This window comes from Clupea harengus, chromosome 22 (genome assembly GCF_900700415.2).
Source record: "Clupea harengus chromosome 22, Ch_v2.0.2, whole genome shotgun sequence".
In the NCBI taxonomy this organism is placed as follows: Eukaryota; Metazoa; Chordata; class Actinopteri; order Clupeiformes; family Clupeidae; genus Clupea; species Clupea harengus.
Genome location: NC_045173.1, coordinates 12,475,973 through 12,620,151, shown reverse-complemented (window position 1 = coordinate 12,620,151; position 144,179 = coordinate 12,475,973). Strand labels below are relative to the sequence as shown.

The 144,179-nt window shown below is 45.1% G+C and overlaps 4 protein-coding genes across 13 annotated transcripts; 1 reads left to right on the top strand and 3 right to left on the bottom strand.

The window, feature by feature from the left end:
* Positions 1–23,005: 23,005 nt before the first annotated feature.
* lrpap1 (low density lipoprotein receptor-related protein associated protein 1) lies at positions 23,006–28,288 on the top strand. The gene is made up of 8 exons (XM_012836930.3): positions 23,006–23,288; positions 23,569–23,713; positions 24,054–24,184; positions 24,375–24,495; positions 25,118–25,273; positions 25,904–25,986; positions 26,569–26,745; positions 27,070–28,288. Exons 1-8 carry the CDS (start codon positions 23,115–23,117, stop codon positions 27,136–27,138), a joined length of 1,056 nt encoding a protein of 351 aa, XP_012692384.1. The 5' UTR covers positions 23,006–23,114; the 3' UTR covers positions 27,139–28,288.
* A 726-nt stretch (positions 28,289–29,014) lies between these two features.
* On the bottom strand, positions 29,015–50,850 carry dok7b (docking protein 7b). Its single transcript, XM_012837072.3, has 14 exons — positions 50,650–50,850; positions 50,500–50,545; positions 48,661–48,891; positions 45,561–45,761; positions 41,751–41,870; positions 38,119–38,226; positions 35,393–36,276; positions 34,020–34,068; positions 33,659–33,744; positions 32,252–32,324; positions 31,888–31,986; positions 31,636–31,704; positions 30,465–30,629; positions 29,015–30,163 (listed from the first exon to the last, which is right to left on the bottom strand). The coding sequence occupies exons 1-14, from the start codon at positions 50,701–50,703 to the stop codon at positions 30,027–30,029; spliced, it is 2,322 nt and encodes a 773-aa protein (XP_012692526.2). The 5' UTR covers positions 50,704–50,850; the 3' UTR covers positions 29,015–30,026.
* A 6,899-nt stretch (positions 50,851–57,749) lies between these two features.
* rgs12b (regulator of G protein signaling 12b) lies at positions 57,750–104,704 on the bottom strand. 6 transcript variants are annotated; one of them, XM_031560022.2, is made up of 17 exons: positions 104,046–104,702; positions 100,176–102,457; positions 89,863–89,982; positions 72,705–72,726; positions 68,115–68,284; positions 67,802–67,894; positions 66,924–67,067; positions 65,781–65,960; positions 64,622–64,766; positions 64,218–64,312; positions 63,664–63,858; positions 63,300–63,373; positions 62,971–63,097; positions 62,199–62,295; positions 61,539–61,615; positions 60,568–60,664; positions 57,750–60,195 (listed from the first exon to the last, which is right to left on the bottom strand). In XM_031560022.2, exons 2-17 carry the CDS (start codon positions 102,294–102,296, stop codon positions 59,534–59,536), a joined length of 4,419 nt encoding a protein of 1,472 aa, XP_031415882.1. In that variant the 5' UTR covers positions 102,297–102,457; positions 104,046–104,702; the 3' UTR covers positions 57,750–59,533. The 6 variants fall into 6 exon arrangements, with proteins under 6 accessions (XP_031415882.1, XP_031415883.1, XP_031415884.1 ...); XM_031560023.2 differs by having other exon boundaries at positions 61,539–61,612; XM_031560025.2 differs by lacking the exon at positions 60,568–60,664 and having other exon boundaries at positions 60,005–60,195; positions 104,046–104,704.
* A 1,692-nt stretch (positions 104,705–106,396) lies between these two features.
* htt (huntingtin) lies at positions 106,397–142,724 on the bottom strand. 5 transcript variants are annotated; one of them, XM_031560017.2, is made up of 67 exons: positions 142,297–142,724; positions 140,318–140,401; positions 139,887–140,019; positions 139,539–139,598; positions 139,066–139,145; positions 138,589–138,727; positions 136,975–137,116; positions 136,390–136,568; positions 135,848–136,052; positions 135,529–135,576; positions 135,177–135,254; positions 134,610–135,013; positions 133,150–133,273; positions 132,581–132,699; positions 132,241–132,349; positions 131,736–131,873; positions 130,904–131,062; positions 130,607–130,704; positions 129,964–130,103; positions 129,542–129,605; positions 129,211–129,311; positions 128,955–129,101; positions 128,634–128,754; positions 128,082–128,227; positions 126,953–127,104; positions 126,355–126,557; positions 126,004–126,130; positions 125,689–125,813; positions 125,199–125,309; positions 125,003–125,080; positions 124,610–124,833; positions 124,196–124,274; positions 123,779–123,940; positions 123,517–123,572; positions 123,270–123,418; positions 122,829–122,965; positions 122,583–122,699; positions 122,334–122,456; positions 121,819–122,075; positions 121,446–121,588; positions 121,028–121,262; positions 120,482–120,611; positions 120,141–120,320; positions 119,768–119,944; positions 119,518–119,594; positions 119,193–119,331; positions 118,975–119,097; positions 118,512–118,731; positions 117,794–117,939; positions 117,166–117,343; positions 116,831–116,923; positions 116,383–116,567; positions 116,047–116,173; positions 115,615–115,718; positions 115,045–115,199; positions 113,782–113,924; positions 113,350–113,432; positions 112,941–113,071; positions 112,576–112,708; positions 112,038–112,193; positions 111,525–111,715; positions 110,255–110,369; positions 109,698–109,929; positions 109,224–109,329; positions 108,840–109,002; positions 108,320–108,480; positions 106,397–108,182 (listed from the first exon to the last, which is right to left on the bottom strand). In XM_031560017.2, exons 1-67 carry the CDS (start codon positions 142,392–142,394, stop codon positions 107,969–107,971), a joined length of 9,456 nt encoding a protein of 3,151 aa, XP_031415877.1. In that variant the 5' UTR covers positions 142,395–142,724; the 3' UTR covers positions 106,397–107,968. The 5 variants fall into 5 exon arrangements, with proteins under 5 accessions (XP_031415877.1, XP_031415879.1, XP_031415878.1 ...); XM_031560019.2 differs by having other exon boundaries at positions 109,716–109,929; XM_031560018.2 differs by having other exon boundaries at positions 139,887–140,007.
* Between the last annotated feature and the right edge of the window lie 1,455 nt (positions 142,725–144,179).

Genomic DNA, 144,179 nt, shown 5'->3' with positions numbered 1-144,179 from the left:
ACTTATGTAAAGACCTTCCTTGGCATTCCTGCTATAATTTGCTGATTACTGACCGATTACTGGCTTTTGCTGATGGAAAATGGATGCATCTCGGTAAGCACACGCTCATATGCTTGTCAATGTTATATCTAGCTGATCTCTAGAGTAGGCAGCATTGCCTCTGAATATTCATTTGAACTTCTTCAACCTCAGGTTCAACTTAACTTCTCTTAACTTTTTTCCAGTTTTGGGCGAGGTTAGTTTCGTGCATACATGATATTTCTGAGCGACACTGAATCCTGTGGCGAATATTAAATCCCAGAATATACTCCAATTAAAATCTTGGATGGTGGAAAGTTTTGCGGTTTCTGTTGATAGAGGCCTTCTGGCTTGCCTTAATCGTGTCACACCCAAACAAACAGTCAACTTTATGATAAGATTTGAAAGCAGCTCTCCATCAAGAGTACCACACACTGGGCTTCTGAGCTCACTTTTACAGTCTTGTCATAATCCACTGCTCTCACTCTCTCCATTCTTCCCTCCCCCATACTGTGACACTCCTCTTCTAATACCACTCCCTCTCAGTCTCCCTTGCAATCCTTTACTTTCCCTCTCCCACTGTGACGCAACCATCTCCACCTCCCTCCTCTCTCTCTCTATCTCTCGTTGTCTCTTGCCCTCTCTTTGTCTGCCTGGTTGGCCGTTCAATAGGCCATGAATCCCCCCACAGAGTAAAAACAATCTTCTCCCCTTATTTGAGCATCACCTGTCAAATCACAGCCTCTTCAGGTTTGAATGAGTGGCACTTCAGGGGGTTCCACCTTGGGGAGCCTTTGCTGTTTTGCTGCTTCGGCAGAATGGAATCTCTGCCTCGGGCGAGTCAACTACAGTAAGCCAGACAATATCACAGACAGCACTCATACCAAAATGCTCGGCTCAAGAACCGTGTGAGAGGATTTCCAAAGAGTTGGATGTCATTGAGAGGTGACGGCAAAGGACAGAGTTCTGTCCTAAGGGGGCTGACTACCAGATCTAGTAGCTCAAGTTAGACTGAAGCTGTTAAGGGGGCTTTAAAACAAGACCTGTGTCATGGAAGACAATCAGCAGAAGAATAGCTGTGAAATGTACACTCAGATGAGAGATCTTCATTTCGATGGACAAACCCTAATTTGTTTACATGTCATGTCTCCGGATGAGGGCTGAGAGTTTTGCGTTGTTAACTGCTGAAGATAAACACCACAAAAACGTCATCACAGCCCTGAATGTGACGGGATAATGATTTATGAGGCCTGCTCAATCTGTTTTGAATGATGAGGATGACGAGGCTTCCGAATTTTCTCTCCATCTTTTTTGTTTCCAGCCCCCTTCCAGCATCCCCACACTCTGCACCATCTCCACTCCAGTCTGATGGGGCTTTGATTCTGCACAGCGGGGCGCCTCTCTGACAGAATGGTACAGTGATGGGATGTGGAATGATGGGGACTGGATGAGCGAATACCTCCATGACAATCCATCAGGCACGGGGGTTTCCGTACACCATCTCCTCACTCATGACTCAAAGAAGCCCAAAGCAGATTGAGGATGGATTTAAAGAGCCATAAGAGGAAGGGAATTGAGCTGACTCGGGAAAAAATCACAGGCGTCGACAGGGTGCGGTTAAGAGAGGGAGGTGGGTATGGGTTGATATCAGCCTAAGCCACGCTTTAGACCCCAGCCCACGAAACGAGGCTCAGCCATCTGAAAGCCAGTCATTCCACCCTTCTCATCTCCTTGTCTGCCTGCATTTGGCTGAGGACAAATGAATTACCCAGGATGTTGTTGTTTTGTGGGATGTTTATTTTTTTGACAGGCAGCCTCTGGAAGAAAATGAACAAAAAACTAAATTAACATATGGTTGACACTTCAGTGAGGTAAACACAGCTAGCGTCAGTCGGGCGAATCCAGACCCATTGTCTCCATGCAGTGTTTCCCTGCACTGCCAGCACAATAAACAGTCTTAGCAGATGGAGAGGGCTTTCCCCTCATGAGCTCTCAACAAATAAAACTAACAGCATGACAGATAGGAAACAATCTACATATGTGAAAGCAGAGGAGTGTTACACTTTGCACAGAAGGAAAACAATTATCCATTTAGCCGTGGAAACAAATCAACTATCACACAAGAAGGATCATTAGCCCAGTGAGATGCAACAGTGTTACAGTCTATGAACTCTCAAAGAAGGTAAAATGTTATGTCCCTTAAATGAACAATATGTGTAATTACAATTCAACAATAATGTTTTATTATGATGAACCTCTCACTGATACTTCATCTTCCAAAGTTGTGATATTTCAGACTGGCCTCAAGCCAGTGACTTAATGAAAAAGCCGTTTCATAAATCAGATTAATATTGCCCTGGGAAACTGTGATGTATTGTGCAACAAATACTTCTTTCATCAGGTTTTAATATTTTATTCTTACTCAACACTCTTTATTTTATAAAGGTCATGTAGAGGATAAAAAAAATATTGAGTTTTGAGGACATTATGAATTCATTTAAATTTTATTTATATGGCGCCAAAACAATACAATTGTCTCAATGTGCTTTACAGAGCCCAGGGCCTGAACACTCCTGGAGCAAGCACAATGGCGACAGGGGCGAGGAAAACTCCCTGGCAGGCAGAAACCTTGAGCAGAACCACGTCTCATAAACAGTAGCAGAAAGGGAGGGAGGACTATTGGGGCAGCAGAGGTTAGTGTAGGGTAGTAGTTCTGCCTCCTAGTGTTGATTTTGGATTGTCAGCAATCTGTCTTGACGATATGTTAGTTTTTAGAAAGGAGACTGGCACCCTCCTGGGAGGGTTGAATGCCATCTCTCTGCAGCCACCCTGCTTCCTCCAGAATGTTTGCCAGTTGTCAATAAAGCCTGCGTCATTACATAGGCACCCTTCTGATAGTCAGTGATCGAGTGATAATAATCTGCTACATATCTCATCCGATTAATGAGTATTGGACCGGAGCACACTACCAAGTCTGACATCTGCTTGCTGAGAGTAAACTGACACGAAATTTAACTTGCCGATTTCCGATTGCCATTAACAGACATCGTTTGAGCCAGTGTGGATAATAATTTTGGAAAATCTGCGTTTAGAATTAGCCATCAGTTTTAGGTTTGATTCGATGTTGTTTGTTCTAGCTCCAGGTATACAGCTCACAGTGGCCGTGGGCGTTGTTAATTTAGCGTTTCTCAAAGTACAATCGCAAATTCCTGAGGTACAGTACGTCAGGTACCTGAGGGGCCTCACATACAAACTGGCAGACTGGTCAAGACGGGACGAGATCATCCTTATGTCAGATCCAATATGCATCAATGGCTGCAAAGTAATTGGAGTGATTGGCTATCGTTAGAGGAAGAATTTGACTTTATGAATAGAAAGCATTCTCATTCCATCAACACCATGCAATTATCTGTGATGCAGAAATGTGACTGACTAATATAGTGGCACGGTGGCCTGCATCAACTCATGATTCATTTATCCAAAGGTCACAGGGGTGGCCTCTTGGGACACAATTAGTTTGATGCTGGAATTTTTTTATTTATGTGTGCAGTTATTTTGAGATATTGTTCAACTGCCCATCAAGACACCATGGTTACCTGGTTAAAAACGAGGCTGGTCCCTCGGCCACTCCTAGACAGCCGAGGATTATTTAATTATCTGACCCCACCGCAATATCGCCACTGCCACACTCTGCAATTCTATTAATGTGAGCTGACAAATTGCCTCATAAATTAAGTTATTTGTATTGCCTTTACATCAGATAGGAGCACTTCCACCTCGTATTGGCTAAAAGGTCCTTTTTGGCTGATTTGCTGGTTGCTTTTACCATTTTGTCTAAATCTGAACACAGGGGTGGCCTAAGCCTGTTTCTAATCATTAGCATATTATTGAGCTCCACTGGCTGCCTGTAGCTGCTCACATTAAGTTCAAGTCACTTATGCTTGCATACAGAGTGATTGTTGGTTCTGCTCCCACTAACTTAAATGCTCTTGTAAGGGCAAGTTTTACCCCCCGGATGCTGCGTTCCTCTAATGAGCATCGTTTAGCACTGCCGTCTCTGCAAGTACGACAATCTAGACTATTCTCATTCGTAGTTCCACGTTAGTGGAATGAGCTGCCTAGCACTACCAGAGCAGGGGCGTCCCTCTCTACCTTTGTGTTTTCTCCTTTGTACGTCGTTTTGGATAAAAGCGTCTGCTAAATGACTAAATGTAAATGTAAATGTATTCAGATGAGTGAAACTGAGGGAGGAGAGTGTGGTGCTCATGCATGTGCACCAATTTCACAGTAATTGGGATGTACAAAGAAAAGGTGTGTGGAATGTTGTGTGCGCCCAGTTTCATACATATGAATTGTTTTGTGCGTATGCAGCTTTCCAGCTCTGTGGATACGTTGTGCTTTAGTATGAATTCTAAGAAGGGCTTTATACATGAACAGGTGGACAGTAGCCTACACGTTGACAGAGTGAGGTGAAGTTTGACCACCGCGGTAGCATTTATTTAATTGTTTTCAAAGGTGAAACAGTAATACGATATTGAAAATGCCTACGCCTAACTGTGTGCATCCAAATTCCTGAAGTGCAAGCAGTCCCCTGATGTCCATTTCTGAGAACTCAGCACACAGTCAGTATTAGCAAGTTATTGCCACACTACTTCCCTACTTGGTGTAGAAAAGTTGAGCTTATGAACAAGTTCAGTGCTAAGTCTCCATATGCTCCGACATCCTCACAGGGATTTCTCTAACATTAAAATTTTGTGCCGAAATGAAAAGAAAAAGAGGAATAAAACTGCATCAAACAGCACCTCCATCTTCTCCTCAAGTCCCGCTAGTCTGTCCCAGATATGCCTCAAGCAAAGCAGAATGGGCTCCCCCGTTGAGAAGCGTAGGTTCCTGTGCCACATTAGCAGGACATTAGCATTCTCATCAGCATTCCGAGGAAGCCATCATTACCTACACATTAGCGAGGTGTCCCTGAACCTATGCCTTCATATTCCACTCTGCCTTTGGTGTTTGGCTCATCTGCTGGTATCAAACCATAACACAATATCTGACATATGCCAGCTTGTGTTAATGCAGTGAGTGTTTATTTATTTATTTCCATGTTGTTTTGTGTTCTTGTTCAATTTTACTGTGGTGGCGTTGTCACAGTAGGCAATTTCTCCAGTGTTTGGCAGCTATTTTGTTTGTGTTTCATGTGAGGCTATCTTAGGTGCTTGGCTGTTTGCTAGTGCAGTAGAAGTGAGAAAGAGAGATAGAGAGATGGGCAGAGAGGGGGAGCAGTGAAGTAAAGTGGTGAGGACAGCTGTCATCAGTCAAGGATGAGAGGGCAGAGGAGGTTTGGCTACTAGTTGGGTGTCCAGATGTTAACTAGACAGGCGGAACTACAGCTAAGGCAGAATGTCCTTAGACAGAGAGCTTCTTAACAACCTTAGATTTGAATGTACTTTAATTACCAGACAATGTAGTGCTGGACAGCTGAGCTTATTTACAAATTCAAACCATACCTACTCAGGCATGCGCAAAGAGATTAGTTTGCACCACCTGAATCAATACCAACACACAAAGGCACGCAGTGCTTTATGTAATCTATTTTTAAGTAGGACACACTTTCTTTCTTAAGGCTTCTATTTAAGCCATTAAGCACCAGATTAGAATGCAGCTCCATGAGGGTCAGACCTGCATTGAAACTGACGTGTGCAAAACTCCACGCTGTTCATTTTCATCATATCTGGTATGTGACTTTAGATCCTTCCATTCAATCGGTTTCATTATCTTTGAGGAGACAATCAATGACCAGGATTCCCGCTTGGTTTTAAGAAGGCTGAAGCCCTCTCATGATGGTAAGCATTTGTCCTGAACATCACCTCATGATTTGAGTGTCAGTGTCAGTTCCAAATCTATGGATTGTGTGTGTGGAGTGTTTGTGTGTGTGTCTCTGTGACTAGAAGTCACAATTTGTATGCTAAGGCCATCTGCTTGACTTCCTGGTATTTTAGCAGTGTCTCTCCTCATTGCTGTCTGCTCTACGTGCTCTCTAAACCTTGGGCTTTATTCAGGGCAAGGACCTGGTGTTATTATAACACTGGTTTAAATAGCCCACTCAGTCAAATATCACTGAAATTAGTCCTCCACGCTCGGATTGTATTGTCACTGAAATTAAGTTCTCATTGTAATAGATTTAAATTCAGAGTGCCTTGCCTTGGTACTGCAAGTAGGCCTTGCTTTGATGTTGCCATGTTGCCCTCTGATAGAGGAAAGAGAGAGAGAAAATGGTTAAAGAGAGAGAGAGAGAGAGAGAGAGAGAGAGAATCAAATGGTCCAGGGTCATCTTCAGTAGAGAAGTGCAGGAGTCAAAGCCTGAGACAGAGCAGAGAGAGAGAGAGCAGAGACAGACTCAGAAAGAGGAAAGGAGGGAGAGACAGAGACAGAGATAGAGTGAGTAACACAGATGATCACATAATTAAAAAGCTTAAGGCCACTGGGAACATGCTTTAAGTAATGCAAGTAATAAGCCTTAGAAGGAGAAATAGAGAGAAAGAGAAAGAGGGAGGGGGGGAGGTCACCCCCAGAGACCAAGATGAAACAAAGCACTTTTTATACCTTCAAGACTTCTAGCACTGGCTCTTCATTAGTGAATAACTTAAATCAACAGCAACAACAACAACAACAACAACAAAATACAACGAATGGCAGAAACTTCCTAGGATCTATATCGGCTTAATTACCATTAAGTAATCATTCAACAGTCTTTGGTATAATCCCCACATAACAACAAAAACTGCATGCAGGCTGTGTTATTCACTCACTCAATGGGTCATTAAATTCTCAGCATTTTCCATTGACCTCATTTATCAAACCTAAATAGTTTTTTTCTCTTTTTTTCTCTGACTTAAGCCAGTAGTCAGGCCATCTGACTTATTTTGCTTTAAGGTCATTAAAATAATGTAGATGTACATTTACATATACAGTACATATACATAGTATACATATACATATACACATGGACGGATTATGAAACCACGGGCCCCCCTCTCAGCACCACAGAGGGTAGTTAGGTTTCTCTCAGCACCACAGAGGGTGGTTAGGTGGCGAGGAGAGAAAGAGCAGTAATAACAGTAGTCCACTTTATGGCACAAAGATACTGAAACTATGCTCAATAAAAAGATATTGTATTTTCTGTTTTACAACAGGGAGAAGACAATTAAAGTCCTTTATAAATGTTGAATTGTAGTAAATTACATGAAAATAAAAATGCAGAAATTGCATATTTGTTGCCATCCAAAACCATTTCTATCGCTTATCTAGGCCTCCCTCTCTGAAATGCAGAATGTGAGCCGGTGCCATGCACCTGTCTGTCAGCTTCTGTCTGTGGTGTTATCTGAGCCAACACCTCTGATGCTTAATAATGTTTCTTTGGCAACGTTTTGTTGAACACGATTACTTATGACAACTAAGAGTGTTGCAATAATGGAAACATGATTTTCAAGGTGACGTGATGTAGAGTCCTAACTGTTTGTGTCGTTTGGAGTAAGACCAGCTATTGCAAAAAATGTTTTCCAGTTATTCCTGAAGTATTGCTGTGTGTGTGTGTGTGTGTGTGTGTGTGTGTGTGTGTGTGTGTGTGTGTGTGTGTGTGTGTGTGTGTGTGTGTGTGTGCGCGTGTGTGTTAGTGTATGTGTCTGTGTGTCTGTGTGCATTATATAGTATGCTGTAGGTAGATTTATGATCACAGATCACAGAGGCTTCATGGATTCCCCAAGCTCTTGCCCTCCACAGAGCATCTGTGTATCAATGGCACCAACAAAACAAACACATTTGGAATGAGGAAACAGTGAGGAGATTTCTATTTAGTCTAGGTGCTGCGGCCCTGCTGCTGAAGAGTCTCAGGTTCTACAAGGAGTAAAACCTTGAAATTGTAAGTGAAATGGAAGGTGGGAAGGATATCGTGTCTGCTCTCTGAAATCCCTCCTGCTTCTCTCTCGCACCCAAAGAGCTCGGCTGTGGAAACAGACAGGTGATGGGACCCAAGAGGAGAGGCGGTGATTTGCTCTGGAAAGAACTCATTAAGCTTTGAGCATTAAGCTCTCTCTCTCTCTCTCTCTCTCCGTCTCTCTCTCTCTCTCTCTCTCCCTCTTGTGCTCTCACTTACGCTCTTTCTCTCTCACCCTGTGTTTTGTGTGTCTGCAGTGTATCTCTTCCTTTTTTCTTTCTGTGTGCCTCAGTACATGTCTGTGTTACTCTGTATATATGCCTGTCTCAATTCAATTGGCTGTATTGGCATGTCTGCATACAATACACCATTGCCAAAGCATCTCTCTCTCTTTCTCTCTCTTACACACACACACACGCACACACATACACACAAACTCACGTGCATACATAGACACACACACACACACACACACATACACCATCTGTGCCTTCTGCTTCTCCCATGGACATGTCACTGGCTTGCTATCAGCACCAGCAGCATCCCAGTGAGGTGTCTGGGTGAGTCGGGGAGGGGAGAGAAATGTCAACAGTGTCCTGTGGCACCCTAGTGACTATGTGTCTCTCTCTCTCTTTCTCTCTCTCTCTCTCTCTCTCTCTCTCTCTCTCTCTTCCTCTTCGCTTCAGTGGTCCTCATGAGTCCAATGTCTGCAAATCACAGTTTACCATATTTCGTTATACCAATTTTACCATAATTTGTATGATTTTATACAAACACAACTGTGTATTTACTATCACGTAAACTTGGTTTTCTCTTATGTTTAAAAAATGCATTATCAATTCGCAATAAATTCTTACAGCCTTCAAGAAGATAAAATCAACTTGAGCTCACACTCCTTATGAAGCATATATCAAATTCTGCTTTATTCTGACAAAACATCAAGGCAAAGGGCTCAGAAAACAACCCCTCTGACAGCCTATTTCTCTCTTCTCATGATATGAAAGCTTGTTCTGTGTTCAAAACACACAATATGTGTGACAGTAAAAGATGATTATTCAGCAAATGAGGAACCCTGCTCCATGTATTTGTGTGTGTGTGTACGTGTGTGTGTCTGTCTCTCTCTATCTCTCTGTCGGTGTGTGTGTGTGTGTGTGTGTGTGTGTGTGTGTGTGTGTTTGTATGTGTCTGTCTCTCTATGTGTGTGTGTGTGTGTCATTGTGTGCATGTTTGTCTGTCTCTTTGTTCTTTTTGACACACCTCCAGTGAACCGGGCAGCCTGGAGTCATCTCTAGTGGGCTTTGAAGCGCTGCCATCTAAAAGTGTGCTGATGGTGCAGAGTCACTCCACAGTGCTGAGTCTCAGCTCCCAGGGCTGGAGCCGTGCACCTGGCTCCCACTCACCCAGCACTCAATCACACACACAGCACAGGGGCTAGTCCACACCTCATAAGGTGCATGCCTTTGGAAAATCCAATCGTTTGGTGCATTAAAATGGAGCACCTTCATTTTCCAGATGCATTTGAAATCTACTTCAAATCCCCCTTTGGAGAAGTCTCATATAGAGCTCGCCGTCTCAGTATGAGCTTATCTAGAGCTGTTAAGTTTGCCTCAGTGGGTTTCTGACAGGCAAATCATGAGCTTTTGTGCTGAGGCATCAGAACCATAGTGCTTGTTTTGGGGGCTGTGGTCAGGATGGAGCTGCGCGCGATGGCTTCAGAGAGGAACAGCTTGTGTAAGCATGAAGAAGAGCCAGTTCTCTGTTTGAACAGCAGCATACCTGGATGTGCCGTGAAACAAGCAAACATTGTCTCTGTAGAAAGAAGGAAGTGTGAAGAGGAACAGTGAAATGTCAGCACACAATGGTTGTAAATTGTTGGTAAATGTAGCTGTACTTAGTGAGTAACATGTGACATGTTTAATAACAGGATTGGTAAATATAGCTGTACTTGGTGAGTAACATGTGACATGTTTAATAACAGGATTGTCCTACCAACATGTTTGATTTACTTATGTCACACAGTGTAAATCTGTGTAAGGATTTTTGCCTGTTCATTGCAAAACAAATCTCACAGCATTTACAAACATACCCAAATAATAATAATAAAAGGCTATATCCGATAGGGATGTTTAATGTTATACTTTTTAAATTGTAATTCATTTTATGTATATATTTATTTTGTATTCTATATATTTTGGATGTAAGTATATGTAAGTCCTTAACAAAAACTGAAGAATAAACTGAAATGGGAGTACAACACACTGTCTGGGCAGTAGACAGGATTTTCTCTAGGGTAGTGGACAGCACTGATACATATGACTTCACCATAATCAAACCAGCTGAATGAAAATGTTGCAGGTTTTAGCGATTCCATGGAATAGTGCTTCCCATTGGACCCACTATTATGCCCATGATGAGGTGCATCTTTGCCGAATTAATTCTCAGTTTCATTTGCAATTACAGTAATCGCTGCTTTGTTAAGTGCAGTGCTCCCGCATGCCTTTCATTTCCCAGCAGACTGTTCAGCAAGATTAACTAAATCTGTATTTTCTTCCTCTAATTCCCTCCGTCTCGCTTTTGCTGCTCTATCTCTCTATTTCTCTTTCTCTCTCTTCTGTTCCCTCTTTCTCTCTGTTATACGTTTTGATTGCTCCATATAACCAATCTTTGTTCCTGTCATTTTACCCTAATGTCTACCTTACTGTATTGTAATTGCTTGCATTCCCAAGTGGAGGAGAAATAAATTACTTTAGGTGTACATAGAATGCGCACTGCAAATGAGTGTGCATCCTATCAGAATTATCAGATCATGTTATTATGAATGGGATATTAAACAGTATGTCCATTAACCACATAGCACAAATCTAGTGGATTTTCTTATGAACACAGAGGGGATATGCTGACTGTCAGTTTCAGAAACCATGGATTTCAATAGCTTCATGTAATCATCATGTATCAAGCCTAAAGTATTTTAATGGCCCAAATATATGTCAGCACAATAAGGGCTTTTAAAACTTTAACTGACAACAGGGACAGGCCCCCTCGACTCAAGCTGCCCCTCTGAAGGAAAAAAAAAAGTTTTAAAATAGTATAACTGCTGCAGAATTTCCAGTAGGCCTACATAAAAAAAATCGCCACCCAAAACATTTCATAAAGTAGCCTATGGGCAACGACAGTGAAAGTGAGTAAGGGGAGGGTAAAGTAGCTAGTTAGGGAAAGCCCCTTACTTTACTGTAGCTACGGTGCTGCACGCGACCGGCACATGAGAGCCTGCATTTTTGCCTCGAGAGACGGTCACGGTTGTCTTGTGTGACTTAATCGATGCGCACCTGGGCCTGTGGGTCTTGGGGGCCCGTAGCCGCCGTAGATTACAAACATGAACATCAGAGCAATGGCCCTTCAAAATTCCTGTGCACGTCCCTGACTGAGAATATGATTATGATTATATTTTCCCTATCTTCATAGAGGACCCTCTGACCATAACTGAAGATGAGGCTCTTCACACTAGTAGAGCTCCACATTCATTAGTCATCAGTGGTAAAAGTTCATTTCATTATTGAAGTAGAAGAACAAGGAAATATTGGAGGAAATTATGTCTTTAGAAATGACATCTGAACAAACGAGTGTCAAAGATTTTACTAGTTGCAGACAGGCACAGGTAGGGAAATATAGAGAGGGGGTTATAGCTTACACTGGTCATTCTTTTTTTTTAATGTACAATCATGACATACATAGTACTTAAATATAACTTTAGCTGAACTTGTACTGAATACAAAACAGTAATGTGACTTTGAAAACACTACTTACATTTGTTCAAATTGACAACAATATCAGAGCATGCCAAAATCTGAAAATGTGTCTGAAAATACTCTCAGACTCCTGGGGGTCCTTTAAGAGCCTTTTTTCTTGCACTTTTAGAGGTGTTGCTTTTAGAGAGCGAGGTGGAAGGAATACCAAATGGATATTGATGAAACATGTGTGTGCTTGTGTGCCTCACTCAGGCAAGAAGGGGTCAAACACAGATAAGCATATGAATCCTAAATGTGTATGCAGACAGGATTGTGAATGCTCAGGCGTTTAGGATGAATTTCTGAATTTTCAACCTGAGCAGATGGCATGACCGTTAACTAAAGTTGCTGCACATTTAAGTACAGACAGTACAGAAACAGAACAGAAACCTCACACTGATCTCTCTCTCTCTCTCTCTCTTTCAGTTCAGTTAACAAATTCAATAATTGCATAATTTCTTCATTAATGGTGTATATGAAATATTATTTCCATTATGCATTTAGTCATGATGCAATCAGCATATACTAGAAAATGCATTTTGGAAAAACCTTGGGGGAAGGTGCCACAAGGGATGGCACACTGACCATCAGCAACATAGGGGAGGATAATATAGACCCAATCTGGATGAAAACTTAGAGTCATAGTAACTATAGCCGACCTTAGCTTCACTCCTAAGCCATCATTTATGTTAGCCTGGTGAACAAGCTACCCAATGGAACCATATTGGCTAATGCCTAAAAGGTGTTGGATACAAACACACCATCCCTGGCAGCAGGAAGACAAGCGCACAGCACAACACAACACAGCACGGCACAGAGCGCTAACACCAACAATAGCTACACGGTCAAGGGAAATGAGGCCTGACTAATCAGAATGCATGAGCAATTCATTCTGCAATCTATGGGAAACAAACGAAACAAGCTGCAGCTCGTTGCCACGGGAGACAATTCAAACTGAGGTTTAGAAGGGGTTTGAATCCAGTGTGTTCTCACAAAGCCTGCAACTGTCTATACCTATTGATACAGAATACTAATACTACAATACAACACTTATACAGTCCACATCCACAGACAATGACTTTATCAGGAAGCCCATATGATGACCTACACACACACACACACACACACACACACACACACACACACACACACACGCACACACACTCTCACGCACACACTCACACTCACACTCACACTCACACTCACCCTTACACTCACACTCACACACACACACACACACAGCTTGTAAACCAGTGATAATATCACAAGGCACATCTCCAGACACACGTGTGAGTCCTCTCATGTTTATTCATGGGCAAACTCTATGCTTAGTTATTCCATAGTATCTCAAAACAGCATACCACCATCCCTTATGGCTCTCCTCTGGGACCCTGCATTCTGTGCATTAATCAAGTCTACTGGGCTGCAGAAGACAACCTGCGACTCCCAGTATTACACACAATCCTCTCAGAGGGACAGGCAATCTGTCCAATCTGTCCAAATTCTGTCATTATATTAGGGACAGATCTATCTGAACAGACATGAAGCTATTAGCGCCTGTGTGTCTTAACCCGACCACCAATGGGGCGCGTGTGAAGTGAATATGTATCATTGTGGCGGGGGGATGTTTGGTTGGCATGATGATTGGTCAGGGATTCAGAGACATCACACTGTTTCTTTCAAACCACTCAAGCCATCTCTTCTTCCCACTTGTCCTCGCCACCCTCTCACCTACTTTGTAAGTCCTGGGAATTGAGCTGCCTGGTGCGCAGGGGCCAGTGTTATTGCTCTTATTGATTACGGCTGCACAACGTGGCCATTTTATTCTTTCCTATTCCATGAGGACATGACTGGACAATTACATATATTTTCCCTTTTATTCCACAGGATCCCAAGGGCTTGATAGCCCTACTGAGCAAAACAGATTGAGCAGCCATGTACCTGTGTGTGTGTGTGTGTGTGTGTGTGTGTGTGTGTGTGTGTGTGTGTGTGTGTGTGTGTGTGTGTGTGTGTGTGTGTGTGTGTATGGCTGCATGTTTGAAGTATTTACAGCCTCAAGCTTCAGAGGACTCTTTCCCCTAGGCATAGTGAAGCTGGTGATAAAGGTTTGTTTACTACGGTATTTCCAACAATAACTGCATGTACAAAGGTAACTGGCGACTGTTCAGATGGCACAAAGGAGAACAGCACAGCTCAATGCACTTCAAATAAAGACCATCGACAGATTTCACACAGTCAGGCAGGCCACAGTGAATCTGTTTAACGCATGCTGATAACATGAACCAAAGGTAGAGCGTTTATAGAGCTGAAACACATGGCAAATGCCTGCTCAGGTCACATGTTGCCGTATGTTTATGGACATGGTAGACTTTAACAACAATAAAGGCCATAAGGACTACTGCACTTCCAGTTACTGTTTATCCATATGACAGTCTATAACAGTTATGGCAGTAAACACAGTTAATGAATGACCTTCATCAATGATGCTTCATATTTGGTTTTGGAGACTGTTGTTACACAGCAAGAATTGTTACATTACTTCAGATCAGGTGCTTTCTGCTAATGTCTATGAATGAGTCTAACAATGCTTACATGTGTAGTAGTGAATGTTTGTCAATATTCACATTTCGGGAGATGCATTTAGGTCTTTGCCATTAACACTGAATCCATACCAGAATAAACGGGCAGTCAGTTGCCACCAATGAATACATACTAGAGTGAGTTGCCTCCATTGAATGCATGCTAATGAATGCATACTAGAGCAGTGCCTCCTATTCAGGTATTTGCCATTACCATTGATTTTACCCTTCATCTTCTCCACATGCACCCTGCATGCTCATCCCATCTGGATAGAGCATTTTTCTCAGTAGACTCCAAGTCACAATGACTATAAGAACAGTCATGAAATAATTGTACTGCCTGTGTTAATCCACAAAATCATGCAGATCTTTCCATGTGATTTATTTGTGGTTTTGACTGACTGCCTTCCCATTTGGGAACATCAACAGATCATGATAGTGATGCTGATCTGTATAGTACTGGTAAACAGAAGAACATCAGCAAGAACATCAGCGACAACTTATCTGCCAGTGATCATGGAGGAAATTGTCCATTGTGGTACTTTATTTGAAGTAGAAGCCTTTTTCTCATCTAAATGAAATATATTAAGTTGCCCTTCAGTGTTGCTGCAGTCCTGTTTCATTTGCAGCTGTGCTGGCCTTTACTTGTATCTGTTGGGACTCTTGGGCAGACTGTTGAGGAGGGGGTCATCCAAGAAGGTTGTTCTGGACTTTAGGGGTTATGGGGGTGGGGGTAGAAAAGGGAGGCATAGTTATCTGTTATGCTAATTAACTACATGCGAGTGGGAGCCTAAATTAACAGTTTGTTCCGGGCCAGCAGGTTTGCCATACAGGCCATTCTTGTGGTCCAAGGTCAGAACAGAGGGAGGACACTCCTTTGATGCAGAAGGATTTATCACTTATCCTTCAACAACTGCAGATCTTTTTTTAACATCAGTAATTAAAATATTGTCGTGAAAGATTTGTTTATGCTTAGACCATAAATTGTCTGAGGAATTATCAGGAATCCAATAACAATTTTCCTGAAAATTGTCCTCCTAAACAACAGCAGGTGGGCCAGGCAAATGGTAATCTGGGAAATTAAATTAAGTTTGTTTTAAGTTTCGCAGTTTCATAACTCTTGCTGTGATGTCTGACTTGGCACCACACTTTTTTTTATAAATGGCACCACATCAAAATGAGCCCATTCCATGCCAACAGACTGAGGGACACATAACAACTAAGGTAGTAAACGCACAAAATGATGCCACCAGCATTGGCTTCTGTAAGGTAAGGTCAGGTAATGATGCAGGGACGCAGTCCATTACTCTGTTCTGCTACAATTACCTTGCATTTGTGTTGCTCTCAGGATTGTAGAAGCTATGATTAAGACCATTACATGGGTGTCACTGAAGCTGCCGTTGTTGTTTTGTTTTGTTTTTGGCCTGAAAGATTCTCTAGGGGGCACTCATTATAACAGGCCTTTTTTTCTTCTTCCAAATATCTACCATTAGGCTAGAAGGTGCATTCGTTCACATTGCTGGAACAGCACCCCAGTGCATCTTGGGATGCCCCTCGCACATCACACATCTCCGAGGACACTATTTATATCCCTCTTTTTCTTCTCTCTTTCTTAGTCCATCCATATGTTTTCTTTTTTTAATTATTTTCTCAGCCGTGTGGCTCTGAGCTGCTACAGTCCAGGAGGTGCTCCATGAATAAAAGATGAATCGCCCACCTTCAAGCTTCATGACCCCTTTCCTCATCAGGGAAAACACTCTCCTCCTCTCCTCGCTGCCCTCCTGGGGCCAGGCGTACTGTATCTAATGTTAGTAACTCTATTTTTCTGTCAGTGGACCTGAAGGGTTATGGGTGTTTCCAGCAGTTGCTGGGCAAAAGAGTCAAAGGAATTAAATCACAATGATCAGCTGGAGTGATGTGTTTATGGACTAAATTTGGACTTACACGTTGGTCAACTTACAACTTACTTACTTACTTACTGTGGAGTATTCTACATGAGTGTGTAATGCATGTAGGTGTGTAAAGTATACATTAAATGTATACTGCAGAGGTTATAGATAGCTAGACAAGTACAACTAGCCAACTTTGTTATCTGTACTCTGTACTAAGGAGAGGCAATGCAGTCTGCTGACCATATTAGGCCATATTAGGAAATGAAGCCTCAGTTGGAAGCGTGATAATTTGTGGTGGACTGGAGTTCTCTTTCTGTGGTTCACTTCCTAAGAATTCCTGCTGGCATCCCTTATGGCTCCAGAGTTTTAGAGAGCGGCTCCGAGGACAGGCAGTGCCTCAGGAAGCAACAGGTGGCTGCATGGCAAATGCTCTGATTAATATTCACACGATCTCTCTTCTGCTCTCTCTCTATGTGTCAGTGAACAGCACACTGCAAAATAAAACAGTTTTTTATTCCATATTTTCACAAAGTGCCACTTTACCTCACCTCACCTTCCCTTTCTAGCAAATGGACAGCTTTTCATCACTATAAAGCCCCTCCCACCACTACTACAGGCGACCCTTCCACCCACCCATTAATGCAGGGCGTGCTGGTCGGGGGCTATTACTGTGCTGGGAGACCAAATGGCTTCACCTCTGTTCTAAAAACAGTCATTAAATACACATGATTATGCATAATTAGAATGGCCCTCTCTGAAGTCTCTAATATGGTTTTATTCATATATTCAAAACCAGCACCCAAATTCAAAGCGTCTAAGTGCATTTCTTATTCTGAGTGCAGTCACACAGGAGCTAAACCACCTCCAGACAAAATGCTGGGTGCCGTAGAGGGTGGTATTTTTGTTCAGTGGCAAGATTAGCATTTTCTATCTCTTCCATTTATACCAGTTATTGCCTACTCAGCAGCATAACTCTGTGAGCTTCGCAGTGTTTCATGAGTTACAGCATTGGCAATCAAATAATATGAGCTTCAAATGATGACAAATGAGTCAATGGTCCAAACACTGCAGTGTGTCGTGACATAATATCAGCATGAAAGTCTGTTTTTTGCTGCCTCGAAATACAGTATTACTTCCCATTTACTGTACTGTCAGAGAAAGGGATAGAGGCCATAACGGTATTCATACCCAAGAAAAATGGTAATCATTTTTTTTCCTGGCTGGGAGAAAAGTGAAGCAATTTATTCAACACACACACACACACACACACACACACACAAACACGCACATGCACACGCACACGCACACACACACACACACACACACACACACACGCAGACGCATACACACACAAAGAGGGTAGAACCTTATCCAGAGTGGAGACTGGTGAAGATAGCTGGACTTTAAAACAGATCCACATATTATACTGCTCTACATATGCCAAATTATGGGAAAAGGAGAAATCAAAATAACAGCATTCACCTTCAATTATCAAGCTTGAACAATACTCTAGTATCTTCATGAACTGGGAACAAAATAATATGTTTCTTATCTTTTTCATAGCTTATCCACCCCTTCATTATTGAGTCACTTGCTCATTGATAGCCCATGACTTACATGTAAAGCAGTTATAGTAGATAATACAATTAGAATAGTCTGTTTGATTTCAAGTGTATATTTGCCTTTGTCTGTCAAGATCAAGCATATTTCCATCTACAGTGATTTTATCAGGTTTTGAACTGACCTGAAATTAACTGTTTTGAACAGAGTACCTAAATGTCTGCAAAATTTGCTGTTCTGCCGGTGGTGAATGTTGACTGCGACAGGTAATCATGAATTTACATTGAAGTGGACATTGAATGCATTTTGCGTCAAAGCAATGCAAAAGTATCCACAGTCTAGTTCACGTAGTCTACTGATATGGTGAATGTGTTAAGTGTTGTGAAAAAGCGGTCATGGTATCAATACAATGATTGTAAAAAACTGTAATGACCAAAGTGTCTATCCAAAGCTGGCCCAGTAATATATGCCAAAATCTGGCCTCTATTGACCGCCGATGTATCAGCCTGACTGGCAAGATGCCTATGTTTAGATTCCTCTTTAATGACCTCCTGCTCCCCCAGATTAGTTGGCCTGCTCAATGACAGGGCAACCACAACTCCTCATCACCTACATCAATATAGGACTCAACAGCCATATCAGCCTTTATAGAGAATCCTGTCTATAGGTTTATTGGTTAAGACTCCCTTTAAAGTGAAGTAACTCTTTTTCTTTCCTAATACACTGTGCCTTCTTCTCCAGCACATCCCCAGACTTTTGGTTGCAGCAGATGTTCAAATAGAGGGAAGGGACTACAAACGAGTTCATGTTTAACCATGTGGTGGTTAATCTTGACATTACTGCATACTGATATTGTCCGATCTTATCTAGATTAAGTGAGGTGCTAACAACACAAAGTCAGTATATGGGTTGACCATGGTCAACATTCAGTCCTGTTGTATTATCATCAGAGGTCACAGAAAGAGAGAGAAAGAGAGTGTGTACAGTATGTGTGTATTTCAAGGTCAAGCCTGCTACCTCAAAACATAAAAAAAAAAATTAAAGATTATTTTCCTTCAACATCCTGCTAACCCTACTTCTTCCAAACCCCTGACTCTTCTTCAATACACATTCTAAACTATTCATTCCAGTGAGTGCTATGGTATTTACACTATATTATTAAAGTGTTTGGGAGAAAAAAATGAAAATAACGTGTAAGGCCGACATTTTTCAAGGGTTTTTCAATGACAGGATAGACTGCAGCAATAAAGACCAAACAAGATTGCATTGCAACTGCTCCTTGTAAGTAATGCCTCAAGGGCCTCTGCAGTCAAGCACCCGGCCTTTCTCTGAAAATTAGCCGCTCTTATCAAATCACACAGAGTAAGGGCATCACATCAAAGGAAGCCAGGTGGTTAGAAAGCCCACAATATAAAGGTTGCCGAAGACCTCAGAGTGGAAATCGAATAAAAAATCCCCCCTCTGCTGATCTTCATGGTTTTTGTCAACCGTCTGAAACTACAGATTAACATCAACTGGAAATACTTCTGCCGCTGAAACCTAAAATGTGTTGCGTATTTCTGTTTGTGTGTGGGAAAGAGAGAGAGAGGGAGAGAGAGAGAGAGAGAGAGAGAGAGAGGGAGAGAGAGAGAGAACAGTATCATTGCAGTGTATCTCTTTTTTCTATTAAAATGCCACCTATCATGGTAGATGTAAAGATGAAGGTGATGACAGACAAAAGTGACATGTAACACAAAGTAGCACGAGTCCGAAGTGCCCCTAATCAAAAGCTTTCATATAGAAAGGAGCAATGCAGTGTGAATTATATTCATGAAAACTCGTCATGTTGTCCATGGATTTCTCTTGGTGTGTTAGATATGATCTAACCTAGCGCACATTCAGTGGGTACATAGGACTTAAGGTTTGAAGAGCAGGAATGCCCAATAGGATATGCCTCTATATTCAACATTCACCTGTCACTTCACCGACTAATATCCAGACCAGACCAGTTCCTTGTTACTATGGTAGCTGGAGAGACACATTGCTCAGTACACTCTGCAGGTCTCCCCAGTAAATCCTTACTTATGTATGATGTAAGTGTCCTGGAGCCAGAGTGGGAGCCATTATCCAGCGCCAAGGTTTTGAGGGGCAAGTGGGACGTGTCTGCTCTCTCAGACTTTTCCGGATAGTAAGGTCAGTGACCTCTCACTGGCACCACATCTGTCTATCTCCTCGTTTCTTTTTCCCCCCTTAATTTTCACTCTCCATAACACCCCTCGCCCTCCCCCACCCCCACCCCCAGCCTGCCACCACCTCTCACCTCCCCCTCTCTCTCGCTCTTCCTGAGGAATCTCTGGTGGCCTCTGCTGGTAAACCAGGCCACAGCTCCAACATGGTTAAGATTAGAGATGGATGGGAAAATTCACATCTCCATGTCTGCCATGGGGCTACATCTGCCTAAAGCTGTTTAGTGAATAGTCAGTCTAAAATTAAACGTGTCTCGCAGATCTTGAGTATTACCAACATATGGATAAAAATAGACAACAAATACAAACACAAATATCGGTCTTTACTGTATAAAATAAAGAGCATTAAGCGTTTAGCCATTTGTGGCAATTTAACTGTAAAACTCAAAGTTCATTGGGGGCATGGTCTCCACAACTGGTTGCCAGGGTCCACGGTACTCTGGTATGGTGGCAGCAGCCTTTTCCCAGTATTTCATGGGTTTAACCTGGGAGTTGCTCTGGAATCGGGGCTGGTCAGAGAGCATGTCCTCGAGGAACTTGTCCTCAGGGGCTTGGAGGTATCTTCCAGACGGGCTGAGTTTCCCTTCCCCAGTCCACACATTTACATTGTTATTGAGTCTGCCAGAGTTCAGGGTCTTGGTGGCAATGATCCTCGATTTTTGCCTACTTTTTTGTCTTAGCCTGGACTGTTTTACCTGTTGAGAGAGAAAGAAAGAGAGAGAGAGAGAGAGAGAGAGAGAGAGAGAGAAAGTCAGTCTGAGTAATACTGGGAGAGGTAATAACATCACTGTGGTCACAAGAACTGTTTGAGTTGTCAAGGCATTTCTCTATGCAGATTGATGCCATGAGTCATGCTTGTGACGGTTGTGATTGTGTGTGTCACAACAAGCAACAGGCATTTATCCAACTCTGTATTCCTGTACTCATGTCTTTTCCACACACACTGAAAAGGTCTTGTTATCCAAACACTGAGGTGAGTATGAGTATGACTGCTTTCTACACTTGCTTTTACATTCAGTTGAAGATAGATGGTTTACTTGCACTACCATATGAAATACGTAATACACACAAAAGCAAACGGAACTCTTGCAACAGCACAGATGGCTCATAAGGTTTACACAAGAGAGAGATTTGCCTCCCAAATGAGATGAAATTTAAGATGGCAAAGACCTCACCCCTGGGGTATCTCTAGTGTAAGTAGCCAAATGAAGATGTAAGTCATTGGAAAGCTCTTTAGTGTGATGTTTGTGTCTTCAATGGCTTCAGTGTTTCCTGATTGAATATATTAATTTAGCCTTTGAGTGGCCGCAGGAAGATGCCAGAAGCAGCAAGGACACCTGCTGCATGCTGCCTGCCTCCTAATGGAGGCTGACTCAAGGTCAGTGCTTACGCCATCAGATTAAATCTGGGTGATAGAGATGCTACCACAGCATTTTGCTTCCTTTAACACACCAGTGCCTTGCCTCCATAGTGACTGACATCAGAGTCTACAGTAGTCTACACTATCTCGTATTGATTGAAATTATTGTGAATCACAATTCCACAGTTGTGAAAATCATACTGTGGAACATGAACAAAATTCACAAAGAATTCTGAGCATTCTGTCAGGTCCTAATAGCAAATCGGTTTTCAAAACAATCAAAACAATTTCCCCAACACTTAATAAATTACAGTGAAATACTTAACAGAGTTACAGTATATGACGAATATATTTTATATATTGATGATATAAATAAGATAATGACGATATAAATAATACACCACATTATAACTCAAATGATTTACACATTCTATCATTCTCCGTGTATGGCTATTCCCAATTTTTTGATTAATGTAAACAAAAGAATGTGTGGAATACAGTCAAAACTCTAATGTTACAAGAAGCAGGTCTAAAACAACACCTTAAAGAGTTTGGAAGGCAGGATAATGATTTACCCTGTGTCTGACCTGAACAAAGGTGCTCCATTTTAACAGGATAAAAGATCAACTTAACAAGTGTATGTGTTAATCTTTGAAAGACTTTAGTCTACACAGTGGAATTTGCTTACACCCAACAAATCTCAGTCTGAATAACAAGAGCTCCATTAAGTTCTCAAACTACAATTTCATAAAGGCAGTATTGAAATAGGCATAGTGTGGATACTGACTAAGTGACACCCATTAACTTGCACCCCAAACTGTCCTGCAAAAATGTAGGTTTAACATTATCTACTTGTGTAGCCTATAGAATGAGATGAAATAGCGATGGTGACTAATTTAGTAGGCCTATCTGTAAATCTATCCTATTCAGGCTATGGTGGTTTGGTAGCCCAATAGCCTATAGGTCATGGCTAATGACTTATTTAGCCTATCCAAATGTGTTTGTAACTAACCCATCTGTTTTTTGAAGAGTTGAACTTTCTCTCTGCTGCAAAATGCTTGTCTCTCTGCTCGGTTTTGCGGAGCGATCGTCCGGCAACTTGGTAAGACACCACTGGCCGTTGGTTGTTATCTACAATGGGTGATTCTCCTATTTTGTCATGAACATCTAGGGTATTCAGACTTAATTCCAGGTTGTTCGCCATAACTTATCTCTTTTTTGTGTAGTAAGTCTATCAGATAACTCAGGGTAGGCTAGATCAAAAAATAATTTATTTTGACAACTTGTCGTCAAAACTTAATTATCTTCAGAATTCTAGAATTGGAATTATGTGAATTCTTCCTCTCCACTAATTTACACGTGAGATCATGCCATTCACTGGATGAAAACCGGGACTGATAACACAAACAGAAATATTTGCTTGGACATCATGACCCTGCAGCTCCAGGCCCCATATATTCCGTTATTTCGATGCGTGGATACTTTTTATTTGCTCGCACCACATTGTAACTGTTTATGCTAAAACGCTAGATGAGCTGCATCGTTGTACTTGTAGTTTCATAAATGTATCTCTCTATTCATTTTGGAATGTCGCACCTCGTAAATAAACGTCATGTCCCATCATGCACTTTCAGCGACGAAGTTAAACCACTGCACCGCACGTGATGTTTCGCTCTCGACTAGCTTCCTGGTTTCCAGCTGCCCTACATTCATAGTATGCAGAAGTGAATTTCCAGATTTGTTACTAAACATAAACTGTTTGTTGATGGTTATTGTGACCGAGATGAAGTATTTGGGGTTCGTTTTGTGCCTGTGTGTCGGTGCGTTGGGAGGGAAATATTCACGCGAAATTAATGAACAGGATGCCTCTGTAGATGGAAAGAATCCGATAGAATTCCGAATTGCAAAACTGAATCAGGTCTGGGAGAAAGCTATCCGGGTGAGTAACCGAATTCGGCTTATCCATGACATTTCTAAGTGTATTCGAATGTTTTATTTGGTTGGGGGTGTAGCATGTAGCGGTATGCGAGGCGAATGCACATATTTGTGTGAATGTCTTGACATCAGCCTCATTTATGAAAGACAATTTTGCATGCTGCAGAGGTATGCGTACTGCTACTGACATGTCAGACTCTCATGCCACCAAGACATGTTGGAAATGACTAATGTTGAATGTAATGTAAAACCATTAAGACGTTCCTCTCCATTGTCAACTTCAGATGCAAATGCCGCCGGTACGACAGGCCGAGCTCCACAGCGATCTGAAGATCCAGGAGAAGGACGAGCTTCAGTGGAAGAAGCACAAAGCCGAGGGGTTGGACGAGAACGGAGAGAGAGAGGCAAAGCTACGGCGAAATTTTAACGGTAGAATACTAATGGCATAGAATAAGCCACCCACTCATGATCCCGTGAAAGATTTGCCTCCAATAAAGCCTAGACACATGATGTATAAATGATTCATTCTTATTGTCTTAGCTTATTCTTGTTCTGTGGATCAAAATCAGTTCTTAATTAATAGGAAAAAAACAAGTTATTGCACACAAATGTCTACTTTGTTAATCTACTTTAAAACTAAATTCAAAGTATCATAGAACTAAGCAAATTCAGATTGTAAAAAGAATGACATTGAACACAGGAGCTAGCAGTCCATAATTGGTTTTATGATTTATTCATTGATGTTCTGCTTCCTTCCTTTTCGTTACAGTAATTCTTGCTAAGTATGGCATGGATGGTAAAAAAGACACCAGGACATTGGAGAACAACAACTTGAAGGACCATGACATTAGAGAGGGAGATGTGTTTGAAGACCCAAGGCTGGACAAACTGTGGAACAAAGTAATTTCCTTTTTAAATATTTTTTTCTGTATTACATAAGTGATTTTAAGTGCAGATTAATTCATTTAGCAAGTTTGTGGAAAGATATGTATATAATGTGATATGTATATATGAATATAAAGATTCATGATTGAGTTGTTCTTTTGGTTATGACAAAGACATGTTAAGGCAGCTGCTGTTTATCATCTAGGCAAAATCATCTGGAAAGTTCTCTGAAGATGAGCTCCAAAGTTTACGCAGAGAGTTCCAGCATCACAAGGACAAGATCCACGACTACAACATCTTTATGGATACTGTCACCAGGACTGAAGGTCATTTTCAGCACTTTAGCCTTTTAAAGTAATATGTGGCTGTTAAACAACCTTATGTGGTCAATTGACAAATTTGCTAGGATTTGCCCTTTTCTATTTGTATCGTGCATCGTCATTGGCATGTTCCGTGTTGCCTGGAGTTGACGAACATACTGTATTGCTTAAAAGATAGGCAGGTCTTTGCTATTTCAGGTTCTCTGTTCTTGTATGTCTTATCTGTGGATCCTGCTCTCCACAGGGGTGATATGGTTAGATCTGTCTCATTTCCTCAGTGGAAATGTCATCTGTCACTCTGGCAGTGTGCCCATTAGATTCAGACAACGGCTGGTCCCCAGGCCAAAGCACGTACGTCACATCACAGTCTCTATCGCATTTGGCTGGCATGTTGGCTCCAGACAGAAATGGAAGGGAAAAGGGAAACCCTGAAACGTATTAACTTTCAAAACTCAGCGCTGATTTGATAAATCCTCATTTTTCTATTTTGAAAGTTAGCTCTTGTTGACGTGCCTGCGTGACAAGGCTTTAACTATGACTGTGAGGATTTGTCTTTTACACGCAAAGAGGGTCTCTGGGACGTCGTCCTCCCTTTGATTGGTGTTGTGTCTTGTGTCTGGATCCCCAGAGATACATAAGAACGTTATCTCACCCCTGGAGGGGGACGTGAAGGAGCATGCGGTGCATCAAAAGCACACAGAGCTGAAACAGAAAATGAGAGAGCTGAACAACGGCTTTGAGCGCCTGCGCAAGATCAGCCACGAGGGCTTCAGTGAAGACAGCGGTGAGAGGCGTGTCCTGTTGGATGCAATTCAATTTACAGTTCTTCCTCAGTCGCTTTGGTACATTTCTCAGATCAGACTTAAAATTCTGAAAACTTTTTGTCTAACCTCCTTATTATCAGGTCGCTTGTCGTCATAACAGCAATTTCTCATTCTTTTGAACATTTTGCAAATGTTGCTACTGTCCAGTCTATTAAGTTATTTTCAGCGTATTGCTAACATTCTCCTACATCATTTGATGACACTGACATTGATTGACAGTTATTTACTTCTAAGACATAAACCAAGTTTTTTGAGCAAGTTACAGGCATTTGCAGGTAATCCATTGTGTGGTGTTGTTTGTACAAATTGTTTCTAGAAATGTACTTACTGTTTTGAAAATGTCAAGGATGATTCAAGAAATATACAAAAGCGACTGAGAAAAACGTGATTGTGAAAATTATTGTGATGTTTGTTAGCACTTTGCATTCACATTGATAATGTACCGAGGTCAAAAGAAAATACACCCTCTGATAAAGACTGACTTATTATGGCAGTGTATTTGCTTTAACGGAGCGGTGTTCTCTCTGTCTTCTGTGTTCTCCGTTTTTGCCCTCTCATGGTGAATCATGACGGTGGTTTTCTGTTCTCAGAGTTCCGGGAGCCCAGAGTTATTGAGCTGTGGGAGATGGCAAGGACAGCCAATCTCACGGAAGATGAACTGGACTCACTGAAGGTGCGTTTATAACCTAACTACACCTTTAGAGTTTTCTGTGGAAGTTACAACATTCTCACATTTTTTGGTAAGTTTGTTTCAGACCTAACTCAGACTTTGCCCCCCAGTGCGGGTAGAAGTGGCAGCTGTTACCTACTGTTGCCAAGCAACAGCTCTTTGGAGAGAGAGCACCCGATTTGTATTTTATTTTTTTCTGTGTATGTGTGCTTACTTGCTGAACAGGGACTTTAAACGGAGCGTGGACAATTTACTTCAATTCAATTTCAGTTGTACTGACTGAAACTGGCGTTTTACTAAGTTATTGTAAGTCCTTGTTACATTTCTGGGTTCGACCAAAGCTTTAAAGTCTTCAGCTTTTGTGGTCACAAGTTTTGTGGTTTTGTCTAGTCTGAGTCGTCTCTTTTTTCATCCCCCTTTCCCTGTCTATCTCCTGCTTCTCATTGGCATTTCATCATTTCATCTCAACTTTGTTTTACATGCTTTCTTCCCATTGGCCCCCCTCCATCTCTCTCTCTCTCTCTCTCTCTCACTCTCTCTCTCTCTCCCTCTCCCTCTCCCTCCCTCTCTCCAATGTCCTCACAGGAAGAGCTGAAACACTTTGAGACAAAGGTGGAGAAGCACCAGCATTACCAGGAGCAGCTAGAGCTCTCCCACCAGAAGCTCCAGCATGTGGAGGCGCTGGGGGACAAGGAGCACATCATGCGCAACAAGGAGAAGTACAACTCCCTCGCCGAGAAGACCAGGGAGATGGGCTACAAGGTGCGTTCAGATGTGTTGGTACATTGGGCTTGATGCATTGGTTTTCTTGTAGTGTCTCCACACCCTCCACTTTATGTGGGAGTGACAGACAATACTGAGATAGCACGTACGTAGGCAGGGGTCCTAACAGTTGGTGTCTAAGTCTTGAGGAAGTCAGCATGAAATACTAACATTTGCATTAATATTGCAACACCATGTAGAGGTTCTCTAATGTAATGCAGTGCAATGGAGCTCATAGTAAGAGGGTGGGTGTTGGGTAGTTTCAAGGTCTTGTGATCCTCTTGAGAATATAACTCCTAGTGATGGTTTATTTTCTTTCTCCAGATGAAGAAACACATGCAGGACTTGACCAATAAGATCTCCCCCGATGGTCTCCCGCACAACGAACTTTAAGCTCCCTTTTGTTTTCTGTTTCCATGGCAACAGAAGAGTTGACTCATTTTTCTCCGCATCTGTAATTATTTTTCCGCCTTTATGTACATAGCTCATCTGAAATGTAAAGATTTTCCACTTTTATAGAGAAATGATTCAGTGGTATTTTATAGTCATCATTCTGTTGTTATGCCATTGTTGCCTGTCAAAACATAAGGGTGTGTCTGTGACATTCTTTTTGTCGTCCAGAAAGTCATTGTTTTAATCTCATAATTGTTTCAAGGATAGAAGCACATGCATATCATGTAAACACGTGAAGGGGCATGAAAGATTGTACAAATTATGTAAAGATCTAATTGTAATGGTTATTGTGCGGTACGCGTCACTGGTTTTTTTGCCTAATTCTTGCCTAACCTCACACTGTTTTGTAGATTCAGTCATTCCATCTTTTGCACTATGAAGTCAATCAGGATCCAATAATATGATTGGTGTTTATCTTCACTGTCCTCTTTTGTCTACTTTTTTTGTCTTGTCTACTTTCTTTCAGAAGATGTGCACTGCAGTCCGCTCAATAAAACCTAGTCCAATCAGTTGGCAGTGCAGGTTGAGGTTGCTCTTTGAAAGACCTACCTACCTCTACCTTCCCTCTTTTAAAGGGTAGACTCACTCCTGTAGGATTCCTTTTGGTCTTCAAATAGAATATAGGGTAAGACTGAAGTGCTTCACCGTTCGATTCCGTCTTCAAATAGAATATAGGGTAAGACTGAAGTGCTTCACCGTTCGATTCCTCAGGCCTTCTGGCCTTCTGCCAAGGGAAAACATTTATTGAGAAGGTGACCACATTGAGATGCAGCCCCTTTTCATTTTCGGTAGGAACGAATTAGCTTTTGAGGGAGGCACCATGGTTGTAGTCACCCAGACTTATTTGAACCCACCTTTTGGATCTATTATTTAAGCCCAGTGCCCTTAGACCTATCATCAAGCTCTTGGCTGCCTGTGCAGTGCAGTGCAGTTTTTCTCATCACCATTCCCTAGACTTATTGGGAACCTGAAGTGCAAATAATTTGAACATCTCTTATGCACATGCCTACTGTTATATTTGGTCAAGTACATTATTCCATTGATATCCATAGAGGAAGAAAAAAAAAAATAATAAAAAATCTCAACAGTCTTTAAAGTCATGTGTATTTCTTTATGTGTGATGCATGATTCCCTTTTTGTATTATTGGTTGAACATTTCCACCAATTTTGCAGGAACCATGTGTGTGTTTGTGAGCACGTCCTTGGAAGGCGGGGACTGTAAGGCCCTGTTGTGGACTCCTGCCTGTGCTGCTCCAGCTCGGCTGATGTGCGGCCATAGTCCTGCTTTTGATCAGAGTTGGCAGTGTGCTTAAAGTCTTGATGAAAACCTCATCCCAGTTGTGCCGATTGAAGCAGTTTTCCCTGACTTACTCAGCCCTGATCATTTGTAGTCTTGGTGACAGATGAACAACAGTCCCTGAACAAAAAAGATGTCAGATACTGAAATCAGTGCTAACGAGTGCAAAGAATTACAATGTAAACCAGAAGGTGTTTACCGGTTCATAATTTTGAAAATGGACATCTGCACCAGTGGGATGTCAGACAGGCAGTGTGTTTGTGTGAAATGTTTTTCTCATTGATTGCAGAAGCACTGAGCTGTACGTGCCAGGATCTCTAAGGCCAGAATGTGATTTCACATCTGACAAATACTTTCAGTGAGATGAGATGAACCTGAGACTTACAATGTATCAGTAATTTCCTTGTACAATTTGTACAAACGTGAATGTCATTTGCATGTAGAATTTAATACTGTTGTCTTTATTGTAGCCAACTAAGTTTCTACTAAACAAACACAAAAACAACACTGCTAAAATGGTTATAGCTAAATAATCTTTAATACAATACAAATATTTCAAGAGAATATAAGGTAAATTTACAGCTTTTGTAGTTTCCTCTGTACACAGCTTTGTACCAATCAAATGTCCAAGTCAGAATTGGTCACATAAGAAGCATTCAGTATATGCTGTGTATGTTCCATCCTCGCGTAGACAATCTCCTCATTCATCCATGTGATACAATTACATGATCTTTCTATCCTATAAATAATACCGATAAACATTCGAATTGACGTCATAAAATATACATTTATGTTTCAAAAACACACTTGAATGAATAAAAACTGTATATAAATGTGTATTGTTTCAGTCCATGCAACTGCATATATGACACTGCTATATCTTCTTATTGTATAAAAGGTATGAATAATACGTAATCCTCCATACTTCACACATACACACAGGCACATAGACAATTTGCACCACGGTTTAGCTGTGATCCCTCTACAGGCACGTTGTCATACAAAAAGTTGAAGTAAAAAACAGTCTGTTTAAGGCTAAAATGAGTCATGTACAGCTCAGATCAATGCAAGAGCTCACATCAGCATAAAAGGTCTCCCATGCATCTTTAATTTGAAGACGGAGCTTGCCTTCAGGCCCGGTGTTAATTTGAAAACACGTGTTTCAGAGCCAATAGCTTCTCTAGGAAAGCTATTCATGATTAACTCTCATTACTAGACCATTATCATCATTATCGTATGTCCAGTGGCGACATGAGATCGTTAACAACCTTTTAAAAGCTTAGCTAATAAATGTTTTAAACACATATCTCAAATGTGTAACACATCTCCAACCATTTTCTTTATTATCTTCCTTTAATTTGTTCGTGGTGCAAGTGGATTGATTATTCTCCAACAGGCTCCACATCGCCTCAACTGCACGACCCCCTCTAGGCAACGGTGTCCAGGGATCCGCTAATCAACCTGGTCAGCATCAGTGTCAGAGGAACAGCGTGTGTTTGTGTGTGTGTTTGTCTGAGTGCGTGCCTGTGTCTCAGTTCATCGACCCTCTCTTCCTCTGTTCCAGCTCCTGGAGGCGTTCCTCTCGTCCCAGCGCGTGCTGTGCACCCACTCTCTGTGCAGTCTCTGTGGCATTGATATCAATCTGGGCATATTTAGTGGAGCCCCCTCCTGTCAGAAGGTACAAACACCATCTGTTAGCGTGCCAAATAATGGCAAATGACAGACGTTCAGTTAGCAAAAAATCAAAAGGTTGCAAAGATCACATAATCCCATCAGATGTGTGTCAGTGTGCTTTGCCTCACACGTAATATAGCAGGTCAATATTCTCTATGTGAGGACTTAATTACCAATGAATTATGCCACATAAATGTCATGACAAGAATAGAGAAAAGCAATGGAGAATGGACAGTGAGGGAACGCGATGTGAATGAGCACACAATGGAAGAAGACACGGGGAGGCTACTGTTACCCCTGATTGCGGGAGTGGGTTCCTGTAGGTCCTGCAGGTCCAGCTCCATGTAGTGGAGTTGTCTCTTGGACATTGGGCTGATGGGGATGTTGACATAGTTGACGTCCCCAAGAAACCTGTCTGATGGTGACATCTTGCAGTCCACTGGGGATGGCAATGCTGCACCTACAACACAGATTAAGAGTCACCTCTATGGGAAACACAGTAGGATGATGTGGTGTGCATGAAAGTACAGGCCTGCACCCCTTATTAATGAATATAAAGTAATACTAATTATATTACACTTTTTAGCAGACCATTTGAATGTCACACATTGAAGATCTTTTGAACGTAGTGGCTGAGTGGTAGTGGTTTGCATTCTGCATTCTCCACCTGTAAAACTGCCGATGGTAACTATGGTAAGAAATGCCATAATGGAAACTATAATGGATGCAGGCACAGGTCTTCCCCTACACCTATTGAATAGCTAGACCCATCATGACCGTAGGCAAGTTTATCCATCATCAAATCAGTGGTTCATGGCGAGTCCTGGATATGTGCATAATTATCAATAGGCCTTGTAAAAGTAATCTAACTTCACATGAAGACAAATCTACAGGCTAATGTAATCACCAAGCAATGAGCAGTATAGGAGTTTGCAATATGCAGTTTTAGGGCGACCTGACATTGTATTTCTCTTCTGAATTGACAGCCCCCTCTGTCAAACCAGGAATGGCATAATTTTAAGGGGCCATTATTGTCCAGACAAACCCTTTATCAAAAGTTTTGCAACGGTCATAATAAGTTCAATTCATTACTTGTGAAATCAAGTGTTTCTCAGCAGTTTAGCGCCTCACAAACAATAACGTGTGAAAATATGTCACAATGAATACTGTTAGTTCTAAACGTATAATTGCTTTTGGAGCCTACATAGCATTCTGTCATTAAATGTCTACATCTGGTATCAATTTGATAATCAATTTACTAACTCAATATGAAGAACTCAGCAGTGTGATGTTAAGGCTGTTTAAGCCACAGAACAATGAAAAAGGCCTTTGTTTTGGTTCTAAGGGGAATATCAGAAATGTTCACAATAATGTGCACACTTTAAATCAAAATATAGGTAGTGGCACAAAGAGTGTCTGGCTCCGGGCATGCAGGTTAATGCAGAGCGGCAGTGATTTAAATTCACCAGACGGAAGGTCACTCCTGCGCTGCGCCTCGGAGGTTAAGATCATCCGCTCGTAGTTTCCCTTCGGCTCTGCGGATGTGATGACACGACAAACATTAACATTTCCTATTTGAAAGTGAACAAGAGCTTTCACTGTGCATTCCTTCCACCCCAAGCCTCCATAAAAAGTTAACGAAAGGTATAAATCTTTCGGACTTCCTCCTGCGATGTGCTAATTATGCGTCCAATTTAGCAGCTCAGAGCTGGGCTTACCGCACACGGAGGAGGAGGAGGAGGAGGAGGAGGAGGAGGTGGACTGCCGAGGAAGCCTCGGGGGGCTGATGAAAAACGGAGGCTTCACAAGCAAACCGGCTGTGGTGTTGAAAGAAGAGGAGAGACATGGGAGAGGAGAGGAGTGGAGAAGAGAGGGAAGGGTAGGGGGAGAAGAGAGGAGAGGATAAGAGAGGGAAGGGTAGGGGGAGATGAGAGGAGTGAAAAAGAATGAGAAGAGAAGTGAGCAACTCTGTAGCAGCAGTAAAAAAGGTGTCATGATTGGAAAGCAGAGAGAAGAGAGACGTGCCATTTTATATGTTGGCATGGAGATGATGAAAGACGATGGTGATGTGCTCACACATACCTTCTGTGTCCCGAGAGATCCTCTGGAGCTGAGCATAGCTGCCCATCAACTCATACCGGCCCCTTTCTTCAAACTACCAAGAGAGGATATATTACAATGAGTGAAGCTTTGCCAGGAAAGGTTCGACATGTATCTCAGTCATTCAAACACTATCATTAAGGATAAGGATTACTGAGGAATAGGAGTGTTCTTACCACAGAATTTAGTTAGAGGCATGTTTTGTTTAATACACAAGTGTGCATATTATCCAGGTTAGTTTTAAACAAAATCAAAATCAGGATGCAGGACACCCCGCGAAAATGTAAAAAAAAAAAATTGACTTCGCAAACTAAACATAGCACAAAAAGTAAGGAAATAAGGAAATTTGTGTTTGGTAGATTATTTCTTTGTTGTAACAATGCTTCTTGGCAATAAATCTTATACCGTTGGAAAGCCTGTTTATTTCCCTTTTAAATGGTGTCACATTTGTAAGGAACATGCATTTTGGGGATGAGCAGTAGAGCTGAGTATGTGGGTTGCGCCCATGAAAAATTTGTCAAAATTGCTAAATGCTAATTACTAAACAGTTTATTCTTATGTTGGTATTCACTCTTGTTTTGAGTTGTTTGGTGGATTGGATGATTTAACTCTCGATCGGTAACAAGGAACAAACCAGACATATTGGCAATTTGACACTTTATTCATTTAATACAGCCTCAGGAGCGGGTGGAAGATCCATACGCAGCCACAACAGCCTGGCACCTCCTCCTCATGCTGGTCACCAACCTGGTCACACATTGCTGTGGGATGGCATTCCATTCCTCAACCAAGAGTCGTTGCAGATCAGCCATCGTGGTTGTGTTGGTCACTAACACGTACAGCACACCCAAGCTGATACCAAAAGTGTTCAATTGGGTTGAGGTCTGGACTCATGGCAGGCCATTCCATTCTCTCCCTGATGGTGTATTAAATGAATAAAGTGTAAAATTGCCAATATTTCTTGTTTGTTCCCTGTTACTGATCGAGAGTTCAATCATCCAATTCAACAAACAACTCAAAACATGAGTGAATACCAACAGGAGAATAGGAGAATTTTGGCACATTTTTCATGGACGCAACCCACATACTCAGCTGTGCTGCTCATCCCACAAATGCATGTTCCTTACAAATGTGGCACCATTTAAAAGGGAAATAAACAGGCTTTCCAACGGTATAAGATTTATTGACGTGAAGGATTGTTACAACAAAGAAATAATCTACCAAACACAAATTTCCTTACTTTTTGTGCTATGTTTATATCACCAAAACACATGAGTTAGCATGCTAGCAAGCCTGTAGTCAGTGCCAACTGTGCTGTTGTTGGTGTTTGTAAGGTTTTCAGTTAGATTGAGAAAAACGGCGCTGTAGTAAGCAATTGTTTAAAATTACCTCTGGGGTTCCTGGAACCATTTCAGGCTCACGCGTATGCTCAACAGCTGAGGGACAAACATCAGGCATCTGTCTTGGACTCTTTTCTGTTGAGGGGAGAACTGAAACTCAGTAAAACACTACAGAGAACATTGTCACACTTTACACCAGACTTTTGTGAAAGGCGTAAGAAAAGATCTTTTTTAAGTCAAAGGATTTATTTAAGACCATTGAAGGCCATTTCAGCAAAGACTCAACCGAACATACCCCAATCCATCTCCTGAATGCTATAAAAGCCATGTGACTTCTAAAAACAATGCAGTCTTTTCTTTGTAGGCTAAACTAGGAGAAATGGCTTTAATCTCAAACCTGGAACACTGACCTGGAAATGTTGGTGCAGGCAATCCGCCGAGTTGTAAAGAACCTGTTCCCTGTAATGAGTATAACACAGACATGGTCACATTCTTCCAACATTATTTTGTTGTGTGGTGTATGCAAGAGTCAGCTTGATGTGATGCAATGGTGTAATGGAATTTAACATTTAGTATCTGCTGATGCATAAAAGGTGATTATTTATTATTGAAAATTTTAAATATTGTTTTACATTAGAAAGGTTTGTCAAAATGACCCCAAAATAATCCTCAGGAACACGTTCTGGTAAAAAATATTTTCTATCCACTCAAACCATACAAGAATGTATTAGTTTGACATGCATATGGAGGTTATATCACTGAAACAAACCAGGAAACAAACACATCAGATTGAAAATGTAAGGAAATATCAACAAGATTATTGTTACTGTGGAAATTCAACACTTTGGACGTTATGCAGGAACATTTTTGTATTTTTTACTTTGAAATAGTTCAAGGCAACCCTTTCTTGTATGATGAGCTTGTCTGAGTGAGCCGTAACAGATCAAGCCGACAGATAACTGTCTGTGTCGTTCCTGCATGAGGCCCACTGTTGTGCAGAGATCAGACCGCTGCGTACCGCTACCCAATATAACTCTTACCTGTGTGGAACACTTTCTCCTAGCTGACAACACCTGCTCTCGTGTGATGTAGGTAGTATCAAATAAGTGACTGCACTGGATGGGGTAAAAAATTGTCTATTTGCTTTAAGATACTGACTGCAGGGAAGGGATTGGCCACTGTTTCACAACAACAACAAAAACATGTAGGCCTAAAGACAATTACACACATCGAACCAAAGAGAGCGATGACTCAACCGAAAGCTAAACTCATTAGGAAGATGAGGAGAAGGGGCTGCTGAGAGAAGGCAGTTTGAAAACCCCAATTTTCTTGTCTGTTCCTGACTAATATCACTGTCTCACTTCTGCCAATTGTTCTGGCAGACCTTCAAAAATTACAGCTTGGGGACAAAGGCAGCTTACAGCTAATTTAAAAATGTTAACACCGCTATTATTACTTTGTAATATTCATTATGTCTTAACTTTGTTTTTCTCAGTCGCTTTCATTTAACAGGCTGATAGAAGATGTGTGTGAACGTCAGACGTACATTGCATGCATTGTACTATCACGTCAGACGTACATTGCATTACTGGTGTCGTAGGAGACATTAACACTGACAAGTGTGATCACACAATGTTAAGGAGAAATGAAGGTGCTGCACACTCAGAATTCTATAATTCTGCTGTTGCATTAACTGTACAATTACTGATCAGCGTGGAAAGGCATTATATGTTATAGATCTATATCCTTGATGACACTACTGCATGTTGGGAGAGCCGCTTACCTTTGCTCTTTTACACACTGGACACGTGCTTGGGATAGACTGGGGAACCAGAAAGCCTTTGGCAGGTCCTGCTGAAGCCAGTATGGACTTACTGCTAACGTCTTGGGCCAGTGGACTGGTCTCAGCCTGGGCCTCAAACGGCTCTGGGGCTCGGTCCGGATCCCCAACAACCCCGCTGAGTCCGCCAGAGCCCCTCAGTGTGCTCGGGGGCAGGAGGCGTCTCGGGGTGTCGTAGTAGAGGAGCTGCGGATGTGGATGTGGATGTGGTTGCTGTGGCTCTTTGGCCACAGGGGGCACCTGGTACTCCGAGCTGCTGACGGGGGCCCTGGAGGTGGGCGCAGTCACGGTGGAGACGGGGCAAGAGCAGAGACTGAGCTCCGCAGTGCTGCTGCTCACGCTGGGCGTGGAGGGGAGGCTGAGCAGAGAGCCGAACTCCTCGGCCTCGCCCGCCGCCATGTCCAGGCTACCCGTGTACGAGGAGAAGCTTCCGGAATAGGAGGAGTGGCTCCCCGTGGTGGCGATGCCGCTGTCCGTGGAGCTCTGGCGCCCAGCGTCCTGCAGCCCACGGGGACGCGTTAGCTTGGAGGAGGAGGAGGAGGAGGAAGAGAGGCGGAGGCCGGTGCATGGACCACTCATAACTGCAGCATAGAGATGCTCGTCAGCACTCGACGATGGCGTCAGTGTGCGTCTGGAGGTTGGTGTGGACGTGCGGGACGCCAGGGACGCCACGCTGGAGGGGCCGGAGGCTGTGGGGCATTTGGAGGGCTCGGACCACAGGGTCAGGCGGCTGCCCAGGCTGGTGTCGGAGTGGCTAGCCCCCGAGGAGGAACTGGAGATGCTGCAGTCGTCCCCCGCTGTGGAGGTGCTGTAGCTGCAGGTGGACACTGCCAGGAAAACACGGCATAAGCACAAAATTAGGTAAACAGACAGCCTTAGACACACAGGACAGAACCAAGGACACACAACCAAGCTGTCCACGGAGACTAGAGTGACCTTCCACCTGACACTTTACACATTTCAGACTTACTTCCATTTCCTTCATTAAACAAACCCAGGCGTCAAGACACAGGCTTTGTATATTCAGCAGGTAAAATGTTGAGTTAAAAGTTTAACAGCTCTGGACATTTAGGATGGAGATAACTATAACATAACAGTAAGGAAAAGTGCAATAGCCTAATCCATACGGATCTGTGCATAGGTCAGCACAGTGGTGTACTGGCCATTGGACGTACCGGGACAAATCCTGCTGGGCCGCCACATTGGTGGGCCGGTGGACCATCAAAAAAACGAATGATTTCTGACCCTGACTTTCTCTTTCTCAGCCCTCTCTGTCTGACTGTCATTCAGGGTGTGCATGAGAGTGTGCTGTGTGCTCACTGGCCAATCACAACCATGTTAGTAACTGTGAGTTAACATTTTAAACTAATGCAAAAGTAGCACACAGCAGTGTTACGGCTAACAAAAGCTATGAACAAGCAGGAAATGTCCAAACGCAAAGGAAGAGTCATACAACAGAGAAAAAAAGATGGCAGGCACTGGAACCAGATGCTTCCAAATGTAGAGACAAGAGACATGCTGTTTGGGCATCAGTATCCACAAGTGTCTTCTGCCTCAGATGACTGAATCGGTGGGGAGAAAGGCGACAGCGACAGGCTACTAGTTACTTTTTCAGGCATTTCATGTTAATGACTTGTTACAATTTAGTCTGTGCCTACTGAAATGTATCCTGAAATAGACACAGGGTACTTTGCGCGTTCAAAATCACTTGTCAACAATAGATTATATCATTACTATCAAGGACTAGGGTACTAAATCTTGTGAGCTATATACATAGACACTGTAAGCCTATGCATTTCAAAATGAATAAATACAAATAATGCAATGGTCTTCAAATCTCTGCAGTGTATCAAAATGGTCAATCAAACCTTTTTCTTTTGCATTTATTGGATTATTAAAACAATAACACAACAGCAAAACCAATACAAATAATAATAATAATAATGATAATGATAATGATAATGATAATGATAATAATAACAATAATAATACAAAGGATATGTGGTTCCACATTTAAATGTTGTATATTAAGTACTACTGTAGTATGCCGTATTGATTGTGATCATTGTTTACTACATTCATCATGCCTGCCCTAATGATTTTTTTGGGAAGAAAGAGAATGGGAGGGAGGGAGGGAGGAGAGGACAGGAGGCATGAGAGAGGAAAAGAGTGATAAGATAAGTTAGGAGAGGAGAGGAGCAAGACGTGGAGAGAGGATATAACAGCTGACACGAGAGACGAGAGAAAAGTGGAGGACACGAGACAGGATGAAGAGAGAGGAAATGAGATGGAATCTGTAGAATTACTACATCTCCTCCCCCCACTACCCCCACTGGACAAGTCCAGGGCCAAATTCCTTTTTATAGTCCACCCCTGGGTCCACATCTACAGGATTTATAAGTTCAATTTCCCAGAATGGTATCGACTGTATTTCCTATCTGAAGTGTAGGGTTTCATTCATGCAGGTCAAATTAGGGTCATAACAACCTCCAGTCCCATACAGGAAAGAACGCTGTGCAATACTCCCAGAAAATAATCAGTGGGCGAATCCTCATGCCAGTACAATGTCACTTATTGGACCAACACGCGTATGATTATGCTTATGTTTTAACGTGATCTGGAACACTTTTACTGAAGGGGGGGGGGGGGGGGGGGGGCTGTAGTCTTACCCGTGCTGCTCTGGCGGCTGCAGGTGGAGAGTCTGCTGAGGCGTCTCTCCAGCTCACTGGCCTCCTGCTGGATGCGCTCCTCCGAGGAGCTCTGTGTACTGCCCGTGTCTGCAGGGAGCCACACAAATTAGATGCAGGATTACTAGCAGCTGTGGAAAGGACCTGTTTTATGAGGGAAAACCTGCTACAAGATGTTTGGATCCTCAATAAACACTGAAGTGGACATAAATGGGAGCTCACACAAACACACACACAAACTATTTAAAATCTTTACAACCATAATTAAGAAAAGAACTCCCTAGGGGTTGTATACTAATGCCAAGTCTACCACAGGTGGCCATCACAACACCCATTCAGGTGTTCATAGTGATGAACAACAAAATGTTTCGGCAGGTTTCGGCAGCTGCTCAGCAGGCAGGCTTGTGTTTTCATTGGGCTGTACAGCACATTGCCCAAAGACATGAGGAGTGTTTGTATGGAGTCAGGGGCCATTGGAGACATTCATCAGTCTATGTCAAACCCCATAGTCACAAGCTCCTTTGGAGAAAACAGCACACACACACACACACACACACACACACACACACACACACACACACACACACACACACACACACACACACACACACACACACACACACACACAAACAGGCTTCCACCATAGCCGTTAGCACATGCACACACACACACACACACACACACACACACACACACACACACACACACACACACACACACACACACACACACACACACACACACACACACACACACACACACACACACACACACACACACACACAAACACACACACAATACTGCTTGACGGAAATACCTGAGCTCAATTTAAAAGCCTCTTTCCCCCTACAGGTGTGTGGCTTGACAGAAGCACTGAATCAATGACAGCGAGGCAAACACACTGATATTGTTTATGATTATGTTCAAAAAGTACTAAACAGTCAAGTTGTGACTGCTGTGTGTTTGTATGGGGTGTGTGTGTGTGTTTGTGAGAGAGAGAGATGATGAGAAAAGGTGAGAACCAGACAGAGATGGAGAGAGAGCAGCCACACTGTTAAGTACAAGGAGAAAGGACAGAAGAGAGAGCTGTGCATTGATTGGTAACAGACATTGATTTATCACTTCAGCACCCAAACTCTAAAAAGCGCTGAGACCAGTAAGAAAGAAACTAAGGGGCGCAAAGAGAGAGGGGTGAGAGAGAAGAAAAAAAAAAGATCTGGTCTGAAGTTTCTTAGTTTATGGCAGGGCCAGATATTTATATCTTTTCAGGCCTGTCAGTCAGGCATGCCAAGCGGCAGCTCAAGAGAGGCCACCTCTCCTCCAGTACATACAGACACAGAGCTGGGTACAGAGTGTGACTGACCATCACTATTTCTGCACCGCACACACCGCAGCAGGGCACAATGACAAATTAGTTGCATTCATAACAAATGTCCCACTCCCTGCCTCTGCAATTCCAGAATGCATTTCTGTGGCAAAGAGAATAATGTTGAACGGCAGGTGGATTTGTATTTTGTGCTGTATTTACAGTCGATACATGGATGAGCGATTGGCACGGGAGATCTCGTCAATACAGGTCACGCATACACTCAGGCTCACGTTACCACAAATACATGAACATGAGTGTACACACATACACACACGCACGCACGCACACGCACACCGACACACAGTAAAATAGAGATCTGCTGAGGTGCTTTTCCTTTCAAGCCTCAGAATGTCTGTCAGTCTCAGAATGCTTTCTTCAAAAGATAGCAATGCTTTCTATTCCTAATACTTAAAAAAAATTAAAAAGACAGCAGAACAATTAGGTTTTATCATGATAATGAAAGAGGTAAAGGAATTTAGCGGACACTTTTATCCAAAGCAATGTACAGAAAACCTGCAGTGATCGGGAATCAAACCCAGGCCAAGCGCCTGTAAAGCCCACACACAGATGGACATGGAGAGACATGAATTGGGTGCTGAAGTGATAATGTCTGTTTTCCTCTGTTTTCACTGAGTAACAAATCACATGAAGAGGTTTGTCAAAACAAACTGCAAAATGTTTCATGCACACTGGAAATAGCGCTTGATTACAATTTACTGAAGCATCAATCATTGGATTACATAAGAGCATCTTCAATCACAATCAGAGATATATAAAATGAGGCATCATTTTAAAGCACATTTGCTGTTTTGGTGCTGTTTTCATTATTTATCTTAGACGTGCAGAGCACTTTCTAAAAGTCAAATTTTACCCTGAACTGCTGGAACCGGCACAACAAAATGGCTCAACTGGAATGAACGTTTTATCAATTGGTTAGGTTGAGTGAAGATCAACCAAGTGCAGGTGACTGGCCTGGAGGCCAATTTCACCTGTATTTCCACCCAAGAGGCGCCACCATGCGATAAGCCTCCCTCTGATTAGAGCTGGATTAATCTCTTCCCTCGGCAGCTAGAGCTGTGACTTCCCAGTGAATTAACAGGAAGCAGGCTAGCATTACACCAACGACTAGCTGGTACATTTTTGTTTAAGAATTTGTTTATGTGTTATCGTATCAAATGTGAGAGAAAGGTAGGTCACTCAGTAAACACACACACACACACACACATACACATCGAGGCACTCTCTCTCTCTTTCACTCTCTCTCGCACTCTCTCTCCCCTTGTAACTGATGCCAGAACCTCTCACTATGCTAGGGCCTCGCGAGTAGCAGTGCCCCCCTCCCTGGCTAATTATAGCACTTTTACAGCCATCAATGTTTCCGTTTAAAAAGGCTAACTGCTAACTTGCTGTGAGGCCCATGCACATCACGCAAAACCTTCCACTTTTCTGAGGACACAAAGGAATGTCAGATTTGCACTGCAGCGTAATCCTGTGAATTACACCCCTTACTCCTCTATGCTCCTCTATGGTGAAGACACACGTGATATATCTCAGGCCAGAGCATTTCAGAGAGCTTGTAGTATCTGCTACTTCACTTACCCAGTTAACAGACAGAAGTCTAGGTTTCTGTTCCGGTAGACCAGCAAGTCAGTTTATTAATATTCAAAGTAAAATGTTCTTTGCCCATTTTAATGTCTATCAACTCTTTTATTAATGGTGGCATATGTACAATTGCACTGTTCCTCTGTATTTAGCTGCTGTGCATCAGACCTGCTGGGGTCTGGAGTCCGGATCCGGAACAATCTGTGGGAGTGCAAGCTCCTGCTGTCACAGAGCATGGTCTTGTGAATAGGCACTGGCAGGGCTTGATAAATGAACACTTTTACTTTAATTTAGTCACAGCAAGTGAGGGGAATAAAACAAGAGTGTGTGTGTCTGGAAGAGAAGGGGGAGTTGAAGCATGAAAATTACTCTCTCCATTCTTTGCTAATTCAGAGTTAGTCATGTGAATATTCACAGACACACACACACACACACACACACACACACACACACACACACACACACACACACACACACACACACACACACACACACAACCAAGAAAATGTGCTAGGACGTGTTAACTTTGAGATGACGCCACTGACATCTAACCCCCTTATACCAGTATGCTCACATGCGCAGAGACACACACACACATACACACACACACACACACAAACAGAGGACATATGGATATATTAACCTGGCAGGACAGGCCGCAGTCCAAAAGGACTCCTGCTGGGAGAGATGCCTCGAACGATGCAGTCGAAGAGAAAACTAATTTGCTCCCCCTCTGCACAGGCAAGAAAGAACACTCCAGCCCCTAAATGAGAGAGAGAGATAGAGAGAGAGAGAGAGAGAGAGAGAGAGAAATGAAAGTGTGTTGCATGTGAATAGTAAAGTTTCACCAGTTTGTAATCAGATTCACCCCAATCCATCCTGACTGTTATCTACAGATCAATCCCAGTCATGTTTTTTATTCCACCTGAATACCAATTCAGCTTGAAATTAATTGGCCTCAACCCTGAGCTCCAACCCACTTTCAATGATGTGCCAAGTCATTTCCCCTTAAATATTCAACACAAAAGAAGCTATTTGTAAAATACAAAGACAGAGTACTCTTAACAGGCATTTGCCACCTGTGTTAGTTGGAGACCAATGCAGGTTATACACCCTATTTAAAATGGAATAGATTGAACAAAATAATTTGTTCACAGCTTTTTGTTGCTCTCTTCACGCAAATGGACAATTTTGTGTGCTCCTTCAACGAGAACAGTTCATTTGAATGTTTTACAACTTGCCACGGAGCGAATGTTTATATGCATTGAGTATGAGGCCTGGAAGTCAGGAGATGTGCAGCTCATCATGAAGGAAACAAGCGAAGTTCAAGTAGGAACAAATGCGTTCTGAAGCTGTGTATGCACAGTGAATTCATGAATGGCTTTCATTTTCTGTTGCCTGGCTGGGCCATGGAAGGTCAGCAGAAACCTTTGATGAAGATAAATATAGGCTCCCTTAAGCCTCGAGACAGTGAGTGGTATAGGGAGTAACAGAGGCCTACCGAAATAGCCAGAACGTCTCATGCACCAGGTTTCATAATTCAAAAACATAATCTATAAATACGAAGGGAGTGTTGTCTCTGCTGACAGACAGCGTGTCCGCCTGTTTAAGGTATGTGTTAATGAGAAATATTTGCACTTTAAAACAAACCAACGAGAAAGACGTGAGAGTAAAATGAGAGATAAACTGTACTTAGTGGGGGATGGTGAAGCTGAGCTGATCGCCATTTTGTCTGTTTACTTTAGTGTAGCCCCAGATATATGTGGGGTTCTGAGTGTGACACAGGTCAGATATATGTGGGGTTCTGAGTGTGACACAGGTCAGATATATGTGGGGTTCTGAGTGTGACACAGGTCAGATATATGTGGGGTTCTGAGTGTGACACAGGTCAGATATATGTGAGGATCTGAGCAGGACACAGGTCAGATATTAGGGCGGTCCCTATGGCACCTCTGCAAAGCTGTGCTTTAGTGGAATGTTACACGTTAGCATGGTGGACCCTACGGAATCTGCTGCGGAAAAGTACAGAATGTCTGAGTGTTTCTAGGCACACAAGCACACACACACACATCCTTACGAACACACACACAAACACATACACACTAACAGCTGGGGAGATAAGGTGATGGACTGGGGTAATGATAGACGGACAATCTCATAGCTGACTGAGGGGTGTGGAAGGCCTGTAGTTGGATCTGTCTGGAACTGGTCGGTTGTCCTCGATGACTTATCGCCGCGGCGCCCGCCTCGTCAGCTCCGGGAGGCCAGCGGGCATTAAGTAGCTTTTGGAGACCCTTCTGGACCAGCACCAAACTCACTGCTGATCTGATACCATCTCCTGATCTTGGCAAAACCTTGGCTTCAAACCTGCGCTACATAGTGACTGATATGAGATGCACTCTTGCCCAGTGAAAGTGAAATTCCTCTCTAATGATCTAGGGGGTAATGAGTAATCTAATGCTCTAGGGGAATGACTGATCCAGGGTTTCGGGAGTTCATGCCGTCCATAGAGTACAAAGCAAAGTTCTACTGCACATACACACATACACATACACTGGAATGCACACACACTCACATACATGCGTACACACAAACCCACATACACACACACACTCATATGCGCGCGCACACGCGCACACACACACACACACACACACACACACACACACACACACACACACACACACACACACACACACACACACACACACACACACACACAGAGGCAGGCACAATGTGTTGGAGTAGGAGTTCTATGCTGTGTTGTAAGGAGTGTGACTTAAGATGATTTGGGCCGGATGACTCACTGTAACGGAAATCCTTCACACCTCAGACCCCTGACCCCAAACAGCGGCTTGTCGGAGACAGGATTATACTTTAGGAGGAAGCCATGACGCAGCCCCACAGGTGCACATGACTTTCCCACGGTGCCGTTGAAGCTCCTAAGAGCTTTTCATTAACTGTTTTGCCTACATTTCAGCTTGGATCATTCATTTCACTGATGTGCTTTAGATATGTATTATGTCTCGATGAAATGTCTGTGCAGAGCATTCTTTGTAGAGCTGTGTAGAGTAGCCTTTCTCACTCACTAAAATATGTAGCGGAGGGAAGCATTCATTCTGCCTGCTCTTTCGACTCGAGACAAGCAGGCAGAATTACCCTCCAAATCCTATCTGAGGGTGAGCCACACGCACATTAAGCTACACAATGAAACAAATTGAAGCTATCTCCCCGGCACCTCACTGCATTACAGAGTACACTAAAGTACTTCTGTCAGGTGTGTGGGACTAGGTTCTGTTGTTTCCTGACGCAGCGTTTGAATAGAAGGTAATTTCTCCTTAAACACATCAATTTGACCCAGTAATGACCTCATCATTGGAAGGTAATTGAATGAGGGAGCTGTGGGCTATCCTTCTTCAAATCAAAGGTCATTAATGTATTATCTTAATTGGACTAGGTAACTACTGTTATTAATGATGCGCCCCTGGGCTATCTTTTGAATACCACTGCCACTGGACAAAACTTAGAAAGTAATGGCAGATACAAATTGAGTCTAAATCCAATTCCCCTTTCTGTATTATTCACCGTCAGTACATTTCTCACAGGTGAAACTTCATCAAGAAGTGTCTGTTGTTGTTTCTTTCACCATTGTGTTAGCAGGGAGCAATGAATAATTCAACCAGCTCTCTCACAGCCTAACAGCACGAGTGGTGGTCGATTTATAGAGGCCGTGTTTCACCAGGAACAGGGAAGAGGTGAAAGTTAAAACTGCACTGTCACTCTACTGCTTAGTGCCCTGTGACCATGCCGTCTGTCCGCTAGCCCTGGCATTCAGCAGGGCATATTTATGGGCAACCCAGTTGGCACGGGGCCCTGAGAGCACAACACCACTCCCCTAAATGCATAAAACTGCCTCGAGTTCCTGAAATACTGAACAGGGTCCTGCAGACACTTGGCAGATTCTTCGAATGTCACAGATTAGGCAGGCGACAAATTAATTAGGCGGCTTCTGATTGAACAGAGCTCTGTGTATTAGCGGAGTCTTCGCCGTGTGTATTCAGTGGGACTGAAAGGCTGGCGCCAGGTGGGGAAGTGAGCTACTGTGGCAAATGGTGGACAGCTGTTTGTGGAGTGAGTCAGGTAGTCTGGAATGGCAGATGAGGGCGATTCCTGTGTCAAGCGCATTGCATGAGGAACTTCTGCGACTCGCTTTCACATTAAAGAGATGGAGAAACGCTTGAGTCTCGAGGGAGAGAAACAAAGAACTAACATGAATAATACATTGGAAAAGAGACGTAAAGGGGAGAAGAAAAGTCGATCCGCTACATTGCTAAACTTCGTGAAAAAACGTCATACCCATAAATAACTTGATTATTTAACACAGTATAACACAGTCATGTCAAACTCAGTGTTTGTCTCATTAAAAACAGGCATGCAGATGAGTGTAACTCACAGCAGCCGCAGCGTGTCCCGCCCTCAAACACGAACCCATTGGGCACTGCTCCATAGCGTCGCAGATCAGAGAGTTTCCATTGGCCAGAAACAACAGGTGGGAAGTCCCTGGTGATGACGAGCAGGTTGTTACACAAATGAAGGGTGGCTGGTCCACTCTCTAGTTTTGTCCCTGGGAGGACATGGCCATTAAATCTGTGGGCTGAGAGACAGTGGGTTTGGGGTTAATACCTATAAGGGGAAATTGATTACACAGATTATTACACAGATTAAACAACATGTACCCCTGACCCAGTTCATACTGTTATCACATGCTCACAAGACAATTATTTTGACTATCGGCACAAAATGACAATCTTGTCTTGTGAACCTCGCTCAAGTTAAGTGCACAAGATAAAATAATAGCACAGATACGTCTCAAGGAATGCCATAGATTTGACAAAATTCTACAATGCGTCGCTTGATCAGAGATGAAGGACAGCAGAAAACTGAGGTGTCTGAATGCCTCAATGACCAATTTTAGATTGTATGATTGCATGAAATGGTTGTATGGAATGTCTTCTATTTCTCATGTTCTTATGTACTTCCTACATCAGAAAGTGGTCAAATCGAACACAACGGAAGCCCCTCATTATTCTCCCAGACAGCAAGAGTAAAATGGAAAGATTTTAAATGAGTCTTGGTAATGTTGCTAGGCAAAAATAACACTGAATCAATAGCCTGAACCTTTGACATACTAGACTTTTCTGTATTCCTCTCACTATTTAATCATTTAGGTAGTGGCACAATGCTATTCCTATATGACTTGATAAATGAGGGCAGCCATTAGAAGGCATTTATACAGAAACCATTAGAAAACAACCTCTCCCTCATCCTACATTCATTTGTCACTGTTTAAGTGTTTTCCAGTCAATACAGCTCCCCATGTGCTTTACTGCGCATTTTAATGTTGATGTCAGAAAAACATAATGGGGCGAATCTAAAAATTAATATCCAGTAAGAAAATCTACATGTTAAGGGCATGTTATGCATGCTGAGGGTAAACAAACTAATGTGTAAAAGCGTGGAACCCTGCCTTAGCAGGATAATAACAGACAGGGAAGAATGAATCCGGGAGGTCAGGGAGCTTGGAGTCGTGCCTTCATTAAAATCTGAAAACTCAATTCATATCACATGTCAAAATACGATTTTTCTCCATCTGCATATCAATCTCTTTCAAACATATCTGCTAACTGCTAACCAACTTTGTCAAACCCTTGTGAGACTGGCTGAAACAACCTACGGGGTTCCACAGCACACAGTAAAAAGTAGCTGTAGATTGATTACCGTAGGTGTCTACAGTAGAAAACAGAACGTGGCATCCAAACCATTAGAAACATCAGGGATCATTTGTCATCCTCAACAATTAGAGCTTGAACACACACACACACACACACACACACACACACACACACACACACACACACACACAGAGAGAGAGATCACAGCTCCAGCTGTGCTGCTGGGCACACATACAGTTTAGCACAAAAGTGAAATAGATTGTGACGACATCCTTGATCGAGCATTAGAAGTGACAGCTGTATGTGCAGTGCCTGGTGGAAGACTGATGGAAGCAATATGAGCCATGAGAAATCTCCCACCACTGCACTGGACCCCATCTGTCATCTGTCTCTCCCTGCTACAAGTCAGTAAACAAACGTATAAAGAAGTAAAGCTAGGTAAACAAGCTGTGGTGCAGAACTACATGGGCAGTGGCATCTTGGGAAGAGAGGAGGAGCTGGGCTTTTCTCCCATTTGTCAGACCACATGAGCACCCTGGGTCCTGAACTTCACTCGGCCAGATTTAGAACAAAATTCTACCGATGGGGAAATGATTGGAACCTACCACATGATTGGACTGCTGGTATAAGATCAGACTGGTCCCCTCCGTGTGTGAATGCCTTTGTTCGTTATAGAGCTAATAATAACGCTGATCCATGATCTGTGAGGTCCAGTGAAACGCATGCCAGACACAGCTCAAAGCTGATGTTGGGCAAGAACATGACAAGTGGATTTTTACAAAGCATCCTAAATGCATGTGACTGTCAATGAACAGATTTTATACACGGGATTAATCATTTGAAACCAGTAAACAAACATGCTGAAAGAAATACTTTAAACAGGCTGTCGCTTTGTAAGTCTGTTAACAGTGTTGTTTTGTTTTTGGCAGCAGTTCAGCTTTGGGGATAGATTGTCACATTTTAATGGACGCATATTTGGGAGGAATGACCAGCTCTGTTGAGATCCCTGACGCCTGCGGGAGCCATTTTTAACTGCACTCTGTAGAGCTGGGCCAGGATTTCATCACATGCTGCTGCGCACGGAATCTGGGGGTGTGACTTACTTGAAGTACCCATCCACATGCACACATGCCGTACACAAACACACACAGCATATGCACTCCAACATAACCTACATGGATTCATGCACACCTCTATGACACATACCTACACACACACACACACACACACACACACACACACACACACACACACACACACACACACACACACACACACACACACACACACACACACACACACACACACACACACACACAAGCACACAAGCTCCAGAACTGAGGACCCTGAGATGTGACATGCTTGAACATATCAGAGTTGTTGTAGAGGGTCAACAAAGTTTGGAACACAAATATCATAGTGGCACTTAAACACGTCTATAGTGCTGAGGTGCTAACTTAGCTGTGTGTTCCTAAAAGCAGAACATGACACCTGGGTCGACTCAGAAGAGTGGGCTCCCAAGAAAGTCACACACATGCACACACACTCACTGTATGTTTTATCTATTCTTTGCTTTGGTTAGGTAAAAGTGCATCAAGGTTACATCGATCAGGTGAAAAACAAGATTCTTGGATTGTGAAGAGATAGAGATTGAAAGAGAGAGAGAAACTCAGTCACAGTCACCACTTCATACCCCCACAGTTAGGACATACTGTACCAACCACACTGATCCATCCAAAACTCCTACCTACGCCACACAGTGAGCCAGCATGACCCAGCATCCACCTCCACATCAACAAGCTCCCACCCAGCATCTCTCACCTTCGCCCAGGCTGTAGCGGATGCGAAGGTCCCAGGCTAGCAGGTTCTCCCTTCTGTCGAAGCCCAGCAGCACAGACTGCGTGAGGCTGACGATGGCTAGCGTGTAGCCCACTCCCTCGTGGCTCAGGCCGGGCTCCAGGCCACAGATGTCCCCCAGAGTCACGCAACTGCGTTCACGGTGGCCCTTGTGCCTCTCAGCCTTGTCTTTGTACACCAGCAGAGACAGACAGTCTGAAACAAGACAGGAGATACACAATCAAAATCAAGAATAACCCTGAATCACAGTCGTGGGGATTGTCTTTACCAACCCCACTCTCACTCGTGCCATATTGTTTAAGTATAGTTTACTCAGGGCAAGAAAGACTGGATTGTTCAGTAAATGTCAATTAAAAGAAACATTTGATTAAGTTGTCTGTACACTATATTCAGTTTTCAGTATTTTAAGCCATGCACTTGGCATTGATTTCCCTGAACCATAGCTTGCATGTTATGAAGGGTGCCCCCCCCCCCCCCAACTGCCTTTTGTTGCCCCAGTGTCACTGTTTTGTTGTCCCTGCTTAATCATGGTGCCAAAGTCAGTTATGTGCCCTTCGAAGGCTCCTTATTCCATAATGAGGTCTTTCAGTTCAGAATGATAAAACGTTAAAAAAAAATAACAATGCTGTTACACAGTGACTTATTGAGCAAAGAAACAAAACCGGTTTCATAACCCATGCCAATTTAAATCTTCAAGAAAAGGTTCTGTTTAGATCTCTTTTGAATTATTTGACTTTCTAACACAGTAGAGTCTGTAAAAGTTCCCCTTACAACTCAGGCAGCACTGACATAACGGTTATAACAAAACGGTATAACGCTTCTCCTGCGAAGAAAAGCCAAAGAACCTTTACTTTCTATGAGTGCCTTTGCTTAAAAAATAGCAATGCTATACTATACTAAGTGTTCACATTCTTAGCAAGTGCTTGATGAAACACTCAGGCTGAAGTTTGTTTGCTTTGGCCGCACTCTGTCGTCATGACACAGAAGATTTCACTACGTCATCTGACATGGGCTAATACCGCTAATACAGTCTGAGATTGGGAGAACAGCTGTCACAACAGGCCAGAGTCATGATCCGACCAAACAGCTGTGGACTAAATTATTAAACTGCAACAAGGTGTGTGCGCGTCTGTGTGTGTGTGTGTGAGAGAGAGAGAATCTGTATCTCTCTCTGTCTCCTTGAGGTCGTGTGTGTGTGTGTGCTTGGCTATCATCACTGGGTATCATCATTGATTATGTAAGAACAGCCTATAGATTTGACAGCTACTAGACAAGTTAACACAACACATACTGGCAAGCCACCCAAGTTTGACAGTTTTGTAAAAATAGGTTGATAATTCAGACTGATTTAAGTCCTGTTTACACATTTAAATCAATTAAGCTAAAGCAAAACAGACAGTGGTAAACGTGGAGCTATTTACAATAATTTATGAAAATGTATAGCCTCTGGCATATGCTTCACTGCTGTAGGTCTGTCGGCTAGAACAACAAATTAGGCTATCAGAAAATCAGAATAGGTCTACGCCACCACAAACATTAAGATGTAATGTTATTGCAAGCTGTAAGATATCATAAATTAATAAGCAAGACGCACTTGACCCACGTGGAAAGAGGATGAAATTCGAGCTTCGGTATATGGATGCCAAAGATCTATTTCATTCACAAAATACCGACAGCACCGCTAAGCCTGGTTAGTATAATACATGTAACATGCAGCATAGATCATCAAGAAGCTCAGATCAGCTTCAACTCCGATCTGAGTTTATCAACTTTAAAAACTAGCAGGCTAAGTTGGCGCCATACCTGCAACCGGGGAAGGCTTCCTTAGAACCACCCATCTGTTCCTCCACTGCACATTTGAAGAAACCCCAAAAAAGAAACATTAATAGTTATTTTGACATTACCGCTACTTGAACATGTTCACAACAAATTGTTTCCTTGATGTTTAGAGACCTTTTTCCCATCTCGAAGTTTAACTTGTCCCTCCACGACAACGGTATCCGTCATCTTCTGTCATGATTCCGAACAGCTGTGTGCGGTCAGCGGCGCTGCTCAGCTCGAGTCTGAGGGGGTCACTTTCAAAATAACTTTAATAGCTGTCTTCACTGGTGGTGTACAGGCACGGCCCTCTCCGCATTACCACCCATGCTCTCCCCCCCCCTCCCCTCTCTGTCTCTCACTCTCTCACACACACACACACACACACACACACACACACACACACACTGCCAGGAGCCCTCAGCCCTCCACAACTTGACCAGTTGTCAGCATGTGTCACTGTGTTTGTTTAAAAGCCACTAAATTAAATTAAACTTTAATGACTCAAAATTTGCCAACTATTTCAAGAATCTTTCTCCTCTTTACAGTTTCACATAGATATGCAGCCTACACCAGGACTAAATAAAGGCCTCAGTTACAGTGAAACTCAGTGTAAATGAAGACACTGTCTCATTTCACTATTTGAAGATTCACTAAACCTGAATTACACTTATAATAATAATAATTAATTTAATTTATAGCACACTCTACATTCACCTGAATCTCAGAGTGCCACAGTACATAGTGAGAACATAATTAAAAACAACCTATAATAAAATAAATTTAAAAAGTAAGAAGAGCCTTTCACTTGACATTGATGTGTACATATATGAAAACCACAAATGAATACACTTACTGTGCATTTCTTTCCTTTATCGTGACATTATGTTTTTCCAGGAACATGTTGTTTATGATACTAATGTTGTTTAAGTGCACCTATGATACGTACATTACACTTGGTCAAGCCTGTGACAAACTGAACAACTGTATTCATTTTAGTCATCATATCACAATAAAATATTACACCTCCTGCCACTAACCACCATGATGTTTTGTACATTCAACAAACTGAGATTTAAAACAATGTTTCTGTTTTGTTTAGAGACAGTTACCGGTACACAGTACACAGGAAAGACAACGTGCCAAGAGACCAACAACTTCAAATTTGACAATGCAGCTCCGTGAGAAATACCTCAGAACCCTGGAACCTTCTTCTCTTTTCTGCCTGTTGTGCTGTTTCCCTTATTGTATTCCACTTTCATGGTTTTCTTCCGAATCTCATTATTATTGATCTACTGCTTGCTACTCACAGGAGAGAGCATCTGGGCAGTGAGAATCCATTTTGTAGTCCAGATGGTCAATACAACACAACCATTGCTAAACCATCGCTATTAACATTCAGCGAGAGAACAGGTCTTTATCCACGTTGGTCAACTGTTCAATCATAAAATGCAATTCGCAATTCCCATCTCCCAACAAAAAATAACGGTTGATTTGTGAATGTTGGTCCTCAGCACGTCGCTTCACTCTGTGCTCAAACCCATGAAATTACCTTGTAATAGCATTCTTAGCACCCAGAACAACCACTCAACAAAATTATTTTCTGTTAGTACAAAATAATTCAAACTGTATCGAAGAGCACTGTAAAGAATGTGAATTAAAACATCACAAAAAAATGTAACGGTACGATGTGTAAATGCCCATGCTTGACAGGTGGCCATTTAGCTGAACCCTCTCACGCCCCTCACAAACACTCACAAAGGCAACTTTGTGAAAGTCTCTGTAATAGCCAAGTAAACGTGAATAAGTGAAGCAACCACAAGGCACCAGAAAACCAATGCAGATTATGGCTGGTGTGAGTTGGTTTTCATACTCGTTCGCTACTAGACAAAGGTGGCCTTGGGCTTGCCCTTGTCAGCCTGGCTGTCCTGCTGGGCCTTGACTGGCAGCAGTGAGGGCAGGTTGGAGGTCTGGTACACCCCGGTCCTCATGCGGGCCCTGCGGCCCTGCAGGTCCCCCGCCATGCCCTCCAGCCCAGGGCCCAGCTCAGTCCCTCTCTGTCTCCTCCCCTGGGCCTGCGAGGTGACGCGGTCCACGTCCAGGACACGGCCCGCAGAAGAGGAGCTCTTCCTGGCTCGCTCGCGCGATCGAGCCCTGGGTGGGGGTGGAGGAGGTGCTGGCGGAGGAGGAGGCACTGGCGGCGCCCTCTTGTGTTGGGAGGATTTATAACCCCTGGAGCGCTCCTCTTGCTGTCTCCTCTCTTTGCCTGAAAAGTATGGGTGTAGATGAAAACATCAAGTGAGAGGTGTGTGTGTGTGTGTGTGTGTGTGTGTGTGTGTGTGAGTGAAATAGTGTGTTTATCGAAGGTGTATTGGTCCATATGTGATGGTGGAGACTGAGACCAAACGCACACCTCCACCCCACACGCGCACACACACACTGACACACACACACACAGACAGACACACTCATACTTGAGAGCGAGATGTTTAATTGACTGAAACAGTTAATTGGCTCTGTCCATTTTATCTTACAGCTTTGGTAGGTCTCCATATTGATTGCATGGATGTTTTAAAACCTTGCTGACAAAGCCATTACCTGGGCCTCTTGCTGAACTGCTTATGTAAAGTCTTTTCAGGATTTTTTTTTAAAGGATATTTTCAGTCCCTATTTGTGCTTCCATACATTTTTTAAGTTAAAGGTGCAGTGTGTAGTTTTTAGTGGCATCTAGTGGTGAGGTTGCTGAATTGCCCTGTACAAGCTATAGCCACATAGTCATTAACATGCACTGCCACCTGCTGGAAGGAGAGGGAGGGGGAGAGTGACACAGAGGTTGATTGAGGAGAGATATAGACGTCAGAATGTGACAGAAGTGAGAGAGAGATAGTGGGCCTTAATTGTGTTGATGAGTATTGATTGGATCAAAGCCATGAGCAAAGTCGGTCGTGCACGAACTAAAGCTATTGTGTGGCGTGTTGGAGCATTGTGCTGATCCGACCATCTTTGCGCTTAGGGATCTTGCTCATGGTATTAAATTAGCTAAATGATTTTGCCAAGTTTTTAAATTTGCTTTAGCTCATGAGGCTTTGCACATTGCCAATTTCCCATCAATGAAATGAGGGCCCATTATGTGTATTTGTGTGTGCAGAGTGTATGCGGAGAAAAGGAAGAGTAAAGGAAATAATCTATTCTTTCGTTCTACTCTACTGGCTGGGAGCTAAGCACTAGCTATTCACATGTCTCTGTAAATCAGGCTACTTGACCCAAAGGAGGACTGAAGGAGGAGGTCTGCATTGATCGTGCAATCATGAGATTCTAATTCAATTCCCCAGTCTATCTCAATAGTGGTAATACAGATAAGCCTACGTATCTAAATGAAGGTTACCACATCCATTCTTTTGCTGGCTGGTTCGTTTTCAAGTATCGTACTCTACATTGATGAAGCCACTGAAAGGGCTGTGGTGCATAGATCACCATGCGGTACTCGACTTCACATTGTTGGCCATTTATTTACTACACTGATCCACATTTCTCAGAGAGAAGTGAAACCAAACTGCTCTTATTCTTCCTGTCTCCTGTCTTTAAATATCTGCATTATATTCAGTTATGACTTCATGCTTTTCTCGGAGCATACAGTAAGTACACTCTTGATGATAAAATTAAGCTACGCTCAGTGTGTGTGTGCAATGACCTGTGGAGAATGCAAACACACACACACATTCCAGGAGGTCTGTTGGCATTTGTCTCCAGTGAACCAAATGTCAGTACATAGCCTGCACCCTACTGTGCTACGGGCATTGACTTGAGTGTATTACATGTGCACACACAAACACACATGCACACACAAACAACTTATTTCTCTGTGAATTGTTTTTTTTATCTCGCATTCTCAACTCACAGAGCTTGTCACCACTCCTTACAGATGGCTCTCACTTCCTAAGCAATGAAATGTAATAAACATAATTAGAAAGATTAATCGCTTTGAAAGATTACCTGTCAGCCATCGGCTGCAAATTGTTTTTAAATGCTAAACAAATCTGTTACATATATTGAATGTCCATGTCTGGAAAGGTTAAATGATTTTAACAGGTATTATCCCCCTATTTGTCTTGAATATTATCCTAAATGTCATGCCTCAGCTCTATATCATCCTAGAGGAAGTCTTATGGCCATCCTCTCTTCTCTCCACTTTTTTTCTTTCTCTCTTCCACTCATGCCTTTCTCCTTTCGTATCCACGACGTATTCTCTCGACAACTCTCTCTCCCTTTCTGAGGTAGATAATTGGATTTCTGATTTAATACATTCGGAGACCACCTAAGGAGACGTAATTACGCTCTCTGTTGTGTGTTGGTGGCTGAATAGGAAATCAAGCAAATCCTTGCCTGTGATGTTTTTTGTTTTGTTTTTTAGAAAAAGGAAGAAAAAGAAAGAAGATGAGTGCAAGAAAATGAGTGCGTGAGGGAGAGGAGCAGTGATCCTTGCTGCAGTTCTAATCGCAGAAGTGATGAGCCATATTCCTCACTAACCTCCCGCCATTCCATGTAATAGTAAGTGATGCACTCATTTCTCGGGTCCTGAGCCCCCCCTCACTGTTCTAATAGGCACGACTGAATAATATGACAGTGATGTCCAGTACCAATATAGCTGCTCTGACCAACACAGACTTCAAGAGGCTAATAGAGAACACTTGGAGCTAAAGGCCCTTTGATCATTTGGAGTAATTGCTTTTTGTGATGTCCATGTTTAGCATTGGGATAGGCTGGAATGGATATTTAATTGGCAGTCATGCTATTACCTTACACTGAGTAATGAAAGTGACTGTCCATGCTAATTTTCCTACAGGGTGGTCCTTAAAAGGCCACTTGTAGTCCTTGATACATCTGGATCTCTGAATTCATTGCACTTGAATAGTTTGTGTGTTGTATGCAGTGTGTACATTAGTCAGCATCACTGTCATTGTGGTTGTCTTAAAACCCCTGGTCAGTTTCCTCTTTAAGGTGACGCACAGCAAACAGGGCTGAAAAGATTTTGCCATTGCCACTAGGTGGAGCTCAGACAAGGGATATACTCAGCACACTAATAATTCCATGCAGATCACTGCTTTAGATGAAGTGATAACTATTACTTCCGTTGAAGTGTTTCAATGACAAATGATTCAACGACAAATTTGTAGAGAAAATAGTAAAGGTCTGCCTGTCTGTGCGGACAGTGCAAAGGGATGGGTGTCAGTGACAAAGAGGGGAAAAGGGGAGTTTAAACATATGCCTGCTAGACACAGCAGAGATAGAGAGAGATTGGAAGCAGGGCTAAATCAGAGAGAATGCCTTTTAGGCATGTTGATGTTCTTTATGCGTGTGTGAGTGTGTAAGTGCACCGTGTTTACACATTTCTTTCTCCTGTTTACGTGTTTCTCTCATGTTCACATGACCCAAGATAAATCACAGGTGCACAAGTCCACCGCCCGTTGAGCAGGAGCCATGTATGCCAGTGCCTTACTTGTGACTGGAGCAGAGCATATTCCTCACATGAAACATAGACTGATATTTCAGTCAAACCTGCGTGAACACTCCAAGAAACCCAAAGACCAGCGCTAAACACTGCAGGGCTTTTAGATGATGTGACCTTCTGCGGCTTTATTATTTATACAGCATGTAACAGTTTGCTTGATACAAATTATTTAGCATATATTCACTATGCAATCAGTGTTCAAAACGTTACTGCAAGTTTTATGGGCATATAACAAAGAAGTTGCCTGCCTCAGACAGTATTTTAGTTATATTTCAGTTATTTAGTTGATCCACTATGCATTCAGTGTTCAAGAGCGTATGAAGTTACTGCAAGTCTTATGGGCATTTTACAAAGAAGTTGTCTGCCTCAGACAATATTCCAGTTATTTAAATGGTAGAAACAGACTTTGAGTATTTGTATTGTAATCTATTGTTCCCTTCAGTTCTTCTGAAATTCAATTAACACATTTTGATGTTCTCGACTGATAATAAGCACTTCAGAAAGCTCATTAAGAGATAAAATCAGAAAAAAACTGCTTTCATTCAGAAGGCTTATGACTTTTCATCTATTCTGAAATTATGCTTTGATTTTGTTTCATTTTTTTGGGCTGAAGCAAGCGGTACACCAGATACCAAACTGTGAGGTCTCCATGGCCATGTAGAAGTGTTTTACATGAGTTTTAAAGCACCGTAAAACACTGTTCCTAGCTGTTCAAACAACATCGACTATGTTGTCTGCACTGGTCAGATAAAAGAGGAGCCTGCAGAAAAAGCCATTACCCTGTCTGCAAACAGTTTGACAGACAGAACAAGCAGCCCTTGTCCCTGGTAATGGACTAATGCAATGAGGTAGAGGGAAACAGGGAGAGAGGCGAGGAGAAAGGGAGGGAGGGAGGGAGAGAGAGAGAATGAGAGGCAGCAATGATTTCATCAGATTCTAGAAGGTTTTCTCCCCAAACTGAATCTGAATGGGAAAAAGATAAGACAATGGCCAAATTAGGACACACACACAGAGAGGTTCTGGATGAGGTTGTGTACATTTGGGGAGAAACAGAGGCCCATTTTGTTGCGCTGAAAGCTGGGCCTCTGAGGCACACAAAGGCGGCCTAACCAAGCATTGGGCTGAGAGTGGCAGCCAGGCTGAGCCAGGCCAGGCCCTCATGCATCACAAATGCGGAGGAGAAAGCCTCTCCCGCTCCCGACACAGGAACAAGCAAGGAGGAAAGGGGGAAATGTAGGACACGCTGGGAATGCAAGAAGATAATAAGAATAATAGATAATCATTTTTATTTAAAAGATTAAAACAAATGAAAGGTTAATTTTACTGCTGAAAAAAAACCACAGCAGACCTTTCACTGTGTATATTTTCGTCAGATGTATGGATGGATGTATGTATGTATGTAACTAAATACAATTCTTCTCAGAAATGTGAAATACTGCTGTGTGAAATCGAAAGGGAGAGAGAGGGAACACATCTGTGAAACAGGCACATCCTGAGCATATTGTCTGACCTAAGGTGCAGTCGAATCCCTTTGAGGAGAAATCACATGAATGTGTGTGTGTGTCTGTGTGTGTGTGTGTGTGTGTGTGTGTGTGTGTGTGTGTGTATGTGTGTTTGTGTGTGTGTGTGTGTGCCTATGCATATGAGAATGATTGACGGTGAGGCATATGTCAAGATGAGGTCACAGCAGAAAAGGTCAGGTCACAGCACACGCACACACAGAAGGTAAGAGCGGGTGATTCCACCCAGGAACATTTATTAGAGATCTATTTACAGAGGCTGCAAAAACACAAGGTCAATCAGAGCAGATCTGTTGTCTACAGAAACAGAAGAAGCACCTACTGAGGACTGAAATGAGCTGTGGCGTGCAATTCAACAATGACAGTCATTGGCTTAAAAAAGAACACAAATGACAGGAAAAGGGAATAATACAACTATGTACACAATTAGTACTCGTTCACTTTGCAGATAATACAATGAAATTAAAAACAACATGAGATAAATTATTTCTCTGTGTTATATTACATGGTGACATACTGTATATATATATTTATAAAACACAACAGCTAGAGGCTCTATATTCAAAGCCATAGTCTGGTTTGTTTTTTAGAAGGCAATGGAAGCCGTCATTCTCATTCATTTAGCATTGTTGAATTGCAGTTCTATCAGGAGAATAATGATGGAGAACAGCAGGAATGGACCACAGTGTGGAGTGATCAGAGAGAGAGAGAGAGAGAGAGAGAGAGAGAGAGAGAGAGAGCGCACGGTGCAGCAGGGGTCGTGCTCCTGTGCTGTTCACTGATTAGGGGGCTCGGCAGACATGGGCTTCATTTAACTGTACTGGCTACTGCCGCTAATTAGCTTTGAGCCGTGGGAAGTTTCAGCGGCCATGGATGAATGAATGTGTGTGTGTGGGTGTGTGGGTGTGTGTGTGTGAGAGAAAAAAAGCACTGCATTTTAAGCCTTTGTGCTATGTAAGATCGTTACACAGCATGCATTACCTTTTCTAAAAATGAACATGAACTTCCATCAAACCTCAGTTAGCGTTAATTCGAAATAAGACATGGCCTTGGCACACTGACACAAGATTAGATTAACACAAGCAGTTAAGAATAATCCTGCTTGTGTATGTGTTCCTTAGCAGCTATCTACAGGAGAGTTTTTAAAATGTAGACTGCACTTTATGGGTAGTTTGTATCTATTTTTAAATGCGCGCGCGCGCGCGCGTGTGTGTGTGTGTGTGTGTGTGTGTGTGTGTGTGTGTGTGTGTGTGTGCATGTCGCGTGTGTGACATCTACATGAGGGAGGCAAGCGACACCTCGTTATTTACAGGCTGTGTTGCAAGTTTGAGGCATGAGACTTCTATGTACAGAGCAGAGTCTGTAGGAGAGAGAAAACACGATCACATGATTCGTGCTCTTTTGAGTCCTGTGCTGTGGCAGTCACGAGAAGAGCCCCCGGACGAGGGGGCGTGGAGGCGGTAATGGACGGCTAGCGCCTGCAGCAGATCTTGGAACTGTGATAACGGCTACACTGAGCTACAGAGGTGTTATTGTGTGGTGCGGGCTGCCGGGAAACACAGAGGTTTGGTGGCTGGAGTGTGCTGTGTTTTATGGCAACTGCGGGTGACTTAGGGGAGAAAAGGGGGTGATTCTTGAAGAGTAATATCACTAGTCAAAGTAAAAAATGACACTGAAAAAGTCTCTTTCTCAAAATGTTTGTTAAAGTGCATTGACGAGTATATTTACACAGGGAGCGCGTGTGGTCTGGGTGGGACTGAGTTTGGACGTGGAGGTGGAGGGGGGTTGTTTGGCACTGGTCTTGCACATGTGATGGCAGATTGCAAGATGATGGCATATTCTTGGTAGTCAGGGAGGGGAGGCAAACCAAAACGCACGTGCATCCACACTCACTCTCTATCACACACACACACACAGTCCTGCACATACCCACACATGTTTATGAGTGAGCATGTGCAAGGAGGGTGTGTGTATGCGTGTGATTAAGGGGTCACACTGGGGAGATACCTGATCCGGTCCATCCATGGCTGGCGGTGGCCGAGGTGGTGGCCGCGGAGGGGACGTAGCTGTGGTGACAGGAGTCCTCGGACATGGAGGCGTGAGGGGGCAGCAAGCTGCTGTTGGGGCTGCTAATGTCTCCCTCGCCCACCAGTGTCAGGTCCGCATTGCTCTCCTCGTCCTCCAGGGCGTGCCCCATGCCCGAGACACCGCCCTCCCCGGACCAGTCTGCGGGGGTGCCGCGGGCCTCTGAGGAGGGGCCTACGGGGGAGAAGGCCGAGGGGAAGGGGCCCTGGGGGCGGCGCAGGCGCTGGCCAGAGGGGGGCATGAGAGCGCGCCGGGGCCCTGGCCCCCCCCGGCCCCCGCTGTCATTCGCTCCCAAGTCCAGGCTCTGCGATTGGTAGCTGCCACTGAAGGCCGAGCCATTCTCCCGGCCCCGGGCCCGGTCGGCGGGTGTGGAGCAGAGGAGGGGCTGGTGTGGGTGGTTGCCACGGCGCCGCTGCCCGCTGCCGCGGTGGCCGTCGGTGTCGTTCGGGTCGTTGTCGCTGTCGGCCAGGCGCAGGAAGTCGGGCAGCACCAGGTCGCTTTTGTTTAGCAGACCTCGCTGGTCGTCCGCTCGCTTGCCCTGAGCTTTGGAAATGAGCTCGAAGAACTCTGCACAGCGCCCGAGAAAAAGGAAAAAAGATGCATGAAAGGAAAAGGAAAAGATGATTACGCCGATCTGTACAACAATGCCACAATCAAACAAAAAACAATTGGCTCGGCTTGAGGATGCATGCGAGATGGTGAGTGGGGTAAATCTGGACACAAGGGAGAAGATAGACAAGAACAGGGTTTTAAACATTAAGCGTGACTGCCCAATCGAGAGCTGTGCAGCTGCTAGCGTTAGTCCATAAACAGCTGGCATTTCCATGGAGACACGGGGAGCAGGAGCCAAACACTATGGCAACAGAATGAGAGCAGGAGCGCAGTGAAGAGAGAGACAGATGGAGAGAGACAGAGAAACATAGCGGGGGAGAGCTTTACCTTCAGCTTCGTCTATATTAATCTTTTTCTGCCTCCTTTTTTCCACTTGCAGCTGGGTTTTGACAGATGAGGCCTTCCCTGATGCTTTCTCGTCCCCCTGAGTGGCAACAACGAGAAGGGGGCAAATTAGGGTCGGGGCCCGGGACTGGGAAGTGGGGGTTGCCTGTTTGTCAGACGGCCGGGGGGGGGGTCTTTTCTTTTTCTCCCCATTTCAGTGCAAGGCTGGGTCTTTTCAGAGACAGTTAAGGTGGGGAGGGTGGGTTGACTGGGGTTTGGATGTGGTTCTATTCTATGTTCTATGGAAACACACGGCATCACCACCACCAGGCCACAAATCACCACGCCACTGACATCACTACACCACACGAGCAGACGCAGGTCCACAGCCCCAACCGTCATTTCCTCTCTCTATCTTTCTTTTTCTCGCGCTTTTTTTCCATCAAACCTAAGTAGGGGCCGGGACCTGATACAGCTGCACCTCCACAATGAGGCCGAAATGGTGGGAAAAGAGTCTAATCCAGAGTCCGTTCAGACCCACTTCACGCCCACACACAAAAGCTCCGTCCGAGCTGAAACACTGGGACCTTTGCATGAACCTCTCACAGAAGAGAAGGCAAAGGTAGTGAGAGAAAGATAAAGACACTGTGGTAGAGGTGTCAGAAAGGGAGAGAAAGAGAGAGGAACAAACATGTTGATTAAACCAGCCACAGACAAATCAGAACCAGGAGGGCGGCGCCGGCAGACGCGGCCAGTGCGCAGCAGGAGGACAGAGGAGGGGTGGGGGGGCCCAGCCATGCACACAGCCCCCAGGAGCAGGCCAGAGCGAGCAGGGACAGACACAGAGACAGCAGCACCGGCTCCCCCAGCAGCGGGGAGGTGCCCCGGGCCGGGCCGGAGCGCCGCGGCCGCTGTGAGGAAGGGAGGGCGTTGGGAGGAGGCGGAGGAAGGAGGAGTGGAGGAGGAGGCCTTACTGTTGCAGACTGGCTCCTGGCACTCAGGGGCGGACCGTGGCTCTTGGAGGAGGTCAGCTTCTGCTTGTCCGTCACTGCTGGGGAGTGGCGTCAAACACACACCAGCAAATACACAACAAACACAATCACACACTGCCAACTGGCAAAGATCCCTCAGGTCATTTAGATGGAGCAGACACATGAGCAGACAGCTGCACAATATCTCAGAGCAAATGCACTGAAATACGGAGCTATGACTGAATGGAGTCACTGAACTAAGGGTTGAATGGAGCCGCCCTGGTCGCTTAGAACCAGTGAATGTGTTCTAGAATGCATTCTCACTGAATCAAGCACCGTTAACATGCAAACCAGCGAATGTGTTCTAGAATGCATTCTCATTGAATCAAGCACGGTTAATATGCAAGCCAGACTAGCGTTGTTAGCATACTTCCTCCGTTTGGAATGCTTGGAGGATATTTAAAGGAGCAATTTTTAGAGGAAGAACTGGTGCATTAGCAGGAAGTTAATTTGACCATGGCAGATGAGAGGAGGAAAAAATAACAAAGGAGAAAAGCTTTAGCAAAATTAGATTCCAGCTCTTTAAAGGTAGGACTATTCTGTGTGTGTGTGTGTGTGTGTGTGTGTGTGTGTGTGTGTGTGAGCTTGTGCTTCATGCCTTACCCTTTCCTGCGGCATGGTCAGCTACATCTAGTACCACTCTTAACCCATCCAGATTTGATATGGGCAGACCCAAGTCAAGAGGCTCCTTCTCTCCGCTCTGTGCAGACACACACAAAAACACAGACACACATAAACGTTACACACAGCTTCACAACTATCATCGTCTCCGAGACTTTAATAGGCTTCACAAAATGTACATCTTTTAAATATACTTGTTAAATCAAGAATCAGGGATGAATAGAAACGAAGAACATGACTTTTGTTTCATTTAGAATTCGGACCAAAGAACGTAGTCTATCAACTGGTGGAAAGATTTTGCAAAGGGCCCTCCCACAACGCACTGCTTCAGCTAAAAACACTGTTGGGTTTGGCTTTTGCTTGAGATGAAAACCGGTGCTTTCATTTGCGTTCTAGGAATGTAGTCATCTTGAGACAGTCATCCAGAGAGGGTGAGAAAGCGTCGTGGCTCACCAAGGGTGAGTCAGCACAGGGCGAAACAGGGGAGGGAGTGAGACGCCTACAGACACACACTCCTCCGAGGACACAAGCATCACTCAGGCCGTACGGCTCAGTCACTTATGTTATCTTTTTGAATCAAATATTATTTATTATAATATTCAAATATTATACAAATATTAACCCATCAGCTGGACTGGATTTGCGGTCTAAACCCCACAAGCAATGTAAGGCATGACGTAAGAACATATAGGTTGTACTCATTTCTACAGGATATCCTGTCATACATGAATCATGGGCAAAGGACAGCACTTACTATCCTGGCCACAAGGTCCGCTAAGTGGAGCCCATATTTGGCCACGACCGGTCGCAGAACCTCAGTGACGGGTTTGGTGGGTTTAGCCTTCAACCCAACAGATCGATTGATTGGCACCAGGTCCAATCTGAGAAGGAAAAGAAAGTGTGCCAAATATGTAAAACTTGAATAATGTTCCAATTAGTTAATTCTGATTGTAAGAAAAAGAACAACATAAACTACATGTATTAATTAATGGCCATGATACAGTAATATGATCTACAAAATGTTCACAATAATGTTTAGTTCAAAGCTGGAAAATACATTTGAAATGGCAGGGCAGGACTCACCTGAACAAAGTGCGTTTCTCTAGTCGCAGGTCGCGTGAACACAGCGTCATGCAGTCCTGGTCAAGCACAAGAGGCTTTGAAAAGACAAAGACAAAAGCACACAGTTAGTCAATTATGAAGCCGGCCAAACACAGGGGTATGACATATCAGATAACACACACAGACACAGGCAACACACACCCACACACCACTGAGCAAACTCCAGTGGCCGCCCACCCTAACAAAACTCTGAGGTATTAAATATCGGGCAAAACAAACAGAGCACACCTGAGAATGCTTCTTAGAGCTCTGTACACAAACTCATGCACAGCACAGTCCCATAACTCTGCTTCAGACTCTGGGACCTGAAGGGGTCCACTCATACCTTCTCTCCTCCCACCAAGAACAGATCTACGGCGGCGAGGTTGATGGACAGTTTCTCGCACAGCCCGTGCAGCACCTCGCGGATGGACACGCCGGGCCTGATGGGTACCGAGCAGCAAGAACCGTCCGGAAGGTTGATGTTGCAGTGCCTCACCACACGCTCCATCAAGGACATGGAGTTCCGCGACGTGTCACCCTGCGTGGAGGGGGGGGGAATGAATGGGGGTGTAAATATGCCTGCAGTCACCGAGGAGACACAAACCAGATGGTTCTGTTGTTCTGTAGTTCGCGCACGAGGAGCACCTGGACATCCCCGGGACAAAATGGATCACAGTCAACCCAGAAGAGAGAGTTTTACGTGGCAATAAGATAGGGGCCATTTGACTGAATCTGAACATAAAACTTTCATTTTTAACTTTAGCTTTAATTTAACTGAAAAACTGGTCTTATGGGCCTAGTGGGTTCCAGGAGGTTCGACGTGCATATGACATAGAACAAGACGCAAGGACAAAACCGGCAGATTAAGACATTTTGGAGTTCACTGGCTTCACTGACCTCATTCTTGCCCGAGCCTGAGGTGCCCAACTCCAGACTGGTCCCCGAGGATAAAGAGCCCTGGGATTCCCGTCGGCCATTACTGCCAGTGAAACCTGTGGGAACGGCACCACAGCAAGGACTCACATAGTTAAAGAGTAACATACAAAGAAAACAAACACCAGAACATCTACACCAACAACATAAAATCTAAAAATATGTTTCAACCCTTCTGAAGAATGCACATTTCTAGTGAAAATACATGTAAATAATGTACAAACAAAACAATCAACATCAACAAAAAAATCAAACTGATATTCCCCACAACACTGTCCCTGGGGTATCCATTATCAGGGGCATTTCCTTTGCGAGTGCTTCCTCTAATTTGGACCCTGAGGGAACTAGGAAAACGTCCTTCTACTCACTGTAGTCACACAGGTCTCTCTTCTTGGGGCCTTTTCCAAAGCTCCTGTTCCGGGACCATGAGAAGAAGATCCCTTTCTTTTTGTCACACTGCTCATCCTTGCTGTCATCGTTCAGGGACCGCCCAGATTTGTTCTTCTTGTCCTCCTGAAACACCAGCGCTCATAAATTCAGTCATCGCGATTGTCACACGGGGCGCCGCAGAACACTGAGACTTTATGAGGGGCTCTAACTCAAGTGCCTCCCAGTCGCAGATTCAATCACGGATTTAACAGGGTCAAGGCAAGTTCCTTACAAATTAGCTTTGAGGTGTGACAAATTCAGAGCTAGTCTACTGAGCCAGTCTTAAATCACATGTTGAGCCGCATGTTAACATACGCAGACATGCAACAAGGGGTTTCAAATAAGTGTGAAATGAGTCAAATATACACTAATGCACAAAGTATCACTTCAATGTATGGAGGTATTGGCAGCTGTCAGCTGATGACATCTGTGTAGATTTCCTTTTCCTTTTGTACACACACCATTTCCCAATCCTTTTTATTTCTTATGCTAGGTCAGTGTTCGCAAGCAGACTAAATCAATTTAACAGATGAGCTAGCAATCTCACACCTAGAGGCTAAGCAGGTGTTTATTGGTTGCACACAGATAAATGCAGTAGGTATGCACACAGACTGACAGTGTAGCTGCACAGTTGCTCCAACTCGTTACAACAGATTTTCCAACGCGTCAGTTTGGCAAAGCTTGGGGATAACCATGTTCTCTCTGTGTGTGTGTGCGCGTGTGAGAGTGAGCGAGTAAGTGAGTGATTGAGTGCATCAGTTTGTTTGTTATTGTGGATCTGTTTATGTGAGGGAGTGTGTGTGTGTGTGTGTGTGTGTGTTATAGGCATGTTTCAGATTGTTTGTATGTATCTATATGCACTTTGTGCGTGTGTGTGTGTGTGTTAGAGAGAGAGAGAGAGAAGAGAGAGGAGAGAGAGAGAGAGAAAGAGAGAGTAAGGGAGTTTATATATATATTTGTGTGTGTGTCTGTGTGTTAGAGAGAGAGAGAGAGAGAGAGAGAAAGAGAGAGAGTAAGGGAGTTTATATATATTTGTGTGTGTGTGTGTGTGTGTGTGTGTGTGTGTGTGTGTGTGTGTGTGTGTGTGTGTGTGTGTACCTTCTTGGGAGTGAAGAAGTTGGAGCGGTCTGAGCTGGTGCTGTGTTTGGAGGTGGGGCTGCTGGGGATCTGGTTGGGGTCAGGCAGGGGGCGGCCCTCCACCTCGGCCAGCATGCACTCCTGATACAGAAATGACTTGAGGAAGCGTGTGTAGCTGTCAAACTTCATCAGGTTGAAAATCTGACAGAGACAAAGGGAAGCATTTAGAGATATGTATGTATGTTTTTTGTGTACATAAAAAAGCTACAATTCTTAAACGCATTAGAGGCAGCTATCTATAAAGAGAATCCTTTGTTTGATCAAACTCTTGCATGAATAATTGTTCTTTCGATACAGAACAGTGTAGATAAATCAAATGTTTATTCCATCATCAACCACTTGTGTGTGTGCTTTCTAAGAGATGACCAAAAAAGGGGCCGTGGCAGTTCCACGATGAACAGATAAAAAGAGATGATGAAAAGGTGACATTGTGAGACAAAACTGCTGTTTGTGCTGTCTCTTTGTGCTTGTACTGATGATTTGGCATGTAATCAGCCCTGCCAAGCGACCCCTTCTACTCCAGACAAATCGCACATTCATCAGACAGGAAGTGCATCTCGGCTCTTGGAAGGGCCCAGGGTGTTGTCATGTGGCAGGCGTGTTCGGCCCGTGAGGGCAGCGCAGTGTGGAGGGCCATTATTTATGTCCGCGTGACTGGGTTCCTATCTTAGCTCAAACGCCACCCCGTCTTCCTCTCGCTAACCACAAAGGATCCTGTTGTGAATGTGTGTCGCCACACAAATGAAAAGTTTTTTTTTGCGGGGGCCGCTAGCCACAAGCATGGCCTAAGGCTCACAATAATAAACTTGGCTAAAAAACATTAACTACTGGAAGTACATCAATGCACTGAGGAGGATGTTGAAGGCACAAGAACCAAGGACCAAAGATGAGAAGCTCAGCTCAGTGCACTGATGCGCTTCCACTGGTTAATGTCTGTAGCTGGAGTCCGTGTTGAGACGGCATAACAGACGGAGGGGTTAATGTCTGTAGCTGGAGTCCATAACAGACGGAGGGGTTAATGACTGTAGCTGGAGTCCATAACAGACGGAGGGGTTAATGACTGTAGCTGGAGTCCATAACAGACGGAGGCGGAGGGGGTCCTACCTGAAGCTGCTGCTCCTTGAACATGTCGGGCCGGGGGGCGTTGAGGATGTCATCAGCCAACTGGGCCTGGCTGTCTATGTTGACGGGCGTGGTGGCTTTGCTGGACAGGAAGCTGTTGTAGATCTCGCGGGCCCTCTGGGAGAGCTGGGTGGGGTGGAGAGGAGAGGAGAGAAGGGTGATCGTTAGGGAGATCGGGAGAGATAGTGCCTGTGTTGTGACACAGAAGGATGCAGGTGGTTTCACATGAGCTTAACTTTCAAGGAGACTAGTTTTGCAAACCCTTGTGAGGCCACTTGTCCACGTCAGGACCACCATTTCAGTCACACAGAACACCAGAACACAATCTTGATTCAAGGAAGCTTATGAAACCCTGACCACATAACCTCCCATGAAAAACCATCATCAGGAACTGTGCTCTAGTTCTGCACTATTTCTCTTGGGGGGGTTCCCAACCTTATTGGACAAACAGTGTCTCTCTGTCATGCAATGCAACTAATAGTGTTACATACTTCAGGCCTAAAAATTTCCCCTCAATTCCTCGAATACACACCAATTTCTGTGACATCTGCACAATAGCATTAGTTTGTTTTCTACAAACTGCAAAAACGAACCCCTTGTCCTGTCAAAACACCCCAGTATTCTCTTTGCCAACTATAGCTATAATCACCTTTAAACCCTGGGAGTAGTAATTTGATCCTTATGGCCTCAATGCAGAGAGCCTCTCTGATGGCAGTGATAGCGATCTCACCAAGTTTGAACTGATCAGTAAATATTGACACCAATGAGACAAGCACAAACCCAGCATTGAGTGTGCTGCCATATATCTGACTGCTGGGCCACACAGGTGGATTAGTGTTGCTGAGATGGGCATCTCTTACCTGCTTTTTATCCGTCTCTGGAACATGGCTGAAAAACTCACAGGCCTGCCAGAACAGGATGTTTTCCTCACTGAACTCCTTCTTCAGGAATTCCTAAGATTGTAGAAGTAAATTAAGCAACCGCTCGTGACACAATTTAGCCAACTGCATTTAGGCTAATGTTTTATTTGTATTTTTTAAGTTAACAGCTAGTCCACAGTATAAACAAAGCAGTGCAAAAACAAAAACAAACCAATGCAATACAAAGCCATTCAAAGCAAATTGAACAGATATTCAGCAGGGTTTATGTGTAAATCAGTTTAAGCTGGTGTACCGAGAAGTAGCGGACGCCGACGGGGTCCTGAAGCAGGCGCTCGAAGCACACGGCCCATGATGCCACGCGGCGCTCCGTGTGGCGCCGGTGGCACTGTACGCTGGGCAGGCTGGCGTTGCTGTTCAGGCTGTTGTCACTGCCACAGCCCTTCAGATCACCGCTGTTCAGCTCTGTGGAGGCGATACTTGTTACCACATGCGAGCACACACACACACACACACACACACACACACACACACACATGCAGGTGCACAAACACACTGACATATACAGGCTGCATGGACGTACAAACACACTGACATCAACTGGACCGGGGTAGAGGGAGGGACTAGGAACGTTAGGTCTCAGAGTTCAGTTCCTATTGATGTACAACTCTGACATCTATGACTAAATGTACATGAGAACATGAGTAAATGCCATGTGCACCACCCCTAGCTGAGAATTATAGGAAGGACCTGGTTGGGGAGTCTATCAAACAAATCACATAGTAGTTTCACCCACACAGCACAGTCACCCGGTACAGTTCCACATTATCAGTCATCATTTCTAGGTGTTGACTTGAGTCCATGACGCAGACAATACAACAGGTAGTTGGAACCCTCATGCAGTCAAGACCCACGCATGCCTCAGGGCGAGTCACATATCTCACACAGATAATAAGATTTCAGCTCAAGCTTGAATAGGAATCAACATTCCATGACCAAGACAGTCCAATCCACCAGCTACAGTGAGGGAGGAAGACAAGAGTAGGGATATTTCATCCTATTTCAGGCAACCGATATGGTTAACAATGGTAACTAAATGGTTATAAATATTAGCACTATTTTACTAATCCTACAGATATCCTGCCCTTGGGCATCTGGTACACTGAAGCCAACAGTGTCAGAGCTACTGGAAACTTTTGACTGGTCTGACTTGAGGACTGGGAAAAACACTGTGATAAAGAAAGACAGTTTTGTTTGTTTGTTTGTTTTACCCACATCGTTTCCAGGCTCACATTTCCATCTCCAGTCTCACAATGGAAACTTTTCAACATGCAACTGTTTCTCTACACTCACTAATCACCACAATTCAGAAAGACATGAGAAAACACTTCCGTAGCCAGAGAGCAATCTCCCTCACTAGTGTCAGTAAACAGCAAAACAGTCCAGAGGTGCACCAATGCGTCTGATGTGTTCTTTCTTTCTGATGTGTTATTTTTAACAAAATCCTTCTCTGTGGATCAAATCAACTTGGATCAAGCATCTCTTTACTAGTTTCTCCGCTACCTGTGTCCTTAGCGATCTGTGTTCCAAGCTCGGGTCCAGCAATAACCCCGGTGAAATGTACACCTTGGCAAACTGTGAGTAAGCCCCATGCAAAGGCAGCATGCCTAGCTTACCTGGGTAAAGCTGGTAAGAGCCACTGTGGTGCCACCTGGCCAGGTACTTCATGCCGAGGGGCCACCAGGCCCTAACTTCCATGCCCCGGCCTGTGCCCGCTCAAACACTATCTCCTGAGCTGACAAAGTGGGCATGTATCAACGTGAGCGTTTGCCCCCACATCGCACTGCCCGACAAAGCAAGCGCAGGGAGCACACTGGGGCTCTGGTGATGAGCAAAGAAGCTCAATGCCACTGAAGAGACACTTTATCACACACACACACACACACACACACACACACACACACACACACACACACACACACACACACACACACACACACAGGCTCTCGTGCGGGAAACAGATCCTACATACCCTGGTACAAAAGGCACCACAGAGTTCCTGCGATAAATAATTGAAAGGGAAGAGAAGAGGAGGGAACCGTAGACTGCTGGAGCAACAGCAGCACTGCAATATTAATGTCCGCCTCTGTTACGACAGTGCAGCATATAGCATTGCACACTTAGAGCAGCACTAAATCACATTCAAAACAAGGCAAACGCAGCCTTGTCCACAGGGCTCAGTACACTGACGCCGAGGCTGACAAAATATCCGTCAATGAGGCCTTTCAGTACGTGGGATCACCATAGAGACCATCGTGTGAAAGAATTCATCCCTCATTATCAACTAGCTACTGTATTGTGGCTGCAAACAGCCAAGCTGAAGCGCTGAAGCTACTAGATAATAGCCTTGTCAATGGTCCAACTCAAATGGTAGAGCCTTTTCACATTCCAGTGGCTGGCACTGCAACTTCATATTCATTCTACAGTAACCCGACCAGATCTATAAATCATGTAAAACAAGCCAATGTAATCCTTTCTCATTTGAGGAAATGTTTTTTTTTTTCTTCTACAAATTAGTCCGCCACCAGAGCTGCACAAAAGTTAATGCAAATACACCTTAGCCCCTTGAATGCTTTTGTAAGTGCGCCAAACCACAAGCCTGGAATGCAGACTAACAACAGTGTGACCTGTGGCTTCTGGAGTACAGGATTTAGCACACTATGCACTACTAGCTTGATGATTTTTTTCCAGCTTCCATAAGAGTGTCTTTATTTAGGCTAATCAACATGTAGCTTATTACTTACATTTATGATTAACACTGCCTAATAAAGCCTAATGACCACATGCAAATGTCAGTGTCTAGGCTGAATAAGCTTGGTTACATTCTGAGCTGGAAACTGACCAATCAAAAGACACTAGGATAACCTCATGTTTACCGTACTACCCTATCAGTGGTGCGAGGGGATTCAATTACTAGGCTCACTACAACTGACTCAGAATCAGCCTCCCAAATTCACATTCCACTGAAGGTAGTAAGAGTGACAGAACTTAACTGATTCAAGGACAGCTGACAACTGAGATCATATGTTGTGTGACCAGGCTGACTTCCACATGTCAACCCTTTGTAGCTTTTAAAAATGTCAGCTGCTTTAACCTCTTGGGTGAGAGTGAATGTCTAGAGAGCCACATACTGACACACATCCAAGGGAAAAGGCCATTACATAGTGGGGTCAAATCTGACATCCACCAAGGGTGTCAGAGAAACCACAAAGGAAATGTTCCTCCTTTCTCACAGCAGGAGGCCACAACTTTAGACAGTTTCACGCCCTCTCCTTCTCCCAGCCACACACATATGCACGTACACACACACACACACACACACACACTAACCCTGAAGATTTTCAGATCTAGTTCCATTCAGATCTGTAGCCATAACTTGTTTCCTGTTTCTGTCCCACCACTCAAAAAAAAGTGGATTTGGGGCCATTCATCTCCTCACAGATGGTCTACGAGCAGCCCCTCCAATTACAACACAGCTGCCTCTCACACCCGAGACCTTTTGTTATGCAAAGAAGGGTAAGGATTCCAACACTCAGCAAACATTGCACAAATGTTCACACGTGTAAATGAAAGTGAATGTGTGTGTGTGTGTCTGTGTGAGTGTTTGTGTTTGGGGGGGGGGTCTGGGCCCTTTCTGTCTGGTTTGGCTCAATCCAATATGGTATCCTGATTAACCCTATTGCCAAACCTGAGGTTATAATTCCTATTTAATTATGTGGTAAGGGGAGTTCTGAGGTGTGCTTGAAATCTGGTCCTAGTAGCACTGTGAGTACACAATCACCAGGCCATTCAGTTCCATGATAATGACTTAAACTTTTCAACTCTGAGAAAGCATAAGATAGCCATGCACTTCTGCCACTGATGACCTGTCTGTTGCTTCTGCAGGGGTAGGTGAAAGGACACATGATGAAGTGGCCAGACTAACGATATTTCAGTGCTTACACAATCACAGTAAAGAGTTCCTGCCCTGCACTGGTCATGATAAAAACATGCCGTGGGTTAATCCCATCCTGTTCCGTGGGTTAAGCAAACCATACACAGTCATACAAGATACAAGATGGACACACACAAACATTGATACAATACACATCCTACTATCCAAGAGTCTTTTTTGGCAACACCACGCTAAAGAAAGCCAATCTTATCAGGTGTTATCTGACACAGAGAGAAAGAAGTACCTAGAGAGAGAGAGAGGGACCAGCACAGTATCCTCTCTGCATCATCTTCATTATGCCAATTTACTGTACATTCAATTCTACTCTTTATCTGCCAGCCCAACAATGAGCTCTATGCTGATAGAAATGCAGCCATGCCTTCTGAAGTATAGTTAGACAACACAGGGAGGAAGGACACATTGTACAGAATTTGAACTGAACTACAAAAGGGACAGATAAGGGGAAGGAGTAGCATGTTTAGAAGCAGGACACAATGAAGGCACACATGTTTTCAACCACACACTGGAAAGGGAGGGTGAATTGGCAAGCTTAGATGAAACACATGAACTGATAGACTGAAGTATGAGAGCAGGTAGAAAGCCTGAGGAGAAATTAGTTAACACTCAGACATTTAGGAACAGACTACGCCCTTTTTTAAAAGAAAGTTAAAGCAAGGCCCGTACGAGCATAACAACCCGCAGTGGGGATTAAAAACTACAAAGCTATGCGGAAGAAAACAAGAGCGAGGAGACACAGGAACCCATCTCCCACACATGAGCTCTGAGCAAGGGGACAGAGGCCAGGTGGCCGTGCGCTTAAGCGAGAGGAGAGTGGAGAGGCAGATGGGAGGGAGAGACTCGGCGGTCAGGAGATCGGAGTGAGGTACTCACCGCCATCGGAGACCGCTGCAGACTGCAAGAGAACACAGAGAGACATTGGTGAGGTGAGGGCGTCTCTTCATGGCAACATCCGAGAGTCAAATAGTGTGGCAGGGCAGTGATCTCTGGAGGGTTGACACACACCAGCACACCAGCACACGTACACTCACTCACTTAACTCGCTCACACACACACACACACACACACACACACCAGTTCCTCCAGTTTCACTGGTAACACCCTTTTGTCCCGCGCTGCTTAATGTGATGTGCCTGGGGGCGTGGCTATGGCACACTGACCTCACAAACCACCTCCTCCTCTTGAGAGATGAACAGCCCTTCCCACTGTTGTGTGGGACGGACTATAGAAGGTTACCACACATACAAACACACAGAAACATACCAATAAATACATATATATATATATATTTAACAAATACCTGGATCTAACTATGCCACTGCCCAGGTAACATGAGGGCAGCTGCTTTGGCAACTTGCTTCCTGTTTCTCAATTGGGAATCTAAGAAGCCTGAAAGCCAAGACAACAATAGCCTCCCTCATGAATATGAAAGCCACAGCAGAAGAGGGTGCTTGAGACATGAGGTCATCATAGGTGCAGGCTTTACTGAGTGGGAGGCCTATCAGCTGTGAGGCTGTGTGTGAGCGCCACAACCTGTTCCTCCTAGGACACACTGACTCACTTCCTATGAAGACCAGGGAGAGGCTACAGGGAGAGCACCAACCCTCAGAGAGTACACTCATTGGAACCAGGCCGCACAGAGGCACATCAGAGGCGGCAGGAATTTCTATGATCAGTGGGGAGTGATGAGCAGTCATATGGAAAGACAGATAAAGATAGTCCTTTGACACTGACCATCGACTGCACTCATTGGCACTGACACTCTGAAACACTCAATTCTGAAACACACACATACAAAAAACACGCACAAACAAAAACACACACTTACACACGACACACAGACAGACAGACAGACAGACAGACAGACAGACAGACAGACAGACCGACAGACAGACCGACAGACAGACAGACACACACACCCCAGCGCCATCCTGTGCCAGTGTTTGCATGTGCCCAGACATGTTGTGGCTCAGAGCTATGGCAGACAGCTCAGATAAGGGAACGAGAGGAAGACTCCCCGCACAGCTCCTTCTAATTACACTTCACACACAGGAGAGAGGGGTCCTGGCCCCTATGGATCTGTGACAGGAGAGAGGGACCCTGGCCCATATGGGACTGTGACAGGGTTGGAATTGAAACCCGCCACCAGTTAATTTGATCAACCTACCAGCCACGGTACCACGTAAACAAAGGGGGCATTTAACAAACATAATTGACGAGATTGAATCATTCCATGAAAAAGTCAACTCAATTGTCAGGCATCCTACATAAATAGTGTTGTTACTTACCAGCCTTTGCAGCCACGGTTAGGTAAAAGTTATCTACGTCTCCTTCTGCATCTCGACCAATCAGAGTAAGGTTTGGACGTGAAAGTCAAAGCTGGAGAGCACTTCCTTATTAGGAATTCACAAAGTTGACTAGACTAATTCTACAGACTATTTGTTGTTACATTGCGCATATAATAAGTGTGTGTGTGTGTGGTGTGAGGGAGAGAGAATACAAAATGAATAAGCATTTGTGAATAAATATCAACTGAATACTGTTTTATGGGGAAAATGTGTATCACTATGTAAGCACTACACAACAGTCAGTTACACACAAAGGTGCAGTTACAAAATGGTGGCTGGTAAAAAATATGGCTGGTAGAATTTAGAATCTTCGGTTGGTGGAAGAAATATTGAATTTCCAACACTGGACTGTGAGAAGTGTGATCAATAGGTCTACACTGTGGTCATAAAACGTGTACAATTGGAAAACAACAGATCCCAGGAGGTTACCTGCACCAGTGTGATGCTTGGCGCATGATGGCTTAGTATACCAGACAAATGATCCCAATTGGTCAAAAGACTAACCTTTCATCAGCTTGCTTAAATGCGTGCTCCCTATATTGCCTGCAGCCTTCAGTGGCCATGCATAGGGCAATTTCTCCTGACCACAGGGTCACAGGGAGAAAAAGGATGATCCTGACCATACAACTTTTCCTTATATTGGTCATAAAAGCAGAATATGTGCATGCATGCATGTAACATTGAATGAATTAAGCTTGAAAATGCTTTGTAGATATTTTTAACAATTTCGTTTTCATTTCTTGTTCTGTATAATCACTTGCATTGCACTGAGGCTCCTCTATAACTCCGTTATTCTTCCTTTTTTGCGATGTTAAATTCAAATGGACGGCAACAAGTGCAGTTATTTATGAGGTTTTCCAGTTTCTGGACATGACCCTGCTGTCACTACGCCCTGCTACGGTTGTTCTGTCCTGGTATTAGGATCAAGTCCGAAAAATAAGAAAAGCAGGCAAAACCAACATAAACCAGGAGGAAAACAGGCCCCAATCAAAACAATGGACATCTTGCTCTACCTCTACCTACCCATGTTTAGGGCAAAGGTATGTCTTGATACATTGCGGGTCAGTGTGAGGTGTACATAATACACAGTGTTCCACTCTTTGAATTGTATGTAATGACGATCGGGCGGAAAACGGCTGCTAGCATACCTCCAACAGGCCACGGCAAGCAATGTCCCACTAGGGGCTGAGAGCACAAGCCTAAGGCTAATGGAGTGTAAACTGGTGGTAGTTCAAATGGGCAAAACCCACTAGGCCATTTTAGATCACTCGGATGGGATCCACACTCCTCACAACGACCAACATACCTGCCATTAACCTGATTCAAGGCCCCCCAGTGGATAGAAAGTGTTTGGTTAACGTATGCCATTTCACATAGAGAACCTCTCAAAATACTGACGATACAAATACTATGTGAAGTATTGATGAATGGTTTTCAGAGTGTCAGAATCGCAATAAAACAACAGTACAGATATTATATCTTCATCACAGGTTGTCTGACTGAATTGTATGCTTTGGTGCTAATTTGACAAAATGTCAAATGACAAAAAGTCAATGTTTTTATGTTGTTGTTACCATGCGACATCTGCACTTTGCAAAACGACATGGGAAGGCAGCAAGGGTGAGTTTGACTACAAGTGTAATCCAGCGAAATATCAACCAGTCTTGGAACTCTTTGAGCACACCTTGTAACTCTCACAGCTCTCCTCTTTTTCAAACTCACCCACCTCTTCTGCCTCCCCTCTACCCTGTTTTCTCCTCTTTCTTCAATTCTCCTTTCCCCCTCCTCTCTCTCTCTCTCTCTCTCTCGTTTTCTCAGGAGTCAGCCAGCGTTGATGACTTCCAGACTGTGAGGCGTGGCAGCAGTCTTCTGTTGATGCTGCATACAGTATGCTGAGGCATATGTTTCCTGCCCCGCACTCTTCAACCCCCTCCCCATCCCTCCTCATCTCTCTCTCTCTCTCTTCTCTCTCTCTCTCTCTCTCCCTCCTCATGTCTCTCTCTATCTCTCTCTCTCTCTCTCCCCATCCCGCCTCATCTCTCTCTCTCCTCATTCCTGTGGATCCTGCTATTCTCTTGGCAGAAACGTCCCACCACATGTAATAAAATGTCAGTGGTTTTTTTCCAGGCCTTTAACTCCTCCCACCCCTACCCCTACCCCAATCTCTCTCTCTCTCTCTCTCTCTCTCTCTCTCTCTCTCTCTCTCTCTCTCTCTCTCTCTCTCTGTCTCATGTCCTTCTATCTATAAGGGGGTTCACTTCAGACCTCCAGACAACTAGCCTTGGCCTTCAGAGGCCATGGGGCCACAATGGGGGTCTGGCTGCAAACCTCTGGTACCAAACACAACAAAGACAAACCAGAGCACCAACTGGGCCTTCAAACGCCTGCAGACAAACTGCAGCTCAGCAAAAACCAGAGAGCATCTCTAGGATGCGGTTGGATCCGTTTTTTTCTCTCCTCCTCATCTTCTCCCCACATACCCCCCAAAAATGTTAGATCATCTCCAATCTTCATCCATCATAACAGTCATGCTAAATTAAAATAGAAGTGGGGAAGCATTTAGGGGATCAGATTTTTGGATAGGGGAAACTGTATATTAGGATACCAGACGACTCCAAACGAGAGAAACTGATTTATAGAGCAGTCTACACAAAAACCGTATGTTTTCATATAGGCTAGATCATGTTGACTAAGAATAGTTTGTGTTAGTTTTAGTGAAGTCTCCAGCCTTCATTCTATGTGACCGTGGCGGTGTCTGGAATAAAATGGAAATATAATAATGGCTGAGACCACTTGGTTTATTTCATTTTCCAGGGAAGGGACAGATATGTGGCATATGATACAAGACCATACGCTTATACACAAACACACACACAGTGTGGTAGTTCGATATGTGGGAATACCAGAATTCACATTTCCAGATGAGCAGCACATTCTATGACCCACTCACCACCGCAGCAGATGGACAAACACACACACACACACACACACACACACACACACACACACACACACACACACACACACACATATACATTAATAGATAAGCACGAATACATCATAATGGGGGTCCAAGAGAAGCCCTCATGCTGTGCTTCTGAGATTGGGCTCACACAAAAGACCTGTCTCACCTGGCAAAGACAATCCTGAGTCATCAACCTGTTATTCAGAAACTCAATTTGCAGACATTTCTGCCCTCAAGACAATTCAAATAAAAGTGTGATGTAAACACTGAGAAAGCATCGTTACCCTGACAACATCTAAAAACATAATATCGGGGATAACTGCTGGTTCAAAGTACCTCCAGGGAGCTGTTCAATAACAACAATCAAACAAATACATAAATAACAACAAATAAATAAATAACAACAAGTGCCATTGAATGTCACTGAGGAGCTCAGATCCATACATATCCAATATTATGGATAGGCCACAATCACTGTGCTACGGGCAACTTTGCTAGGAGACCTGGGAACGCTTTTTGCTAAGGATACCACTCATCGATCCAGTCAAACAAAACATGTCAACAAGATAACCACGGTTTGATTGGAGTCTATGACATGGCACAAGGACTTCCTGGGAATGTCGCCCTTCAAATAGTTGGGAAATAATGACTGACAACTGTGGTGTGAAACACGTCAACAAGTGAGGACAGGCCTCGCCCTGCACAAAGAACCCTGAGAAAAATGTTGCACACCTCTCTATCGATTGGCTACAGACAGGGGCAAAAATAACATGTGATCTTTTAGGCTGTGAAACCTGACAAATTTGTTGAACACCCACACACACACAGACACCCTAACATTTATTTATAGGCCTACCACTTTTGTCCTGGGACTGGTCAGTTCATTTGCTGAAATCAACCTGAGTGAAAAGCAGTGGAATAGTCTTTCTACCTAGAGTTTTCAGCTCATACTGAAAACTGCTGTGTGTGTGTGTGTGTGTGTGTGTGTGTGTGTGTGTGTGAGAGTGTGTGTGTGTGTGCATGTGTAGTCTATGCGTCTGTGCTGTCTTGCCATATGGAAGACAGGAATGTGAAGGTCTAACTGCGCAAAACACACACACACACACATGCTCTCTTTCTCTCATACACACACACACACACACACACACACACACACAAAGAAAACCCTGTTTAGACTTGCAAGAGTCAATTTATGACTGTATGACTTGCACTCAGCAAGTGCAACATGAATTGATTCATGATGGTGAGAGCTCAATGTCTACCTATGGTCAAAGAATGGAAGCGCGAGACAGAGAGGGAGGAATACGTAATGTGCTCCAGAGGCAGAGAGCCCGAAACAAAGGCCAGTTACACACACTCCAGGGCCGCTATGAGAGGAACAACACTAAATAAGAACGCCAGAAAGTAAATGTGTTAGGGCATACAAGCGCCAGACACATGTAACATGTAACACACACACACACACACACACACAGACACACACACACACACACACACACACACACACACATAACAAAATAATGTGTTCAACGTAGGAGGCTGTTTCCTAACTTCTGCACTCAGGCAGAGGAGGCTCGTGCAGAAACAGAGTGAACTTCGCTAAAAAAGTTTCCTGTTGACTTTTGAATTTGAAAATGCATAGTGGCTGGCATTGAGAGCCACACTCCGTCCACTGTGAGCGCAGGCAGCAGCTTCATGGACCTGTCCAATACTTCCATGTTTGCTTTGGCTAACCTTGCATAGCAAACATACCTTTACACACACTCACACAGACAGACAGACAGACAGACAGACAGACACACATATCCACAAACACACACACTGACAAGCATAAGCACACCGGGAAGTAGGAAATGATGATAGGATCTGATAAAACACCTTCCAACACACACACACACACAGACACACACACACACAAACACACACACACACACACATTTATATACAAATACACGTAAACATACAGGCTAGGGCAGATGTTGCTTACAAGGCTAAAAACCTGTTCAGGTGTGATCCTGAGCAGTGTGCAGTGCTGACCCATGAAGCCCAAACACACCAGTGCAGGTTTGCTGTGTGGGAAGCCAGACGTGAGGAACACACAGAGCTCAGTCTAAAGGAGCTGCAGGAGCTGACTCCAGGGGAAAAGTCTTCCCCACCCCCAACCCCCCACTTCTTCCCCATCTCGCCTATTTGGAGTAAAAACTGTGAAAAAGCCAGAAGAAAATACAACTCTTGAGGAATGCAAAGGAGGAGAACAGACGCGCCGAATAGCACTGTTTCCACTCACCGTGTTGAAGTACCAGACTTTCTTGAAGGAGAGCCTCTTTTTGAGACTCATGGTTGAGCCCCGGCAGGAGGCGTGAGGAAGAGTGCGAGGATGAGGAGAAGGTGGAGGCGGTCGAGCTTACATGTCTGAGCTGTGTGCGGCTGTGAGGCTGGGCTAGGACTGAGCGCTACGACCGGCGCCACGGCAGAAGCCATGCCTCCCCAGAGCAGAGAGCGCCTGAGCAACCACTCACTCACTCAGCCCTACCACGGCATGAGCAGACACGTTCACAACACACACAAACACACACACACACACACACACACACACACACACACACCCAAACACACACACACACACACAAACCCAAACACACACACACACACACACACACACACACACACACACACACACACACACACACACACACACAGACACAAGCGTGCGCGCGTTTGATTTGCTCACTCGTTGATTCACTGACGAAGAAGTTCCATTCCAGCTCCAGCACTGTTCCTATAGCAACCAGGCCCCACAGCAGGAAGCTAGCCCCCTTTTTTCCCCTTTCAGTCCCAATCCCTAGCTATAACTATAGAAGTAAGGAACCCAGAGGAATGGTAGGATTTTCTCCCCGCCACCCCCTCCTTTCTCTTCCCCCCTTCCAACCCCCTCGCTCCCTTCCGTGCTCCTTTTGTCTTAGGCGGCTCTGAGGCACGGGGAGAAGCTCCTCTCCCGATGGCTGGCCCAGCACTTAACCCACGTCTGGCTGCTTCCTCAATCCCAGAGGTGGATTCCTTTTTTTTTTTTTTTTCCCAAAAAAGCAAACACTGAGCCAGCACTCCTGTTACTCCAGTGAAGTAGTTGGGAGAAACAGCGTAGCCATTACACTCCACCTGGCCAGACTGAAATGATTCAAGGTCAAGGCAGAGCTCTCCACTCTTTATCACAACCTCAAACACGGCTCCCTCCGGTGAAAACTGAGAAATAAAATACCAATACTGATAATCGTCCGGCTTGTCCTACAAAATGGAGAGCGCTCAAGCTCCAGCCTGTCTCAGCAGCCTGCTCCTGGAGGTCTTGGCTGAGGATTGAGGCGTTGGGAAGTGTGAGGCGAAAGAGTAGGGAATTTTTGCTGAAAGGATCATTATTGGGGCAGGAAACTGGGGGACTGGGAGTGATTCAATGGGGAGAGGTGTGTGTGTGCGTGTGCGTGTGTGTGAGAGAGAGAGAGCGAGAGAGAGAGAGAGAGTGTGTGTGAGAGTGTCCATTAGCAGAACAGTCTGGGACTAATGAAAATCAGGTCTGCAGAAGGTCAGAAAAGTGTTAAATAGTAAAAAAAAGGATCCTTGAGTTCCTCCCACAAAGGCATCATTTACTTCTAGCCATATGCTCTAGCAGGTAAACGTGCGAGTGTGGCGGTGGGCAATTTCCTGCAAAACCTCCTCCAAACAATACTCTAAAAAAATGCACTTTGTTACTTCACCTCAGTGCCTCCACTAATGCCTGTGAAGGGACTTCACAGAGAGTCCCTTTTGGTCTCCTCTCTTTTCCTCTCATGCAAAAGAATGTATGAGTGTTTAAACTCAGTTCCTCTTGAGCGGTTATTTTGAGTTTCACTCCTCACGTTTCATTCGGATTTCTTAGGTGGGGCAGTCACAATATTTACATCATGGCTGGTCTCAACCTCCTGCTGCACATGTTCTGTGTTTGACCCGGCATGTTTCCCTTTTACTGGCCCGAATACATGCTGGCTCAAGTGCTAGAACCTGCAGAAATAACCAGATTTACTGACCCATACTGTCCAAATATTGACCTATCTTTTTATTTCATCTATGTAAGTAAGTCTAAGCGAGTTTTGTTCCAACTGGTTCGCCTCTGCATGACACAATATTAATTCTTGGTTTGTGGTTTCAAGCCAGAGTTTGCTATCTCGTGGAATTTTCCCTATGGTCAATCTTTTTCTATTTAGGTGAGACTGGGGGATTGAGTACTGAGTACGGCAACAGCACTTCCACAATCCAAATGCTGACTCAAAAGAAGGGGGACAATACAGCCCTCACAGCCATTGAAGTTCCCATCACATTATTCACCAGAGGATAATGGGATCTTTATGGAAGGAGGCAAAGCAAACTTGTCCAGGAGAGTCACGAGGCAGCAGAAGAGCACCGAGACGCAGGATCCCCAGGCCTTACTCTTTACTGTAGGCCGCTCTCCTTCCGTCAGGAAGCCCCGAGAGTCCTGAGAGTCCTGAGAGCCGGGTCACGGGTCACGGGTCACGAGTCACAGGTCCGGGTCACCAGTCCAGCATGGCCGTTAACTCCCAGGCTGCCTGTTCTTTTTTTCCGTTCTTCTCTCAGATGAAATGGCACGAGCCATGACGAGGACGTCTTTCAGGTTCAGATGATGTTGCAGTTACTGACTGGTACTTAAGCCAATGGCTAACTTAGTATGTACGGATTCAGATGGTCTGCCTTTATCTCTCTGTCCAAATTAAACTCTTTAACACCCCCAAACTTCCCACACCTTTCTCATGGTCATCTCAACCGCTTTGTTTCTCTTTTTACTTTGCCTTTGCCTACAAGTAAAGAGAAATCCCGTATCGTAACGATTCATCTCAAACTGATCAATAACTCAAAATTGCTCGAGCAGGGGTAACAGCAGTTGATTGTGTGAAATTGCTGTTTCAATGGGCCAAAGATGACCCAATAATCTGATCTGGCATCTACCCTTGATTTTGATTTTCTGCTCACCACTATGGACTCCGGAGCTTTGTTCAAGGTTGTGTGTAAATCCAGCAAAAGTAAAACGGCCTTGATGGCTTGGACCCCCCCCCCAACCATCAACATGATACGCTGCAATCAAAGTGTAATAAATAAGTTTGGCCGTGGCGTCATGTGGTGGATCTGCCAAAGGGTTTATTTGAGTTGACAGATCTGTGGTGCATATTTCCACTGCAATGCCACGTTCAATGAGGGCTTCACATTTGTGGCAACTGGCATGACCTGCGAGGAGAGGAGTCAAAGATCTGTGGGTAGAGCACCCCGGTCAGCATCCCGCTATGGAGCAAAGCATGAAAATGATTTTACACATTTACTAGTTAAAACGCTCTGTCATGCTATGCATGCTTTACAAGACTGAAATACCCCAGGTAGTTATTTGCCCAGTCAAATGGCAGGACTCCTGCTGGGAAAACCTGCCAGTAACTTTGACTGGCATGACCTTAATGGCAACATTAAAAACGTATCAATCCATCAGGCCTCAACAAATCAACAGGAAAGGTTAAATTGTCACGAAAAAAAAGCTATGACCTACAGCTACAAAACAGTTTCCGTCCCTGTTCCATTTGCCTGGGCTCCCTCAAACACTTAACAAAAGAAAAATGGTGACCCTCTGGCACTTCTATCAAAACATAACATTTCATGCTTTTCATGACAAATGCAGAGCACTATGACTATGGTTGCAACTACACATTAAAGATAACTGACAGACAGCCAGAAGTGTGTAGCTCAAGAGAGATAAAGCATTTCAAAAGGCTGGATCCTGTATCCTCTTACTGTTTGGAAAAGAGTGAACTGCACACTCTGCTCAATAATTCCTTGTACACGTCACAGTTAGAAATGTTAACAGAAGAACCACAAAATTGTATTTCAGTCTCTGTCACTATGAATTCAGATCTTGGAAGTGAAATCATCCCATCCCCCGTCTCTTCCAGACACAACGGTAAGGCAATTTTACTTTCCCTGTCAGTTCAACCAGCTCCTAATTACAGGGTGTTAAAGTCATATATATTCTAAGCAGTGCAGAGCATTGTTTCCACGATCTGTAGGTTTACCACACGAGTAGAACAAATGAGAAAATCTGCACATATTATTCTAGGGCAGTTGACCTGTAAAAATTCAAATTCGAATAACAATCATACTTTTGTTGAATTTGCATACAAGCACAATATTTAAGATGAAATTACCTCATGCATGGGGAGACATTTCCAATCAAATAAGATGTAACATTTTTATTTCATACTTAAAATCTAAGCGGTTGATGATGAAAGTCACATTTTAGTTTCAGAAATAAAAAGGTTAATCCCAGCATACACCAGGCCAAGAAAGTAATGTAGTATACATGTGCGTGCGCACACACACATACACACACCCACACACACACACACACACACACACATCGACACACACACACACATTATGTCCTCAGTCACCCACAAACATTAATCCAAACACAAGAACCGAAGACAAAAGACCCACTACACGTGTCAACTTTTACACAATCCCTCCATCTCACTCAGGGACAAACTCATTTGTTTGCTTACCACAGCATCTGCCCACTCGCCACCAATCATAGGGCTGCTTTGAAACCTGCCACAACATTGCCCTCTACTGCCCCTACTCCGCAACTGCACCAAAGCACATTTCCCGCACAGGAGAGGCAATCCATTAAGGGCCCGATACCTGGCTTGGCACCCCATGGTCATAAGCCAATTAAACCTTTGCCTTATCGCAGGTGGGCACTGGGAAAAGGCCACGGCGAGCTCAAGGGAATTCGGAGCAAAAAAGGTGGGTCACAGGCAGACATCTGAGGGAAAAGCTGTTGCTTGGACAACAGTGTGAGAGGGCTCCCTCTTCAAGCACTGGAGGTCTTCAAAACAGAATTGTGGCTTCAGGACGCTTCTACCACTGTCAGAGGAGCGTTTTTATTATTTATTAACTGTTATTAACAAACAGACAGGAGGGGGCAGGTGCTCCAAAACCTCTATACAGAAACATGTGGCATTTGGACCAATTTTAAGCAAAAGGTATGAAAGGTACAAACATGTTTTTTTATACACTGTGATACGTTCACATGTTTCAATGAACTCATGACAAAGTGAGCATAGGTATTAGCTCACTGCTATGTGTGAAGCAAACACAGGGTATATCAACGATTTAAAATAATTTCAAATCATGTATTCTAACATCAAGTGACAAATGTCCCACTAGGACATGTTCTGACAAGTGATATCTCTTTGCAGTAACTTCAGACCAAGCCATTTGCTGCATCTTGGGATGAATTGTCTTTTTATTCCAAAACACCATCAGTTGCCTATAAACTCCAGTACAATCATGTCATACCTCTCGATTACGGACAGTTGGATATCAAAGCATTTATGAAGCAATATATGGAAATTTAAAGGGGACACACTAGTTAAAATTCTTCTGAACTCGCAGGGCTGTGCAAAGTTTTCCTGCAAGGTGCTAGAGATTTGAGCCGTAAGGTAGATTTTGTTTGCAAAACCTCTTTTAAAAAAATCCTCCTGTGATGTTCCACAATTACTATATAATGGTAGTAACTCTGTCAATGGCTGACCTTGACTGTTCAAATTACAAATCTATCTGTTTCTTCCGGAATCACTGATTGGTGATGAGAAAGTAACCGGGCGAGAGTATTTTTTGGATGTTTGGACGGTACAGAACTCTGTGTCAGGGGTGTGATCAGAGAAGACTGCATATTGTAGGTACCAACAAAGTGAATGCAATGAGGAGTCGAGCTTTGGTTACTGCCGAGCCCAGAATTCCATGGCATGACCACACAAGCACTTCAGAGTGGTGAGACAGCACACACACACTTTTGGTATTCAAACCCAACCCCACACTCGCATACTAACAGCACGGTAACCCTGTTCACGCATACTAACGATATATATACAAACACACAGACATTAAATATCACACTGTCAAACAGACGGACGAAAGCACCATACTTGTGTTTTCTGGAAGATGACAGTGTCACGTATGAGCCATATAAAGGTCTATGTGTGTTGCCGTTCCTTGTGTGTCCATGTGTATGTGTGTGTGTGTGTGTGTGTGTGTGTGTGTGTGTGTTCAGGAACACTTACTCCGTCAGCGTTCGCGCACAAAGTTTGCTCCATGTATGTCCAGCCGTGCAACTCTCCACAGCAAAGCTTCAGACCGCAGCTCTTCTCTGTGTAAACACATCCATCCGAGTGGGTGCCCGTAAGACTGTGTGTGTGTGTGTGTATGTCTCTGTGTGTGTTTGCGCGCGTGTGTGGGGACAGCACACACACAGACACGCTGTTTGCTAGAGAGCGTGAGCCCTGAGTTCTTGTAGCCCGTCACTGTCGCTATCGCTGTAAGCTCCCGTCGCCTATCTCTCTCTCTCCCTCTTCCTCCCACACTCCCTCCCTCTCTCCCTCCCTCTCTCACGCACCCCCACTCTCCATAATTCCTATTCCGCCCACAGAGCGAGGGGCTGAGGAGGAGATGCACAGACATGCTCGCTGCTAAGAGGGGAATTGCCTTAGTGTGTGCGGTGTGTGTGTGTGCACGTGTGTGTGTGTGTGTGTGTGGGCGTGTGTGTGTGTGTGTGTCTGTGGGCGTGTGTGTGTGTTACATATACCAGACATGAAGAGCAGTACACACTGTAGTAACGCTGCCGTGTGGAATGAGGAAGTGCAGAGCCCAGAACGCATGTTATTCTGAATGCTACAGGGCACCTGTTTGGCCTTAACATGTTTGCAAAATAATATGCACGTATGGGGGGGGGTTCATGTGTCCATTTGTTTGTGTGTATTTCTACACTATATGGTGGTTCTGGTCTCATGTCTTTGCCTTTTAAGTTCAAATGTCATCTGAGTGTGTGTGTGTGTGTGTGTGTGTGTGTGTGTGTGTGTGTGTGTGTGAATACCTAAGTGTGGTCTGTACTGCTATCTAGATGGTAGGCCTTGACTAGTGTGTAGGACTGTGAAGATATGAGGCTGTAGCATTCTTTTGCAAGCCTCAACACACCTTAGCAAAAGTCTCTCTTTTTACTGATCTACCTCGCACCGTCTGTTTCAAATGTATGTGCACTGGAATTAATTCCTCTACACACTTGTTCTAGGTCAGCTGTACAGCTAAATTACCCCCCCCCCCCCCCTACACACACACACACACACACACACGCACACACACGCACACACACTCCACCCTTACCCCACCCCACCATGTTAAATCACTGCCTCTTTATGAGTCCTTCAGCACTGACTGTGACACATACCAGTGCACAGTTAACAACTCGCGGACAAGACCATGGAAAAGTACTGACACAGATCACCCTTACTGCATTCGGAGATGGCGTGTGTTGGCTAATAGTGGCCCTAGGATAAAATAATATCTGCCTGTTATTAGATTATACATGCATGAAAAAAAACAGTGTGTGGTTTGTTTATGGCTGTCTTTGGGGTCCTCAGCAGCACAACAATTAAGTCTGATTGGGACCTCCATTGACCATAGCTATAATAAAAGTGTACCACACGCACACACATGTACGCACACACACGTGCATACACACGCGCACACAGAAAGTGAGAGAAAGAAACAAAGAATGAAAGAGTCAGACTGTTCCGATACAGGCATCACAAGACCAGGCATGGAGTCTACTGTCTTCCAGCATGGAGTCAGACATAGCCTAAATACACACTCAGACACTTGCCGCAATCTTCACAGATCTCAGCAGGACATACAAACAAGACATTCAAGCAGACCCTGAGAATACTGGCATAATGTGTGTGAGAAATACTGGGAGACACCACTACCCCCTCTTCAAACTTCACACAGATCTATGCTCACACAAGGCATGTCCACCTATAGCCACGACATCCAATGACCCTTCCATTATTAGATTCATTACAGACACACCTGATTCATTGTGTCCCTTTGTGAGGACATGGTACAGTGTGCAGAAGAGGGAGATCACAGGACAGCCATTAACTTAAAGACACACGTACACACGTTCAAGGTGTTGAACAAATTCAACAATTTATTACTGGACAGGCATATTGAGCTGTGCACACACACACACACACACACACACACAGTTTCTACAAATAAACATCTAAAGGGGTATTTCAAATGATCAGGGTAGTCACGATGCCGTGGAGAGGAAGGAGGGAGATGGTGCAGATGGGTAGACATGGAACAGCAAAACAGCTATTGGCTGCACAGATGGTAGAATTATAATAATAATAATAATTATTATTATTATATATTATTATATTAGACATGGAACAGCAAAACAGCTATTGGCTGCGCAGATGGTAGAATTATAATAATAATAATTATTATTATTATTATATATTATTATATTAGACATGGAACAGCAAAACAGCTATTGGCTGCGCAGATGGGTAGACATGAAGACATGCTGCAGGGAACTCAGCCAGTAGCAAAACTACAATATGCCCATGTGTGTGCATGACCATGCATGTTGACATAGTCAGCTTATGAATTTGTTATTCTGTGCATTTCACATGAGTGTGTCTGTTTGTTTGTGTGTGTGTGTGTGTACGGAAGTATCTCACCAGAGGGCAATAACTAGTGCGTGTATTTGCATGTGTGTGTGGTGTGTGTGGAATGGGAGATCTGCAGCCCTTGCTAACAACAAGAATGCCAACTCATTTCTCCTCAGATCTCATTAGTACCGAACACACAAACATGCTCTTTTGCTCACATACACACACAGACAGGCATTAATTAATGCCCCCTACCACACACACACACACACACACACACACACACACACACACACACACACACACACACACACACACACACACACACACACACACACACACACACACACACACACACACACACACACACACACACACACACACACACACACACACACAGAGAGAACCACCGCACACCAATTACTTCCCTACCTCAACACAGAGCCATCTCTGTTCCCACAACACTGGCACTATTACCACATATGCCACACCACAAAAAAGGGTTCAAGCAACCGGAAGGGAAAAGTAGGGAACAGGGAGCAGAGCAGAGCAGAGCAGAGCAGAGCAGAGCAGAGCAGTGTAGGGCATCAGACCCACACGACACCATGAGAGGGAAAGAGATGAAGCCCTGGGACCACTGAGCAAACTGGGTCAGTGGTGTATCTGCCCAACAGGCACACTGGTCTTTTATGTACTTATAAAAAGCATAGAGCTTTAGAATGCTCAGGAAAGTACTCGCCAGCTGAGGTGTGGGGTTTAGGACGACAGTAATAGACCAAAACATGGGTGGTCAGACTAACACAGTTTCTGGGGGGTGATGAGACATACTGAGATGTTGCGTGTCCAAACCTGCTGGATGATGTTAAAGTCCGTTTACCGGAGGTCTGTTTTAAGGCTGGTTGTGGACCAGGACAGGCTTAGATACGAAGATCATGAGGCGCTGATTCCTAACTGCCAGGCCACTAACAATGACAGAACAAACAATTCAAGGCAGGCTGCTACTGTCTGGCTTTAAGCTCAAATCATTATCACTCATCTCCACTCCCTGGAGGGGTTTTCCAACTCCATCGCATTCCTCATGCAGCCCAGAGAGAAAACCCTTTCCCATGCCATAAACAACAAAGAGATCCGCTCATTACTGCTATCTATCACTGGGACGGGGACACGGAGGCGCAGGGCAATGCAGGCTGACAAACATCATACTGTTGGTTCAACAACACTGTTTTTCAGTTCATGTTGCTTTTTTATTTGAGTTTTGATATAAACTTCACAGAGCACAATCTGTATGGCATTCAAAATGCCAACCCCTTGCTGAGATGTGGTTAGTGGTTAGTACAGTAATACTGCTACAATAGTCACTCTAATGGTCACACTGCAGCATCGTATGTATAAGCTAAGAAAGCTTCCCTACTATGTTTTTCCCTGCAGTAAAATGATACACACCTTGAAAGAATACAACACTACTGAGAAATAGAAAGTACAGTGAGTCAGATGAATCAAATTGTATAACGCTAATGAAGGTTCAGAAAGGTTTAGGAACGATGCACAGCACACTCACACAGAGCCCTGCTCCAACTCTTTCCATGGAGCCTGTGATGAAAGTCTGCCATTGTAGATACCTTTTTCCTGTGACAAATGCCATAAAAAGCTCCAAAGACTGTTGTCGCTTTTCTTGGTTATTCACAGCTAAGGAATAATCATAATGTCAAGTGCTCCAATCTTTTTCTTTGTCCCCTCATCTAACATATTTTGTTGCCACGGCGACCCGGGGGTCACATGTGTGCCTATCGTGAGCGCCACGTGAGAGGCACGTGATTCACCGTGACGAGAAGCACCCCCTCCTGTCGCGTCGCCTAAAATTAGATCCGTGTGTGGTCCGAGCATCATTAGCTACAGTTAGACGCCACATAAATCCATAACATTCTGGGTTTTAAGTTATGACTGCATATCTGGGCTGTTACTCACTGATAGGTCTTTTGTATGTTAGTGAGCCAGGGAGTTGTGTTGTGTTGTAGCTAATTGTTATTTTTTCTCATTTGCTACAGAACATTTTCCCACATTTCAAAACGTACAGAATTAACACACTGAGATGTGCTATAAGAAAGATACCGGTTGTACAACTAACCTATTTTCATCTCCGTAAACACAAATGTAAGGTGCTACAGGTGCTGCATTACCTCCAGGTCATCCAGTGAGCGGGCCAGACTGATGCGCTTGGAGCGGCCAAATGAGCGACGACCTGACGAACGATGGGGCAGAGGAGGGAAGCCTAGGGACAAGCCCCGGAACCTTCCACCCTAGGGAGGAGAGAGAGATAGTTACATTACATTACATTACATGTCCACATACATGGAAATGAAATACCTTATACTTGCAGATCCTTGCAGAACAAATGTTTGTGTAGTGGATTTTGCTCAGACAGGCAGATATACATGTATAGATAAACATGCAAAGACAGACAGCTATCTGTGATGGGAATAAAACACTTTCATACACACAGAGTTATGTTTGCTCATTCTACAACAGCAAACACAAGAACAACAGTGAAATAATGATTTCAAAAATCCAAGGCACCACTTCCTCCTAAGCCTTTCACAGTGGTTTCTCAGAAGGTCATTCAAGGCTCCAGCCTCAGTCCACAACTGCACCACACTTCAGATAGCAGGGAGTCCTTTCAGCCATGGCCTTCGGCTGAAAATAGCCAGCAACAAGCCATAATGGAAACATCACGCTCACACATTCAGTTGTGTTTTTGCTGAGGGGGTTGGGTGGAGAGGTTGTCTCACATGACCCTACTCTACTGAGGACGCAGTGGGCTTGAATGCACCTCGCAGAGGTCCCCCATTCCCATTCATGTTCACGGCCATTCCTTGGCCATGTTCTGTCCTAGCAGCATAAGCGAGAGCTATTAAGTTTTGATTCACTTGTTTTGCTAGCCTTGCTTACGATACACAAGAAGGCCCATTTTGAGTCCACGCTTTCAGCATGGGTTTGGTCCCACTGTGGCCTTGAGCATTTGTATTGTTTTTATAGGTTCATCCTCTTCTCGGAATTTCATGTGCCTCAAACAGTTGGGCATAAGACATGCTATTTTGGACATAGAATAAACCTCATTCAGGCCTTATCAGAAGTGCACTGATTTGCCCGTTAGGATGGCAGGTTATGCAAGTCGTGCACGGAAAGAGCAAGAAAAGAAGAGAAATAAACGCCTATCCTATGCCTGAGATGTATTCACCATCAATCGTGAAAGCAGCCCCCACAATGAAACCGACCACAAACTCCCAGGCGTTAAGATGTTCACGTTAACCCTTTCAAGTCACAGTCGATCGAAAAACTGAAGAGGTCCTTTGTTTCCACGTAGACACCACAGTAATTCTCCTGATGGAGCCATTTAGCAACTGCACTCATTTTGTCGTCCAAAGCATTCAGCACCTAGTTCACACAATGCACTCCTGTCACCCAGAGTAGAGATATCTAAAGACATCTCCAGTGTATTCATTTGCTGAGGAGCGGCATTCAGCTTTATTTTGAAGGCAGGTAAATAATGGTAAGTGAATAGAGGTGTGTTTCTGCGGAATGGAATAACAGACAGAGCAGCTGGCCGATGAGGCTCTGGAGGAATGATGGAGTGACTGGGTGGAGAAGGGCCGCCCATCACCGAGCGCAATCAAACGGTCGCTGCTGTTGCCAGGAAACGGGGAAAACTCAGCTGCCCCTGTGTCCTGAGACGTCATCAGCTACATGGTGATCAGACGTGTGCGTGCACGGAGGAACACACAAACACGCTCAAGCCCATACATCACACACACACACATATTTGAACTTTCCATCCAAATCCATATGCATCTACGTACAAGCATACTGACACACACAGACACAATGGGGTTAAACAGGAGCATAGGTTAGAGAGATGAAACACACAGCACATCTGGTTTTCCAGTTGAGACGCTGTGTTTACTAGGGGGTTTGATTTACAGATACATTTTAATGGTAGGTTTCAGGTGAGGTGCAATAAGCAGCATTGCCTTTAAGCAAACTTGAAAAGCCACAAGAACAAATATTGGGGCTTTTTACACCTGGCATTAAAGGGTGTTTTGGGTGATCAGATTGCAATCGGATAGTACTTCACAACATGCAAGTATCTGTAAATGCACTCAATACGCATTGAGGACGGACTGTGATCCGATCGACCAAACCCCCTCTGGACGTGGTCAGGGACGCATTGTGACCACACTGAACACAAGTGTAAATGCAATTGTGCTGTCAATCCACACACAACAACTACGTGGGCAGAAATATGAATCGCACCCTACTGCACCAAACCAGCGATGTTTCAAAAAGCAAGCAAACACAATAGCGCAGCTTTACCGATGGCTACCAACTTCTTTTCTTCTTCTATCTGGTTTGTTTGTTGTTTCTTTTAGACTTGCGCAAATGAGAAGAGGATGTGATGTGAGCTGCACAGTGATCGGATCTCAATCATATTTCAATGTGGACACCGGAGACACATTGATACCAGGTGTAAATTTAATTTGGTTAAAATCATATCTAGATACAATCTGGATTCTGGACACATTTTAATGGAAAGTGTAAAAAGCCCCAATCATTTTCAGAAAAAAATGACTAGCATGAATAGCATAAACCACCTAGCCTAATCAATTAAAAATTGGCAGTTAAGTTAGAGTTAGAGTAAACTCTATTTAGAGTAAAATTTGGCAATTAAAAATGTGTGCATACGACAGAATACTACCCTACTGCCTTAAGAGAATACATTTTCAAGATGTTCAGGATCTTTCTGGGTATACATTTTCACTGTGTCACATTGAATAGTGTTTGAAAATCACATCCACTGACCATACCCACCCACTTTTAATTTGAATGACTGCACACGTCAAGTACTTCTTCTCCTTTAACAAAACAGTTTCTCACTCTACACCAGTGTTTCTTGTTTCATACCTGTGGGACCTACACTGGAAACCCAGAGAAGGGCTATCAGCAATGTTTGTTGTTGATGCAAGACCCCAGCATGTAATTGTATGCCAGGCATGCATACCAATAGATCAGGGGTTTTCAACCGGGGGTCCGCGGCCCCCTGGTGGTCCGCAACGGCATTGCAGGGGGTCCGCGACATGAGCCTAAATTGATAATTCATTTTTTTTAAATTCGCTTTGATATTTCAACACATTTCCAGATTACTCTTGAATATCGTGAAAAATATGTCTAACATAATATAAAAAAGATTCACGCTGACAGAATGTAGCCTTGCACCCATCCTGTGCTTTGCTAATATTAATGCATTGCGTCCCTAACGTCACGCCATACGCATATTATTCATAACATACAGTCTTGCGCGTGAAGTTGACAAGCATCTGCAGTTAAGCATAGCCTACGTGTACTTTTGAGGTTTGGTCGAAAAAGTAATACTTTTGGTGAACGACTGAAGTTATCTACTGTCCTTAGCTAACATTTCGTTCTAACGTCGAGTTAGCTGGTCAGAAGCACCAATGGATCGGTTTTTAGTGAGGAGAGTGACAGAGAGATAAGCTACCACGATAGAGGGACAAGGACAGGCCTCCAACAAAACTACGCCTTCACAGGATACAGGGAAACAAAGTAAAAAAAAAAGAAAATACAATGAGGAATACATCAAACACAGATTTGCAGTGACGACAGACAGAGCAGGAGAGGAGGTACCACTGTGTTTCGTGTGTTCAACATTACTGTCAACTAAAAAGCCATCGAAACTATTGCGGCATATGGAGACGCATCACGTTTTCTTGAATGCCAAGCCTATTGAGTACATGCAACAGATGTTGCGTGATTTTCATATGACTTAAGTTCTGGATAAGTTGCCAGACAGAGTTTCCAGAGCTTGCTGCAAAAGCAATGAGGTGTCTTTTGCCCTTTCAAACTACCAACCTGTGTGAGAGCGTTTCTTGAAGAATTAGTACAGGGCAAGGCTTGAACCAGAGAATGATATGAGACTGCTTTTTACCATTTCGCCAAGAATAGACAGGCTGTGTGGACTTCACCATGCCCAGATATTACACTGACAGGTCTCCCCTCTCTCTACACACACAAACACACGCACGCACGGACACAGGCGCACGCACGCACACACACACGCGCGCAGGTACATCAGTGGGCCGCGGATTACTTTCTAGTCAGAATGGTGGTCCCTGGGACAAAACTAGTTGAAAACCCCTGCAATAGATAGTCATTCTGCGAGTTAAATCTCTACTGGTGGCACAAGGCTACTTGTAATTTCTTGTGCATACACACTAAAATTGTGCTGAACACTTTTCTACACATACGGTATTTATGAAAAGATACCTGCTGGGAAAACATATGTAGCTCTGTGCAGGGTCTGGAGGTGGCGTACGCACGGTATTTGTAATTTGCAGATTGGCGACACCAAGAGGAGGTAACCAGTGATGCAAGTAGGCTAAACAGTCTGTGTCTCACTGCGGTCAGGAATTCTTGCGCATGTATTGTCAATTGTTTAGACATATTACTGCCATAACTGAACCGTCAACATACCGATCATGTCAATCATGTCAATTGTATAGGAAGGGACACCCGGTTGACTTTAAGCTATATTTAACAGTACAATATTAAATATTAAAAAGATTTAAATATTTAAAAAGCAATGTCAGGTTTTCACAATGCAATTAGCACAATTGACTGAACTCATATTGGAATACAGACACCAAGAGAGGATGATTAGTTGAATAAACCATAACAACATAATTAAATAGGCTACTCATTCTGAGACTCCATGACACTTACATGACTTGGATGATTTGGATGATTTATTCATTCTTTGATAAAGCAGTACAGCACACATTGTAAATACCGTAATTTCCCAACTATTAACCGTGGTTTAAATTTCTGCAGCCCTGCGGTTAATACATGTGGTCTATACATGGGAATGCATTCTTTTTTGCCTGGAATTAGTAACACGCACACTAACTCTCTCAGGTGGAATGGGTCTCTCTCCCTCTTTCACATTAATGTGTCAGGTAAAAACAACATGGGATACAACACACTTTCATTCACACTCAGTCTTCCATAACGATAAAGAAACGTGTGTGTGTATTTCCACCTATCTGTAGACTATTTAACAGGATGCTACGGAGCTCAAACCTCCGCGAGAGGTGTGTAACACATGCAAGGTCTCACACCAGTTGACCTAGCTATGAACTATACTTGTCTCTAGCTTAGGGAACCATCTTAACAGTTGATAGTTGCTAGCGTATGTAATATGAACTCATTTTAAAATGAGGTGAACATGAACTCGTGTTAATATGAAGCTGCACAGGTACCCAGAGGGTTTCTACCTATTGTAGCTTTTTAACTATCCTAGCTATCTCTTGCTTAGGGAGCCATCTTCACAGTTGACAGCTTGTAGAATGTGTTAATATGAACTCATGTTAATAGGAACTTGTGTTAAAAGCTGCTCAGGCACCTTGAGGGTTTCTCCCTTTTCCTATTACAATTTTTAGGAGACTGTTACATCAGTTAGATATCTAGCTATCATGTCATGCAAATGGAACTCTGCAATTTTAACTCTTTAAGATAATTGAAAGCCAAGTAAGACCGTTTGCTGCATAACCTGAAGCAAAGTTTAATTTCTCAAAATCAGCTCACAATTAAAAGGTAGTCTTGGGTTCGGAGTGATCACAACCACTTGTGGATCATGTTAAATGGCTTCACATAGACATTCAAAAATTCTGAGAGAAATAATGGGACATCAGTGGAGCAAGGGCTTACTCTGATACCAATGTAGCGAATTATGGGGTGAAGTCCCCCCTCCCCCTTGCCCTACTCGCACACGTTAATTCAGTGGCAGCCAGGTGATATATTAACGATTTGACTTAAACATTTAGTGTCCATTCCCACACAAAACCATAACACTGAATAAACACTTAATAAATGCATGCTTTTCACTGTGAGTGGGAATGAGGTAACCTGTGTGTGTGTGTGTGTGTGTGTGTGTGTATGTATGCATACGTGTGAGGAGAGGGTGTTGTATTTATGCTTGAAATGCCCATCCCAAACAACTTTGAAATGGCTTGTAGCGCTGAAACAACAACTACATGGCATTTGGTTTTACATGACAGGATGATGTAACATTGAATAAACTGCGGTTAATTCACGGGTGCCGTCAATACCTGAGTTTGTTTTAAAATACTATAATGCGGTTTATATATATGGTAAGGATTCATCCACAGGTGTGCCTTCCGTGGGGGGGTTTACCTGGAAGAGGTACGCTAATCTGATCAATATAAGGTGTGTCTTGACCCATATAATGATAATTGTGGGGTAGACTGTAAATGCATTCAGGATTTTATCTTGATCTGATCAAAATGCGGGATTGTGCATACACATGGTCCTATGGCAAGTTGTACACAAAGACTGATACATTTGGCCCCTGGAATAATTTCCATTATAGTTTCTTTTTATAAAGGCAGTTTAAAAAAAATCGGGCCAAAAAAACAGGGGTCATTGAAATACTACCATTAAGATTTATTTGTAGGGCGTCTTTTATTATCAGAGGCAAAATGACCTACTGCCATGATCATCATGACAATGTTCTTGTCCTGTCTGTCAAGCTGGTGGCAAACGAACCACACTTAAAATGCTGAGAGTCTGGTTTCTGTCCGGGACAGTTTTTGATTTAAACCATGGCCATCAGCAGTGTCTATAACAGCACAATGCTGCTGTCGGCCATGACACACAAGGCCAAGGCCAGGGGTCTAGAGCTGGAGTGTCCAACCTCCTCCTTTCGTTCTTTTTCATCTATCATGTTGCCTTATCTGACCACATCTTTCCTGTTTACTCCATGCAGTAACACATCAGCCCCTCCAGACCACAGACCAAACCAGGTCACATACTGAATAAAGGAGCCATTTCCTCCCTCTATCTGGATGTTCCTTCTGTCTGGGTTTGTGTGTGTGTGTGTTTGTGTGTGTGTCTGTGTGTGTGTGTGTGTGTGTGTGTGTGTGTCTGTGTGTGTGAGTGTGAGTGTGAGTGTGAGTGTGTGTGTGAGTGTGTGTGTGTGTGTGTGTTCTGTATACAACATCTCTACCGTTTGAGCCACTCCATGTCAAAGAGGTGGATATCTGAGGAGCTTGTTGTCCATGGCAACAAACATGTCCACTGCAATTCTCTTTCTCAAACACAAACACACATACACAGGCACACACCCAGAGAGATGCCGTATGTTTCACTGCTATTTATATACCTATTTTTATATTAAGTCTATATGCAAGATAGCTGAATATATAGTTTCTCTTTTGAGGTATGGCTTCTCCACGGAGAGTGGTCTACAAAACCACAGTGAAGTGCCACTCTTGTATTAAGATAAGAGAAATATACGGAATCCTGGGTACTCACTGTGTTGACAGCTCTCATTAGTCTGTCCCTGGAAGGAATGAAGCTAGGCTTAAAAATAGCTACATATACGACACCCTGTAAGACAGACTCCGCCTGATGAGGATGCCGCATTCGAGACTGCCGCGACAAGCGCTCATATTTGCATTTGCCAACCCCTTTGAATAGTGTTGCGTCGCTGGATCACATTCTGTGCCCAAGCTCAGATAATTAAAGGCCAGCGTGGGCCATGTGTTACATTGAGGAGCCGATTCCCAGGAGAGATGCTCTCCCTCTCCCTCTTCACCTGCACGTACTGGGTGACTCAGCTGGTCACTTCACTGCCACATGCTTGCGCTGCCACACTTGACGACCCAAGCCTGTTGTGAGGTCCGAACCATTTCTAAGTCGTGACCAGCTGGCTGACATACTGCCATTTGAAACGGAGAGGATCTCTATTCTGTGACACCGCGTGTTTCTATTTTCGGACTCCACTTTCCTTCCTTTGTACTGTTTTATTTCTTGTATTATTGTGATGCTCATGTCACTTCTGACTGCTGTTCCTGTTGTTTTTTGTTTTGTTTGGCCTATTGCTTATTGTTGTGTAAGGGTCAATAACAAATGAAGCTTTTAAAAAGTTATGTTTTTAAAATGGATGTAATGCATGTTTTTAAAATTGGAACAATTTGTTTAAACAAGTGTTGTTTGATAAATAACATTTCAAAGTGATTAAATTCATTTTTTGACTGTATTTTTAACTTCACCACCCATGTCATGTCATTGATCCGGAAGAACACTTTTTGGAAATGCATGAAGAAATGCATGAAGGTACACACAAGCTGTTCCTGGATAACTACCATCAGCTCTTCTATAATTTAAGTTATTCTGCATCCTACTCTAAATTAATTCACCACCATGGCAGACCAATGAGAGTTCTTCAATGGGAATGTACTAACAACAAACTCTCACCACTCAACAGTGAGTGAAAGACAGTTATGTAAGGAAACAGTGCCACCTTGTGCTGAGGTTGTGATGTGCACATGGCTCACTGATGTGGGAGAACAGCTCTGAGATCTAGTGATCTTGTCTGATGTTTCACCTTCCTGCTTAGCTCAAAGTCGGGGCAAAGCTACCTGATGGCTCATCATTCATTACCAAAATCAACAGACTACTATTTAAAAACAAGTGGCAGATACAAAAAACAAAGAAAAACCTGCTAAATACATACTCGTACTATCTCCCTAAATATGCAAAGAATCAAGCAGTCTCAAATTCATTACCTAACATATCAATTGGCCAAACCCCTACACCACATGGCAAGGCCATCTGTTCAGGTTAACACAAAGAGGAGGCATTCACAGGGTGGCCATGGTTACAGTGAGTATTCTGACCCAGACTGCACCTTTGACCACAGAATAACAGCGTGGCCAGTCTCCGGTGATCACGTCTCACAGTTGCTGCTCCCTGAACGGAGCTTTCCCTCTCTCCCAGTGATGTGGACAGATGGAGGGGGAAATCTGAGCTCAGCTGTTTGGTCAGAACGGCACCAGTGAATACCCATTCTGTAGATTTACCATAAGATCTTACAACATAATTCTGACTATGTTAATTCTCTACCATAAGACTCCTAAAGCCCCTAAACCTTACCTACGGAGAGCAGGAAGACCACTACTAAAATGAAACACATTCCAGAGGAATGCTGATTGTGTAGCCCCCAATACAACAATGCAACCAAAGCACATGGAGATGCACAGCCACATAGTCCCTGTGCACGGTTAACATGCACCAGTTTGACGACATCTCTATTCAACACAAGGCAGCTCAGTGAAATGACATTGTTTTTGCCTCTAGTGACGCTTGTGTCTTCCTGCGGTCACTCACTTCCTCATATTGTGTCTGTTTCTGCGAACCTAACCCCCCCCCCAGTGGACCGCTTGCCGCCCATCTGGAGTCATATACTCTGATAACGGATAACAAGCTCAAGGCTCCAAAGCGTTGGCTGAGCACATCTACCCACAAACTCTCAGACTAAATGAGCAAGGGTCAACAAAAGTGGCCACATTCAAGGCTATGGTATAAATTCTTGTTTCAGATTAGTAGTGGTGACAAAGATATCAAGTCTGTTCATGTCAGTCTTGGTCAATGTTTAGCCTGCTTCCCTATTGTTCTCTTTGGGATGGAGGTGGTATACTTTTGTGGGAGGAAGTTAGAGAATTGCACTGCGGTCAAACTCTAAACATTTGTGGTTGATTGACTAGAATTAATGTTGAGCCACAAAAAGTCAGAATAGCAATTTTGACTTTTGATTGGATGTTCAACAGATATCCAGGCCAAATCAACAGAAGATCAGGCAATTCAAACGTAAGGATGTTAGCAAACTTGGCCAGAGGACAGACATGGCTCCCCATCGACCCTGTCAGCATCAAGGCTGCTCCCCATCAAGTGGCTCCAGTTCTGAATATGAATTCACTGCAAGACACTGACTTCAATCCACAGCAGGCTGTGATATGACATTTGAGTGCTGAATGATATCAGTGGAGGGAACAGAGGAAATACACCTAGGCCTAATTTTCAGGCTTAATTTTTATATATTAAGGTCTATACAGTCTGCATACAAATAAACCAATAGAGAACAAGGTTTCCAGCAATAGAATACTTCCCATACATCAAGCAGCAGAAACTGACCAGAGTGGTAAGAGTTTAGCTAGCACCTGCAGCCATTTTGTCTTCAAAATGTTCCACTGCATGGTGATGTGCGATAAGGAGCCTGCCCTGTGTTTGAATCTTCTCATCTGTGAGTCAGTTTTAGCATGTTCCCTCCAAAGGCTATCAAGTGGCCATCTGAAGACCTGTTTTTCACCGGTTCAGGGTTAACCATGGAATTGAGCTTAACCATTACTTATTTCATTAAAAAATAAATACTCTCTCTACAAACAAATAAATGTGCATGTAAATGGCATCGTACACAGAGTATTCTCAATTTCAGATTCCATTAACAGAAGAATCACATATCCCCAATTTAAATTGGGCCCATTTCTGTGCATGAACCCTGAGCTCCCTTCAAGCACACAGATGTGAAAAGAAAGTCAAACAGATAGCAGACCGACTTTCTTACCTTCTTCTCTCCTCCGTCTTTGCCCCTGGCTCCCCTCTGCTGCTCGCGGAGCCCCTTTTCCGTCCCAAACAGCTTTTTGGCCCACTCGTCTTTTTGTGTAGCCAGCCGGTGGGGCTGTGAGGTGGCTGCCGCCACGATCTCCCCTGCGGCCCGGTAGCGGTCGGCAGGGATCTTGCTCATGGGAGGCGGCAGAGTGCTGCAGTTGGCGCTGGACCAGCCGTCGGTGGACTCTGCATAGGACTCCTGATCGCTGCTGTGGCCATGCTGCTGTTTCCAGTCCCGCAGGACGTGCCCCGGCAGCCAGCGCTGGCTCCCTGATGCCCCACAACTGCTATCGCCACCGCCTCCTCCTGCTACTGCTGCTCCTGTTGCCGCCCCTGCTCCAACCGCCGTCTTCTTGGAGTAGAGCGAGCGGGAGGGATGGCCCTGGAGTTCCATCCTGGACGAGACGCTGAGGTGTCTGGAGGAGAGGGGAGGTGCGTCAGCGAGGTCGGACAGAGGCTCGTGCCGGTAGCCGTTCCTGTGAGTGGCAGGGGGTGGGGGAGGGGGAGGGCCGTGAGCGGCAGGCATGCCGCGAGCCGGCTGGGGGAACTCCCAGCGCCCAGATGGGGTGTGGTGGCCGGGGTTGGCCCCCAGGTCGACCAGCAGCACGCGGTTGCTTTTCTCCTCGGGCAGGAAGTTGCCGATGCCGCTATCACTGTTGCTGCTGGTGCTGTTGTTCTGCTGCGCGTCCATGTCTCCCGCCGCGACGGCGCCAACCCCTCCAGCGCCGTTGTCCAGGAAGGCCCGTGCGCGCACACCCTCGATGGACTCCCCCATGTCGCGGTAGAGCACTGATACGAACTGCAACAGGGCCTGGGAGGTGGGTGGGAACTCCAGGCAGCCGCCTGTGTCGGGGTCGGGCGTGCAGTCGAAGCCGAAGCGGCGTGTGATGCTCTGGTGGATCTTGTGGTGGCACAGTTCGGGGTCCACCAGGAACACGTGGCAGGAGGTGCGCAGGTCCGTCTCATCCACCTCCTCACGGGGTCGGTACTCGTCCGTTGCCTGCATGGTGACCAGGCCGAAGAAGCGCCGGTCGTCTGGGCAGACGGCGCTGAAGGCCAGCTTCTCAGCCGGGTAGGTGGCCAGCACGTGGCCGCGCTCGCTGCGCAGACGCACGCAGTCCAGCATCACCTGCAGCAGCACCAGCGAGTGCACCTTCTGCTCGGCGCGCAAGCGCCGCATGCAGCCGCGGATGGCCTGCAGGCTGTCACTCTCCAGGCTTCCGCCGGCCGAGGCCAGCTCGATAGAGCCCAGGTAGCCAACCACCATGCCCACGTTCAGGATATCATCCCCGGGGGAGTCGGGCAGGCCGGCGGGGCTGGGTGGCTCCACCTCAAACGTGTCCAGGAAGACAGAGTCGTCGGCATGCAGCACCTGGGCCAGCTCCTCCTCGGACAGCAAGTCTGGCTGGCTGCAGTGCCTGCGTAGACTGGGCTGGGGTAAGGCCTCAGACTCGGACAGGGCATGGGGCTTGCCTTTAGGTTTGGCTGCTGAGGACGAGACGGCTGTCGCTCTCTCGGAGCTGCTGGATGAGTGGCTAGAGCAGGCGCCCTCAAAGATCATGCTGAAGATGCCCCCTGACTGCATCTCTGCCACCACACGCTCCGCCCGGTTAATTCCCAGTGTCTTAGAATCCACCTTAGACCGTGTAGGCCAGGCACCCCTGGGGTCGTGGTAAGCCAGTTCCTCATCACTGGAGCAAGAGTCGGTGTGCTGGTGGTGATAATGAGGGTGATGTGCGTGAGAGTGATTGTGATGATGATGGTGGTGGTGACGCTGGTGGGTCTCAGCAACGACCAGGTACAGGACACCTGAGCAGCGCCCAATGAGTTTCACCACGTCCTCGTGTGAGGCCTTGGACACGTTGATGTCGTTGACACTGAGGATTTGGTCTCCAGCACGCAGGCCCATATAGTCTGCGGGGCTGCCTTTCAGGACGCAGTTAAGCACGCAAGGTGACTGGCCCGACAGTGTGAAGCCATAGCCAGTGCGGCCACGCGCCACCTCCACCGCGCGCACTCGCGTAACCGGCTGGGAACTCGCCCCTCGCCGTTTCCCCAAATCCTGTTGCCTGAACATGGTATCTTTTTACGCCCTCTTTTTTTCTCCACTGACGAGAGCTTCACAAATGCAGGGCAGGGGAACTAAATGTAACACCAGGTCGATACCATCGCCCTCTGTGCCAACGCTTCCTCACTACGGCACAAGCATGCTGGTGTCAACTCAGTTTCACAGGGCACCTTCGGTAGAAGGGAGGGGGAACAGAAGTGAGAACGTAGTAACGCGTAAACAGTAATGACAGAAAACAAATGAACATAACATCATTAAAAGTGACTACATTTGCACTAGGACACATTTGTAACGAGCACCAAGTATCAGAAAAAAACGAATGATTCTGATTTCTATGTAATGTTGCGACAGGTGAGGTAGCAGGACATCATTACTCAAGCATGAAATTATCAGTTCATTTAGCAGCATCGGTCATGAGCAAGGATGACTTTACGTGGATAAACGGCAAAGCGGATCTTTTAAAAAGAAAATACTGAGCTAAAAGAGCTCTTTTATACGTAAACAGGTAATTAAAGTGCTAGTTCAATACAAAGAAGAGGGCAAGTAGCTAACTAGCTGTTATCCATTGACTCTCACAGGTTAAATTTGACCACAATTTACACTCTCAGAGAACTTCAGCATCATAACATATTCTGCATGTAAACAGTAACTAGCCACTATGTTAGCAAGCTTCTTTCTTCAGTATACTAACTACGCATGGTTGATTTTCATAAACTAAGTTGGCAAAAAAAAAGTTGATTTCCACTATAGCTAACTTATCTTACTTTAGCAAACAATAGCTAACGTTAACTAACCTTAGATGGAAGCTATGTCAGCTAAATTAAGTGATGTTTTTAACTAGCGCTTTCTTAGGTTGTAATTATCCAAGCATTAAGTATCTGCTCAAGCTGTACTCGTTGCACGAGTTAACTAAATACTTTATACTTTATCAAATTTGCAAACGTTTCCCTTTATTGTTCAAAGGCGTTGGTTGAAATTCGTGCAAAGAAAATTCATCCACTCCTGCTTGACATTCCTATCCCGCCTTCATTTTCCCCATTGTAGGAATGTCTACGCGTCAACCTGTGTAACCATGACACCCAAATGTCCACTAACTTTTTTGTGTGTCCTATTGGTGGGTAATGTTGTCACTCCGAGTGGTCAACCCCTCGACTAATGACCAAGTTAGTTTGAGGGTAGAAGTCGTATGATATTCCACAGGTGTTGCACTTTAGTTACTCACATATACTCAAGTATCCCCAACTTTACGTATGGCTCATGTTTACAGTACAAAGTACAGACAGAGGAGGGACTGTAAATTAGGCCAACAAGTTGATACTTTTCACATTTTCACCTGTTGGGCTATTGTTTTTCAACCTTGCCCAAGCACGATAAAGGAACAGCTGGCCAGCGAGTAACGGTATTGTTGCAGTTGTCATAGCTGCTGATGGGATAGACAGAACACTAGCTTGCACTGCTATGGGCAGGTTTTCGGGTGAAAAAAGCTTACACTGCATTATGTTAAATGCGATTAACTAAAACGACTGGACGTATTGCTCACTATACTACAAAATGTATGTTTATAGACAGCGTAAAAAATCGTTTTCGGCCGCTAAAGCTAGCTAACATAAGGGAACTTAAAACTTCTATCCCAAGACATTCCGAGGGTATCTCTTTTCAACAGAGGCAGAAACTTTGACGTAAAAGACTGTATAGTTTGTCAAAACATTCAAAATGCGGAAATTGTTCAGATATATATTAGTAAAAAATCAGCCTTACCGGACATTTGGATGCTTCCTGGTGCAGAGTCGCAACCCCTCACATCTCCTTATGGATAGCAGCTATCTTGGCTAAACAAAAGAAAGCTAGCTATGGAGCCCGTGCTGGGATAGTACGCGTGTGCGTGCGTGCGCGCGTGTGGGGTTGTGCTTAAAGTTAATTAGTTTGCCAACTTTATTCTGTATCAGAAGGGAACCGGGCATATTGCTGTTAGATGAATCTTGTCCCATTTTCATATGTTTTAAACTGGTTACACTGTGTTTTTAAATCCCAAAAGGTGAAATAATATTTCTACTAGAGTTTTATGGCAATACAAATAATATTGATCCCCTTCACTCCACCTCCAATTTATCCTGATGAGAAATGATATAATCTATAGGCTAGAATATATGTAATAGTTTCTCACATGACTTGTAATTTGGCAGAGATGGACATTGGAGGCTTAAAATAAAAACATATCCGATTTTGCATCCTGTAATTCTTAATTTTGGTCTGATCTTGTCTTTCGGGAGTGCAAAATATGAAGCTAGTTAAGATGAAGCTATACCACACCAGCTGCCACAACCAGTGTTGACACTTTTCCTCTCAACAGTGCCTGTCTGACAAATCGCTACTTTTAGAACTGCCCTAAAGTTCAGCGTCATCTGCCAAGACTGTTAACACCCAGCTAAGCAGCTGAGAGGATTACTGTTACGTTCACAAAACACAAAGCTTATCTTTAGCCAAAAAGACAAGAATGTAATAGGTCCATTTTAAAAATGGAATTAAACAGTAAGCAAATAATAATAATAAAAAAAGATATGTGGCGGTTATACTGTTATAATAACATATTTAAATTGTATATTATAAGTTATAAGTGGGTTAACAGAAAAATAACAAATAATAAACAACAACAAAAAACAGGAATGAAACAAAAGCAGCACTTACAATCTTTTATTCATTTCTAACGATTTCAAAACAAGTTTTACTTCACATTGTTAAATAAGCCATTGAGTATTTACACTCATGTCTTCTGATTGTATGCGTCACTCACAGAGGTAATACGAACGCAACATTACATTGACAGTTCTTTGGAGAGCTCCAGTGCTGGCCATGCATTTCTTTAACTGCTGATCGGCACTCAGTTTTCTATAATCCCCTTCAGTGTCTTCGACGAGTTAACTGACCCCAAAGACAGTTAAGAGGCAAAACACGTCTGCACCATCATGGCCTCCCTGTGTGCTTTAAGCCCCATCGTCTCTGGGAGACAGATGCATCTGCTCCCAGCTAAGTCAGACAGACGAGAGAGTTGGGGTCGGTAGGTCAATGGCAACTTCCTGTCTCCCTTTAGCAAGACTAGAGGAATGCACAAAGCTAATGGCTGACAATTTCTTAAAAAAAATAAAAAAAACACAACCAATTTTTTTTTTTAAATACCTGAACATGACCAACTCTTCCACTTGTTGTGCTAAACCCATCAGTGCGTGCTACCTCCCCTCAGCCCGCCTTCCTAGCTTCTTTCCGAGGAAAGCTTATTAGGGGCAACAGGAGGTCAAGGCCCTGTGTCTAAGAATTTTAAAATGAAAAGCATCCCACTCAGTAGGCAATGCAGGAACGGATACGATCACATTTATTGGCCTTCAGTTAACCTTGTTGTTTTTGTTTTATGTTTGCCCATGGCCATTAGAACTTTTCAGTTCCAAACAATCAACATAATTTCAATATTTGTTCTCGGACCCGTCATGTTTTCTTGATAAATAAAACAACAGGGGTTTTGAAAACAGCTACAAAACAATTCTGTCATCACTGTTTTATTGTGTAAATACATCATTTGGAAAGGTACGTTGAGCAAAATAAATTTGAAACAGTTAAATGTGAATGTTAACACAGCCTGCCTGAGGCAGATGCGGTTGCTATGGATACATTTTACACAGCTCTCAAGTGTAAATTTGAAATTTCTTACATACTACTATAATCACTGTAGACATGTTCAAGCCTTATTTCAACATGTGAGAAAGAGACAGAGAGAAATCTTCCTTAAAGGTCTGTAAACAATGAAACACTGCCAAAGTGTCCGCTGCTGCAGAGGGCTCGCAAGAAACCTCTACCTGCATTCAACTGCGATTTGTCAACGCTTGATCGAGGCAACGTCCAGTTATGTACAATTCACTATGGTTTTGGGTTGGCTGCATTGGTACCAAAATATGACTTTTCCAAGTCATCCTAACTCAGTATTGAGAGAGAAGAGTTTTGCAATAATCAGACAGACAGGAGCATGCCACTGGTTAATATATACATCATCAGCCTGCTGAGTAAGGCTTTATGTACTTACAGTGCTCACAAGACATCGCCTTCAATTGAGCATTAAAACATTAGATTATAAAATGGAATTTATTGTTGATTTTTTTTAATAACAGTTCAGTAGTGCTCAGACAGATCCAGACAGAGTCCTGCCGCCCAATGAATAAGCAAAGCATACGTGACACAGGCCTAATAGAAAACAAGTGGGCATTCAGACGTTAGCATCCACGATGCTGTATGCATGACGATCAGTAGCAAAGGGGCATCTGGATGGCCCCTTCTCCATCAAACACATATCCCTTCCGCACAGATTTCTCTAGTTTTGTTTTATCCTTCACACATTTTATACAACACAAACACACCCTCCTTTAAAATATAACTTCTAGTCATTTTGGGGATCAATAATCACATTTTGTGTCCTGAGATTTAAACAGTCACACTAAGCAAGGCGGTTGCCTTAATGGACAAATAACTTGTTGCGACATGCTTGACAAAAAAAAAAATGTTGTCCACCATGACAATACAATCAATAGAGAAACAATAGTATGGTTATTATGGCTATTACCAAACCTTGCAGAAGAGTTTTTCCACTCTCCATCAAGGGCAGTCCAGTATTGACAATAGTGACCAAAATATTAAAAAAGGAACTAGAAGAGATTCACACAGAGGACAGTGTAAGATTCCAACCCCCCTATCATTGAAATCACTCCTGAAGACTTTCTGAAACAAAAACGGCACCAAAAAAATAGAAGCATCGACCACATATTTACGTTTAAATATACTACATCCTTTGTCTTTTTTTTTTTTTTTTTCCAATAACGCCATGGCTCAAGCATAATCCTTTCAGGAGAGGATACACATACAAATGAATTTATAATTAATATTTTCTGTTCAGTGTTCAAGTGCATCCACAGAGCAATGCAAAGTTCGTGCAAAAAAAAAAGAAAAGGAATTCATCTTTTTTTTTTTCAGACAGAAATGGGGAGGGAAGCAGAGAGAGAGTCCTAATTAGCCGCCATTTTGCAGACGAGGGAGATTCTGAAGGAGTGGAAAAGACCTGTGATTGAGATGTAGACCCCTTCTTAGCAAGGCCTTTGTCAGTTAAACAGGCTGTCTCCCATGTATTGCAGCCTGTGCCAAAACCTGCAGGAGAAGGTCTTAGCCAGACCCTGTTGGTTGAACACAGATAGCTAGCTTCAGGAGAGGTTCAGCTGTCTGTCCAAAACATATGACAGTCTCTATATACCACACTATTGTGAACACGACTGTAGAGAAATGTGTTTTCATGCACAGGTGTGCCATTGATTAAACACCTTGGCATACTGTATGTGGGGGTTTCCATCATAATGGTTCAGATTTACAAAGGAGATTTTAGTACGACTTCTTCGTTTGCTCTATGTCAATCACTCTGCAAGGAGTCCCTGTGCATTGTGGGAAGGCTACCTCACAGTGATTCGAGAAACTCTTTTGAGGGCCGTGGTCTTGTGACGATGCATCCTGGTGCACCATAGATGGGCCTTTGGACAAAAAGGCGTCCCAGTACATTGTGGATACAGGGTGTCATAAGGTGGTGTCTTGGTGTTTTATCGGTAGTGTAGGCTGTGACATAATGAGGTGTCCTGGTGTATGGCTGGCGGGCTGCTTCATAGCGGAGTTTCCTGGTGGATGCTCTGCAGGCAGCACAGCAGCTGGTGGTAGGGGCTGCCGGGCGAGGCTACCATCTCGAAGACGGACTGGAAGGCGCGGCGGTCCAGCTCCTCGTCGATCTGGTGCCGGTAGAAATCCATGGCCACCAGGCAGAAGAGGCTGACGTCCACAGTGTCTGACCTGCCCATGCGACTGATAACGTGAGGCAGGCTGTGAAGGCGGCAGGTCAAGGACAAGTGCTTAATCGTATATACATACTATATGCATTGTATTGAATTGAATTGAATGTGTGTTTGCGCGTGTGTGTGTGTGTGTGTTTAAATGAGCGCCCGCATGAGAAAGGATACAGAGCCGAGATCCACTGGCTGGTGGAGGCGCTGACGAAGAAGCAGGTCAGGCTCCACATGGCCATGGCCACAGGGGTGCGCTGGGTGAAGTTGGAGAGGGACAGCAGCACCCAGTCGCGCACCATGGACGACTGGCCTGTGGCGTGTAGCGTCTGGAAAACCTGAACAAGCAAGGGAGGGGTCAGATAGCGGATTTCATCAAGCCGTCTCTCGGCCAGGAGTTTAGCAGTGTCCGTCTCGGGCAAAGCATTCCCTCTGCGCTACGATCGCTAACAAGCCAACACCTAGTTCTTGATGGAGTTCACATCTGCACCATATCAGACAGTGGTATTGTCAAAACATGCAGCTGACAATAAGACTTTCCTACATGAGCATTCGGCTACAAAGCACATATTGTTAATTAAAGGATATTAGCCTTCGTTTATTAGACATGCACAGTCTTACACCGGAGTATAAAATGTATGAAGAAGAATATGGTGAAAATGGATGATACATTCCCCATGAATAAAGTGCAAATCACCTTATAGACCACTGCTGCCATGAATTGTGGGTAAGGCTGCTGATTGGACAGGAACTCTCCAATGACCTTGTTCATGACATCCTGTGGGGGGAAGAAGTCGTCCAAGAACTGGGGCAGAATCCGCGCTACCACACGAGCTTCACAAGGGAAGCCCTTACGGATCCTGGCAAAACAACACCAAAGCACCAGCTGAGCAAGCGTCTTTCATGGCTAAAGGGCCGTTCAACAGCTTTTCATTAGTTAGTGTCCTTTCACTTATGTCATCTAAAATCATGTTTGCCTTATGTTGGGTCTTCTGCATGCTGAACTGTTAAAGTTTGTTGTTCATTTCAATAGAAATGATCTGTTTAAGGAAAAGTGTCTTGTTTATTAAGGAGTGTTCACCTGTCAAAGAGCACAGACACGCGCTCCATAGCAACAATGACGGTCTCACTGTCTGTGGCAGTTGGGTCGCCATCAGCGGGGTGACCAACGTTCGCCTTCTCCTTTCCTGGAAACAAACCAAAATATCTGACTATCAATACACAGCTGTAAATGGCTGGATCACAACAGCGAAGCTACATTACGTACACCCAGCTGCTAACTTTGACGCATCAGGAATACTGCAAATCAAAATATGTTAAAGAGCAAACTAAGTAAGTAATAAATTAAGTATGTTACGCAACGCAGACTATTTAACAGAAGCAATAGTGTGCTCAACCAGGACCCACACAGTCTGTTGCATTAGCAGTACTAGTTCAGTCTACTACCAGGTCAGTGTTGTCGTTACAGTGTTAGGTATTCCGCTAGCTGCTCTCTAGCGTTCTATGTAGTCCGGTGGATGTTAGTAAGGAGAAGTCTATCTGAAACGTAGCCTGCCTGCATCGTCCGGGTCACCTGTGTACATGCAGGTGAGCATGAGGCCCAGGGCGGCCATGGCGCGGTGGGGGCTGGGCATGTTGACGCGCTCCACGCTTAGTTTGACCAGCGTCTCGGCGTCCACGCGGGACAGCTGCTCCGACAGCAGCAGCCGTTCCAGCCCCCGCAGCACGCAGTGGTAGATGACCGACGGCGTGGCCTCCTCACTCGCCGACAACATTACCCCACACAGCTAGTAGGGACGATGGCAGAGCAGAAGGTAGGTCGAAAGAGAGAGAGAGAGAGGGAGAGGGAGAGAGGGAGAGAGGGAGCATCCATAATAGCATTTCATGAAAAGAAGGAAAAAGGAGAAGACAAAAAACAGAAGGCAGTTAGATTAGATTCATTGTTGGCTATTTTTCACAAACAGACAAGATGAGTTACCTATAGATGTCAATGCCACAAAAAATATATAACTACATAAATAAAAAAAGCACATGGTCATTAAACGGTTGATTCTGTAGAGCATTTTTCTTCTGTAAAAAAGAGTTTACCATTGTGACAGATAGCCCACTCACCTGAATGATGCCAGCGTTGAACTCTGACCCCACATCCAGAGGGTAGTTCTCCATCATGTAGAACGCCACAGCACACATCACCAACACGTGTTGCTGGTTATGTAGGTTCACACAGCTGACAACCACACACACACACACAACCACACACACAGGTCAAACTAAAGGTCACAAGGTTCTGTGATGTTAAACAGAAAGGCATGACTTCACTCAAATGCAGCTTGACCAACTCACAAAAAATGCTGACATATATCTGAGGAGCCTTGTGACATTCAAGAGAGGCGTTCCTGTTTAGTCGTCCTTGAACACGAGGCTCCTCAGATCTCAGTCAGGTGGAGTGCCTGACACACACAAACGAGCAGGGGTGTGGTAGTCAGTGTGAGGCCCTGGACGAGGCTCCCCTGAGGGCTCCCCCAGCGTGAGGGAAGGCTGTGGCATTAACCTGCTCCCAGGGGCCTCAGCGGTCCCAGAGGAACCCCGGCCAGTGGAGGTCCTTTCATTAGGGACTGACACCTGCTCTCCGCTCACATCTCTGATTCCCTCAAAAGAGTGGCCTAATGAGCTGTGTGTGTGTGCGTGCGTGCGTGCGTGCGTGCGTGCGTGCGTGCGTGCGTGCGTGCGTGCGTTTCTGGATTCTGGGTATTTGTGTGTGTGTGTGTGTGTTTGGTGGAAGCCCTTCAACAAGTCAGAACTGATACAATTCTAATACTAAATGGGTGCAGCTTGTATGTGCGTGTGTTAGTGTGTATGCGTGTGTGTGTGATATCACTGTGTCCACACTAATTTTTTTTTTTTGTGCGTGTGTGCGTGAGAGTTTAATGTGTTTGCTAACCCCTGTCCCCCTGGAAGCACTACTATTGTACAACTAGTTTGTGTAACCACATATTGTATTTATTATTAATGTCTAACTCTATAGACTGAGCATATATTAGCATTTTCTGTGTGTAACTGTGTCTAGGCCCTTGGGTATTAGTGTGTGGATTTAGAAAGGTCATATTGACTGTGCAAACATCTTGATAATAATATGTAAGTGTGTATGTGTGGTTATTGTGTGGATTACGGCGTGATGGCTCTGAAGATGAAAAGTGGTGAACCTGACTGTGTGTGTGTGTGTGTGTGTGTGTGTGTGTGTGTGTGTGTGTGTGCGTGTGTGTACACAGAGCCTTCAGTATAACATAACTGAGGTAGGGCTGTGGGCACTCTGGTAGGGAAGGGTAGGAAGAAAGAGCGAGAGAGAGGGAGAAAAAAAAAAAAAAAAAGAGTGACTCCTCACTGTGCTATGGCTCGGAGGTTGGACAGCAGGTACTCGCTGACGGTGGGGATGAGTTGTCTGGCGGTGTCGTCCAGCAGGTCACACTCCAGCACGTAGAGGACCCCGTGCAGCGCTCCGATGCGGCTGGGCAGGTGGGTGCTCCGCAGGGTCGTCTCCAGCAGCCGGCACACTGGCTCTGCCGTGGCCTTATCCTGCACACACACACCATCCCAAACGGTCATTTAGAGGACGTCTCATTTGGACTGACACCAAGCAGCTACGGGGTAAAAGGCCAGAGGACTTCTTCGGCGCTTCAGTTAAGGACTCACTGAATTGAATTCACTGAAATGTAATTAAATACATGAGTAGGACATAAAACAGTTACATCTCAGAGATGGTCTCCCAAAAAGTACACCGGAGGCCAAAGAAATTAACTCAACACTGTAACAAAAAACTCATAGCGTGACCAAGCTGAGACACACATGCATGCACGCACATGCACACACGCACACACACACACAAACGCGCACACACCATGCCCAGCACGGCGGCGGCCTTGCAGATGGCTGGCACGAGGTATTGATTGAGGATCTCATCTTCAGGGGGGTGGACTCTCTGCAGCTCCATCAGGGTGGAGAACATCATGTCAAACTGATTCCTCTCAGTGAACAGGTCCGACACTGCCAGCAGCTGAGACAGACAGGGGGAGACAGAGAGAAAAAGAGAGGAGACAGAGGGCGAGAGAGACAGACAGATGGAGACAAAGGGAGAAAGAGAGGAGGCAGTGGGAGAAAGAGAGGGCAGATATGGATATGAGATTTTTTTTAAGAGAATTAGAGAGACAAATAAGTTTGAGATTATCCTTCAAGACCACCTTGAAGGACCTAAAAGTAAACCTTAAAACACACACACACACACACACACACACACACACACACACACACACACACACACACACACACACACACACACACACACACACACACACACACACACACACACACACACACACACACACACACACACACACACACACACACACACACACACACACACACACACACAGACCTACCGAGCGCACCACCTCACTGATGAGGATGACAGGGGTCTTGCGGTTACTGGGGCTCCCAGGCAAGATCCACTGACTGTAGAGCTCCAGGAGGAACTGGGAACAGGAGTGGATGTCTACCCCAGCACGGTGCTTCCTGATGAGGGGAGGACGGAGAGTGCTGTGTTAGGCTGGAGGTGCTGGGCCTGCCTGTCTTCATAAGCTAGATGTGCTGAATGTGCTGTGTATGCACCTTGCATTGACATTTAGGATTCACTAAACTATTAAAAAGAGTGATAAGTCTAGGATATCTGTGTGAATGTGTATGTGAGCGAGTACATGTGTGTATGCAAGTATGTGTATGTATGCGCGTGTTAAGTAAGTGTGACCTTGAGTTGATGGGAGAGATCGGGGGTGAGGCTGGCGCTGGGGCATCTGCCTCATCCTCCTCGTCCTCGTCCCACTCCTCCTCCCTCAGAGGGGTGATGTTGTTCCCCAGCCACACGGAATGAATGGAAACCTGGCACGCACAGACAGAGAAACAGTATTCACAGTGTCACAAAACGGCAAACAAATAAACCCAAATAAACCTGCAGAATAAAAGAAAAGGTGAAAGGAAGAAACAGAGAGACAGATTCATGTCAGTTCATTAAACTATACATAGTATATGGACAGACGTTTAACTACACACAGTAAATAATACACAGAGTACAAATCAATAAGAGGAACACTAACACAAAAAGGCATTGATTTACAGCCCTACAGGATTCTGTGGATTGTAGTCTTTTTCAGTCTCACCTGGCCCAGTTTGTAGTCCATGTTGCCCATCTCTCTCTCTGTGTTGATCTGTAGTAGAAGCTTCTCGTGGCTAATAAGGGTGCCTGTTTGGAAAAGCAGAAACCACAGAAATATTCATCCCACTGACATGGAACTGCTGGTGTTTCATGTTTGAGTTAAGATGTCCTCCCAAAAACTACACCAGAGGCCTAAGAAATACTACACTATGCCAGTTAATACTAGCATAGCATAATACATTAGCATGATACTATTTTGGTATTACTTTGATACCAATCTGGCCTTAGTAGCCCTCTATGCTAAAAACATCACTTTTGCAACAGATGTTGCCACAACAACAGCACTGAACTGAAATAGCAACATGGCATCTCATGGTTACTCAACACCACTGCTGGGTGCCACATGGCCTATTAAGCATCCCGCCGTTGGCCTCACCTGCAGCAGAGGAGGAGGACAGCGAGGGCACCGGGTCCCAGGCCTGGTAGAGGAAGTTTGTGGCCACGTTGTCCCTCTTGGACACCATGGACTGGATCTCTCGCTCCACCGCGCCCCGGATCACGCTCAACTTCTTGCCAAGTCTGCGCCAACACGGAGCACAAAACCTCAGTGGTGGCTGACAGTGACAGTGACAGTGACAGTGACAGTGACAGTGCTATGTTGAGGGCCGTTTCTGCAGGGCAGGGCTGATGCTGATCGACTGTACTAACTGGCCTCTCATACCCACCACAGTAAAGATCAAAGAGCACTGCAGTCTGTCCTATTGTAAGGGTTTGACTAGCCATGTTAAGAGCCTCAACACTACTGAGTCCGAGCCTGTTTTTCACTCTCTTAGGTAGTCTGCCATGCCTTGATATTTTTGTTTATTTCACCTAACTTAAAACATTGAGGCAAAAGTGGCATGTATGATTATATTCTAGAATACCTCAGCAATAATAACATGGGAATGAAAGGAATGTAGTAAAAAAAGATTTAATTTAAATCAAATCTAAACAAACCCATCCAAAAACATACTTTCAGAGGTGCTCAGACTTTGTACAAAAAATACATTGTAAAGATTTTGGAGCAAGGCTTTTGAACTCTGAACTTTGTAAACATAAGTGTTAGTTTTACAAAGGTGAGTTTAGCATTTAGAAAGTGTGTTTTGTTTCACTACTATATATTTATAATTTTAGAGTGACCTGTACCTTTTCAAAACTAGTGTCCCTACAAATGCATATTGATGAGTTAGGTGTAAACACACCTGGGACACCTCAGACAAGAACAATGGCCCTTACCTAATGGCCCTGGAATGTCTTTGTGGCCCGTACCCCCCACAGGATTTCTTGACACACCATGGCCCAATAGAGATCACTGAATTACCATACTCTTATCATATGAATAGCTGTCATTTGCTAATGGGCGGGTCGTTAGGAGCTGAAACCTCACTCAGAGACTGAAAAGTGCAAGAGACTAGTCCTATTCTCCTTACAAAGTGCTTATTTATATTTTTGTTTCAAACTGTGTAAATTTGAAAAGAAAAGGGTTCAAGGTTTCTGGGGGTGTAATTTCTATGTCTCTCCGACAAAAACTGGCTGAGCTTTAAAAGCAATTCCCCATAAAAACCACCATATCCCTGCACAGGGAGCGTGGACTTCAATGGGTTAAGGCTTAACTGTGTGTGTGTGTGTGTGTGTGTGTGTGTGTGTGTGTGTGTGTTACCTGGTATCCAGGGCTTTGAGGGTCTTGTTGCGTGGCTGCTGCTCCAGGCAGCTGACCGCGGGGTTTCCTGCCACAGGCAGCGTCATGGCGCTCAGCACCAGAGAGGTGATGGCCTGCACTGCAAGCACGTTGATCTGAGTCCGCTCTAGATCCTCCTAAACACACACACACACACACACAGACACACAGACACACACACACAGTGGTTCAGCGCATGAAGACAAGGTCACAGTCAGTAAAGCTACCTTTTATATTTTCATTTCCTTGGCACCGGTCACTGTGTCCCCACTACAGAGAGACTAGAGGAACACACTGTAGCTGCCCGTCTTCATGCTGAAATGGGCTCTCACGCTCACTCATCACAGACCGTGAATAGAGTTACATTCGTTTGCCTTCCCATTCTAGAGTCACTGACTATGCCTGTTTAGAATGCTGAACAGGGGTACATTCTTGCGAGAAGGCCACCCGTTTCAAAGCATCAGGCAAACTCAATCAAGCCCAGATAGGGGTGTGAAAGGACACAGAGCACTCTTTGTGGGCCAGGTCAAGCGCCGGGGTGCCTGCCAGTACCTCCTGCTGAGTCTCCTCCTCCTGGTCCATGGCGATTGGCTGGGTGACCAGCACCCCCAGCAGTGTGGCCCAGGTCTCCTCAAACTGCGTCCGACTGCTCCACCCTAACACAGGCAGAAGACCACCACAGCACGGTTATCAGATGATCTTCACTGCAGTACATCTTCACCAGTATGATGTTCTCTCGGCAGCATAAGCTATGCAGTTTAACAGTTCACATTCACATTTTATTCATTTGGTAGACACTTTGTCCCACATCGACTTATAGTATAGCCCTTTTTTTTCCATCAGTATGTGTGTCCAGTGGGTATCAAACCCACAGTGTTACGGGCACCTTGCTCAACCAGCGGAGCTACACCAAACTGTGAGGAGCAGAACTGTAAGCACTCATCTACACTGCAGAAGGGAAACAGAGAGATGCGGATGTGGTACCCAGAGTGTTGATGAGGTACAGGAACTCCCTGAAGATGTCCTTCTCCTGCAGGAACTCCACCGGGATCTCTGGCAGCGCCGTGCCAAACTCACCACCGCGCCTGGGGGACCAGCCCAACCTCCAGACCTACCAGACCAGACAGTTACGAGAAGCTCTGAACAGAAACATTAGCTCATACACACACACACACACACACACACACACAACCCTAACAGACCACACTGTTACGAGAAGCTCTGACTAGAAACACACACACTCACACACACACACAAACCGCACGCATGAGCACATATGCTTGTGCACTCAGACACACAGGCGCAGAAGTAGTAGCTCACCAGTGGTGGCACACGGGTGTAGCTGTTGACGAGCGGCAGCCTGGCGAGGCTGATGATGATGTTGCGCAAGGTGGGAGTGAGGAATGCTGGGAGAGAGCTGTTCCTGGGGTGGCCCAGGTAGAGTGCAGTCTGCAAGCCCTCCACCAACTCCACCATCACCTCACATGCTCGTTGCTTGCTCACATCTAAAACAGACACGTGTACACACACACACACACACACACACACACACACACACACACACACACACACACACACACACACACACACACACTCAAAATGTTAACAAATTACTATGATCCCAGTCATGTAATTGAAGGGTCTCAATAAAACATTGCAATTATTGTTGGTGGCAGACTCTACCCAAGGCAAGCCAGTGTAAGGAAAGCTTTTCCAGCTCAAGTCTGTAGAATAGTGTGGGGGATATTCAATGTCTTGTTTAACTCACTGTCTTTGACTGAGTCCACTTCATCTTCCCCAGACTCAGAGCGAGACCTCTTCCTCTCCGCACGCAGCAGCTGGTCGCCAGGCCCCACAGCGACTGTACACACACACACGTTTTAAGATATATTTGGGTTATTTAAAAAAAATCTTGGTAAGTCAAATTGTCCTGTTGGTAGATCATTTTGCCTATTTTAAGTAATATATCCCTCATTTTATTACTTTTTTTCTTGTTTTTAAAAGCTGGATTTTTGCAGTGTATATTGGACATTGACACCCCCCCCCCCCCAACCCTCTCCTTCCTCACATCTTCTCCCCTCCCTTCTCCCCTCCCTCCCTCACCTGCGTGGATGAGCAGGCGTACGCAGTGGATGATGGAGATGGCCTGGCTGAGGTAGGGGCCCGAGGCCAGCAGGCTCCACACGGCCGGCTGCTGCAGAGCCAGACACACGCAGGACAGGGCAGACTGCAGGTGCACACTCACAGGCAGCTGGTCCTGCAGCACGCGCCACACCACAACCTAGCAGAGACAGAGAGGGAGAGAGAGACAGAGAGAGGGAGAGGGAGAGAGAGGGGAGGGGGGGCAGAGAGAGAGAGAGGGAGGGACAGGGAAAGAGATAGAGACAGAGACAGAGAGAGAGAGGGAGGGACAGGGAGAGAGATAGAGATGGAGATAGAGACAGAGAGGGAGAGAGAGAGAGGAGGGGGAGAGGAAGAGAGAGGGTGAGGGAGGGAGAGATACAGAGAGAGTTCAAATGAGAAGGCACAATGCCATTCCTAACTTGGGTAAGCCCTTGCTGCACATTCCATATCTATTTATACCAGTGCTGAGGTCAACTCAGCCCAAGACATGTAGTCGCAAACATCATTCATTATCTGCACTCCGATTCGTAATGAGTAGGATCTGGATGTGGGCAGAGCCCAGGTGTGTTGTGTTGTGGGGTGATGTGGTGTGGTGTGAGGTGCTGACCTCTATGGTGAGTGTGGTGAAGGAGGCCACCAGGGCCTCTCTGTCTGGGGTGATGTGCAGGGAGGAGGGCAGCTTTGGTAGAGAGAGCAGGTACTGACTCAGAGCCCCACACAGGTTCAGCACCGTCTGATAGAGGCCCGGCTCGCCTGTCACACACACACACACACACACACACACACACACACACACACACACACACACACACACACACACACACACACACACACACACACACACACACACACACACACACACACACACACACACACACACAAAATGGATTCATGAGAGGTCAGAATAAAAATGTAGCTGATTAACAGATAAAACTGTAATAAATTGTCTTTTCACAATAGATCTTAGCTCTATCTAATCCAAATCTGACACCTATTTAAAAAGTGCTGTTCCACGCTGTAAACGTTGATAAATGAGGCCTATTGTCGAACAGCACAATAGCTGAACTCCTGGATCTACCTGAACTGAACTGAACTAACAGGAAGTCCAGCTCAAGTCTGCCTTACCAAGGGCAGCCTATTCTATTCTATTCTAAAACATGATGGTTATGTATTTAGCAGACACATTTATCCCAAGTGATAGTTCATCCAAAACATATTTAAAAATGTAGAACTTTAACAATAACAAATGCATACAGTGCAAGATTAATGATGAAGTGAATTAATAGTGAACAGACTGGTGTTAAGAAAAGGGCTTTAGAGCTCACTATAGACATCGGCAAGTTTTTCCCAGTAGTCCTTAGGCTCCGCCTCAGCGTCACTGGGGGGCAGGAAGGAGTGGTGGGGGGTGGGGAGGAGCGCAGTGGTGGCGGACAGGCGCTCCATGGTAATCTGGAGAGCGGTGTCCAATAGGACCGCACCCTGACCCTGAGTCAGTCTTTGCACCCCGACACTCAGGCAGGGAGCCAGCAGGGCCAGGTTAAATTCCTGAAGGAGGGAGGGAGAGAGACAGAGAGAGGGAGAGAGAGAGAGAGAGAGAGAGAGAGAGAGAGAGACAACACAACACAGAAGAAGAGTGAGAGGCATTTATTGAGATGAATGTAGGACATGCGACCAGAGCATAGACGCATGTAAATGTCTGGGTGTGTGGTGTGTGGTGTGTGTATGCACTATGCACTATGCAGTGGTGTTTAGTGCTCAATCCTCACCCACATTCACACAAGCACGTACCTTGCACGCCATGATGGCCCTGAGGTCCTCCTGGGGTAGTTTGGTCAGGAGGTCTGTGGTCTCATACAGGGCTCCCTCACTACTGACACAACACTGAGACTTCACCAGCGTCACATACCACTCCTGAGACAAAAACAGAAAAAAAGAGATCAATTCAACTCAGATCATTTGGATATTACCAAGCATCTTATAAATACTGATTCAGAAGCAAGCCTAACCTTATTGGCGACAACGCTCTCTGGGGGAGGAGGTGGCTCCCCATCCAGTGGGTGTGAGCTGACAGGAGGGGCGGGACTAGTGGTATCCTCGGCGACAGTGGCTCTGAACCTGTCCAGCAGGGAGTAGAACCTCTGGTGCCTACGAGGGCATGAAGACTCAGCTCAGTATATATCAATCAACAACAACAAAGACTGCTTTTCTCAGACAATGTTGTCAAGGTCACCTGAATCTTTGAATCGGAACAGGATATCATGGTGAATGCATTTCACAGAAAATAAACAACACAAACTACGGTAAAAACAGAGGATGTGAAAAGCTGAGCACCTCTGAGCCAGCCCACTGCTTTGCAGATACTCCTGGATCCGGTCCAACTCCTCCACGGGCAGCTGGGCTATACTGTTCTGTAGGGGGAACGCAGAGACAGGTCCTTTCAACTGAACCCTTTACCATTCTTTTAAGAAATGTTTCACAGTGGTAAAACCAACCAACTAAAATACTGGTCAGCCATTTTGGCTCTGAACCCCTTTGATGAACGTGTGTGTGTGGGGTGGAAGCGGAGAGGGCCGTGGCTGACCTGCAGCGTCTCGGCGAGCAGCATCTCCACGCGGCGGCAGGCCAGCGTGTCCACCATGCGCGCCAGCACTCTGAAGGGCGTGTTCAGCAGCTTGTCCACGTAGAGCAGGAGCAGCGCCCCCGACTGGCTCAGGTGCATCCCCTCCAGGCACTGCAGAGTCTTCTTCAGCATAGTGGGCTGGACATGGAGAGAGAGAAATAATGGATTTTTTATTATTATTTTTATTATTATTAATTTATTCAGTATTTAAGGAGGGATTTGGCAAGATAAATTATTCATGGTTCGTGGTTATGCTCAACAGTCGTCTACTCAGTTGTTTTATCTTTTGGTGTGTGTGTGTGTGTGTGTGTGTGTGTGTGTGTGTGTGACTCACGCTGGCGAGATTGTCACAGCGGGACTGGATGGCCTGGATAAAGAGGCCGCTGGCAGCAGAGTTGCGGTGGACGGCGCTGATGAAGTCCTGCACCGGAGGCTCATGGGAAAGGCGGATCAGGTCCTGCACGTGATTCACCGTCAGCCACGTCAGGTGTTCGGAGTCGTGCAGGTTCTGGCACTGAGAGACAGGAAAGAAAGAAGGGGGAAAGAGAGAGAGAGAAAGACAGACAGACATACAGAAGTTTAATTTAGTTTTAAACTATTATCTTTAAAAGCAGCGACGGGTCAATATTGTATGGCGCCAGGCCGAGGCTTGCAGGTTGGGTTGAGAGGTCTCACCACATAGTCACAGAAGAGGATGAGCGCCCCCCGGCGGACGATCTCTCTGTTGCACATGGCCAGGCGGCCCTCCTGCCGGTCCTCATCCCCCTCCCCAGACGAGTGCTTGGTGCCGGACATGCTGGGTCTCCTGAGGGAGGAAGGAAGGAACACCACACTCATTAGCGGGGTTCAGACACCGAACACTAAACCACAACCTGCAGCAGACACGTGGACAGTGACACGGAGTAAACACCGAGGCGCTCCATTTCACAAGGCACCCATTAACTGTAGTGTACTCTGGTCACTGTAATTAGCATGTAAACAGCCACTTAAAATGTGCACACCGTGGATGCAGATGTCTCTTTATTTAGATGCCCAGAAATTGGAATCACAAACGCCACACTTCAAGGCATCTCAATCTTCTATTCTCCATCCTTTACTATCCCAACAGTCCTCTGCCTCTCAGAGCTTCACTCACAAACATACCATGGAAAAACAAAGCAAGCACTCAAGCAGGGGTGTTCCCCTTTACACGTGCCCTTCGCGCCCCTCCTTCCGGCTCACCTGGGCGTCTGGTGCACCTCGGACCACCAGGTGTAGTTGGTGTAGTTGATGATGAGCAGCACCTGGCACCAGAGCAGCACCAGGGGAGGGTGGGTGGTGATGAGGCGCAGCACCAGCGCGTTCAGATCCTCCAGGCTGTAGAATATGCCCTCCTCCACCCCGGGCTCCGAGCCCGACACGGGCTCCTCGGCCTTCAGCAGCTTGGTGGCGGCTGCAGTGATGCGCCGGAACATTCCTGATAGAAATGAGTGGGAGAGGAACCACAAGTTAAAAAAAAGTCTCACTCTCTGTTTATTTAACTGCACTAGTTGTTTAAAGTGTTCAGCAAATATCAATTTGAATCTACAGATGAATGATTATGAATTGCCATATAAACGAGCTGTGTGGTCTCCTGCGCTGGAGATGGTGTTTAGCTCACCGGACTTAAAGATGTGGATGAGGCACATCAGCAGCGTGCCCAGCTGTTGGCAGTAGAAGGTGTGCTGCTGCTCACTCATGTCCACCTTCACCTGCTTACTGGAGATGTCCTCCAGCAGCACACCCACCAGCTGCAGCAGGAACCTGAGCGAGCGAGAGAGAGAGAGAGAGAGAGAGAGAGAGAGAGAGAGAGAGAGAGGGAGGGAGTGGGAGTGGGAGAGAGAGAGAGAGAGAGAGAGAGAGAGAGAGAGAGAGAGTGGGAGTAGGATGGGAGAGAGGGAGATAAAAAAAAATTAAGAGAAAAAAGGGACTGGAACAGAGAGAAAGCAGCTGCCAGTAAGGCTGTGTCCCTCACTAAAGCAGTGCCGGCTCACCTGGCAAAGGTCTCCTCAGGTGGGAAGCGCTGGGGCTCGCCGTTGGTCTCCTGGGAGACGGCTGGTTGCGGAGGGGGTGGGGCCTGGGCCGCAACTTCGCTGTGAAGGCGGCGGATGGTGGGGCAGGACAGCAGGTAGGGGGACAGGGACAGCTCCTGCACGCGGGACAGCACAATGTCCTCTGTGGACTGGGAGATGAGGACACGCAGCACGGCCAGGATCCCAGACACCCACAGCTGCACTGTCCCCACAGAGGCCTGTGGCACCAACACAAGGGTCAGAGACAGGGACAGGGACAGGGACAGGGACAGGGACAGGGACAGGGACAGGGACAGAGATTAAACTAACAGCTCAATTGGAGATTTGTGGTAAATACATACCAAATAATATGAGTAATGAAGTCCTCTTGTTTGTGTGTGTGTGTGTGTGTGTGTGTGTGTGTGTGTGTGTGTGTGTGTGTGTGTGTGTGTGTGTGTGTGTGTGTGTGTATAGGTTTCAAATGAAAGCAGACTGACCATGGTGGCCGGAGTGACAAACATGCTCTTGAGCAGCATGTCGACGGGCCTGAGTGAGGAGGGAGCCACCGTCTCAAACAGGGTGTTGAGCACGCCCAGCGCCTCGGGAGAGTCCAGATGCATCTAACACACAAACACGTCACCGTTACACTTATGTCTCTCACAGTCAGTCTGGAGAGAAACTAAATGAGATTGACTTCAGATGAGCGCAACACTGCGGGACAATCCAAGAGACAGAGCAGGAGCTACCTGCTGCTTGCCGATCATGGGCAGGATGATGTCGGCGATTTGGCGAGAAAGCCTCTTCCACTTGTCCTCATTCTCTTTATGACACTGCTGCAGCACCAGGATGAACATCTCCAGCACCTACCCACCAAACACAAATTAAACACCATCACATATATGTATACAGTATAATGTATATATATAAAATATCACATGTATATAAAATACATCTCACTTTGCAATAACCAACCAGTTTAAGTGAGCGGTTACCTGATGGTACTGTATCAGGCGAAGCAGCATGGACACCACCACCTCCTTCTGGGTCTCCAGTTCTTTCCCGGCGTCTGCCTTGTTTGAGCCCCGCAGCACAAACAGGTCGTGGACGATAGGCTGCAGAGCAGGGATGGCTGAGGACGCACAGACCGGCAAAGGGAGAGAGGCAAAGGCATGTTCAGTTCAATCACGGTGTCGGTTCACCTATGGTGGTTTAGCGCAGACGGTTGAGAAATCAACAAGGTAGGAAAATAAGGTAGTCTGTATATTACTCCAGATTATGGTGTGGATCTTCACCAGATAGCATATACGTTACACAGTAGTTTAACCAAATCGAAATCCAACACAGTCTGTCTGTGGCCACCTAACTAGAGTTAACTCGAGTGCGCCCCTTTAGAGTACACCACAGTGTGTGTGTGTGTGTGTGTGTGTGTGTACCGTGGGTGACTGCCTTCCTCCCGCTGGCCATGATGCCATCACACAGCTGGATGATCTTTGGGATGCTGATGATCTGTTTGGAGTGGTAGCGCTCATACGACAGAAGCACCAGGAAGAAGAAAATATTGGGTACGATCGCCTCTGAATCCCTGGGAGGGAAAAAACCAGACCAGTTTAGAGGTGTGTGTGTGTGTACTCAAGTGTCTCTGTATCTTACGCATTTCTGCACCGGTGCGGAGAGTCTCACCTGAACTGGCCCAATTCAATGTACTCAAATTGCTTGAGCACAAAGCCAATGAACACCTGAAAGAGGCAAGAGAGGGATAGAGGGAGAGACAATAAGCAGTACATCAATCAGGGACAATGGGATCGTGAACTTTAATAACTGCATGACGTGGAAAAATCCTGGGACATCACAGATTTTTTGCAGTGATTTATAGACTAGACAAAACAACTGACACGTCTTGAGAACCCCAGCAGCACATTTAACTCTGGGCCGTGTCTCTCACCTGGTCCGAGTCCAACAGGCAGTAGTTGACCCGGAGCTGCACCAACTGGGCCAGCAGGTCCAGGACCTGCCTCTGCAGCGCCACAGAGGTGCTGGTGGTGTACTGCTTCAGGGCCTTGATCACCAGCGGCTCAAACAGCCGGATGTGGTTGTGGATGACATTCTAAACATGGAAAAGTTACACAAAATTTACAATATTTGTCTACTGGTTGCCACTGATTGAGCCACTTGTTACTAAACAAGAACATTTCTTTCCTACTCTTTAAAGTTTGCATTCGAAGGTATGAGGTTTCCAGTCAGCTATAAATTAGTAATAATAGTCAATAATAGTCATAATACGTAATGCATAAAGCAGCATTCTACTTTTGCCTCCACAGATGCGCAGTCCTAAAGCGAGAGCCCTGGGGAGCTGGCGTACCTTGTCTCCTCTGTGGCGTGTGACATTGGTGATGCTGGACCTCATCTGACTGGACACCTTCTGCATGACATCAAACCACCTACGGAGGCAACATCAAGATCAAGCAGGGGAGGGTGGCAGATCAGTATACATGAAATGTGTATGTCCATAAAATGATTGCGTGTGTGTGTGTGTGTGTGTGTGTGTGTGTGTGTGTGTGTGTGTGTGTGTGTGTGTGTGTGTGTGTGTGTGTGTGTCTTTGTGCATGTGTCTGTGTTGTTTCACTTGTTTTGAATGCTGAACGACTATTTTTGAATAACATGTAAATGTAAATGTGTACAGCCATGTACGCGTGTTGTTGTTGTGTGTGTGTGTGTGGGTGTATATAGTGTGTTTTGTTCCCTCCTGACTAAGGCTGAGTCTGTGCATGCGTACCCTGAGGGGTCCTGCTCCTGCTCGGCCTGCACCATGTTCCTGAGGCTGGCGTCGGCCAGCGCCTGGGTGAAGTGGGTGTAGGGCGCCATGAAGCAGTAGTGGTAGAGGCCGGGCCGCAGGCTGGACGAGCCCAGGCGCAGGGCTTTCCCCTGGGAGCGGCACGGGTGCGAGGCCGCCCCCTCGTACTGGGAGGCCAGGTTGGTCCCGAATAAGGTCTTCAGTAGCTGGAGCGGGAGGCAAGAGGGCAGATGAAGACAGGAGGGGAAGTGAAGATGGGGGATTGTTTGGAATGATTACTGCGCTTGTGGGGTTCTTCGCTTGGACCCAATAAATGTGAGTGGCTGTCAAACGTGGCTGGGTTAGGGACCGGGTTAGGGACCAGGTCAGTCTCACCTGTTGCACACAGACAGTGGCCAGGGTTGGCTCTCTGGAGAAGCAGGATTTCAGATAACCTAGGACTTCCTCCACACACTGGTGAAGAAGAAAAAAAAAAGGAGAGAGGAAGTTAGAAAGGATGGTTGACTCAGAAACAGAGGGAGGCAGAAAGTCTTAGTCAGAAAACAGCCCCGAGTCGCTCTGCCTCGCTTACTTTTCCGATGTCGTGCAGAGTGGCCAGCTCCAGCAGCTGAGAGAGCACGTCCAGTGTGGAGCGCAGGAAACCGCCAAACTTCTCATTAGTGCTGTGGAGGTCCAGTGTCACCTGGGCACAGGAACAGGCCAACATGAACACATGCAGGACAGATACACTGATCCATACGTTTCAATGATAAATGCTGCATCTTGTTTAATGGAGACTGTTATATTCAGATGCTAACTCCAGCCATCTGATTTGCCATACAGAAGACAGAGTGCACTAGCAGTTGCACAGAGGGGGGGGGGTCTGGGGGCCTCTAAGGATATGTTGTCTGACCTCTGACCTCTCTGGGCAGCTCATATCTGGTGACACAGAACTGAGAGGCAAAGTACATCACGTCAGCGCTTTAGTCTGAGACACTAAATAACCACGGCTATAATGCTTTCTTCATTGGCTGTGGTGGACGCAACTGTTACCCTATCTGTACATCCTCCCTGATACTCACCTTATAGTTGGCATAAGTGGCCTTCAGGACATCGTAAAGCTTCAAGTATGGAGGGAGGTGGTAGAAACTGCCCAGGGTGGTGGACTTGTTGACAGGGGCCGCCACCGTGCTGTCTGCTGGCCGGCCTGACGACACAGAGCAGAGAGGGACGAATCACAGACAACATGCACTACACAAGGAGGAAGAACAGTCTGAAAATCGTGTCAGCTGGACAGTTGTGTCCATATTTCATGCCTCTGTTTTGTCCATGACAACCACAGCTTAGATTATGATGACGATGATGAGGAGGAGGAGGAAGAGGAGGATGAGCTGTACCTGTGTTGGAGTCGCCTCCCTTCTTGGGGCTCATGGGGGCGATGCTGGGCTCGGCCATGTCTTTGTCTTTGCCCTTCCTGCGGATGGGACTCAGAGACGGAGGGTTGGCCAGGGAGGGCAGCGAGGCCTGAGGTGAGAAACACAAACCCACGTCAACAACAGGATGGTGAAGCCATGATGACTGTTAAATATACTGTGTCGTATATATGTCTACTTATATGTGTCATACATTGAGCTGGTCTCATATAACTCATATTCCTGTTCATATAACTATCAACTCAATCACTCAACGAGTCCTAGTTAAGACCTGCTGTATGTATCGGACCCTCTGAGGACTGCGTGGTCAGGTACCTTGACGGCGGGTCCGGGGGCGGTGTCGTCCAGCACGTGGGCACAGATGTTGAGCACCTTGAGGAGGTGGGAGAAGAGCTGCTCCACCATGCCGATGAGCGAGCGGTCACCGAGCGCGGGCCAGGGCTCCTCCGGCTTGGCCACCGCGGCGTTGGTCTCCTCCTCGCCGCTCCACGGGCTCTTCATGCACTTGGGGGAGGCGGCTACAGAGACGGCACAGCGCGGGAGGAGGAGGTGGTGAGACAGGAGGAGAGGTGGTGAGACAGGCGTCGCTCTCTACGAGACTCTACGTGACAAAGTGGCACGGCTCTCTACAAGCACACCAGTGCGTCACTGGTTCTGATCACAGCAGCCGTGACTGAAGGGTTTAAGGGCTACAACTGTTTAACATACGGTTACGGTGTGGTTCATACATCAAGCTCAGCTGATTAGAATAGTAGTAGAATTCTGTGCAAAAAAATCAATTAAAAATGATTAAATTCAGTTCATGTAATGTTGTCAACAGGACTTATAAAATCTTGGACATGACGGATTGTTTGTAGGGTAACACAGGCTTCCCCCAGTGCAGTGGTGTGATAACTGGAGATGAGCATCTCACCGGCCAGCAGGTTCCCAGCCAGCAGCAGGGCGTCCTGGTGGGCAGAGAGGTCCAGGGGGAACCAGGCGGAGGAGAGCAGGGACAGCACCATGTTGGCCATGCCCACGGTCAGGCATCTCCTGGGCTCCTCAGCAGTGCTCGACTGGGACAGGCTGGTGGGAGGGCAGGCACAGGCACTTTTACTAATATTACTCTCTCACACACACGCACTCACAGAGATTCTCACACACAGAGACTCTCACACACACACACACACTCTCACACACAAACTCTCTCTCTCACACACACACACACACACACACACACACACACACACACACACACACACACACACACACACACACACACACACACACACACACACACACACACACACACACACACACACACACACACACACACACAGTAGGTAACATTAAGACATACAGATATGATATGGGTTTGTGGGTTCATATGAAGCAAGTGTAAACATTCCATGTAGATACAGAAATGTGCTACAACCACACTGTGCTCTCCACAAACTCACAGTCCTTATCAACCAGCCACCATAGAGTGGGTAGAAAGCACAGTAATTACTAATGTAGGATTAATTGATACACACGTATAGAAACACACACCCACACACAAACACACATCGTTCACAAGCACGCCACTGTACACCTAGACTGACAGGGTAAATAGAAACAGAGAATGCAAACAGAGAATGCAACAAGTGCTTGCAGAAGTAGAACAAACATATACAGTAGAGAGAGTAAGCCACCACACAAGGCTACACACCCTTAGAAACAACATATCGGCAGGCTGCACAGACCATAGATATGACACGTTACACACACAAATAACTGAAAACAAACTGAAAGTTGCCAACTGTCACACAGTGTGTGGATGTTAAGGGCTTTGTGTGTGTGTATGTGTGTGTGTGGGTGTGTGCATGTGTGCGCATGTGTGTGTGGGTGTGTGCATGTGTGCGCATGTCTGTGTGTGTGTGTGTGTGTGTGTGTGTGTGTGTGTGTGTGTGTGTGTGTGTGTGTGTGTGTGTGTGTGTGCGCGTCTGTGTGTGTGCGCGCACATGTGTGTGTGTGTGTGTGTGCGCGTCTGTGTTTATGCGCGCACATGTGTGTGTGTGTACCTGTGTGAGCGGCCACGGCTGCGGTACTGGCTGGAGCGGCTGAGGTGGCTGATGGTGGAGCTGACGTAGCCACAGTGCCAGCCTGTGCTCCAGCTGCACACCGGATAGCTGGAGCTCAACAGGCACAGGGCCTCACAGCAGCCAAACTACACAACACAAAACAACCAGCAATAACACATGAATCATCCAGCAGGGAAGACTCACTGAACGCGAGGCAGCCATTATCTTTTATTGACTTTATTGTATTCTTGTGTTGTTATATGATGTTCCTCATGGCACAAAAATTCATCGTACGCAAAGCTATACAATGACAATATAGGCATTCTATTCATTTCAATTAACATCCTACAATGACACTACCGTAGTCTGTATGGGCTTGCTTTGGATGGCTCTCAGATTAACAAAAGACTTCCTTCATAAGATAAACTTTATCGCATGTCACATCCAGGGACTACAGAAGACACAACAGTAATTCCTGTTGCAGAATCTTAAAACGAGGTTGGAGTAGAGCCCTGGAGGAGAGGAGACAACTGGGGAGGAGGTGACACTCACAGTGAGGGCTCTGGAGGTGGAGGAGGAGAAGGCGTGGGACACCGCGCTTATAACCCGGGACAGGTTGTTCTCTATAGTCACGTCAGACGTACCCTGAGCCAAGTTGTAGCCTCTGTACGTCCTGCAGACACACAAACATACACGTACGTGTTAAGACACAAGTTAATATGGGTTGACTTCTGTTTCCTATAGACTAGGAGTTTTATGGACTTTAAAACGTCTATGGTGCTTTGGAAATAATGGAAGACTCCAGATCTGCGATTCATCTTCCATTCAACACCAAACTGCCTGGAGGGCTGGTGGGAGCTGGTGGGAGAGTACCTGGTGATGGTGCTGACGGTGAACTGGGAGGGTGGCTGGGTCTCGTGCATCAGCAGCTGGAGGTACACACTGCTCTGCTCACGAGCGATGGCCACCACGGGGTCAGCCTGCGCCTGGTCACAGTCGTAAAACAGCCGTGACACCACCCTGGAGGACACACATGCCAAATCATTTTATTTCAATAATTGTTCATTATGCTGTTGGCCTTCATTTTGTCCAAGTGTTTTCTGTGCATGTGTGCGTTGTGTTTGTGTACCTGTTGACAGTAGCAGCAGCAACACGTCTGACTCTGGGGTCGTCGTCCCCCAGAAGGTAGATGATGACATCACGGAGGACCCTGTCCTGCAGTCGGAGCAGCTGAGAAAAGAAGAGGGGAAAAATTAGAAAGCGCCAACTATGTCACAACACTAACCAATTCAACTCCAGTGAGGGGCTTTTAGACAAGTACAACAGACATTCTTAAAAGTCTAATACATGTGCTATGTATGTTATATCAAATGTCATAGTGAAACAAGGACTGCTAATGATGTGTGTGTGTGTGTAGCTGCTGTGACCTCTACGACCTCTATAAAAGCGTGTGCACATACCCCAGTGTAATGATGTTCTCCTTTGTGCAAAGTATCCGTTCTCCGCTCAAGGAAATTAACCAATCTGAAAGGCAAGGACAAAATTCCAATAGTAGCAAACAGAATATATTTACAACACTCTTCATGTGCAAAATCTGTTTGCCACTGTTAATAAATTACATTGAAGTTCTTTTGAAGTAAGTTTACATGCCTCATTGAATTAAGGGGCAAGGGAGAGATAACTAGGGTTTGTGTATACATTGTGTTTGTGTATTGTGTATACATACTGTTTGTGTACAGTATGTATATAATATGCCCCTACTACATCATATCTAGGTACAAAGGTATAGACTCTGTGTGAGCCTTCTCCTTTTAGAACTACTTGTTCTGTACTTGTTCTATACAACTACTACTATGTCTATGTCTAGAAATGCAATATTCACCTGAAGTCCATCTCAGCCACGGTCTCCAGCAGCTCCGTGCGGACGAGCCAGTAAGAGCAGTCCCTGAGGGCCAGCAGGTCAATGAGCAGCTGCAGGCCCAGCTGACTGAAGCTGCTGCTGCTCAGAGCCATGATGCAGTGCTGGAACACAAGCACACAGAAAGACGTCACCTCTTACAACATGGCCTCCAAGGTCACTTCTGTCACTACAACAGACTACTGCACAGTTGACCCATCCTGGGGAGGTGGGGGGCTGGACACTGTGAGAAAATACATTTATATTTCAGAAATGAAAAGTATGCAAGCCTGGCTAACTATAATTCACACAGGTAGGCTTTGGACTTATGTACGCAAGAGAGAAATGGATTATAACCATTGCTTGCTTCCACGCAACAACTATGTGGCAAGTACGATGTATTTTCCGTTGTTGTAGTCATCTAGAATCTAGCTACAGCGGTTCTATATGCATATGCCACAACAGTTCTTAATGTATTTAATCGTAACTATGTTCCATCACTGTTTGCTGTTATCTAGATCACATGGATTACCCTTACGGCCACCACTCACAGTTGAGCCTATCCAACCTGTTCTTTGAGCCTTTGGGCCACCTATTCACAGTACTTAGTACACAGCCACCTACTCACCCTCACTGCAGCACAGGCCATCTTACAGGTCACAGATGACTCATCCCGCAAGCACCTCTGCAGCAGAGGCACTAAGTCCACCAGAGAGATGGGGTTACCTGCGGAGGAGAGAAGGAAGAGAACGGGTGAGTCACAAAGAGGAGAGGAGAGGAGAGGAGAGGAGAGGAGAGGAGCTCTACTAATAGTGGTCAGAGCAGCCATGAATCATGAGTAAATACTTGTGTTCACTCCACTGTAAGCGACTGACGAGAGACACTGTGAATGAGTGTCTGTGTCTGTGTGTTGGTCGGGGCTCACCAGTGGCGCTGTGGACGGTGGGCAGCCAGGCCTCCACGTTGAAGCGTGTCTTGAGCAGGATGGCCTGGATCAGAGCCCCACAGAGGATGGCCGTGGTCCCGCGGATCTGGGGGTCCCCGTGTTCCACGTACGTCAGGATGTCACTGATGTACTGTTGCTCTGTGAAGGATGAAGACAAGAGAGGCATGTCAAGGTTCAAAGAGAGACACCCTGTATTACATAAGGTTTGTGCACATTCTTAAACCTCCATTCTTTGTGTACTCTAAGAAGAATGCAATGTGACAGACTGGTGTCTTGTGCGTAAACATCATTGTGTGTGAGGTGTGTAAGGTGTGTGAGGTCTGTCTCTGTGTTTGTGTGTGTGTGTGTGTGTAAGGTGTGTGAGGTCTGTCTCTGTGTGTGTGTGTGTGTGTGTGTGTGTGTGTGTGTGTGTGTGTGTGTGTGTGTGTGTGTGTGTGTGAGGTGTGTGAGGTCTGTCTCTGTGTGTGTGTGTGTAAGGTGTGTGAGGTCTGTCTCTGTGTTTGTGTGTGAGGTGTGTAAGGTGTGTGAGGTCTGTCTCTGTGTGTGTGTGTGTGTGTGTGTGTGTGTGTGTGTGTGTGTGTGTGTGTGTGAGGTGTGTGAGGTCTGTCTCTGTGTTTGTGTGAGTGTGTAAGGTGTGTGAGGTCTGTCTCTGTGTGTGTGTGTGTGTGTGTGTGTAAGGTGTGTGAGGTCTGTCTCTGTGTGTGTGTGTGTGTGTGTGTGTGTGTGTGTGTGTGTGTGTGTGTGTAAGGTGTGTGAGGTCTGTCTCTCTCTCTCTGTGTGTGTGTGTGTGTGTGTGTGTGTCTGTGCTCACCGCCTGGGGCTTGGCCGTCTAGCGGCTCCAGGTAGAGCGTGTTGAAGAAGGCCTCCGGGTGGAGAGCGGCGGCCGCCCCCACACAGCTCACTGCCAGGGCCTTCACACTCACACGCACCTCTCGGTCGGGCACCACACCTGCAGCACAGCCAACACACAACAGTTAGAACACACACACACCACAGCCACCAGCACCAAAGATATGTGCCAATAGTTCTGCAGAGCAGAATCTAGAATAAAGTTTTTGTTCTGAATCACATAGAACCCTTAAGGTGCATTTCATATGTCATACATATATCGGTGATATAAGGTTCTAAATACATATCCACATTCATATCAGAGATTTCATGATTGGATTTGAACCAATGTAATATTTGAACAAACAGTCACAATGCGAGTGGCTATTTTGCTTAAGAGCAGGATATAATTGAATAGGCCTGTAGTCTAGCTGCAGCTGCGTCTCCTCCCTGTCTCCTGGACTAACCCCCCCTGCCCTTCTCCTCACCATTTTTCTGCCCAGTGAGCAAGAAGGAGGCTGACAGGAGGCGCACGCAGTGAACCAGAGGCTCCTTCAGGTCGGTGTAGTGTCCAATCTCCCCTTTTATCCTGGATGGCTGCAGGACAAAAAGAAAACACTGTCAGGCTCAAATAATACCTTCTCTGGGGGTTTCATTATGGGACTGACTGTATGTTATATCTCAAGAAAGGACCTCAGCAGATCTGACCATTTGTGTGTGTGTGTGTGTGTGTGTGTGTGTGTGTGTGTGTGTGTGTGTGTGTGTGTGTGTGTGTGTGCCTGTGACTCTGTATGCACCTGCGTTTGTTAAAGTGTCTGTGTGACTGACCTTGATTTCCGGGTCAGCGGGCTCCGGCGGCTCATCCTTTGGTATGAAGCGGTCCACACTGCTGTCAGACGCCTGCCTGTTGTGCCCTTTCCCCTCCAGCAGGTGGGGCTTGCTCAAGGCTTCAGCAGCAGGAGCAGGGCAGAGGGGGGACAGAGATTAGAGCCCATTTCCCTCTCTGAAGGGGCTACATCTGCCAATCTTTCTGCTTGCAATTGGTTTTCACAGTGACTAATGCAAGAGAATTCCAGTAGCTAGCGGTCCAGTTTGAACTTCAAGACATGACCCAGGTGGTGTCAGTTCATAAATGTCACTTTACTTATCTGCCCTGAAATCTGCCCTGGTGAGTGGAAGTTCTAAGAAAGGGAGCTACATATCTATCTACATAGGTTTGATCAGTCCACAGTGGACACAATGAAGGGATTACATATCAGATCTCTCGTCTAGGCTTTGAAAACACTGAGCAAACATTAAGCTATGGGAACAGTCTGAAGTAGGGATGGGCAAGGTTCTAATATGTCTTGTTAATCCAATGCTGTTCATACTCATAGCTGATTGGTGGGGACACATACCTAACACCGATTGGGCGAAGGGTTCCAGTGGCTCCTCTGGGGCAGGGGCTCCTCCCTCCTCTTCCTCATCCTGTAGTGTTCCAATCTGCATTCCTGAATACTGACTCTCGCTGCCATCCAGAACCTTTCACACACACACACACACATATACCAATATTATGTTATTAAACAAATTAATTTTTACACTGACAAATTCAGACACAGGCAGAAATATATGCATGTATGCATGCATATACACAAAGTGACAAAGACAACAAACATTCATTAAACAATAACTGATCCTTCATTACCACTTATTGCCAATGATAAGGAAACAATGCCCAGGAACACTACTTGTTTTGCCTAAGGAAAGGCCTACACACATACAACCGTGTGTTTTTTTTTAATGGCAAGAATTTCATTCAGTATGCCTTTCAACTAGTATGTACTTCACACTGTAAGATGTAGGACTGAACTTATGTTCCAGTTAAATTGAAGTTTTGTTAAAAAATATAGTAATTAATAAGAAGATAATGATCATTGCGAAGATTGTGTTCACATTTTCATTGTCTTCATATAGTTTTTCCTGTGCTAAATCTGGATGGAAATGGAGTAAACTTGGCACTGGTGAGCAGGCCTTCCTGTAGGCAGTTCAGGGCATGTTGGAATAGGGCAAGGCAGATGGGGCAGGAGCTGGGATAGGGTTGTTCAGGGCTCTCCATGGGCAAGCTAACATGCTCATGGTTTCAGGCACCTTCAAAATGAACTGAAGAAAGAAAGAAAATGTCGATATCAGAAAGAAAAAGATCAGTAATGCAGACACGACGTGGGCACTGGAGGGATGACACTGTCCATGCGTGCCTTCTTAACAGGAGAGGAGGAAGAGGTTTTGGAGCCCGCAGATCTCTACTAGAGGGGGGAAAAGAAATGAGTCGAAGATGACAACATCCAAGTTGGGAGGGGTAGGGGTGGGGTCATCGGGTCTACATCTATGAGGGGAGAGAGACTTGAAAAGGTTGGCACCGTAGCAGGGTTGTTTTTTTTTCTCCCTTATCTCAATAAACAGCCAATCAGAACGTGCAAGAAAGGGGAGGTCCAAAAGAATAAGAATAGGGTCATGGGACCAATATCGAAAGACGACGACTGGGAGGGAAGACACCAAAAGCCACCCTCCCTCTCCCTATTAAACAACAAAAAGATAAACAAACGAAGAAAAAAGCGAAAAAAGAAAAAAAAAGAAAAAGCAAACTCTTCTGAAGCCGCCTGCTGACCTGGTCACTCCCGCTGGCCAGCGAGGACACAGAACAGGAGGAAGAAGAAGAGGAGGAAGAGGAAGAAGAGGATGGCCGGTAGGCCGAAGATGCCTCGCTGGTGGAGGAAGAGCTGTCGGAGTGTGTGGAGGCATCGGGCCCCTCGGTGGAGGTCGGAGAGGGCGGGATCGGGCTGGGGCTCAGGCTAGGGCTGACCCGAGGCACACTTACGAGCTCGGGGCACTCCGAGGGCGTGGCGGCCGAGTCAGGCCCCTCCGTGGTGGTCTGGGAGCTGTCACTCGGGGCCACAGAGGGCCCCTGCTGCTGCTGCGGGTCCTGTCTGGAGTTGCCATCCGTCACAGACTCCTCGCCGGTTGCCACCGTTGCCGTGGGGACGCCACTGCCTCCCGCTCCACCGCTGGAGCTGCGGCTCAGCATGTCCTCGTCCTCGCGGTCGTCCTCGGCCTCGTCAGGCCCGCTGTCGCTGCCTGCTCCGCTGCTGGTGCCCGCGCCCTGCTCGGAGGTGGCGCTCAGCTCTACCGAGTCGCCCGGCTGCATGGCATGCTGGGAGGAGCGTGGCTGCTGCGTGATGATGTCTGCCGACGGCCCCAACACCTCGCTGCCAGACTCGCTGCCTAGAGAGAAAGAGCAAATAATGACATTTAAAAAGGTGAATTTTGCAGGGGTTTGTAGCAACGATCCTGGATGATCTGTACTGAGTGGTTTGGCCTGTGGTGCATGAATCAAGAGCAGTGCCAATTAAGAGCTGATCTTTGCGGCAGCAGCTCTCTTCCTCACCTGCGAAGGAGCTGGTGACCTCTGCCCTCGTTTCGGGGTCATCCTCTAACCCCTCCTCCTCCCCCGAAAGCACTTTTCCTGAAGGGTGGAGTGAAATAGTGTCAAATACATGCTAATGCAACGCTGTCAACTTTAAGCCAGTAGGTCAAGACAACACAATGGACAAACGAGACAGAGGCCTCTTCAGGTCTTTCCCAATTACCATTTCTTATCTCATCTACGATATAACCAGAGGCATAACCAGAGAAGGCGGACCTAAAGATCCAGAACTAAAGGAGAAATAAAGCACTGAGAAAGCAGGTGGGAGGGGGGGGGGGGGGGGGTTGAGTTAGGGAGTAGCACAGGAAGTCACCTTTCTGCTTCCTGAGGAGGAGCGGGCTCCACGACGAGCCTCCGCCAGCTGCAGGCAGAGAGGAAACAGGAAATAAAAGGCAAGAAAAGAAAAGAAGCCCTTGCAGCCCGCAGGAGAAAAGGCTTTGGTTAAGGGCTTGCAAGGTGTGAGCATTCACAGAGCACCCGATCGGAGAAGGGGAAGTCAAGGAGAGTGTCAGAACGAATCGAGTGAAAGTGGTAAACTGAACTAGTGCAGCAGTAGGAAAAGTGAAGAGGCAGGATGAGTACATGAGACAGAGGGGCTTGTGGGTAAACGCAGTTGTCGTGGCGTCGTTTACCGATGAGCTCCACGATGCTGCCGCTGCGGGCTCGGCCCTCCACCTCCTGGCGGAAGACGGTGGGGCGGGGCAGGGTGCCGGGCGTGATGAGCGCGTGCAGCAGCTCGGGGGGCGGCGTGCGGAACACCTGCTGCAGCAGCTCCAGCGAGGCGGTCACCACGTTGTGGTCGCAGTGCTGCGTGTAGTGCAGCGTCAGCTCGTACACCTGCGGAAGGAGGCGGGGCGGGGGCGAGGAGACTCAGGTCCGATTCTCAACACACATACACGCCATACACCTGACACGCTCAACTCAGGTTCTAACGTAACAACTGCATTCAACAGATACAACAGAAATCTCAATCCAAACCCTGAAGAACGCCTAATCGAAGATTAAAAACACACTTCACCCAGCACACTCTCAGCAAAACCTCACATGGATGCTGTAGTCTACAGCATAGAAGCACACTTAGATCAGTGGAACTGCAGTGTCACTGTTCAGTATGTGAACCCCTAGGGCGGCGTTCTATGTAGCCTACGATGCAGCAGTGATGGCGACACTGTACCTGGACCAGCTGCTCCGGGGACGGGGAGATGTCGGCCTCCTTGCGCATGACGCCGAAGCTGCCCTTGAGGCTGGTGTTGGGCACCTGCTGCTGGAGCAGAGGCATCAGGTAGCGCAGGGTGAGCAGCACGCCCAGGATCAGGTGATTGGGCCGCTCCTCATCCACGGGCACCACCAGGCCTGAGAGAGAGAGAGAGAGAGAGAGAGAGAGAGAGAGAGAGAGAGAGAGAGAGAGAGAGAGAGAGAGAGAGAGGACAGAATGGGTGAACAGGGTAAACACATAATTAAGTGTAGCACGCAGTGTGAGAGAGAGAGAGAGAGAGAGATAGAGAGAGAGATAAGAGATAATGGAAGCCTTAATTAAATGATAGGTCTTTTGACATCAATTGAACTATTGAGATGTGACAACACGGGCACATTCTAGGTGCACAATAGCAATTTTGTCATTTATTAGCAAAAACAAGGAATTTTCTTAATTAAATGAATACAATAATGTGTGCTAGACAAGCCATGTCTGTTGAGTTTGATTTCAGGAGGCAGAGAAAAAGTGTGAGTGTCTGTCTGTGTGTGTGTGTGTGTGTCCTACCCAGCAGCACATTGAGGAGCCAGGTGTAGAAGTAATGTGTTCTGCGTGAGTGCTGACACACGCTGACTGCACAGCTGGCTGCGGTTCTGCGGATGGTGGGCGAGCTGGATTTAAGATTAGCTACAAACGCCTTCAGCAACACCTGAGGTGTAAACACACACACACACACACACACACACACACACACACAGAGGGAGAGAGAGTTACTTTCAAACATTAGCTTTGTTATTAATATTAGCAAATATCATTGTTTATGTTGTTTTTGTTAATACACCTGATGGAAAGCAGTTTTATTGTGTATGGATGGCACCCCACCATTATTTACAATTAACACCCTGAATGATCATGTTCATATATACTTAATGAGGACGTACATGAAATAAATAAATAAACTGAATTCAGCATAATATCTAAGTTTAATATAGTGGACAGTAATAAACTCCCAATAAAGAACTTCATGTACATGGTTGTAAACGTGTCATGGTGATTTCATCAAAATCACACCGTGAAGTTGCCTGCAATCTGATATTAAGCACGTCGAGCCCTGTCTGTGAGAACTCTTCTGTACAACAAAGGGACACAAGTGTACAGGCAACAGCTTCAGAGGAGTGGGGTGGAGCTGCCTGACAACAGCACTCACCTGCAGTCCCCTGGGTGTGTGAGGGAGGTGGGAGCATATGTGTGTGTGCGTGCGCGTGTGTGCGTGTGTGCGTGCGTGATGGAGAAATTCAGAGACCAAAACACAGCTCCACTCAGGGAGGAGGAAAACGGGGTTGTTGCCTCTCCAGAGCACATACGTGTTTCCATGTTTGCATGTGAGTATGTGTGTGTGTTTGAGTGCATCCAAGTGAGTGTGCGTCCGAGTGTGTGGAAAGGGGCAGCCACGTCATGGATAATTCAACCACACTGGCAATCATCATCATCATCATCATCATCATAGTCATCATCATCGTCCATATTTAGTGCATGATGTAACCCTCTGGGCTGCTGGAGAAAAGCATGCGCAACAGACCCTGGAGGCACCACGGGCAGTGTAGCGTGAAGTGTCACAGCCTCAGCTGCCTATACGGCATGCTTCACAGCAAATCATGTAATAAGCACATATTACACGGCCCGCACGGCACGTCACATGTTGAAGGATACGGTTAAATGAATGCTGTCTAATCTCTGTGTGTGTGTGTGTGTGTGTGTGTGTGTGTGTGTGTGTGTGTGTGTTGGGCTGGGTGTTGAGCCCAATCTGTGACTTAGGGCTGGGTGTTAATAGTGCTGGTGCACTTCTGTGAGACTATGGCCATACTTAGGAATCAAGTGAACATAACTGAAAGACAAAGACAGCATTGAAGCTTAAGTCCAGTAAGCGGTCTGAGGGCAGTCAAACCCCTTTACACTGAATGCCTTTCAGTGACCCCCCCCCCCAACACACACACACACAAAGATGAAGTGCGGTAAGGGCGGTCATGAAAGGGAGTAGGTGCTTTCAGGACTAATTGGACACGAGTGTCTTGCTCGAGAAGGAGCTGGATGTCCAACTGCAACCCTTCAGATAACCCAAACACTGTAAAACACAGGGAGCTTAGGACTTGGCCATGAGAAGGAAAAGCAAGCCAGCCTCACCTTGATCTCTCCGTCATTGGCAAACTGACCCAGGGCAGACATTATCTTGGGAATAGCGGCGGCCAGAGTCTCCTGCACCGCTTCCTCCTGGCGCTTAGCGATGCGCGTCAAACAGGGTAGGAGGTTGACGAGATAGGGTCTACAGGAGCGAGAGTGTGGTAGAGGGGCACCGAAGCAGGAAAAAGGAAGGAAAGAAAGTTATAACAGACACAGACTTGGAGGGAAAAAAAATAACTAGGGAAGAGAGCTGTGCTGAGACACCTATAGAGAGTTCTCACACTCTCACACAAGCCGCACTCTCATTTAGAGGCGGCGACATGTCCACTTCCTCTTCTTTCAGGCATGCTGTCCCACTGCCGGCTCCATAGCACACTACCCACACACTAATACACCATATGCTCAAACGGCCCCCCCAGATCTCAGCATCTCTGCAGGAGGCCTTCATGGCCCTACTCAAAGCAGCCAGAGGGCACACACCTGCACTTCTGCGGCCGAATGAGATGGGCCAGCTCTGCGAACCTCCACAAGGCAGCTCGCAGACTACGGGGGGCGCCATTCTGTAAGAGAGACAGAGAGGACTTACCAGTCTGATGCACTTAATGACCAGAGACATCAACATACTAACACACTGAGCACCTGCAATAATGACAGATGATGTTCTTTGAGCAAAATATATTGTTTCTATTATACAATAAGGAAAACACAATGAGAATGTAGAAGGATAACTTTCTGAAAATGATGTTGCAGAATGCATTACCCATCGTTTGATTTTCATATTCAAAAATATAGTTTGGCCTGTATTTCTAGATGGAATAGATATTATCTTGTCGGTTTTTCAACAGCTGTTTGGGATTTGAGCAAAGTGAAAAAGATCACATCAGACCACAATCCTATTTTGTATCGTACATTCCTACAGCTAAGGTCGATGGATTTGTGGGCGATTCTTTTACCTTCTTAATTTCTTTGTAGAGCTCCAGCTGCAGCCTGGGCAAGTTGGAGTCCATCAATGCCTGAGAGACATGGGAAATGTCACACATTGGTACCAGAGTCACAGACCCTTTCAAAACAGATTAATGAAGCAGGGAAGCTGAAAACATCAAGCAGTGCCCAAGCACTCTGTCTGTGCTTTACTCTACAGCGGCGTACTATTTGTCACCACGGACTATCAGTCATAATTAAATCTAATCCTAATTTTAAACAGGTAGTGACTACAGATCAAACACTTTGATGCAACTTCATTAACATTGCATTCCTGTCTAAATTGTAGAAGACTGGCACTGAATGTAGCTTTCTCTCACTTTGATGATTTTATTGAGGCACTCGTCCGCCACCATCCTGACATCAGACTCCTTATCATCGGTGCACAGCAGGAACATCTCCATGGCGATGCCCAGCAGCTTCTGGAACTCTGGCGAGGTTCTGATCCCAGTACAATAGGGGGCAAGAGAGAGAGAGATAGGGATTCCTGTCACTTCACAAACGCTGTAGGTGTTACTGTCTCACTGTCGATATTACCTTATTAATTAGCCCCGTGTTACTGATCAACACTTACTATGATATATTAATTCAAGATGCTAACTACTGTACAATAACATTAACTAGACAAATATTCAAATAAATACTGCCTTTATTTTCTACTCACTAAGACAGTAACAGAGACAGCAAATAATCACGGAAAGATCTTAATTGCTGTAACTCACTGACCATTTCTCGGGGTTAAATGGCATACCTTAGAGACTGTGCCACAATGTTTTCACATATCGTCAGACAGTGGGTCACCCGATCCTTTTTGGTGGTAGCAAGATCTTTTTTCCTACAGAAACACAAAAGGATATTTGACTTGGATTTTGACAACAACAAAAAATAAATGGGTACCTGTAAAGGAGAATGATACTTAAAAATCCAAAATTACTAACTCATGTCAAAATCACATTAATTATAATAAAATTAGTAAATGAGAGAATTCTGTACTTTGTCTGACACCCCCATTGCGAGATTCTGTGATTCTGTAATTTTATTTAACGCACCCTTTTTGGGAGACCTACTGAGTCTAATTTCCAAACCCTTAACAACGGTATTTAGCCTAAGCTTCAGGCTCTTTGAAATCACATCAGTTGTTTGTAAAATGCAAACACAAAGACCACTTTGGGGGATATACAAACGATGCTGGCAATGACATGCCCATCCAGTGACATTGTGGAAGTGAAATTTATAAACAGGATTTAAGCAAATGTCAAATGATGTGTGAACAATCGTTTAGGCTGAGATCTCTTTTTAAAAAGTGGACCCAAAAAGTGGTTTAGCCTTGAGCTCCCTTTATCAACACACAGCATTCAGGAGGAATGGTATGGGCAGGTGCCACTGAGCAACCATGCTGTCAATGCATTTACACTGGGCTAGACTGAGAGTGCAAAATGAATGAAGGAAATGTGTGCAGATGTTATGACTACATATGAATCCCATAAAGAGTTATTTAGCAATTCCACCCAAGATGTAAGAGCAGTGTTTTATTGTTCTTTAATCGTACAACATCTGCCCTTAGAAAAATAAATAGCGGGTGAGGAATAGCCGACATAGTTAGCATTATTTTCCACACAGTCATATTTCCATTATAGCTATAGAATGAGTACTTTGCGTTGCATCTACAACTGGCATATTCATTAGACCCTACACTACCATACAGAACTTCTTAATTTTACATCTTAAATATGAACCTCTCCCCTAAACCAGTGAAATGGCCCTGGAATGTACCACGTTAACCCACTGAAAACATTGAATGATGTCTAAAGGTATTCCTTATTAAGGATATTCACTAATTAACAGTGTAAGGAGAAATTACGTGAAAACTAAAGGTGTGTGTATCCAAATGAAAAATGTCTCACTGCACACTAAGGGGTCTGGCATGACCTTAATGATTTAGGGGAAAATTCAGATTGACCAGTTCTATGAGGATAACATTGAGTGTGACCAACCAATAAAATTGACATTCGTTTCAAGGGCAATTTTCTCTTTGCACTTGTTGAGTCGTCATAGAAAATGTTCATTATGCCACTGCAACAGTCCTAATGTTAAATAGCTTGCCTGCTGTCTGATCAAGACCGTTTAGTTGTGAAATTCAATGACAAGTGCAGATGACATGGGACTGGCATAACACATTGGCCAGCCAACGTTACTTAGATACATGCTGGCTATCAGATAAACCGCAGAGCTGACCGAACAGATGCCTTACGTCATTTTTCAATTAAGAAGCTATGTGCGTCAGAAATTCTTACTACGGACACAAAGTTCACATGTTCAATGGCAAGTGCGACTCTGCCTCAGCAGCTGATCGGCTAACGTTAGTAAGACTGAACCAAAAGGGTGCGAAAAGTGCATCGTATACCACAGTTAGTCAGCCAAGCTGTAATGGAGCTAACTAACAGTTACGTTAGCTAACCTTGGCCCATAAAAAAAAAAAAAACGTTTTCAGAAAATGTATTCAGATAAACATCATATACTAGTGGTTGTTAGCTGCAAATGGCTGGAACGCCGTTCATAAGGATCACATGACAAAAGGACTACACGGGATGAACACCTCATATAGAGAATATTGCCTTTGACAGGCAGTTTCCTCTCAAGCTAATAGTCTCTGAGCCTGCCCCACAAGTGCAACCAGTCAAGTGCTATCTGGCCTCAAATTAAACCGCATTAGGCGGTTGCTTCACTTACTGTTTTTGAACTAGCTCTTCAGCCGACGGTGGTCCCTGTTGTTGCTGGAATGACTTAAGAGACTCAAAGGCCTTCATCAATTTCTCCATGGTGGCCATTTTAACGGGATCAGATGTCGCTAACGTTAGCTAGCTGGCTAATATTTACAAATGAGCTAGCTATCCCGCTAGCATGAGCTGTAGTGACGATAAAAATACTGCAAGGAAGCAGGCGGCCGTAGCGCGTCGCAGGTGATGGACACTGCTTGCGACGGCTTCCGTCCACTGCTCCCGTCTTCTATAAACACTAGGACTTTTTATTTGTCTGCTAAAGCCTCACTTAATAAACTGATCGTTAACGATGAACCATCCAACTCTGAAAGCCATCTTTGATGATGCACACCATCAGCCTCACTAGGAAGTGTTGTGACAGCTTGGGAGGCCGACCCACAAACTAAAACCAATCAGAGAATAGGCCCGTTTGATTGACAGCTCTAATGAGCAATGGAAACGTGAATCTACCTTGCTTGAAGAGGATTGGAGCGCTAAGACAGGGGTTCAGGGCTTTTGTTTTTTACCGTCACGTTGTCGAAATCCTGAACGCTGGTCAGCCTTTATCATATCTATATAGCATGCCTGTGGTGTAAGAGCTCTGACCAAACCACGGAGAAGCATTGGAGTGGATTGCGTGAGATCTGTGGACTCGAGAGGCTAAGCGCAGTAGACTGTAAATTCTCCTACACTGTTATTTCTTTCCAAGTGAAGGGTGTCCAAATCACATGATAAGAGCATAGGTGTGACACAACTCAGTGGTTTGGTCTATATATCTTTGGACAAAACAAAGTGTATTGTTATATAATGTCATTGATTTGTAGGTGAGGACATGATATTAGCCTACCGAAACTGACAAAAGCCGCCTCGATGGTCATCAGCACTAAATATAATCTAATATTGGGCCTACACTAACCTACCATTGAAAAGTTTGAAATCATCCTGAAAATAACAAAAGGTTGCTTAAAATAACCATGGAAATTTGCTTTCATCAAAGAATCCTCCATTTGCAGCAATTACAAACTTTGCAGCGTTACAGCTTCACAGGTTCTTCACTAAATAGGTCTAGCATAATTTGGAGCAATGCTTTGGATCTGTTGTAGGATAAAATGGGCTCTAGTCAAATGCTGTCCACATGGTATGGCATGGTAATGGAGTTATTGTAAAATGGAATTATGGCCTTCTATGTATAAATACTTCACCAGCACCAAAGCACCCCCAGACATATTGATATTCATATTTCCTCTACCGTGCTCGAGAGATGGTGTTAAGCACTCCTCTGGCATTTATGAATTTGTTCTGTGCCTCGTCAAGTTTCATCTCTGTGATCCGAACACCTCAACTTAGACTTGTCTGTCTGCAACATATTTTAAATAATTTTCCTCCCAGTATGTTTTGTTTTGTCCAGTTTAGTCTTTTCCTTTTACAACCCCAAATCAGAAAAAGTTGGGACGGTATGTTAAATTAAAATTAAAACTGAAAACATTGATTTGTAAATTCTCTTTGACCTGTATTACATTGAAAACAATATAACAGCACATTATTTGATGTTTTACCTCATGAATTTTATTATGTTTTCAAAATAAGCACTCAATTCAATTTCGATTCAAAAAAGTTGGGACAGTAAAGCATTTATCACTTTGTAGTGTTGCCATCCCTTTTCACAACACTTAAAAGACGTTTAGGGACTGACGACACCAAGTGAGAAAGCGTTTTAAGTGTAACTTTGTCCCATTCTTCCTGCAAACAAGTGCAATGGTACAGGGTCCAAAATGCGCCACACATTCTCTATTGGGGACAAGTCAGGACTGCAGGCAGGCTAGTCCAGCACCGGCACACCCTTCTTCCTCAGCC

Coding starts and splice junctions, on each gene's coding strand:
- lrpap1 (XM_012836930.3), top strand. CDS start 23,115: ATGGTTATTGTGACCGAGATGAAGTATTTGGGGTTCGTTTTGTGCCTG. Junction 23,714..24,053: donor GCTACGGCGAAATTTTAACG/GTAGAATACTAA, acceptor TTTTCGTTACAG/TAATTCTTGCTAAGTATGGC. Junction 24,496..25,117: donor TACTGTCACCAGGACTGAAG/GTCATTTTCAGC, acceptor CTGGATCCCCAG/AGATACATAAGAACGTTATC.
- dok7b (XM_012837072.3), bottom strand. CDS start 50,703: ATGACGGATACCGTTGTCGTGGAGGGACAAGTTAAACTTCGAGATGGG. Junction 45,762..48,660: donor CCGCTACAGCCTGGGCGAAG/GTGAGAGATGCT, acceptor ACTGTCTCTCAG/CCCACAGATTTAATGGCCAT. Junction 33,745..34,019: donor GCCTGCACCAACATTTCCAG/GTCAGTGTTCCA, acceptor TCCCCTCAACAG/AAAAGAGTCCAAGACAGATG.
- rgs12b (XM_031560022.2), bottom strand. CDS start 102,296: ATGTTCAGGCAACAGGATTTGGGGAAACGGCGAGGGGCGAGTTCCCAG. Junction 64,313..64,621: donor GAGAGACCTGTGTGACTACA/GTGAGTAGAAGG, acceptor CCGTTCCCACAG/GTTTCACTGGCAGTAATGGC. Junction 60,665..61,538: donor CCAGGAGCCAGTCTGCAACA/GTAAGGCCTCCT, acceptor GTTGCCACTCAG/GGGGACGAGAAAGCATCAGG.
- htt (XM_031560017.2), bottom strand. CDS start 142,394: ATGGCCACCATGGAGAAATTGATGAAGGCCTTTGAGTCTCTTAAGTCA. Junction 140,402..142,296: donor GAAGAGCTAGTTCAAAAACA/GTAAGTGAAGCA, acceptor GTGTTTCTGTAG/GAAAAAAGATCTTGCTACCA. Junction 119,098..119,192: donor AGAGCGTTGTCGCCAATAAG/GTTAGGCTTGCT, acceptor TTTTTGTCTCAG/GAGTGGTATGTGACGCTGGT.